General features: G+C 35.7%; 12 protein-coding genes, 1 long non-coding RNA gene and 2 other non-coding genes across 24 annotated transcripts; 8 read left to right on the top strand and 7 right to left on the bottom strand.

Annotated features, from left to right (window-relative positions):
- The first annotated feature begins 2,299 nt into the window (after positions 1 to 2,299).
- Positions 2,300 to 4,178, top strand: LOC110875126 (CASP-like protein 3A1). The gene is made up of 3 exons (XM_022123338.2): positions 2,300 to 2,645; positions 3,598 to 3,733; positions 3,816 to 4,178. The coding sequence occupies exons 1-3, from the start codon at positions 2,404 to 2,406 to the stop codon at positions 4,029 to 4,031; spliced, it is 594 nt and encodes a 197-aa protein (XP_021979030.1). The 5' UTR covers positions 2,300 to 2,403; the 3' UTR covers positions 4,032 to 4,178.
- A 1,515-nt stretch (positions 4,179 to 5,693) lies between these two features.
- On the top strand, positions 5,694 to 10,000 carry LOC110876966 (ankyrin repeat-containing protein At5g02620). The gene is made up of 3 exons (XM_035977169.1): positions 5,694 to 6,257; positions 8,659 to 9,074; positions 9,146 to 10,000. The coding sequence occupies exons 1-3, from the start codon at positions 5,807 to 5,809 to the stop codon at positions 9,848 to 9,850; spliced, it is 1,572 nt and encodes a 523-aa protein (XP_035833062.1). The 5' UTR covers positions 5,694 to 5,806; the 3' UTR covers positions 9,851 to 10,000.
- Positions 10,001 to 15,424: 5,424 nt separating this feature from the next.
- LOC110876967 (ankyrin repeat-containing protein ITN1) lies at positions 15,425 to 19,419 on the top strand. Its single transcript, XM_035977168.1, has 4 exons — positions 15,425 to 16,071; positions 17,120 to 17,199; positions 18,080 to 18,495; positions 18,575 to 19,419. Exons 1-4 carry the CDS (start codon positions 15,614 to 15,616, stop codon positions 19,343 to 19,345), a joined length of 1,725 nt encoding a protein of 574 aa, XP_035833061.1. The 5' UTR covers positions 15,425 to 15,613; the 3' UTR covers positions 19,346 to 19,419.
- Positions 19,420 to 20,123: 704 nt separating this feature from the next.
- Positions 20,124 to 20,954, bottom strand: LOC110875127 (stellacyanin). The gene is made up of 2 exons (XM_022123339.2): positions 20,700 to 20,954; positions 20,124 to 20,601 (listed from the first exon to the last, which is right to left on the bottom strand). Exons 1-2 carry the CDS (start codon positions 20,872 to 20,874, stop codon positions 20,192 to 20,194), a joined length of 585 nt encoding a protein of 194 aa, XP_021979031.1. The 5' UTR covers positions 20,875 to 20,954; the 3' UTR covers positions 20,124 to 20,191.
- A 3,242-nt stretch (positions 20,955 to 24,196) lies between these two features.
- LOC110875128 (ethylene-responsive transcription factor ERF039) lies at positions 24,197 to 25,082 on the bottom strand. The gene has a single exon (XM_022123340.2). The coding sequence runs from the start codon at positions 25,054 to 25,056 to the stop codon at positions 24,367 to 24,369; it is 690 nt and encodes a 229-aa protein (XP_021979032.1). The 5' UTR covers positions 25,057 to 25,082; the 3' UTR covers positions 24,197 to 24,366.
- A 6,455-nt stretch (positions 25,083 to 31,537) lies between these two features.
- On the bottom strand, positions 31,538 to 33,278 carry LOC110876968. The gene is made up of 4 exons (XM_035978020.1): positions 32,774 to 33,278; positions 32,505 to 32,688; positions 32,024 to 32,281; positions 31,538 to 31,954 (listed from the first exon to the last, which is right to left on the bottom strand). Exons 1-4 carry the CDS (start codon positions 32,842 to 32,844, stop codon positions 31,931 to 31,933), a joined length of 537 nt encoding a protein of 178 aa, XP_035833913.1. The 5' UTR covers positions 32,845 to 33,278; the 3' UTR covers positions 31,538 to 31,930.
- A 771-nt stretch (positions 33,279 to 34,049) lies between these two features.
- LOC110875129 lies at positions 34,050 to 35,536 on the bottom strand. The gene is made up of 2 exons (XM_022123341.2): positions 34,678 to 35,536; positions 34,050 to 34,595 (listed from the first exon to the last, which is right to left on the bottom strand). The coding sequence occupies exons 1-2, from the start codon at positions 35,290 to 35,292 to the stop codon at positions 34,122 to 34,124; spliced, it is 1,089 nt and encodes a 362-aa protein (XP_021979033.1). The 5' UTR covers positions 35,293 to 35,536; the 3' UTR covers positions 34,050 to 34,121.
- An 11,094-nt stretch (positions 35,537 to 46,630) lies between these two features.
- LOC110880171 lies at positions 46,631 to 50,639 on the top strand. 2 transcript variants are annotated; one of them, XM_022128752.2, is made up of 9 exons: positions 46,631 to 46,806; positions 46,908 to 46,984; positions 47,963 to 48,191; positions 48,334 to 48,428; positions 49,184 to 49,229; positions 49,581 to 49,672; positions 49,752 to 49,848; positions 49,925 to 49,981; positions 50,372 to 50,639. In XM_022128752.2, exons 1-9 carry the CDS (start codon positions 46,672 to 46,674, stop codon positions 50,510 to 50,512), a joined length of 969 nt encoding a protein of 322 aa, XP_021984444.1. In that variant the 5' UTR covers positions 46,631 to 46,671; the 3' UTR covers positions 50,513 to 50,639. The 2 variants fall into 2 exon arrangements, with proteins under 2 accessions (XP_021984444.1, XP_021984443.1); XM_022128751.2 differs by having other exon boundaries at positions 46,636 to 46,806; positions 48,274 to 48,428.
- A 627-nt stretch (positions 50,640 to 51,266) lies between these two features.
- LOC110880173 (tRNase Z TRZ3, mitochondrial) lies at positions 51,267 to 59,667 on the bottom strand. Its single transcript, XM_022128753.2, has 12 exons — positions 59,238 to 59,667; positions 59,024 to 59,113; positions 58,883 to 58,927; positions 58,743 to 58,797; positions 58,108 to 58,151; positions 57,623 to 58,021; positions 56,350 to 56,609; positions 56,114 to 56,240; positions 55,307 to 55,357; positions 54,815 to 55,221; positions 53,210 to 53,807; positions 51,267 to 51,733 (listed from the first exon to the last, which is right to left on the bottom strand). The coding sequence occupies exons 1-12, from the start codon at positions 59,625 to 59,627 to the stop codon at positions 51,416 to 51,418; spliced, it is 2,784 nt and encodes a 927-aa protein (XP_021984445.1). The 5' UTR covers positions 59,628 to 59,667; the 3' UTR covers positions 51,267 to 51,415.
- A 90-nt stretch (positions 59,668 to 59,757) lies between these two features.
- Positions 59,758 to 59,831, top strand: TRNAN-GUU. The gene has a single exon. It is a non-coding gene; the product is annotated as a tRNA-Asn (tRNA).
- Positions 59,832 to 61,488: 1,657 nt separating this feature from the next.
- Positions 61,489 to 62,725, top strand: LOC110880174 (photosynthetic NDH subunit of subcomplex B 3, chloroplastic). The gene is made up of 6 exons (XM_022128754.2): positions 61,489 to 61,771; positions 61,905 to 62,015; positions 62,105 to 62,161; positions 62,237 to 62,299; positions 62,376 to 62,438; positions 62,518 to 62,725. The coding sequence occupies exons 1-6, from the start codon at positions 61,541 to 61,543 to the stop codon at positions 62,590 to 62,592; spliced, it is 600 nt and encodes a 199-aa protein (XP_021984446.1). The 5' UTR covers positions 61,489 to 61,540; the 3' UTR covers positions 62,593 to 62,725.
- Positions 62,726 to 67,723: 4,998 nt separating this feature from the next.
- Positions 67,724 to 68,839, bottom strand: LOC118479416 (aquaporin TIP2-1-like). Its single transcript, XM_035978019.1, has 3 exons — positions 68,653 to 68,839; positions 68,326 to 68,576; positions 67,724 to 68,225 (listed from the first exon to the last, which is right to left on the bottom strand). Exons 1-3 carry the CDS (start codon positions 68,777 to 68,779, stop codon positions 67,857 to 67,859), a joined length of 747 nt encoding a protein of 248 aa, XP_035833912.1. The 5' UTR covers positions 68,780 to 68,839; the 3' UTR covers positions 67,724 to 67,856.
- A 20,616-nt stretch (positions 68,840 to 89,455) lies between these two features.
- Positions 89,456 to 89,529, bottom strand: TRNAN-GUU. The gene has a single exon. It is a non-coding gene; the product is annotated as a tRNA-Asn (tRNA).
- A 2,452-nt stretch (positions 89,530 to 91,981) lies between these two features.
- On the top strand, positions 91,982 to 97,502 carry LOC110880176. 9 transcript variants are annotated; one of them, XR_004868239.1, is made up of 9 exons: positions 91,982 to 92,276; positions 92,425 to 92,659; positions 92,756 to 92,844; positions 93,293 to 93,369; positions 93,627 to 93,687; positions 93,783 to 93,920; positions 94,155 to 94,263; positions 95,564 to 95,634; positions 95,800 to 96,188. It is a non-coding gene; the product is annotated as an uncharacterized LOC110880176 (long non-coding RNA). The 9 variants fall into 9 exon arrangements; XR_002559242.2 differs by having other exon boundaries at positions 95,721 to 96,188; XR_002559244.2 differs by having other exon boundaries at positions 93,221 to 93,369; positions 95,721 to 96,188.
- Positions 97,503 to 99,928: 2,426 nt separating this feature from the next.
- Positions 99,929 to 101,352, top strand: LOC110876969 (putative F-box/LRR-repeat protein At3g28410). The gene is made up of 3 exons (XM_022125126.1): positions 99,929 to 100,780; positions 100,892 to 101,077; positions 101,146 to 101,352. The coding sequence occupies exons 1-3, from the start codon at positions 99,929 to 99,931 to the stop codon at positions 101,350 to 101,352; spliced, it is 1,245 nt and encodes a 414-aa protein (XP_021980818.1).
- The last annotated feature ends 6,264 nt before the right edge of the window (positions 101,353 to 107,616 follow it).

The raw sequence follows: 107,616 nt of genomic DNA, 5'->3' as shown, positions 1-107,616 counted from the left end.
GGTGACCCATTCCCTGCTATCATGACGACCGGCGATCGTCACGGCGATACACCGATGTAGGTATCGGTGTAACGGGTCGTAAAGATCAGTCGCCCGTGCCTTCAGGGATCGCTGCTTCGGTTTGGCGAACTCCCCGAACCCAATAGTGCGCCAATACGGCCACAACACGTCAGTGTGCGTGGTGACTGGCGCATCAAAAAATGCGCTGGACCTTGAGTCCTCTTGTGAGTACAGACCCAAGGCAACAGCGAACTGAGGAAGTGACATCCTCTGACTCTTGCCGCAAATAGAAAAAGCTACGGCCTCTGCCGTCAAAAAATGCTGAAAACCCCCACCCCGGGTGTCCGTAAATGAAAAGGTAGATAAAAACTCTAAAGTAATCTCCCTGTGGGCCCGCTCTGCGGCGGCATCAAATAAGCGGTCCCACGGGGAGTTAGCTGGCATGAGCTCCCGGACCCGACCGATCGCTCCAATATCGGTCAAAAACTGAAAATCTATGGTCCGAGGCGAAAACAAAACCTTAGATGGTGAGTATTTGAAAACGAAAATGGAATGAAAACGAAAACAAAACCCTAGATGGTGATGGTGGGTCGTGGGTTTTGAATTTGGGGTGGTTTTGAATTTTTGGATGAAAAGTTATTGGAATATTATATTCGTTTTGTGTGTGTTATATTAGCCTAGATTTTTTATTTGTTTAGGGTGAACGGGACGCTTTGCGGGGAGGGGTTTGGTAAGGCGAGTCTCCGAGTAGGAACATCGCCGCTGACTCCTCGGGAGCGTAAGCGGGGAGTGGGAAGCCGTGGGTGTTCACCGCATGAAGGGAGAGAGGGAGAGGGTGGCCCACCATTGATTCAATTAATAAAGTATTTTCCTTTTTTTTCTTTTTGATTTTTTCAACTTAATTAAAAAAATAAAAAAACAAGTCCCCAAAAGAGGAGTGCCGCCATCAAATTGAGGGTGTGGGGGAGTTAAGGGGGGAGTTGACGTGGCGCGTGTTGATTGGGTGTGTGTAAGAGAGGTCACTCCCCCTTTAGAGGAGTGCCCCTTACACCCTTAGTTTAGTTTGATGACAAGAAGATGTTATAAAAGTTCACAAAAAATCAAAGGCTAAATTGCACTTTTCGTCCGGTATGTTTCAATGTTTCGACAGCCGCTGCTTTTAACTTTAAAAATTACCCTGTATGTTCTTTATGTTTGCAATCATTAACGAGCGGTGTCCTTTCAGCTAAACCTAGTTAACTTTTTTATGTTAAAACCTCTCACATGTAACTTTGTAAAACTCCTTAACAGCAGCAACCATATGTGCATCATTCAAATAATGTTTTAAATTAAACCTACCTCCATCATTCATAAAACAATCTCTAAATCAACAATTTTTACAATGTCAAATTACAATCTAACCGAATTAAATTATTCCGAAATTGATCCGAAACAATCCTCCAATAAGAACCACCATTAACCACCGTAGAGAACCATCATCATCACAGCTTTGTCGAACTCCCACCGGCGACCACCTACAAACATCATCATCACCATCGTTCAACATCAGCTTCACCGTCGGACCTCCATAACCACCACCTGCAAGTGCCGTGTTTTCGAGTTCACACAGTCATCACCGTGTTATCTACAGTACCTGAACCACCTTTGTCGTCCAACATCTCTTCATTTTCTCCGTCGCCTTTAACCAAGCTCCTCGTTCCACCATAACACCAACTTCTTCGTCGCGGATCTCCGCCACCATTCTCGCCGTCAACCACCGCATCATCCACCTCAGCGTTTAAATATAATATAAGAGATAAATTGGAAAATAAGGTGAGAAAACACTAGAAAGTGACACGTGTCCATAAAATATTTTCATTTATTAGTATAGGAAGATAAATAAATCATTTCCGACAGAATCCACCACTAAACACCACCATAAAAGCTGGACCAAAACACTAGTTAGTAGGAATCGTGATCTAAACCATGTGCCAAACCAAAGTAGGAACTTAATAGCTCGAACTAGAACTTCCCACATGGTTGTGTTCAAAATAAACCACAAATCCAACTCACATGAGTAGATAACAATTAACAAGCTAAATACAAGCTAGAAACCCAAAGGTAAAACCTTTACTAATTTTAATATTATTATAACAATAACAAATTTAAAGATGAAACCTAATGCTTTAACAGACCATACCTATTTCATAAATCCATTAATTGGACCAACAACTGAGTGATGGATATCACATTTATTTAGCAGAGCCACAGTATCGAAACATGAACCTCACATACAAACAAAACTGCATCAATCACGGACATAACAACATATCACATTCCGCCACGTGTCTCCACTCCATTCCCACCTAGCCATTTTAAACACCACCATTCTCCTCCACAATGCATCACTGACCGGCCAAAGATATGGGGGATAACGTGCTGAACACGCCACCCTTTTACACTACCAAGGATGCCGAGACCGGCAGCCTAAGCAGGAGGCTGTTCCGGAGCTATGATGTAATGCATGTGGCCTTGCGACTTGTTTGCTTATCAGCATCATTAGCTTCAGTCGTCGTGATGATCACCGCGAAAGAGAAATCAACCATGTCGCTCTACGGGTTTGATATCCCAGTCTACTCCAAATGGTCCTTCTCGGATTCCTTCGAGTAAGCGCTTTCTTCCTTAGATTTTCGTTAAGCGTTTATAGGAGGTTTTTGGAAGTGTTTTGGTTTCTAGAGGTGCGTGTGTGTTAGCCATGATATTCATGTGGCAGGCGGACTATAGAAAATAAATAACATTAGCTGGCCTCCATTTTGTAATTTTCGTTTCTTTCGTTTGTTCCGGGTTCCCAGTTTCTTGTTGGCCCCTTGTCGTAGTTTATGTGTTTAATAAAATAGCCGCCGTTCAAAAAAAAAATTACTTGGCCGCCAAAACTAAAAGAAATATCTTGAATATGCTGACATAACAAAACTAAAAAAAATAAGCCTCTACTTTGACTAGCGGACTTTGTAGAAGCTAAAACAAGTTTAAAAACATGCTAGAAACGCTTTTGAATTTTTTAAGAGGGTGTTTGGGGTTGAGTTTTGAAGGAGATTTTTAGATTATTGAGTTTTGAAATTGTAAATAATCAGTTTTGAGTCTTTGGGTAAAAAAAATTAAAAGAAAAATGATTTTTTGCGTTTAGAAAGTTACAAAACGCACTTTTCCAAAAGCAACCCCCCTCCCGACTGCAACAAAACGCAGTTTCCAAAAATTGATTATTTGCATTTAGAAAAGGATTTTCACTTTTTATTTTTTTAAATATATATTTGCCAAACACTCAAATAGTTGATTATCTAATTATTGTGATATCAAGCAACATAATCAAATCCAAACCCTATCTTTCAACATCACGTTTTGTTACAGTTAATTATCTGATTCTGATTATTATAAACGCATAATCTATTTTCAAAACTCAACCCCAAACACCCTCTAAAACACCTACAAATGAAAAAAAAAATCATGATTTTATGTGCAAATTAAAGCACGCGTTAGCCACCAAATCTGGCTTAAATCTATAATTCATCATAAGATTTTTGCATTTCTATTTACAAAATTTTTATATTGATGATGGAGCAGCTATTTGGTGGGAGTATCGGCAGCTGCAGGAGTTCACTCTCTACTTCAACTGCTAATGACATCAAGAATGCTGCTAAGGAAGTCTTCCATTATTTCTTCCAAGAAACATGCATGGCTTCTTTTTGCTAGTGATCAGGTAATAATTGAGTAACCAAAAGGTCTAGACATAGTTATGATTTGAGTTATAAACTGGGATAATTATTTGATCACATGTACAGGTTTTTGCGTATGCGATGATGAGTTGTGGATCAGCTGCATCAGGCGTTACTAATCTGAACCGTACAGGGATCAAACACTCATCTCTACCAAATTTCTGTAAGCCGTTGCATAGTTTTTGTGACCGTGTGGCAGTTTCTATAGCGTTTGCGTTCTTTGGCTGCTTCTTGCTTGCGATGTCATCGGTTCTTGATGTGGTTTGGCTATCCGCGTACTGAAGGTTTATTGCCACCATGCCATGTCCATACCTGCTCTAGAATGATTTTATGGAATGTTATTTGTGGCCTTAGATGATATCTTTGAACTTCATTTTGTAACTTTTCAAAAGAAATATGAGAAAAAATGTCGCTAGAGAGTTTGCTGAATTTGGAGGAAAATCTTGATTGATTAAATCGTGGCCTTAGATCAAGGAATTTAAGTATGATAGTTAAGCCAATGGTTTGCCACTTGATCCGGCCCATTGAGACCTTTCTGTTGCCTATTTGTGGGCCCCGTAAATCCAATCGTAACACAAGTTATGTCCGTCTAAAGTTTGAGCTTTTTGCCCCGTTTTCCTTGCTTGTCCAACTGATCCAAATAGGAGTCTGGGTTTGCCACTTGATCCGGCCCATTGAGACCTCTCTGTTGCCTGCTTGTGGGCCTCGTAAATCCAATCGTATCACAAGTTATGCCCGTTAAAGTTTGGGCCTTTTCTACCCCGTTTCCCAAGCTTGTCCAACTGATCCAAATATATACAGGAGTCTGCAAACTCTTGGATTAGCTTCTCATCGCGTTGTTATTGATTCATCTATGGGGAAAACGAAATCAAGAAGGGGTCTGCTGAGCTCTAATTGGTTAAACCCGATTTCGGGCCCCATTCTAAGGTAGAATCAACTCCATCTTCCCTTAATTTGTCTTGATGCCATTTCATTAACAAATTACAATGTTTCGTTAACAATTAATAATATTCTGATTGTGATAAAAACATGTTGTTCATTAACATCTACTAATCTGATTTATCCTTCGCAACAGAAGTGAAATTTGAGAGTCTTATTGGTCACATTACTAATATGGATTATGATAGGTAAATGGGTTTGGTCACAATACTAATATGGATTATGATAGGTAAATGGGTTACGATTTAGATTATTAAAATTCCTTGTTTTTTAAATACGTATTACATTACATTACATAATGTTTTTAGTGGGGTTATCAGTTCGATTCTTCAAAGTAAGAAAAAAATTAATTATATTTGGCCAATTCGAACAAACTTTTATCAAATTATAGATAAAATAAGGCAACGGTATATTCGAAAATTTATAGAACGTTTAGAATAATCAAAAAGGTAAAAAACAGTGTCATGCCCGACCTGATCATACACGAACATGGTACATATTTCTCTTGAAAAATTCATACGCTTATAAGCTTAACAGTTTCATGTATTACATGAGTTTAAATAAATATAGACAATTAAAATTAGATACGTGAGTACAAATTTGAAATTTACACCAAACGGTTTTTAGCTTTGTTGTGAATATGTAGAGAAAAAAATGTTTCATTATATGAGGTTGAGTGTTCGAGTCTTAATATAAAAAATATAAACAAATTAGGTAGATTTATAAGTAAAATTACAGTAAAATTGTGACTTGAGTTATTTGGTAAAAGAAAAGCTACAGATTCACGTATAGCTGAGGCGTGAAACGTACGTTCTGACATGGCATAACATATTCAACAAGGCCTCTTTCTTATTTTCCCATTATATTTTTTGTACCTTCCAAAAAGTGGATAACAATTGACGATGACTTGTTACATCATAAGATAAATTGTGGTCACCATTCTCTTACATTCGACCCTATAAAACACGGTTTCCCGAACAAATGGAAATTCATTAGGCACTTCAAGGAACTCTCCTCAAAGTTTACATTCACGAAAGCATTCCAGTGTCGACTATAAATAAAAGCACCTGTTTGTTTGATTGTTTATCTTGATTCTGGCTTTAGAGAGACATAGATCAATGGCAGTTATGGACTGGAAGGTTAAGCAGGCAATCGTCCAAAACAACATGGATGCCCTTAGGAATATAGTCGAACAAGATGAACACGTGCTTGAACGAAGAATCGATAACACTACAGTGTTACACCTGGCTTCAAAAAGTGGAAATGCTGAAATGGTGTCGCTTATTCTGGAGCTGAAGCCAGAAATGGTGGCTGCTGAGAACAGTAACTTGGAGACTCCACTTCATGAAGCGTGTCGCAAGGGTCTAGAGAAGGTGGTCACATTGCTTATGGAGAAGAACCAGTGGGTAGCTAGCAAGCTTAACCGAGAGAACCAAAGTGCCCTGTATTTGGCTTGTAGTTACGGGCATCTTAACATTGTCGATATCCTCTTGAGTCACACCGGTTGGTTGTTGGACATCGTTGATGAAGCAGCCAGTTTCCATGTCGCTGTGTCAAAAGGTCGAGCAGGTAACTTTATACCCTTAATCTAAGATATCAACCAAGAAATTTAAAACACATATTACAGAATTGTCACTCCGTCAATCTATCTCATCAATTAATTTTTCTAATCTAAAAGCTCACATCACTTCTTACACTTTTTAGGAAACATGCAGACACACACTTAGCTCAAGTTCACCCTATATGTATACCTTGTATGAGTTACATATATGTAACTTCATGAGCTATATCTTCGATATCTCTCTCTCTCTCTCTCTATATATATATATATATATATATATATATATATATATATATATATAGGATGAGGATCATTACAGAACACTAACTATTGCGAGAACAAAAAGAACAACTCTAAAACACTAAATTTTGGGATTTGAAGTACATATTTTTTAAATTTTATATTTCTTACATTCATATCTGTATTATATATATATAAAAAACCAAAGATTTTAACCTACATAGAGCCTACATACATGTTGGTAATTTAACCTACACATAACCTACGTACGTGTAGGTTATACAAAAAGTAAAAAATTTCCATATTTTGTTTTGAATTCTAGTGTAAGAAACAATAAATATTATATTTGTAACATTTTCATTTACTTTTTAGGTTTTTAGGATAGAAAAAAAAAATAGGTGATTCATTATGTTCTGCGTGTTCTCGCAATATTTAGTGTTCTACATAGAACCTTCCCCTATATATATAGTGCGGTTAACATACATTACGCGTTATCGTACTTCACGTACGCGACGCTGTAAACCGTCGGATCAGGCAATAATCACGCATGGGACGCAAAATAACGCATGGGATCAGATTTTTGGTGATAATCACGCATGGAAGTATAATCACGCACGTTGAGATGGTAAAAAAAAATAATAACGCACATTATATATCTGGTCGCGTACATTAATGTAGGTTAAGGCGTTTTGTACATTATACTTTCTCTCTCTCTCTCTATATATATAGATAGATAGATAGATAGATAGATAAAACGGATATCATGTGAGAACCACAAAGTTACTTTGAGAATTGAGAGAACCACTATCAACTAGTTAAACATATATTTTTAGGTTTTTTTAACATTAATAATCTTTATGGAAATTAAAAAAATATGTAGATCAATGAGCTAGGTACGTATAGTTTATGTAGCTCATCAATCTACATTCATATTATATATATATATATATATATATATATATATATAATATATATATATATATATAATATATTTTTTTACAATAATAACTTTTAATAAATAAAGTTAAAGAAAATTTCAAATAATTGTTTGATTAATGATAGTTCTCTCAAGTTTTCAGGTAACTTTTTAAGGTTCTCTCACGATCCTCACCATATATAAATATTCAAAACGTAAAATTTTACAACAATATATGATCTATTAGTAACAAAAAAGCCTTATCAATTAGGTTTGTTCTCTCTTTTCTCAAACTAACACTCTCTTTTGAAATTTCATATGAGAGATTTAATACAAAAAAAAAAAAGATAACAAATCTTATTAACGGTCAAAAGCGTTTGTGGTGTTTTGATAGATTTCTAGACGAGACTAAGGAATGTTAGTTAATAACATACGTGTTATTTAGAGATGAGTTAAATTCAGTTTTGCTCTATGAGGTTTGACAAAAATAATCATTTTTCTCCAAAACACTAGAAACATCAATCTACCTCCAAACATTTCATTAGTTGTTTCATTTTTATCTAGGCGTCTAATATCATTCATTTCCCCATTAAGTCTAACCCATGTGATGTCATGTGATTGGCATCTTGGTTATTTTCTCTCTAATAAGGTTTTGAAGAAAAATGGTTATTTTTGTGAAACCTTAGGGGTAAAACCGAATTTAACTCCAATCTTATCTGTTACTTTTATGTTCGTTTTTTTAAGAATTGATAAGGGCCAACCCAGGTATCACTCTGACTAGAGGTTTTGCTAGTCAAAAGATTAGATTTAAAAATAAACATAAAAATAATACAAAAAGACTAGAGTTAAAAAAATAAACATAAAATTAATACATAAACATTGGAGTTGAATCGGTTTTGCTTCTTGAGATCTAAACATTTTTTCTCCAAAACTTTTAGTCTATGATATAGAAAATGACCAAATGCTCATCATATGACAGACAGATGAGTGAGATTTAATGAGAGAACTAGATGATGTTAGAGGTATGTATAAAAATGAAAAAACTGATGAAACTTGTGGAGATAAATGGATGTTTTTGATCTTTTAAAGGGAAATGGATATTTTGTCAAACCTCGTGGAGCAAAATATAATTTAACTCTAAAGAGATTTTCAATACTGAACTCTCTATAATTCCTACCCTCTTATTTATCTCTCTTTCTCTATATATATGTGTGTGTAGGATAATAGTAACACTAACAGTAACGCTGATCCAGATATTGCTCAAAAGTTGCTTGAAAAGGGCACGGATCTGACAAATCAAAAAGACACAAATGGATCATTGGCATTGCATTGTGCTTGTAGAATAGGGGGATTGGAGATCTCTAAAATGCTATTAAGAATCAACCATGACCAAGCTTTGCAATTCGATAATAACGGCTACACGCCATTGCATTTAGCTGCCATAAATGGAAATGTTGCGATCTTACAGGAGTTTGCATCCATAGATCCTTTCTTCTTCCAACTTCTATCGAAGCATGGAGAGAATGTGCTCCATCTAACCTTAAGATTCAAAAAGTTTGATGCCTTCAAATTTGTATTTGGTATCCTCAAGGGCACATACCTGTTTTTCCAACCTGACAGATTCGGTAATACCATTCAACATCTTGCTCAAATGCAAGGTTTTCAGCAGGCATGAATCTCTTTCTCTTTGTTTCTCTCTCTCAACTCAACTTCTTAACAATTTAGTCATGTTAAATGTAGTTTGAAGAATTCTTAATTAGTGAAACAAAAGAGCTAACGAATCTTCAGAAGGTTGCTTGGAATAACGCAGAAACAACTCATCTAGAAGTTGAAACACATTCAATTGCATCTAGAAATAAGAAGATAAAGATCTTATTAAAAGAGAAACGCAAATTGCATAGAGAGGCACTACAAAATGCAAGAAATACAATCACAATAGTTGCAGTTTTGATAGCAACTGTTGCTTTCACAGCCGGTATAAACCCTCCTGGTGGGGTCTACCAAGACGGACCTCTGATAGGCAAGTCAATTATGGGACGAAAACGAGCATTCAAGATCTTTGCTATTAGTAATCACATTGCTCTGTTTGTATCCATGTGGATCATTGTAGTCTTAGTCAGCATTATTCCTTTAAAAAAGAAGACACAAAAGTTGATACTAGCAACAGCTCACAAGATGATATGGGTCGCTATATCATTCATGGCCGTTTCATATATCGCTGCTACATGGGTGATTATGCGATTGCATCATGAAAGACATAGAATAACCTGGACTTTTGAAGCTTTGTTGTCAATTTGTGCGGGTACCCTTGGACTCACTTTCTTTGCTTTAGGAGTTATGTTTATTAGACACCAACTAGAGAAGCGCAGATGGAGAAAAAAACGCTCAACCTCTTCAAATTCAGACGTCAAAGGTTATCAAAAGAGAGGTTGGTATCCTATTTGACCTCCCTAACCAATAGGTATGCATAGCATAGTAAAAAGTGTATTACAACGCAAGTTTCATGTTTCAACTATTTTAGCATTTTGTTTACAGTTTGTCATGTATAAGAATAATGTTTTTTACCATACAGGTTTGGCTTACAATAATATTTAAAACACCAGTTTCACTTTTCATTGTTATGTACATTTTACAAGCTTTTCAAAGTTGAGGTTTATGAAACATCTCTTGCATTACAATGTAATGCATGCTTAAGTTTTGTGTTATATTGATCGATATCGAATGGCCAATCAAAAATAAAGTTTAAAATCAGTTCCTACCTACCTTTACTAGCAAGGGTATAAGTAGGTTGTCGAATCACAACGAATTAGTGGAAAGTGTCAAAGTTCATGTGTTCCATCTATTAATTATTCTAAAACCATTGTCTTTTGTTTTTTTCTTCAGAGAATGAAACAAGTTAGTTGATTGATTATTAGCGATTATGAAATAAAGGAAAACTACTCCGGGTTTCTGGTTTGACAAAACGCAACTGATATTGGGATTATTTATGTTGTTAGGATAATTTTGGGATTTATTTCAAAATGCTACAACTTGTGCAAAGTTGTATTTTTGTCATCTTCGTAACAACATGTGAGTATTCAAAGCCCTTTTTTATTTTATGTTTTGGGAAGTATCATGTATATATACCTATTCAATATTCAAATTCTTTTATTTAAAACATGCTTTTAAATATATGTCTATGTGTTAATTTGTGTTATATGTTAAACTTTGGTATTTGTGACCCTAAGTCTAGAATCTTAATTCTAGCATTGATCATTAACGAACTAAGCCTAAAGTAGTTAATAATAACGCTATTGGTTGACAATTGGCCGAGGCACTTAGGTATTGAAACTGATTTTATTAAACTTATTGATTCTCGTCATCTAAGGTTTGATCATTGTATTCGTTTATACATAAATAATTAAATTGTATCATTGACTTATCATTCGTTATTTTATTCATATTATATGTATTAAAAACCGATGTTTTCTCACCAATTTATTATTTGACTCTTTATCTTTTACGTGTTACAGAAGATGTTGTTTGAGATGTTATCAAGCTTGATGAATCACTTAGGATGCAATTGACTTTGCCTTAATAAATAAAACATTATTTCATGTTATGCTGTGTTATGTTTGAGACAATTTGATTCTTGTATTTGACATTTAATTTGGTATGATTAAATACATAAATTTTAAATAGAGCCATGAGTTATAAACAATCACAATCATGCCCGACACATTCCGTCGTCGGTTGGGGTGTGACAATGACTAGATGTAGATCAGGGGTGGAAACAAGAGTGGTTTTTCGATCTAGGCTCAGGCGACTCACAACTTGTGTCCACCTGCATTGTCCTCTAACACCCATCTCCACCTTCATTCACACCCAAGTTGTAGAACCAACACCCATATTCCTTTTTACGATGGTACTAACCCCTCTTCTCCTTTGGAACCTTAAAAGTCACCGATGAACAGACTCTTCCACTGTAACGATTGCATAATCACGTATTATCGACCAAGAGAAACTCCGAACTGGATAGCAACGCCTTTATAAATCATAGTTGCTGCGGTGACTGATGTGCCATATCAATTATACATATTTTTTTATGTATATTTATCCCTATTTTTATGTACTTTTAAGGCTTTATTATGAGGAAACACTACCTAAATCGTTCAATCTCCCACGCAACACGGGGATCAATTCTAGTTATATTAAATTTAAGATAGCCAAAGTTGTTACAAGGTTAAATTTTTAATACTAAAAGTCATATAAAACTATGTTCACCAATATCATGTGATTAGGGGTGTAAACAAGCCCAGTGGCTCGAGAGCTACTCGTTATCGGCTCGGTTAAAAGATAGAACGAGCTGAGCTTTAACGAGCTTGAGCCCGAAATAAAGCTCATTTAGTTATCGAGCCCGAGCTCGAGCCTACAAAGCTCGTTTAGGCTCGTTAGCCTAAACGAGCCCAAACAATTATATATATATATATATGAGTGAATTGCAAGTTTTGTCCTTTATCTTTAGGCCATTTTGCAAGTTTTGTCCTTTATGTTTAAATTTGACGAGTTTTGTCCTTTATGTTTAAAAATCATGCACGTTTTACCCTTTGGTCCTTAAAAATCAAGCACGTTTTGTCCTTTAAGTTTAAAAATCAAGCACGTTTTGTCCTTTATGTTTAAAAAATCAAGCACGTTTTGTCCTTAAAAATCAAGCACGTTTTGCCCCAAAGGGTAAAACGTGCTTGATTTTCAAACATAAAGGACAAAACTCGTCAAATTTAAACATAAAGGACAAAACTTGCAAAATGGTCAAAAGATAAAGGACAAAACTTGCAATTCACTCTATATATATTTAATATATAATATAATACTAATAATGATAATATTGGCGAGCTGAGCTTTGGCTTGTTTAAGCGATATTGAGGCAAACTCGAGCTGGACTTTTAACTCATTTAAGGTTCTTAAAATAGCTCGAGCCGAGCCAAACACGAGCTAGGTTTTACTCGCGAGCCGAGCTCGAGCTCAAATAAATAAGCTTCAATCAAACCGAGCTCGAGTTTCATAAAAACATGATGAGCCGAACTTGAGCCTAATCGAGCCCGGACTCGGCTCGACTTGTTTACATCCTACATGTGATACGTTCATGACCAAATAGGCCCAACCTTTTTTTAACTTAAAGAATATCATGTGTATCTAACTAAAAGATTATTATATCTAATGTATAAAATCTTTCATGTTTTTAATATATATACACTTGTATTACATGATTTGGGTTATTAGACTTTGATAAAAAAAAAAGGGAATGATATATAGGGTGGAGATACAATAGGAAGTTTATTTGGCTAGGAAGGATAGGAAGTGATCTTGACCATCCATTAAGTTAATCAAGGGCTAAGATTAAATCAGGGAAATTGAAAGGAAGAAAAGAGGCGCGTGAGTTTGTTCAAGGGCATTCTAGTCAATCCAAGCCAATAGTTTCTCTCTCCTCCAATTCCCCCCCATTTTTTAAACGTTAATAACTCTTTCATACGACATTATTTTTTTATAAAAATTGCACCAAAAAAACGAGCGTTTTTTTATCTTTAAAACGAGTATACTATTGCTATATTTAAAAAACAAAATTTAAACCCAGTTACGTAAAACGCAATAGAAAAACCACGTAAAACGCAATGAAAAAAAAACCTAAAAAATGACATTTTTCTAAAACTCAATGCACCAAAAACACAAAGAAATGACTTATTTGTAAAACGCAATGGCCAGAAAACATATAGAAATGTCTTATTTGTAAAACGCAATGGCCAGAAAACACATAAAAATGTGTTTTACCTAAAACGCAATGCACCAAAAACACAAAGAAATGACTTATTTGTAAAACGCAATGGCCAGAATACACTTAAAATGTCTGTTTTCTAAAACGCAATGGACTGAAAACACATAAAAAAGTGTTTTACCTAAAACGCAATGCACCAAAAACACAAAGAAATGTCTTATATGCAAAACGCAATGGCCAGAAAACACTTAAAATTGACTAATTCTAAAACGCAATGGACTGAAAACACCTAAAAAATGTGTTTTACTTAAAAACGCAATGACTAAAAACACTTAAAAATGTGTTTTTTTTCTAAAACGCAATAGCCAGAAACCACATAAAACTCTCTTATTTCTAAAACGCAATGGACACATAAAACTGTCTGTCACTGTGAACTGTCTGAATTGTTTATGAATTACTGTATTCGAAATGAGCCAATTTATGGAAAATTAATTTTTCTAGCAGCTCAACCCCAGCCAGGGGCTCTGCCCCTGGGACCCCGCCAGGGGCTGCCGCCCCTGGGACCCCGCTACCGGGGGCTGCCGCCCCCGGACCTCCGCAAAGATCGTAAAACGCAATGACTAAATCAAAAACCCAGATCATGAAAATGAAATTAAAGAATTTCTTACATGGATTGAAGCCGATTTCTTCATCAATTGACGAAATTTGAATGATAGAAACACTTATCAACGCTCGAATCGAACGAATCGAGTGGTTATCTCCAAAATCACCGGAAAAACGCGATTTTTTTTATGAAATTAAATTGGGTTTTCTTCAAAAAAAAGGTGAAGAACACGTTGATCGGGTTCTGAATCATTGATTGGTGATGAAAATCGCACTATAATATAGTGATTATTGAGATAGAAAGTGAAGAAATAGTTGAAGATGGTGGGTTTTGAAAATGGTGGGTTTTTGAATTTACTGGGTTTTGAAAAAGGAAGAAGAAGGAGTTGGATTGACTAAAATACTCTTTCTCTTTATTTTACAATTTGCCACATGTCATAATCCTATGGCTTCCTATCCTTCCTAGCGAAAATTAACTTTCTATTTGATCTTTTCCCATGATATATAATCATATTATATAAACTTTATTTCATACAACAAGTAAATATGTAATTTTGAGGATATACTAAATATGTATTTATTATATGTTAATTTTTTATAGTAGTAGGCATACACCTCTATTTCTAAAATTTACATAAATTTTAAGATGTAAGATTGATATTTGGTGGGAAAAGCTAATAAGTCAATAAGTTGTTTTTAAAAAGTGTTTGGCTTAGCTTATATGATATAAGGGAGTAAGGGCATGTTTGGCTAAGCTTATTAGAGTTAAAAAGGACTTTTGGGAAAATGACTTTTAAAAAGAAGTTTTTAAAAAAAATGTTTGGATTAGCTTATGGGGTGGGAAAAGCCAATAAGTCAATACGTTGTTTTTTAAAAAGTGTTTGGCTTAGCTTATATGATATAAGGGAGTAAATAAGGGGTATATTGGTAATTTGAAGCTTGAAAAGTTATAAGCTGGGCAAGAAGTTATGACTTCTTAAAAACTCCTTTTCATTCATCTCAAAAGGCCATTTTCAAAAGCACTTTTCAATTTGCCAAACACTAAAATGACTTATTGGCTTTTTGATTAAGCCAATAAGTCAATAAGTTACTTTGAAAAGCTTAGCCAAACATGCCCTAAATAAGGGATATATTGGTAATTTGAAGCTTGAAAAGTTATAAGCTGGGCAAGAACTCAAAATATTGTGACTTCTTAAAAACTCATTTTCATTCATCTCAAAAAGTTATTTTCAAAAGCACTTTTCAATTTGCCAAACACTAAAATGACTTATTGGCTTTTTGATTAAGCCAATAAGTCAATAAGTTACTTTGAAAAGCTTAGCCAAACATGCCCAAAATCTTGATCCGGCGTTTAATTTAGCACGCCCCAACCTAATTTTTGAAGAAAAACGCCCTCAGGGCGTTTTCGGGGCGTCTTTGAGGCAAATCACACCCAAAAGCTGCCTCACTACGGGTGTTCTTAAACCAGATATTGGTTATACTTTTAAGATGTAAGATTGATATTTGATTGTTATACGAAATATTGGTTATAGCTTTCCACAAACTTTGTATCACAAAGGCCAATTATTTTAAAGTGGATAGATTATATTTCTTTAGCTTTTGAAAAGGTGATAGAGAATAATTGTTCATAAAAAGAAGATAAACTGAACCAAATTCTATGGTCACCACCAGCTCACCATTCCACTTGTAGCAGACACCAAAATAAGTTTTCCTGAACATTTGGAATCTGCTTAGACACTTCTACATACTCTTCCCGGGAGTTACCATTTACACATGCATTTCAGAGACTGCCACAAGAAAGCTTGTTTGATTCTTTAATGTTTATATTGATCATGGTTTTAGAGAGCCATTAATCAATGGCAGTTATGGATTGGATGGTTATGCAGGCAATCGTCAAAGGTAACACGAATGCGCTTAGGGATATAGTCAAACATGATGAACAAGTGCTCGAACGAAGAATTGGAAACACTACGGTGTTACACCTCGCTTCGAAAACAGGAAACACTGAAATGGTGTCGCTTGTTCTGGAATTGAGGCCAGAAATGGTGGCTGCTGAGAACAGTAACTTGGAGACTCCACTTCATGAAGCGTGTCGCATGGGACATGAGAAGGTGGTCAGATTGCTCATGGAGAATAATCAATGGGTAGCTAGTAAGCTTAACCGTGAGAACCAGAGTGCCCTGTATTTGGCTTGTAGTTACGGGCATCTTAACATTGTCGATTTCCTCGTGAACCGCACTACTTGGTTGTTGGACATTGTTGGTGAAGTAGACTGTCTCCATGTTTGTGCATCAAAACTCAAAAGGTCGAACAGGTAACATGTACATAGCACATTAACAACTCCTTGTTAACTTTATTTGTTTCCCAATATGATTCGTGTATTGTTAACATAGATATAATATTAATTAAAACCTTATTAATAACCAACTATTTTATGCATATCATACTTGTACAATTGGCTTTGTGAGTTTTTCAAAATAAATTTGAAATTTTCATTTCAAACCCTAAAGTTTCAATTTTGGCAAGTTAAGTTTAATATTTTAATCTTTGTTTCCTTTTTAACCCTAAAGTTTTAATCTTTGACAATTTAAGTTTAAAGTTTTAATCTTTGGTAATTTAACCGCTTTGATTAATTTGATTTTTCACTTCTAATTCAAAAGTTTCCATCTTATACAATTTCAACCCTTGGATTAATTTGATTTTTCACTTCTAATTCAAAATTTTCCATCTTTTGCGATTTAACCACTTTGATTTTTTTACTTTTAACTCAAAGCTTTTCATCTTTTGCAACTTTGGTCCTTATACTTTTCATCTTTCACGAAGTGTCGTAATCTTGGCTTTGGGGTTTTTCAAAGAAAAAATGGTTATGCATATGGTTGTTGTAACCATGGCTTTGGGGGTTTAAAAAAATTGATCTTTTTACTTTTCACCCAAAAGTATTTGATAAATTACTTTTAACCCAAAACTATTTGTTTTTTTACGTTTAACCCAAAAATTTTAATCTTTTGAAATTTATCCTCACAACTTTTTTTCTTTCAACTTCGCTCCTTTATAGTTTTCATTTTCCGCAAATTTTTCGCATTATGCTTTGTTCTAAATTTTATGACTTAACACATCGCAACGTGCGTCTTTGGTTTAACGTTTTTACGTTTCGTTCTAAATTTTGCGAGTTAACACGACGCAACGTGCGTGTGTGGGTGAACGTTTTTACATCGTCTATTTTTTACCGTTTGACATGTTCAACAAAACGTGCAGGTCCTAAATTGACTTAGTTATAACTAAAGAATCCCCGCCGCATTGCGGCGGGTCGTAATTCTAGTTTATATAAAATATCTATTACAATTAATTAATGTAATAATTAGAATGTTACGATTTATTGCAATTATTAGAAGACTATTTGATAAGGGGTCAACCATCATTAGTGCTCTAGTGGTCGTCATGGGTATCTAAGTTCCACCTATGGTGGGCTCGGGTGAGTTTTTCCCTCCAGGTCTCAAGTTCGAGTCTGGGTGATAGGAGTTTCTCATTGAGGGGTTTAAATTGGAGATCTATTGTGCGAGGGGGCTCTCTAGTGCGGATCCGGTTAAGACAACGTATGCCAGATCTCCCGACATTCGCGAATAATTCATACCTTTCAAAAAAAAAAAATATTTTGATAAGGGGTCATTCCAACTTTGGCTTACATGTGGCAGATTATACACAAACAACTTTAATAACTTGTTCGACTCTTTTTATTAATCAAAGGAGATTTACAATGGATGAAAAACAATTAACCCTAAGACCCTTTTTATAGTTATACTACTTGGAGAACTAGAAACATGTAAGCTAAGAAACATAATCCTTCTAAACCTCTAATTTAAAATAAAACTCCATAAATAAAACTATTTTAATTATTAATCCATAGACTTAAGATCTCCTCCAAACCACCCCTTCGAGATCATCCATATGTACCGCCCGTCGATGTTGTATCTTTGATCATGCATATATCACATTTTGCATCTGTTTCATTTATAGCCTCTATAAATTGAGGGATTGCTGTGTAAATCATTAGCATCTTCTATAATATTTGGTTTCACTTGCCTCACCAAAAGTTGCAGTAATTATCTTCTATATATTAGAGATAGAATATATAAGTTAGTATTTATTGTAATTATCTCCTAACCAAATTATAGCCTAACTAAGATGGATATAATTACAATAAACTCTAACTAATGTATTCTATATAATATAACGAAGATAATTACAATAAATCGTAACTAATGTATTCTGTCTAGTATTATTATTGCTAACGCTTATCACTTCAACTGGTAACGTTGATGCAGATATTGCTAAAAAGTTGCTTGAAAAGTGCGCGGATCTTGCCAATCAAAAAGACATAAATGGATCCTTGGCATTGCATTGTGCTTGCAGAAGGGGGGAATTGGAGATTTCAAAAATGCTACTAGAAATGAACCCTGACCAAGCTTTGCAATTCGATAACAACGGCTACACGCCATTGCACTTAGCTGCCATAAATGGAAATGTTGCGATCTTACAGGAGTTTGCATCCATAGATCCTTTCTTCTTCCAACTTGCATCGAAGCATGGAGAGAATGTGTTCCATCTAACCCTAAGATTCAAAAAGTTTGATGCCTTCAAATTTGTAGATGGTATCCTGAAGGGCACATACCTGTTTTACCAACCTGACAAATTTGGTAATACCATTCAACATCTTGCTCAAATGGAAGGTTTCCATCAGGCATGAGTCTCTCTCTCTCTTTCTCTCAACTAATAAATAAAGAGGCCACTTCTTAACATTTCATTCATGTTCATTGCAGTTTGAAGAATACATAAACAGTGAAACAAAAGAGCTAATCAATCATCAAAAGATTAGTGAAGTTGAAACACAATCAATTGAAGAGGAGATGGATAGAAATTGTAGTTTTGAGAGTGAAAAAGAACCACATATAAAAGCGGACAAGAATCGCCCAAAAAAAGAACATATAAAAATACACAGAGAGGCACTGCAAAATGCAAGAAACACAATCACAGTAGTTGCAGTTTTGATAGCAACCGTCGCATTCACAGCCGGTATAAATCCTCCAGGTGGAGTCTACCAAGATGGGCCTCTAATAGGGAAGTCAATTATGCGCAAAGAACGAGCTTTCAAAATCTTTGCTATCAGTAATCACATTGCTTTGTTTGTATCCATGTGCATCATTGTAGTCTTGGTCAGCATTATTCCTTTCAGAAAAAAGCCACAAAAGCTGATACTAGTAGCTGCTCACAAGACTATATGGGTCGCAATATCATTCATGGCTGTTTCATATATTGCAGCCACATGGGTAGTTATGCGAATGCCCCATGAACGACATAAAATAGCTTGGACTTTTGAAGCTTTGATATCAATTTGCGCTGGTACTCTTGGATTCACTTTCTTTGGTTTAGGAGTCATGTTTATTAGACACCGATTGAAAAAACACAAATGGAGGAGAGAAAAGCTACAGTTGTTGGTGAAAAATGCTAAGGAAAAAGACCATCATGACCTCTCAATCTCTACAGTTTCAGATATTACTAGTTTTCAAAAGAAAGGTTTTTATGCCATTTGAACATATTTAAGTGTATCAAAAGCTGATTTTTAGGCTAAATGTTATCTATTTCGCTGCTATATAATATGCATGCTTGAATGCTACATGTAAGCATGTAAACAAATCAAACGAACACGAATAGACACTGGTCATGATCGTATAACTTTAACAAAACAAACCACAAACATTTAAACACATTTTTATGTTCATGTTTGTGTTTGTTTATATTCTAAACAAACAAAAATAAACGTAAAAAAGAGTGTGTTCTTGTTGTTAGTTCATTCAATTCATTAGCCGATTACTTAATCTTTAGTTCTAATATTTTGATTCAACGATGGGTTGATACGTGACATGCAAATTAGTATTGCTAATAATTAGTAAACAATATCAAATAAATATGTAAACAAGCATAGACGTAAATGAACAAACATAATGAGCGTAAACAACAATAGATAAGCAGACATAGGAGAACGTTTAAAAACATAGGTAAACGTTTATTCAATTTCGTTACCCTCTTTTTTGAAACGTTCCTATAACAATTTTCTAGATCCGTCAATAGGTAAACGAACATGACATGTTTTTGTGTTTGTTTATTAAACAAAATGAACAATTTCTTCTGTTAAATTTTAAAAACTTCTCACAAAAACAATTCAGTGAATTATTTGATTCATTTTCATACTGTAACATGTAAACCGGCCATCATCTAGCAAGCAAAGTTCATACACATATTAACAAGATAACTAATGAATTAGTTGATAAATATAAAAATCAAAGATCCAAATCAATTAAACAAAAACAAAGCAATCAAAAATCCAAAATATTAAACCATAACTTCAAATAACCATAAACCCAAAATCCAAACCAAATCTAACCCTCCACCAAGCACAATCCAAGACCTGCTAGAGCAACAACAAGAGCCATAACCGAAGCCGAAGCCAAAACAGCTGAACCAGAATCCAACAAAGCACCCGCACCAGCACCAGCACCCGAACCCGAACCATAACCCTGAGAAGGAGAAGGTGCCAGAGAATAATACTGGTTACACGGCGGATGAGCCGCAGGCGGATAATGTTGTCGCACATTGTTCACATTCACAATCATCCTTTGCCCTTTACTACACCGTTCTGAGTTCCCACTAATGAAATAAACCGTACCCACTTTGTCAAGTTTCACAACCGTGTTTCCATCAACAGAAAACGATATTGGATGAGTAGAATCACAGTGGTAGAACCCATATTTATCAACCTGCACAACCGAACTGGCACTGTACCGAAACCCTAATCACAAACATAATGAAAACGGTTAAACATAATGAAAAAAAATAGCATTAGAATATGAAAAGTTAACGAATGATAATTATAATAATGAGACTGACGAAGAGTATCTCCGATGTAAAACCGTCTTCGTGAAGCCCAGATGGTGTAGATTTCGGTTTCGTTAGGAGGGGGAATCCGCCAACCGACGTGGTTACCGACGAAGTATTCTTTTGCGGCGGTTGTGACTGTCGCGATTGCAATGAAAAGGAATATAATGAATATGGAATGAGACATTTTGATTTGCTATGTTTGCAAGAAGAGAAAACAGAAGGTTGTATGTAATGAGGGTTTAAGAGATTGTGTTTGTGATTGCAAATGAGAGTTGTGAATGGCGGTTAATGAGGGGGTGATGGTGATTATATATGAAGAGTGAGTGTAGGTTTTTGGAGGGAGAAAATGGTGGGGTTTGAACGTGAGTGAGAACGTGAAGAGTCTCGTACTTGACTTTTGACTTTTCATATTTACAAACGGTTATGTATGAGTTATGATGAGAATTTGCGTTACATGCGAATAAAGTTTTGTTTCTTATGTACAAAAAATATTAATGTTGAATTCTAAACAGTGTTGTTATATTATGTTTTGTTATTGATTGATGATTGATACTTAAGAAAACATGGTTCCACTGAATATTAAAATTCGTAGTTATTAGATTTAAGACAAAGCTAAATATGATTAAACTTGCATAAGAAACTTTCGTTCACAAAGGAAAGATACAAGTAACTTAAGTACAGATAAACAAAATACAATAACGACAAGACATGGTAGTCAATCAACTAAGCAAACAATAAGGGTGGACGGAATGCTTTGGCTCCCCATCGGCATGCTGTGGTAAGCACTCCCGTCATTCGGCAAGTGGCTGAAACATGTGGCTCGGAAAGGGGGGTTGTGGTCTTGCCACTCTTGCCGAAAAGCAAGAGGATATTATGTGGACCCGGCCTTTTCTTCCACTAACCAACCACATATTTAGTTAGGGTTTTTTTTTTTACTTAATTTATAAATTGATTGTGATATGAGAAGCATTAGAAGCAAGCTAGACTGTCACGTCATGCGCCACATGTTGTGATTCGACAAGTAAAAGACAAGAATATACTTATCAAAGGGAGTGGGAGATGTAATAGTCAATCTTTATGGAACGCATACACTTATATATATTACGTGTTCCGAGTTTAGACAAGAATATTTTAAGTGTGAAACACCTTGGGAAACAAGGTTAACGGATACAAGTGTTATAAAGAGAGTAGTGAACTCGAAACAGATTATGAAATGTCAAATAGGGATGAAGTATCTGAAAAAAGGATGGACGATAATTTGTCAAATTATTTTGACATGATGGATCTACAAGCAAGTAAAGATAAAAGGAAAAAGAAAGAAGTCCTTACCTATCCATGCATTTCCTCAATAATAGATTACATGAAACACCTTGATACATTGCTGGTGTATATAGATATGTATAATTATACAGAAGAATAATACGAAAGCATGTTCCTAGATTTGGTCGACTGATTCCATAATGTGTATTTTGAATCAGCGTTCGAACGATCAATTCCTCCATATCTAAGGGAGGGACAAGAGAAGATCTCTAAAATCTTTACTTGGTGGTGAATGTTAACGACAGATATTCAGAAGTCATCATTAACAATGCATGGGATTCTATTACTTTTGAAATGGGTTTAGAGGCAGCTATGAAGTTTGAATTAAAGACGATTTATTCGCTCTATCTGGATATATAGCATATAGTGGTACCACGATCTGATGACTGCAAGAAAGCTCAAGTATGTGGATGACGACACTGGAACATCAAGCAACCCAGACAGAATGAAGAAAAGGAAGCTATCCAAGTGAAGGCACAGTCAAGACCTAAGTTTTTGTGATTAAGAGAATGAAGATTAATCACAAATTAAACTTAGGATATGTATTATATGTATTATGTAAATAATGTGTCAGTTTTGTACTAATTATTAGAAACATATGGGTCAGTATTGTAAATAAGTCAAATATATCAGACATCTCTCTCCTCCCCATGAATCGATTGTTGACAAAAACCTTCAACGGAGATTCACGATTGTTCATAGAAGCTTTAACTTACGTTTTTTTTCTTCATTATGCACAAATTCTAGGTAAATGTGTATATATGGTTGGTTTATGAAAAACTTTTATATGCAACAATGATGTGTGTAGCTAGGATGTACGCTTATGTGTAAGAATATGTGTAACAGATTACAGTGGCGGAGCTTGACCAAAAGTTTCGAGGGGGCGTAAAGTGATGGGACCCAAAATTTTTTTCCTATTGTTATGTTTCGGGTCGTGTCGGCTATTCGATTCAGGTTGGGTCAAATAATAATAGTTCCAAACAAAACTAAAAATTTTCATTCATTCAAAGGCCCGGTCTTCCACATAGAAAAACTAAATATTGTATAACAAACAAAAGATCAATATATATACACACACACACACATATGATGATACGAGATAAATGGAACCTGGACGAAGAACTACAACTCAGCACGGCGACCTTTCAGATTTTTTAATTCAGTTGTGATTTAGTTTATTGTGTGGTGGGTAATCTAGAGTTAAACAAATAAAAGTTCAAATATATTTACCAAACTACCCATCATTTAAATACAAAGTGTATAAATATTTAGGATATACAATTTAGGAAAAATAATTGAGGGGGCGATCCTATATAATTTTAAAATTTCCGGATGAAAAATCGAAACTTATACACTTCTAATCGAAACATTGGGGGCGGGTGCACCCCCGGTCACCAACTATCCTTCGCCACTGACAGATTATATTTAGTGCTCTTTTCATAGTATTGTGTACGATGCAGGCTATTGTGGAAGATTTCTATAATAATGTGTAGGATGTTTTATATATTGGGGTTATGAGAAATTTTTGTATGTAACAATGGTAGACGCAGAAGATATGTTTTTTTAATAATAGACTAACATACTTCTAAATAGTTATATACTTGCATCTTGTAAAATTTAAATCATCCCTCTCTTGGATAGAGGGAGGACACAAGCTTTTAAGGGGGGCTTTTAGGGGCCTTAGATATGTTTGCCTAGAAATATACATTATACATAAATTTTAATCAGAATGCGTAGTTGAAATTGTTATGGATTCCTATCCTTAGTTACTATCTATGTGAATCTATTTTTGTTAAAAAAATTTGACATAAACATATCTAATATTTCACTTAGATAATTGACATGAATTGAAACCAATAAAAATGTCCAAATAGCTAATAACATATAATCAAGTTATACATGAACAATGAGTATAATCCAAAAAGTTACTAAGACAGACAATCGTAAGAAGCAAAACTTCTTTGAAGTAAGACAAAAGTTCTAATCTTGAACAACATGTGTAAGTTAGTGTGATGAGTGTGTGTTTAGTCTATTGAAGAAAATAATTTAAAATTAAGTAGGCTAAAACTTACAAAACTTGACTATGCGAATAGTTTTAATCGAAAATATTATCAACTCCATATATAGAAACTGTTCATGATACGTACACATGGTGCACAAAAAACGCAACATATAAACAAAACACATGAAGAATCCAAATTCTTATTTCTCGAACATAATCAAACAATATAACCGTATTTGTCAACAAGCATATATAATAGGTTCACACTGTTCACACAAGGCTGTCTATTGTCTATTTGCACACTTAGGGTTTAAAAACAACATAATCTTATTTATAAAAATAAGATCTTACGTTTCATAATAGGGATTCTTTCATATTAACGTCATCTGGTCTAATGATATCATCACCGTCAGCCACCACCCACGACGGATACATCCACCCATCCACCATGACCGTCTCCACCATAACGTCCGTGAATAACGACGACTCAAACCACCCATCCAAACTAGGCAGCTCAATGATCTCCCCCAACTCATCAACCATATTAGAAATAGAAATATTATCACCAGACAACACATGAACAGACTGATCATTTGTTGACAACTCATGCATGGCCATGGTGGCTGCTTTTGCAGCAGCTTCTTGAACATCACGTGGAGAATGAGAAGCAGGACGAGGTAAAGTGTCTTTAAGTTGTGGGAAGTTAAGAACAGCAGAGTTACCTTTAATAGATAAAGCCGCAACGTCATGAGCTCTAGCAGCCATCTCAGCTGTTGGAAAACTACCTAACCAAATACGCGTTTTCTGACGAGGTTGTCGAATCTCGGATACCCATTTGCCCCATCTCCGCTGTCGGACTCCACGGTACACTGGATGTTTGTGATCGCTTGCATGTTCTGGATCATGTGGTCTCTTGTTGTTAATATTATTATTCTTGCAAGAGGGGGGTTGTAATTGTATAGTGGAGGAATGTTTTGATTGAGTTGTTGATACGGTGGTTGTGGTGGTGGAGGAAGAAGAAGAGAGATCGGTGCAGGGTGCCATTGAGGGTTTTGTCCGTTCAGGAGGGTTGTGGCAACGTGTTATATGTATATATGTAGGCTACTAGCAATCTAGCATGATTGTACGTAATATATTTTTGACTGGTTTTTTTTTTTTTTTTATTTTTTATATTTTGTATCTGTTGCATTAAAAGGTGATAATTTTGTCACATTATTTTTTTTAAACTTAAGTGTGTGTGATATATAACATTCCGTAAAAACCATACACAGCCCACACATGAGATCCCTCTAGTTTATGGATGTTGGGCATTTTTGTACTTTTCCTATAATTTCAATCAAATTATAAGGCAGGCATTCCCTATTGTATTTGCAATACTAAATTTTGTTATTGATATTGAACAATCTGGACGACATAAAAATATTCTTGGTTATCTTCTTCGATCGATTACAAGTTTTTTTAATGTATGAACAATATATATTCGGATGTTTTCGTGTTCGATTTCTTCATTTGTTTATTTTTTTACTATATGATCAATAGTTAATATATTTTTAATATATTAATACCAAAAAAATTCATTTGGTAGTTTTCTATATTTTTCAAAATCAATTTAACTTCTTTTATCATATGTGTATGCTTTGTGTCTCTTTTATGTTTGTTAAGTTCTTTTTTATCATATATTGTTTTATTAAGGTGCTGGTATGCAATAACAATATATATGTTAGTATGAAACAATTAATTAATAGCAACATAGCATTCCATTATCAAACATTCAAACCTAACAATATCACACAGTCGCATAGCATTTCTGTAATAGCATGGTAACATTTCATTAACATACTAACAATACCAAAGAGATACATGAAAAAACTCTAAATCCAAATTTTGTATATAAAAGTTCTTATATATGTCTACTTATGAACTTTTTTGAAATAACATTTTTTATAATCTAGTTAAAAGATTTATGAAGTGAAGATCGACATTTACATAAATTAATTTATATCATGTTATTTTGAATAAATACAAGAGAACGAGTTTTTTTAGCAAGGATCTGTATTTTATACAGGTTCGGATACTTTGATATATATATCAAAATGAGTTTGAGTGATTTTTGTGTGTGTACTTGTAATAAGTTTAAGAACGTTAATGTATTAAAATTAAGTTAAGTATATGTTTGTGTAAATAATAAATAAAAAAATTAATTTTTTTGATATAAATCACATTAAGTGTGTTTCACCTTAAATAGTTGTGCTACAATATTTTATATAAATCACATTTAAGTGAGTTTCACCTTAAATAGTTGTGATAAAATAATTTAAACGTCGTTTTTAAAAATGGGAAAATAGGTCGCTTGATCAATCAATCAAGTATGCTTTTATGTGATTTACAAACTTACAAAGATGAAGGATGAAATGAATTATATTAACATTATAATTTCTATTTATGTTTGGTTGGTTCACACAATTTTATAAAACTATATACGTAATTCTCCATTTCTCCTATATTTTACTATAATTTTGATTACTCTTAAATGTAGGATGTACTTAGAGAGGACAGAGTGGACTGAACCATGAAGTGGCGAGTTTCGTGTCGGTTTGTGCATGCAAAATGATTTGAATAGAAAAGGATAAACACCATTTATTGGATAATAATGTTGTATACGGACTTTTGAAGGTTTCGGGACCCGGTTCATGTTGTCCACCGGAGTACCGGTCGGCCCCTACCGACATGTTTTTTTTTTACTTTCATTCTTTTATAACCTATTTCACAAAATCATCTAACCACATTTATAGTTACCGTTATCACACGTTAAACAAATCTCTAGCTTTCATTTGAGATGACTATTTTATCATTACATTACACTTATAATAAATTAAAACACAACTCCTGTTCCACTGTACAAAATTCTTAGACTAATTTTAATGAATTAATCCAGTTTATGAACAAACTTTGATTTCCATATATTTTCCTAATGGAAGACGAGAATGAATTTAAAGATTCATACTATGATGTACTCAACAATTAGTTTCTTAATTAATGTGTTAATAGGTAAGATCACTATATAATGAAAATCAATAATCCAACCAAATCGTATCCATTCCCATGTTAAACATTTTTGTTTTGTTTTGTACGTATTTGAAATAAATGGGCACCCACAAACATGATATAATACTCCCTTCTTTGGCATTATTCAAAAGGGCTCGTTTTAAATCAATTTGATTTTAATTGTCTGATTTCACGTTTGTATGCAACATGTTAGTCTTTGAATAGTCAATAGCTCGTTGTAAATGCAATAAAAAGACAACATCATTATCATTATCAACAACATTCATTGAATCAATCTTTTAGTGCAACATACAAACACAATCATCCTCTCTTCACACAATAGCATGTGATTTCATATAAATAAGAACAGTTTTGATTTTATTGTAAAATACCAAATAGTTGTAGGCCAAACCCCATAGAAGTGCTAAATATCAAATGCTTGGGATTCTTAACAAGATGATAATATATGATATGTGATATGGTATATATGGTTTTAATACTAGTTGCTAATATCTCAATTTTAATAATTTAGGATATTTTACACATCCTAACTAGGTTCGTTCAAACCGCTCGCCGCTCGTTCGGAAATTTCTCGAAAAATGCCCGTTCGAATTGACGCTTGGTTGTAAACGAGCCGCTCTGCTCGGTTCGGTTTGTAAACGAGCCAAGCATGAGCAAAGACCCGCTCAGCTCGGTTCGGTTATAATTATTATTTAGTATATATATACATATACACATACATATATAAACATGTATATACACATATATAACCAAATATAAATTATACATACACACACCTGTATATATAGATACATACAAAGACATATATACTTAAATATAAATTAAATTCATAGTTTTATATAAACCGCTCTATTAGATTTTGGTCCACTATATACAAATTTACAACTACATCTATACGTACTAGCCCATTCACGTCAATAATATCAAATCTAAAAGTTAAACCCTAAACCGATAAACGATAGTCTGCTCATCGCCTCAAGGTTTCATGCTGTTACCCTAAGTTGATTGTCTCCTGCTCTCAACGTCATTCTTCGTGCAATATGATCATCGCCTCACCGACCACAACATTGTTATTCATAAGAAAAATATTATGTCATGAAACGTGTCTGTTTTTAAAGACATAAAAACATGAGACCCAACATTGTTACTATCTCTCTTAGCAAATTTAAATCGGGTGACACGGTTGCCCAAATCGCTCGAACTTCGCTCGACGCTCGCTTAGAATATTATTGTTCGGAATGTGCTCGCTTGATTTGAGGCTCGATTATAAATGAGCCGCTCTGCTCGGTTCGGTTTGTAAACGAGCCAAGCACGAGTAAAGGTCCGCTCGGTTCGACTCGGCTCGTGAACAGCCCTAATCCTAACTCCTAAGGATTTGATCAGGGCTAATATTGTTTAACACGAATTATCGAACTTTAAAAGCTACCCATAAGTTAGGTATGTTAATATGGGATCTTTCAATATCGTATGGTGCTTACCGTTTAATGACATACCACCAAACAAGAATATCACACCAAAAAACAAAATGCCACTAAGCAGCTTCTTCTGAAAAAGACGGGGTTTATGAAGGAAAGTTGGCATATAGCTAAATTATTCAAAAAATGTTCAAAACGCCAAAAACAAATTCAAGAAGGAAGAGGTTGATGACATTGAAGATTGGAAAGAAAAATTAGATTACCATTTTTAATTATTTTTGTTTTCATTTTATATTGTATTGATATCAAGTTATATGTTGTTTTGTTATCTAATTCTCTATAAATAAAATACATTATTATATATAAAACGCCAAAAACTAAAAACACCAAAACGTTAGAAGAATGAAAACTGAGAGAACAGCTGCTGTCAAAGAACCTTGTAAAGGGTATTAAAACGCCAAAAAATTCACTAAACGCCAAAAAGAAAAATTGAATTATTTTAATCTTATGCAAATATTAATTACTCGTAGTGAATTATTATACAAAACGCAAAAAAAAACCAAAAAATTAACCAGAAAACGATATAACGCCAAAAAATTATATATGTCACACAAAAAAATTAATTCAACGCCAAAAAGTATAATAAATACAATTAACGCCAAAAAAAAAACTTAGAAGCCAGAAAATATTATACCGCGTTGTGAAAATAAAAGAAGAATGAAAAGACAAAAAAGCCCCTCCGCCCTTCTCTATGCCATGGGACACGTGTTGAGCCAGGATGCGTTCTCACCGTTCTCACACTTTTGAGCGTTTTCTCCTGATCCTGTTTATATATATATATATATATATATAATATATATATATATATATATTATTTAATTTTAATACAGTAGAATCAAAATCGCAGGGGTATACATGACATCTCATGCGAAATCAAATTTGAAGTGTTTTGACAGAAATCACATATTTTTTTTAAGGTTTCGCATGTGCATAAAAATAGTGATTTTTTTCATAATTTCGCATGTGTTAATATTGAGTTCGCATGTTTTACCTTCTGATGTCATTTGTACCAAAACATTGGATATTACTTTTTGAGCTTCTTCATCCTGTCTACCTTCTTCGTTTGTAGTAACTTCATGATGAACTTCAGAAACTGGATTTTCAGGCTCTTGATGAACAGGAGAGGGTGCAGTTTCATGCTCTTGAACCGAATCAGGCGACACACAAATGAGATTATTCCAAAGCGTCTCATCCCACTGCTTACAGGCCTTCATAATCTCCGGATCCCAAAAACACTTAGTTTTTGCTTCTGAAACTAAGTTGTTCATCACTTAAACATCTTGAACCATTTTAATGTATTTTTTGGCATTTGCTTTCATTTTTTTCAACAAATTCTCTAATATTTTTCGAGTTAAGATACTATCAATCTAGAAGTTAAATATAATGGATTAAGTGAAATTAGTATATTTTTGCGCTTACCTTTTTGTTGGTTCTCGAAGCCTCTAGTTCTCATTCGTGGGTTGTGTCGTAGAATACCGATGGTGAAAGTTGAGCAGGAGTGCTGCAATAATCCATCATTTTCTGTGTCTGTATTCCAACTCCAAAATCAAGGTTCAACTGAGACATTTCATGGATTTCAAAACTGAAATTCATGAAATCATCAATGTTCTCGTTATCTTTTGGCTCTTCCCCGGTTTCTTTGTTTTGTACTGCAAGCGCAATCCTTCTTTTGTAGCTTATTGTGGTGTCAACCGGTGGTCGTAGTGTATAATCAGGGAATTCAGTCAACTATGAAGTAGATATGGAGTTCGTTTCGTAACCGTCACATTTAATTATTGTTCGTATCAATTCGATTTGTAGGGGTTTTGATTGATTCCTGACCGAACCGCGATTTCCGAAAATGCTTGATTCGTCATTTAGGATTCATCAATAGTTTTATTAGGTTGAGTTCTAGGTTTTATTTGATTTGAAGCTTTTTTTATTTTATAAGATTGTAATGAGGGTTGAAGATAAGTTGTTTCTGGTTTTATTTCTTGGGTTACCATATCGCATGTGTTATTTGATATATCGCATGTGGTGTTTTAACATAGTCCAGGTAGCTAAGAATAGATACTTTGTATAATTTCGCATGTTTTAAAATAGACATTTCGCACGTAACGAAGCTTAATATTTAATTTCGCATGTTTAAGTTCGAGTTTCGCAAACCTGAAAGTATTTATCAACTGTAGCTATTTATTTCGCACGCTTTAATAATAATTATTTTTATTTTCTCACAGTGTGTTTCAATAATTGAAATCAAATAATTCAGTTCAATAATTGATTTCAATAATTCATATCAATAATTTTTCTTTTATTCTATAGTTTATGTTTTTATCACTATTGCAAACATCCTATTAAAAAATGGCAAATCTACCAACATCCTCTTCTTCTGAACCAAGTATCAAGCAGGCTTTGAGGAAAAGGATTCAGCAACAAATTCAAGAGGATCAATCATGTCAAGAGATGTTGGAGGCCAACATTTCTCGTGTAACAGAAAACATGTAGAGAAGACAAGAAATTCTGAACTTGCTATCTCAGATGCAAGTGAGTAGTCTTAAAGAAATTGCTGTTATGTTTATGGTGGATTTGGGTGAGAGTGATGAGAAACAGTTGAAAGAGTTGGCCGATGCAATAACTGTCTTAAGATGCTCGATGAAGATGAAAATGGAGTTTCTTTCATCTTTTGAATGAACTTTTGTTTATTTTGGTGCATGTTTCAATAACTTCGCATGTTTTGTTATGTAATGGACTTGTATTTTCGCAGATTTTAATAATTCTATGTCAATAAATTCGCATTTTTGGATATTTTAATAAAATATCCAAGTTTTGCATTTTTCAATAAATTCGCATGTTGTGTTATGGAATGGATTCTGTATTTCGCATGTTTATATTCACCTTCTTATTGCAAAATTTTAATAATTCAGTGTCAAGCTTGCGATTTTAAACATAATATATGCGAAATTAAAAATACTAATGTGAAATTAAAAACACTAATCTATGGGAAATTAAAAACACTAACAAGTCCAAATATTTAACATAAATCCAACATCAAACAAGTTTACTTTGGCTTTCCAAAATATCTACTCATCCTTTCTGGGATTATCTTATCCAAATCTTTCATATACCTCTCTTTGTCTGGCCTTTTATCAAAAGCATTTGCCTTTTTAATTATTACTTGACGATGCATGTTGTGTTCGGATAGAATGATATTACTGAGATATCTTCTTTCACAAATCCAGTCACCCATGGTTTTTGGTCTCCTTTGTATGTTTCCATGTGACGCATCGTAAACACTCCACGGTCTACGCTGTTATTCTTCGTCCTCCAATCCATTTCTTTTCATTCTATAACTGAGTTTGCAAGCTCTTTTATAGCCGGTGTTGGTTTTAAAACCTTTTCTAGGTATAAACCAATACCCTTCTCTGTAACATAGCAAAATTGTGTTAGTAGCTTTTTACATAAAATATAACATGTATAAGTTTTTCTATTACCAGTGTGTCTGGAAGCCCCTTGTATCTATCCTTAAACTCTTGTTTAGCTGCTGAATTGTCAATCAGCTCAATTTTGCCAGATTTCAAGTTGAAGCACAAGACATAGAAGTGGTCACCTTGAAGTACCAGAATAAACACCAGTTCAACTGAATCAAGTTTTTTTACCTCATATCTCAGTAATATGTCTTCAAAATTTGAGGCAAATATGTTTAGTCGTTGGTTGTCTGTGTATTTCTCCTCGTCGTAAAAGATATCCGGCTGTATGTTATGTAATTAGAATCAAAGTTATGCAAACAATGGATTTTTTCACATGCGAATAGTATATATACCACATGCGAAATTATAACAGTATGAGAAATTTTGTTTCACAGGAAAACTTTCTTCTACACTACATACGATTTAGATATAATTAGCGTGTGAAATCATTGAATATGCATTTACTGTTATAATTTCAAATGCCAAAATGTATATGAAAACATACCATCATTGTGCTAAACAAGAAGAGTCTGTATGGTGATGATTTTCTATCCCTCTTCTTCTCTTCAAGGTTTAGAACATCCACAAATGCATCTATTCCGTTCGATGCTACGTATTGACCCCTGTAGAAGCTTTCAAATATAGCTTTGAATGTGGCAACCTCAGTTTTTGATCGGTAAAATTCTTCTCTGCCAGTCATAAGATAAATAATTAGTATTTGTTTGTGTGTATATATTTTAGATGTTTGTTAGTTGATATAACTATTTTACTTACTCCATGCCTGCAAGTGTAGCAAATGTATACCGAATCACACACAATTCTTGAGTCAATAGTGCTTCGTGCATGTTTACCACTCTGTTGCAGTAAGGGGAACAAATTTTGTCTCCAAGCTCTGCACATCTTTTCTCAGCTCGAATTTTGGCTTGTTCTATTGTCTTATAAAGTAGTTCATTTAACCCTTTTGGTATAACTTGTTTTGGAACTTGCTTTGGCTTTGAGTTTTTTCTCCCTTAGTTGGTTTTTTTTCTTTATCTTCTTCTAGGCTGTGTCCCAGGCTCAAAAGCAACTCAACTGAATGCAATTCCTCAGCCGTTACTTGAGGGCATTCAACTTCCAGTTCCTTCTCAACTTCGATTTCCGAATCGGGTTGTTGAGGGTCTTTTTGTGTAGTTTCTCCTAAAGAAACTGCTTCCACTTCTGGCACTTTTTCTTGAACTTTTTGTTGAATGTTTTGTGTAGATTCTGCCAAGTTCACTGTTTCTTCGATAACAGTTTCATTTTCACCACTTTCTGCATGCCAGAGTAATTTAAGAAATACAATAATTTGTGCTTTTTAATTTTTTTCTAATATAAAGTGCTTTTTTACCTTTGGCAGGTGGGTTGTAAGCGTATACACTCGTTACCACAGTTCGAATGTTTGCAATAAGGGTGTCTGTGACTCCTCCATCATCTGGCTACAGTATACCTATAGATACAAATTATTTAATTTTAATACAGTAGAATCAAAATCGCAGGGGTATACATGACATCTCATGCGAAATCAAATTTGAAGTGTTTTGACAGAAATCGCATGTTTTTTTTAGGTTTCGCATGTGCATAAAAAATAATGATTTTTTTCATAATTTCGCATGTGTTAATATTGAGTTCGCATGTTTTACCTTCGGATGCCATTTGTACCAAAACATTGGATATTACTTTTTGAGCTTCTTCATCCTGTCTACCTTCTTCGTTTGTAGTAACTTCATGATGAACTTCAGAAGCTGGAATTTCAGGCTCTTGATGAACATGAGAGGGTGCAGTTTCATGCTCTTGAACCGAATCAGGCGGCACACAAATGGGATTATTCCGAAGCGTCTCATCCCACTGCTTACAGGCCTTCATAATCTCCAGATCCCAAAAACACTTAGTTTTTGCTTCTGAAACTAAGTTGTTCATCACTTGAACATCTTGAACCATTTTAAGGTATTTTTTGACATTTGCTTTCATTTTTTTTCAACAGATTCTCTAATATTTTTCGAGTTAAGATACTATCAATCTAGAAGTTATATATAATGGATTAAGTGAAATTAATATTTTTTTTGCGCATACCTTTTTGTTGGTTCTCGAAGCCTCTAGTTCTTGTTCACGGGCTGTGTCGTAGAATACCGATGGTGAAAGTTGAGCAGGAGCAATAATCCATCATTTTCTGTGTCTGTGTTCCAACTCCAAACTCAAGGTTCAACTGAGACATTTCATGGATTTCAAAACTGAAATCCATGAAATCATCAATGTTCTCGTTATCTTTTGGCTCTTCCCCGGTTTCTTTGTTTTGTACTGTACGCGTAGTCCTTCTTTTGTAGTTTATTGTGGTGTCAACCGGTGGTCGTAGTGTATAATCCTCCGTTGAAGGACCCTCTTCTTCTTCTTCATTTTTTTCTTCATTTTCTTCTTCATTTTCTTCTTCTTCACTCTCACTTGATATCCATAGAGGTCCGTTATCCGAAATATGATCTTCGACTTTATCAATCTCCGAAGATGTGATATAACGAATAACTGGTATCTCCACGGCTTTCTCAAATAGGTTAAGCCTTTTGTTGTACTCATGCGTGTATAGAAGCTGTATAAATCGCAAGATCATTTAATTATATAACAAAACAAACTAGTATTTGAAATATATTATTAAATGTAGTAATGTATACCGTAAGAAAGGCAACAAGTCCCACGAACTGTATTTTATAGTTCTTCCAGCCCGCTCGTGTACGACACAAGGTTTCGAGTAGATATGAGCACCAATCTAGATTATGTATTTCCTCAACATCTCCTACACCAAGCAAACATCTATCATTTGCAAGCGTTTCCTTTGTAATCTCCGCAAAGAAGGTCATCCAGTACACAAGGAAATTTAATTTAAACATGCTCCCCTCGTCTCTTTGATTTTCCATTGTATCTGCAATTAAGCCATGGGTAATTCTCCTGTTTACCCCCCACTGGCTGATGAATGTATCCCTGACAGCAATTCCCGGTTCTTGACTTTTTTCAATTTTCTCCTGCTTTTTGACTTTTCTCTTATCGGCTATTATTTCAACCTTCTTTGGCCCCTTTGGTATTCCAAATACCTCGTAAACTTTGTCCGATGTTATTTTTATTTGGTGTTTTCCTACGTTTAGCTTATCGAACTTCTCGTCAAAGTTTCTGGCTAGCCAATATGCCAATCGTGTCGAAATATGGTTGATATTGATATCTAGAATAGCACCAAATCCCATATTCCTTACCTCTTCAACCTGTTTTTTTGAAAATTTCTTCACAGTATCCATGTATGAGTTAGGTTGGCATCTCAACAGTATTGCTTCGTTGTATTTGAAGAATTCCCTATGTTCTGTTTTAGGTTGTTCCACCTTTTTTGAATGTTTTTTTGTCTGTATCTTAGACTTCTTGTCATCTTTTTTCTTTTTTGGGAGTGGCTTAACGAAGTCATCCTCTTTAGAACTTTCTTCAACTATTCTTCTTTTTCTATTTTTGTTAACTTTTATCAGTGTTGATATTGGGCCTTCAAAGTCATCATCAGAATCTATGTCTACGAAATTGCATGCTATCAGTCATAAAACTTTATAAAATCGCATTTATCAGTTAATCATGTACACTAAGTCATTAAGTGACAAAATCGCATGAACGAGTATCATTTCGCATGTCTTATTTAAGCACTACCAAAAACTTTACCTATAAAATCGCATTTGTAATTCAAAACCCTATATAATATCGCATGTATAATTTAATCATAATCCCCTAAAACCAACTAATCATATGAAATCGCAGGAGGATTTTATCAATTCGCATGTTCAACCTAAGCTAAGACAAAAACCTTTTACAAGCAAAACTTTAGCTATAAAATCGCATTTGTAATACAAAACACTGACAAAACCCTATATAATATCGCACATATATCAGTTTATCATCTAGAAAAACTGCATAATCATGCTAAACCTAATAAATAACCATTCTAGTCATAAACCCTAACAAAAATGAAGTTATGAACAATACCTAATCCTTTAAAACTATATGTTCAGTCTAAAGCTTAATAAACAAACAAAATCGCATTTGACATTAAAATGCTGTATATTTCCATTATAAAATCCCAAATGTCAATCGATACCTGGATTCATCTTCTTCGCTTGTGGTCTGTCGTGGTTTGCTTTGCTTCGTTTCTCAAAACTCATGTTAGTTGAATCGCAACGGGAAGAGTAGCAGGATGAATCTTAGGTGTTTACTTTGCTTTGCTTCGTTGATTTTTTGTTTTACGATATGTTTGGGTAGTTATTGGGCTGATTATCAGGGATTTTGATATCGCATTGGACGATTTTAACCTTGGCGGTTTCTTTTTATTAATTTTAATTTGATTAATTTAATACTTAAACACGCGGTTTAAATGAGATGATCTGACGCCTAGAATGTAGCCTACATAATGTACGATTAGGGTATTTATATGATAACCGGCCTATATATATATATATAATCACAATAAGTGATTAAAGTGTTTCATAATATTATATGATCTTAAGTCATAATTAATAACCTATTTTTGTAATTTATATCACCATAAGACATAATAAACTATCTCCATTATGTTTAAATTTCAAAGTAATTTATAATTCACTTGCGAGTTAAATGCTTGGTTGGTCCCTGTGGTTTGAAAAAATTTCATACTTGGTCCTAGTGGTTTACTAATTACACACGTGGTCCCAAAAGCTGTCAAAAATGAACTCGGTTGGTCCCCTGACCTAACATCTGTTAAATTTCTCAGTTAACTATGTGTGAAATTACTATATTAACCCTGAACAATTAAAAGAAATAAAAAAATTTCTCAGTTAACCTAGCCTCCTTTGTTCTACAAATTCATACAGTACAGTCAAGATGACTCAAAATCAACACAGGCCTTTTGATTCCCTGATAAAAGGGAACTGAATGGTGTGTGAAACACTTACCGATTGCACCGAATTAAAGAGTCTCGAAGTAATCCGACGAGAACTAATTCCGGCGAGTTGCAGGTACAAAGTAGAAGCAAAAACATGATAAACAGCAGTGGTGTGCATACCCGTTTTCCTGGTGGTGGTAAATCGTGAATCGTTGGCAGATCCGTTTTTCCGGTGGTTGTGAATGAGCTGCTTCAATTGACCAAAGAAGTGAATGAGCTGCTTCAAGATCTTGCTGTAGTCCCTGAAAAATCGTTCATCGGATATCATTCAACGGATGCAACGGTGGGGTTTGAATTTCTTGAATTTATAAAGGGAAGTGGGGTATATGTGAAAAAGATGATGTTCCATGGCTAATGATCTCTGATTTCCCATTGAAATTAGCCAATGATCTCTGATTTTGGTTGAAGATGACGATGATTCCATAAAGTGCTGGTGCGTGAGAGTCTGAGGAGTGATTTTGTGTCTTGTGTTGATTTTATGAACATGATCGGTTGTGCTTTTTGAAGAATCGAGTTTGTTTTAGGTGATTAAGAGGTTAACAATGACACTTTTAGAGAGAGAAAGTGGTGTGTGAGAGAGAAGACTAGACTGAAAAAAAAGAAGAAAGAAGAAAATGGTGGTGGAGGAGGTAGTTGTAGGTGGTGGGTTGTGGGTTGTGAAGATGGAGGAGGAGGTTGTGTTACAGTTTTGTTAGAGAGAGGGGAGGGAGAAGATGAGTAGTGGGCCATGTTCTTCATATATATTTTTTTTTAATTTCTTTTAATTTTTTAAGGGTAATATAGTCATTTCACACATAGTTAACTAAGAAATTTAACAGAGGTTAGGTCAGGGGACCAACCGAGTTCATTTTTGACAACTTTTGGGACCACGCGTGTAATTAGTAAACCACTAGGACTAAGTATGAAATTTTTCCAAACCACAGGGACCAACCAAGCATTTAACTCATTCACTTGCACTTAAATATAAAATATAACTGACATGAATAATGTAGAGAGTACACCTCGCTTGCGGTATGCTCATATAATGTATATGTGTAGGCGCTCGGGGAGTAAAAGTGAAAGTGTACTAATTTTAACGTTATTTTACTAATTTCGTGAAAATAACGTTAAAAGAGGGGGGTGGTTAATCATGCATCATGTGGTGGCGTTGATAGCCGAAAGACAAGGGGTAGATGAACTAATTGATGTTTTTTCTCAATTGCTGAATGTTTTGTGCCTTATGTCCAAGGCTTGATGCAAAACTACTATTGAGTCGATGGTCTCATTGGAAGCAACCTCTCTATTGCTACGGGGTAGAGGTAATACTGTCTACACTTACTCTCCTTAGACCCTACCTTAGCTTTGCTATTGATAGGATATACTGAGTATGATGATGATGATAGGTAGACCCCCACAAGTAAACTACATCATTTAAATAAGATGTTCAGATTAATATATATACTTCATTTGATTAACCTCCTTTTGACTATGATTTTTTTATACTAGTAGCAAAATTCCGGCCACTTGTTGCGATAAACATCTTCTAGACAAGACTTAATTACGAACAGGAGGAAATTGAGAAACACGATAGTAATATCGAGAATGAAATGGAAAAATTCAAACAACAATTAAAGCCGCAACAACCGCCAACGAAAAAAAGTTAGTTGTCGAAGATCATGGTTGTGATGAATACAAGTAGGACTGAAAAAAAACCCGTCTATGGTACAACAAGATACTCGTGGGCGCCCAACTGCGAAAGCACAACAACAAAGAAAAGAGGAGGTTGCGAGACATAGCTCGTTTACCCAGTCATAATCACAAAGGAAAAATGACTATTCGTTAATAGACTCCCAACAAAGTGGGTATGACGTGGTGAGGCATAGTAAGTTCGTATTTACCGTCACAGGACACTCAAAAGTCAGTTTTCCAACACACTTCAAAAAATCTAATATTAAAATGACAAATCCCGATAAAGATTAGTTGATGATCATTGAGCCTATACGACGTGTATATCATATAGGGCACCCAGGGCCGACCCTGAAAATTCGTGTACCCTGCTCGAGCTAAAAAAATGTGCACTTAGGCCATAACGAAATTGGGTATTAGGCTCATTAAAGGTCTAAACCTAATGCCAATGGGCTAATAACTAATCTAAACCATAAGAATGGTTTTGTAAGTGGACCTATGTTGGTGTTTGTATGGGTATACTCTATTAAAATTAATATTTTACATATACATATAAGGTTTTTTTTTTTTTTCATAAAATAACATGCCCTTCGAGATATCAGGCCCTGACCGATTGAGGGCACCAAAGGTATCCAAATCAGTTTGGGTTGTCCAAATAACCAAACCCTAATTTTCATAAAATGTAATGGAATCATATGGAGTTTTTGAACCTATAAATATGGTTTACTATTATTTAAAAGAGAGTAGATAACAAAAGAGAAAACATTTAAAAGAGAGTAAACAACAAAATAGAAAACAACAAAATATATGTCATGGTGTTATAACGAGAATAATTAATAAATATAAATTAATAATAAGGAAAAGGATTATGTACAAAAGAGTTAGGGCTCTATGTTTAGTTTTTAATGGTTCAGACCTCTTACTGGTTCAGCACTTAATGGTTTAGACTGTTTGTTTCGCAAGTAAATGTCTGAATGGTTCAGGCATTTGCCTTTGAATGGTTAAGCATTATATTAAGTCTGAATGGTTAAGACCTCTAATCTGAATTGTTTAGATATTTGCCTCTGAATGGTTAGCATTATACTGTCTCTTAATGGTTCAGACATCTTAATAGTTCAGCACTTAATGGTTTAGACCTCTTGCTGATTCAACACTTAACCATTTAGAAGTTGCCAAAAAGCCCCTTAATTTGTACAAAGTGTAGTAGAGAGTTTTGACCATTGATCAAGTAATTTAATGGTTAAGTTTAAATTATCCCAAATGTAGAATTCACGTGACCACAGTCAATGGAAACAAATGGTGAAAAGACAGAATAGAAACATCCAATATTTGTGACTCAGAAACTCACTTCTTCCATGATTTTTAAACAAATATGATTTTTTATATGATAATACTTGTTAAACAAAATTACTCCGTATTAACAAGCATTTCATTCTTTTTAATATAAGTAGGCTAACGCTTTAATTTTCTTAATTTTTACTTTTTTTATCTGACAAGCTATAACATTACGTGATGTTGTAACGTTACGTAATTACGTGATTTCGAAAACCCATTATGTAATTCGGTTATAGTATTTATCTGAAAACCCACTAAGTGATTACGTACTAACGATAACTATAAAAAAAAAACAAAAAACATGTGATATATAATATTTCACCGAATGCCTAATATTTCAGGTCTAATCATGTATTAAGTATAAATGTAATGTAATGCAAAACATTAATCAATCAACCTATAATAATCACGTCATGCCCAGGGGCGGACCCACATAATGCGGGTCAGTGTCCCCGACTCCTGATTTTTTAAAAATTAATTGACCTCGTAGATTAAAGGCCAAGTTGTTACGGTGGTAAATCCCTTATTTAACAACCAAGAGATCCTTGTTTCAAGTCTTAAGTCTCCCAACTTTTTGGCTTTTTTACATCAAAATTAAAAGAGTAAATTACACATATGGTCCTTATGATTTATCAAAATTTTGAATTTGGTCCCTAGCTTTCCAAAAGTACACATATGATCCCTATGGTTTGCACTTTGTAACGCATTTAGTCCCTAGCTTTTTCCGAAAGTACACGGATGGTTTTTGTGGTTTGCACTTTGTAACGCATTTAGTCCCTAGCTTTTTACAAAAGTATAAGGATGGTCCCTGTGGTTTGCACTTTGTAACGTATTTAGTCCCTAACTTAGATATGCTACAACCTTTAGATTTGTTAGTTGGGGACTAAACGCGTTATAAAGTTTAAACCACAGGAACCATTTGTGTACTTTTGAAAAGATATGGACCAAATTCAAAATTTTGATAAATCACAGGGACCTTCTGTGTACTTTACTCAAATTAAAACTAGTGTTAATTAAACAGCATCCACCTACGCACCCTCTAATAAGCTTTTTAAAACTCACTGTCTTTCAAAGATTTGATTTCATAGTTGATTACCAAATGGTCCAAATAATGGTTTCAATTACATGGTCTTCATAAAAAAATTAAACAAAATTTTGAAGTTATTTAGGTAGTTGTTGTTTCCAAACAACCGATTAATCATCACTATTTGAGATTTTGATGATTAAAAATGCTATTTATTATGTTCTTAGCCCCGACCCGATCCGAATAGTGACCGACCCAAAAACTTTTATCTTTGGTTGTGAAAAATTTTTACACCGAAAAAATGGACCCTGGTGAAAAAAAATATGTTGGGTCCGCCACTGGTCATGTCGTATATTACAGATTGAATCACGTAATAAAGCATAAACAATTAAGTTCTTATCTTTGAATGTGTAATAATATAATAAGCATAACTATAATAACATAAGTTATAACAAATCATATTGAATGTGTAATTACGTATCCTGTAAAAGAAAATTAAAATTAAGAAAAGTATAGCAATATCCTGCTGAAACTAAAGAAAAGGAAATTCTCGTTTAATACGGTGAATTCAAAAAAATAGTATCGTATGAAAAAAATATGATCATTTAAAAATCATAAAATAAATAAATTTACGAGTTAACAATATTAAATTTTCCTAAAATACATTTCTCTTTAGTATCTCCTACACTTTAAACATTTTCTTTCTCTTGTAGAGTAACCTTTCCCAAAACAATAATAGCACTCTAACAAAGATGGTAAGTGAAAAGTATTGGGTTGGTGAGCTATATTTTAGGGTATGGGCTGGTAAGCCATATTTGTGGACTGGGCTGAGGGTTCTGAAGTTTGAAGTTAGGTTAGTATACAATCCAAGTTCCAACCATACCTAATTAATTATTGCTATATATTTTAGCTACTTTCATTATGGAAACATAAAAGGCAGGTATGAATTTTTCAGTTTTATAATTAGATCATTTTTTTCTGAATTTATTTTTTAATTTACTTTATCTCAAACATACGCTTGTCAGTTTCAATTCCTATAGTAAGTAACTGTACAATAACGAAAAGAACTAATGTCATGGAGCACAGGGAATCCTACTAGTGGTATCTTATTATTCCTGATTAAAATCTTAAATACAAAATTCTATAAAAATACCTAGTGGTATCTTATTATTCCGGATTAAAATCTTAGATACAAAATTCAATAAAAATATCTTGTGGTAGAAGCAACAGGGCTAAAATCGTCTCAAAACAGATTTGAACACTTTCATATCAACGACCAACTTTGTGGGCTAGAGAATCTGGGTATGAACTTTAGCCCAACTAGGATAGTCAGTCATCTAAATTATAATAGATCTCATATGGCCTATGCAAAACAAGTTTGAATTTTGTTTATGTTTTAATGTTTTTAAAAAGTTACATATATAACAAAAGAATTAATAAATAAACAACTTTAACACATCACACATACACTCACATATACTAGTCGAATTTCCCTGCAGGTTACGGCGAGAATTCAATCAGTTTCGGTTTGTTGCATTACATTATTGGTACGGTACAGGCACTCGGTATAATAACCAAAAGATAAAACCAAAAAAATAAAGTCGTGACATGCTTAAAAAGATACCGAGACACGTTTTAGATCGACCGAAAATCATAACTATGAATATCAGTAACGGATCTGATAGTACCAGTACGATACTGATGTTGTTTGGTCAGAATTGATGTGGCATCGGTATTTTTGGAACAGTGTCAATTCGGTTCGTTATGGTATCTGTACGGTGCTGACACTCTCTATATCTTACGATATAAATATGACGTTCTATTGTGAATGTAACTCCGTTTTCTACGAAATTTTACCATAAACCATAAAAACATGAATATTGGTAGATCACGATAAAACACAAAAAAAAAATCAATTATATTTGATCAGTTCGATTTTGAGAAAAGCTATTATCGGAACGTAGATAAAAATAAGCACGTCGTAACAGTATATTCGGATTTTAAAAAGAATTACATTATATTAGTATAATAACAAAAGGGTAAACATTAATTTATATAAAAAAAACTAAATGTAAGATACCTTTAATAACATATATGTTTGTACTTCGCTTATATCTGTATATTATTACTCATAACTTGATTTATTTTTTAATTGGGAAGTTGATAAAAACATACTCAAAATTTGAGCAAATCAAAATATCTATAAAATTAACTATAATAATAAAATCATAAAAGAATTTAGAAAAAAAAATATGCATGTTATTCCATTAACTCTATTGAAGTTTAAAACATATTAAAAGAACTTGTAAATGAAATCTTTTTTTAGCAAAAAAAAAAACACCTTTTATCAATGTTCATTATTTCTAGGATTCAATACTAATTACATAAAATTCGAGAATTCTATTCTTTTGATATGGGTTATATATATAGTTCATTATTTTTATAAATCACTTTTTCTTATTATGAAAAGTTTACATCATGTACATATACATAGTTTGGTCATAAAAGAGAACAGAAAGGAAGTGACATTTGTTAGTGAGTTTGTTGAACTAATGTGGTGTTGGTTCTTGCATCTTAAATTAGGTAAGCAAAGCAATTTCTTCTTCTCCAGCCGTATATATTTTACATATCACTTTTCCTTATGCACATTAGGTGCTACATGACATAACATTATTATTTAATTTCTATCAACACTTGTAGTTGTATGAGATGACAAGAAAACTGAAATATAAGTTTTTGTTAGTATTAAAATATGCCGATGGGAATGGATCTGTTGCATTGCATGACCACTTCACAAGCACCTACTGCATTTCTCTCCATAATCTTCGCCTTTTTTAATTTTTACTGTTTATAAAAAAAACAATAAAAAAAAGTTTCATGTATATTTTTTTCTAAGCAAATTTGGTTCTTTTAAAAACAAAATGAAATTTGTTTGAAATAAATAGTACTAATTATTGGTGTGAACGAGCGAAAACCACTAGTTATTCGAAATCCGTTCAGCTAAAAACTAAAATTGAACCGAGTTTAAACCCAAACGGCCAAACTTGACAACCTATTATTTATATAATCTAAGAAGTTTTATTTAATACAGCAACTATTACTATATATAATAATTATGATAAAAATACTATATAACAAATATTGTAATCTTCACACTCTAAGGTGATGTTTGTTTTTTTTTTTTTTTTTCAGAAGCTCTTCTTGTTATTTTATGTCGGCGTCGCGCAGACCATGCGCAGATGTTTGGGTCTGCAGACTGTTTGTTTTCTCGAAGACTTTTCATTAAAAACCTCTATGCGTCCTCTTTTTGGTGCAGACGTGGGATCACCTCTTTTTGGGTCTGCAGACCTTCTTCTTACCCTAAAATCTAAACACTTTCTCTTTTTGGGTCTGCAGATTAAAAAAAAAATACACAATAAAGGGGCGAGAAATTTCAGAATCTTGACGGATCAAACGGTGGAGATAAGGTCATGGAGGTTTGTCGGTGAATGTAAAAAGGGGAATATGGGACCAGTTGTAAAATTTATTGGGTTTTTCTTTAGGTGAGCACAACAAATTGCCCTAAAACACAATTAGCTTGTTAGACTTCAGTAAATGCATTCGTGAGTTAAAAACTAGTCACATGTGATAATTTATTGTTAGTTGTTCTATGAATAAATCTCAGAATTGTGGTATTAATTTGATTGTTACTCATACCTATTATGTTGTTTGATTATGATTTTCATTGTGATAAAATGGTATTAGAATTTGTATGATGTTCAGCAGCTTGCAGAAGTTAAAAACAAACAGTTTTCTTCTGACAGATTGCAGAGATTTAGTCCACCTCTTCTGCTACAGATGTCTATAGATGTGGTCCGCAGACTCCAAACATTTTACCTCTGAAAAACCAAACAACACCTAAGTATCATGAGAGCCGTAGCAACTCAAGAAAAAAACTAATTAAAATCATTTTTTTATACTGTTATTTTTATTTATTAAATTACAACATTAAAAAAAAATCTCTTTACTTAGTTCATCCCTCCTCTCTAAAACTCTTTATTTTTTATGTTGTATACAACATTAAAAAAAGAAATCTCTTTACTTAGTTCATCCCTCCTCTCTAAAACTCTTATTTTTTATGTTGTATTTTAGTAATAATTAATATAATAATAATAATAATAATAATAATAATAATAATAATAATAATGATAATAATAATAATAAGTGTAAATTTTATTTTTTGAATTTGAATGATTTTGACCAAGTTTCACGCTTCTTACAAAATATATGAGTTACTTTGTAAAACTAACTTATTTAACTTTATTAACAAATACGTAAGAATTAAGAGGAGCTTGAGTTTGAAAAACTCTCACATTTCAAACTCGAGTAATACATAAAAAAAAGTAAGTACTCCATAAAATAGTTAATTTCGGTGTTTAGAATATTATTTAATTGGAGTCAAATATATTGAAGTCAAATTTCCACTTTTTTTATTGTCACATGAACCATGGATGATAAATTTACATCCTATTAAATAGTAATCTGAGCGAGATTTACAACTGAAAAAGGGTTAGTCATTAGTGTAGTTGATATTTGATAAATATTATAACCTTATTAAAAAGCAACTAAGTTATGCATACGAGAGTTGTACAATTGACTTTGAGAGCTTTTCAAAAAAAATTGAAATTTTCCTTTTTGACCCTAAAGTTTTAAACTTTGACAATTTAAGTTTAAAGTTTTAATCTTTGTTTCATTTTTAACCTTAAAGTTTTAATCTTGACAATTTAAGTTTATAGTTTTAATCTTTGTTAATTTAACCCCTTTCATTAATTTGATTTTTCACTTCTAATTCAAAAGTTTTCATCTTATACAATTTAACCCCTTTGATTAATTTGATTTTTCACTTCTAATTCAAAAGTTTACATCTTTTGCGATTTAACTACTTTGATTTTTTTTACTGATGTGTTGTAATCTTGGCTTTGAGAGTTTTTCAAAGAAAAAATGGTTATGCATATGGTTGTTGTAACCTTAGATTTGAAGGTTTTTAAAAAAAAAAATTTGATTTTTTTTACTTTTCACTCAAATGTATTTCATAAATTACCTTTAACGCAAAACTATTTGTTTTTTTTTTACTTTTAACATAAAACTTTTTATCTTTTGCAATCTATGCTCAGAACCTTTTTTACTTTCAACTTTGGCCCTTTATAATTTTCATTTTCCGCAAATTTTTCGCTTTATGCTTCGTTCTAAATTTTGTGACTAAACACATCGAAACGTGCGTCTTTGGTTTAACGTTTTTACGTTTCGTTCTAAATTTTGTGAGCTAACACGACGCAACGTACGTGTGTGGGTGAACGTTTTTACATCGTCTATTTTTTTCCCGTTTGAAAGGTTCAACATAACGTGCGTATCCTAAATCGACTTAGTTATAACTAAAGAATACCCGCCGCATTGCGGCGGGTCGTAATTCTAGTTAAATAAATATAGTAAGGGGGAGAAATTGTGTTAAAAGTGAAAAGAGTAGGGGAGGCAAGTGTAACAACAAAGTACGTCAGTTAAATTAGGCCAACCGCCACACCACCACCAATATGAGATTCAGCATTCAACCAAGGAAAAGAAAAAGAGTCGTTTGTTTCTTAAATAAATGATATATCATTATCATTATATATATACAAACTATAAACCCTCACCTATTCTCTAAATCCCATTTTCACTGCATCAATGGAGGCTTCAAATTCGTCGATGATCAACGAAGCATACTGGCCGCTCCCTTATCTCTACTCATCTTTCACCTCCATTTGGATCGTTTTCGCTTCTTGCTGGATCATCAACACTTACATTAATCGCCATTTTCAGGTCATATCTCTATATAGACTTACATTAACTTGTTTTGTGTAGTCTTATTAAATGTAACTTTGTTTAATTGTGCGGTTTTTTCTAATATGGTATTAGAGCAGGTGAACAGTTTACAATGGACGCTTGCATTAGTTCCTTGTGTTAAATCTTTGCAGCTTGCCTTCTCATTTCTCTTCTGGTATGTTTCTTCGACTAGAAAAAATGGGCCCCTAAAGTGCAATAGCCCATCGTTGGATAAAATAAAAATTTGTTATTTAATTGGGATACATGGGTTTCGTTGATAAAATAAAAATTAAAAAAAAAACTAAAAAGGTTAATTAGTTTAAAAATCATATTGGGTAGTAAATATTATTGGGTTTCAAAGATTTATAGGCTTTTGTTTCGAAAAATAAAATTAATAAAAAAAATGATCAAAAGTTTTGGGCCTCTGGGAAAGTGGGCCCCGGATGATTCCCCGCCTTCACTTTTCTCCGCTCCAGCCTTTGTCACCGGGCAATGACGGTCGGTGTGTTTTTTGAGGGTTGAGTTCGCCGTAGCCTTCATGAACTTCCCACAACCTTTGTAACGTGCCATTTCATGGCTATCAGACATCAGGCACAGATCAAAGTGCTTCCAAACTTGGGGGTTTCTTTTGGTTTCCAAAACCATTACCACTTCGTCGTTGCATGCCATAACCGATTTTAGTTGTAACTTGTAGGGTGAAACCGATTTGAGTGGGATTAAATTTTGGTTGAAGGTGATGTTCTTATATATAATAGAAACCGATTTCAAATTTTTAATGACAATTAATCGATTCCAACGGATATAAAGCCGTTAGGAATCGATTCCGGCAGGCTTTTGGCAGCTTTTTCTGGAAGATACCCCGTTCAGAGGAACCAGTTACAAAATACCTGAACCGGTTAGGAACAGTTCCGGTAATTGTGGTTTGAAACCGGGTACTAACCGGAACCGGGTCCTAGAGGAATCGGGTCCAGTCAACCTCAGTCAAGAACCGGGTACGGGTTGGAACCGGTTCCGGGCATAAAAAAAACCCGATTTGCCCATCTCTACCTTGAATGTTCACTAGTTTGCAGATTGAAATTGATTTTCATTAAATTTATTCATTAATCCATGTAACTCGGCTTCTTTAACGCGATTTCAAACATGACTAACGCAGGTATTCGTGTTTCTATTTCCAAACATGCTCTCTATGGATGTCATTTGGTGTATATGTAACTGGATTGCTCTTTGAGACAGCTTCAATTATGTCGTTTTTACTTATCGCGCATGGCTACTGCATAACTTCCGAGCGTCTTTCAGTACCTGAACGCCGAGCTATGGCTGTAATCGGTTGTATATACTATCTGATTCTTGTTGGTCACAGAGCTTCAATACCATACTTCTCAGTAAGTCTGATTAACGTATATTTATAGTTGCGTTTCGTGTTCTTTTTACTTATGCTAATTGTTTGAATGTCCGAATTTGCAGATCCTTCTAATGCTTGATTATTTGCTCATATTCTTTGTGATATTTAATCATATAAATCAGAACTTATCACTCTTGAGGGAGCAGTTGAATTATATAGAGGATGAAGATATACAAGAAATGCATGATGCTGTTTACACCAAATACCTTATGTTCAAGTATGTGCTACACAAATCTTTCTTCTTTGAGTAAATTACAAAAATCGTCCGTTATGTATGTCACTTATTGCAAACTGTGTCCTTTGTCTTCAATAATTACAGAAAACGTACTCGATGTTTGCAAACTCTTGCAAGTTATGTCCTTTAGCCCTAACTCAGTTAATTTTTTGTGGTTAAATCTGACCAAATGGACCCCATATGAGGGTATTTTGGTCATTTTACTCTCATGTGGGGTTCATTTGGTCGGATTTAACTACAAAAATACCCTCATGTGAGGTCCATTTGGTCAGATTTAACCACAAAAATTAACTGAGTTAGGGCTAAAGGACATAACTTGCAAGGGTTTACAAACATCGAGTACGTTTTCTGTAATTATTGAAGACAAAGAACACAGTTTGCAATAAGTTACATACATAAAGGACGATTTTTGTAATTTGATATTCTTCTTTTATAAAAGTAAGAGTAACGTATGTGGTTTACCAAAATTTTGGATTTGGTCCCTGGCTTTCCAAAAGTACACAGATGGTCCTGTGGTTTGCACTTTGTAACGTAATTAGTCCTCAGCTTTTTCCAAAAGTACATAGACGGTCCCTGTGGTATGCACTTTGTAACGCATTTAGTCTCTAACTTGATCGTGCTAAAACCATTAGATTTGTTGGATAGGGACCAAATGCGTTAGTTTACTCAAAAAGTAATTTGTACCAATAGAAGATTCTCTAAATCTTTTGTGTTTTTTTTTTTTTTTTGCTTTACAGGAAATTCAAAGGTGCAATGCATATTGTAGCTATAGCAGAAATTTCGGTAAATTGCTTTAATTCATATTTTATTATTATGAGTTAATTACTATTTTCGTCCCTGTGGTTTGTCAAAAATCACTATTTCAGTCCATTAGTTTAAAAATTGCGATTTCAGTCCCTGTGGTTTCACTTTCGTAACCATCTCAATCCATTATTCTGTTAAGTACAGGGACTGAAATGGTTACGAAAGTGAAACTACAGGGACTGAAATCGCAATTTCTAAACTAATGGACTGAAATAGTGATTTTTGACAAACCACAGGGACGAAAACAGTAATTAACTCTATTATTATTGTTGTTGTTATGTGTGGTTTTAATAGAAAAAGAAACTTAATTCGGTATAATATGGATTTCAGATCTTCATCAACATGGACAGTTCAGTTGAAAGCTATTGGATGAAGTTACTGGTTCGCGAATGGGCCCATTTCTGTATTTTTCTGTATATTGGGTACGCAAAAATCGCGCGTTTACTTCATCCTTTGATTAATGTTGTCATTGAGTACGCTAATAGCTTGCCGCTGTGACAGATGGATATTCCGGTCACAAGATTTGGCACCGCGATTTTCGGTTATGCCCACTCACAAGTCTAAAAGAGAGAGAGTTGTTCCTCCTATTTACAGCATTGTATGTTGGCACTCATACTTTTAAACCAAAAAAAAAAAAAAAATCCTCAGATCTAGTAATTCATATATCATTGCAGGAACTTGATGCAGCGTCGTTTAAAGATTTTAGTAGCCGGGAATGGCAGATTGGGGTGGTAAGTGGCGTTTAATATTTAAAATTTTTAAAAGAGTTAATTATTGTTTTCATCCATGTGGTTTGTCAAAAATCACTATTTCAGTCCATTAGTTTAAAAATTACGATTTCAGTCCCTGTGGTTTCACTTTCGTAACCATTTCAATCCATTTATTCTGTTAGTACAGGGACTTTATTCTGTTAGTACAGGGACTGAAATGGTTACGAGGTGGACTGAAATGGTTACGAAAGTGAAACCACAGGGATTGAAATCGCAATTTTAAACTAATGGACTGAAATAGTGATTTTTGACAAACCACAGGGACGAAAACAGTAATTAACTCATTTTAGAATTTGACAACCGAAACAGTAATTATTTAAGTTTATTAATCGTCGGTCATTGTATGTGTAGCCAACATGTGACGACAGGAGCTCAAATGACTCGATTTTAGTAGTGATTCAACATCCTCATGCATCTAGGCCGGTTTTAACCAAGTCCGGATCAGAAATCTCTGCTACTGAAGCTATATCTTGTTTTAAACCTTGTGTATAGTGCTTTGTTGTACATGCGGTCCGTTTATCATAATTCTGGCATCAAAATGAGTTATGATTTTGTCTTCAAATCACAGATATACGTACACGATTATCGTAAATAGTTAACATTTTTTTATGCGCTGAAACTTTCAAGTGGGTTGGTTTGGGTTGCTTTTACAATTATATGGGTTGGTTTGGGTAAGATATTTTAACTAAATGGGTCACAATGGGTCACTTGAAATTACATCTTGTTATTTTCGGGACAAAACGGGTCGACAACATTAAAGAAATGGGTCGATGTGGGTTAGTGTCTTAAAGACACGCGGCAGATTTCGGATCGGAATGGGTTTCGAGCCGGCACAAGTATCCGCACGAAACGGGTTACGGCACGAAACGGGTTTTGGATCAAAACGGGTTTTGGATCAAAACGGGTTATGGATCAAAACGGGTTCAATTCATATTGAGTTTCGGGCCGAGACGAGTTTCAGCACGACGAAAGTTTTGGATCGGAACGGGGTCGGGTCGAGTTTCGGGCCGACACGACTTTTGCACGGGACGGGTTTCAAATCGCAATGGGTTTTGGGCCGACACGAGTTTCAGCATGAGACGAGTTTCGGGTCGGGACGGGTTTCGTACCGTTCCGACATGAACCGTTTCGACCCGTAACGTTTCGATTCGAACCGTTTCGACTAGTACCGTTTCGAACCGAACTGTTTCGACATGAACCGTTTCAAAATGTTCTCGCATTATGTTTGACCTTGAGCGGAATGTTATACTAAAGCAATTGTTGTCGCAATTCTCTCTGACAAAGTTCAAAGCGGTTCTCTATATGTACGTAATTCGTTCTGAAGAATGTAGTTTAGAAAAACAACCTTAAAAAATGGGTACGAAAACTTCGTTATAGCATAAATTGGACCGACATTCAGGCAGCAAGTGTAACAGCAGCATCCTCGACATCATCAGATTCATCAACAATCTCATTCTTAAACAGGAGTTTAAGGTGAGGGAGCACTTTTGGCAGCACATGTAAATCCGCAAAGTTGACGCTCATCATATCAAAAGCAATGCATGTTTTATGCATGTAACTTTGATCAAAAACCGGAATTTTAGGATATCTTTGACTGAAATGTGTAAGAATTATTCGGTATGCTCCTGCGGAGTTCCCAACTTCAATGGCTTCTTCGGTTGTACTGTGGTTTCTTGCTATTGCTTCCTCCACTAACGCATCCTCAAACGTTGCCTGCGATATAAGTTTCATGAACATATTATGCTTTTAGTGTTACATAAACATATTATAACATCAGACATGTCCCAACACTAACTTTTACTGCCCTTTTACAGCTGATTATTTGATTCTATTTATATATCAATTAGACCCGTAAACAAACCGAATGTTCATGAACTGTTCGGTGGGAAGTTTGTTTATGTTCGTTTATGAACATGAACAAATTTTTTGTTCATTTAATTAAATGAACTAAGATGAACACACGTTTTGTTTGTTCATTTATGCTCATGAACAGGGCCGGCTCTGGGCCCGGCAAACCCGTGCCGACGCCCGAGGCCCAATATTTCAAAGGGCCCGAAAAGTCTTTATAAGCTTATATATATTTATTAAATTATATATTTAGTATATTCATCTAGGGATGAGCATATCGGTATCCGATACCGAACCGATACCGATACCGCCTAATACCGATCCCGAATTTCACCCAAACTAGGTACCGATACCGATGCCGAAACATGTCGGTTAGGTATCGGTACGGTACGGTATCGGTATTATACCGTATTTTGAGGGTCGGTATTGGTATAATACCGATACCGTACCGTACCGATACCGAAAACGCCAAAAAGTGGATACCAATCGGGATACCGATCGGGATCGGGATCGGTACGGGATCGGTACGGGATCGGTACGGGATCGGTATGGGATCGGTATTCGGTGGCATATGCTCATCCCTATATTCATCCGCTTATTATGCAAAAAAATATTGGTGGTGTAGTGGCAAAAACCATTTCAAAAATAATGTAAAGGTCTCAAGTTTGAGTCTTTACTCCATCACTAAGTTTTTATTTTTGTAATTCATTTACCCTTAACTATAATTTTGGGCCCAATTTTTTCGTCGCCCGAGGCCTAAATTTTTTCAAGAGTTTTCGGGGACGGCTCTGCTCATGAACGTCCGTTTATGTTCCTTTGTTAAATAGTTATATTTATATAAATATAAACATAAACATAAAAGGTGTTTTCTAACTATATATATAAATATGAATAATTAGTAATTGGGCTTTCCAATGGAACGTATCGTAAATGATCACCAAATGTATATAAAAAAAATTACGTGACTGAATCATCTACATTTAAACCACTAATTTAGTTTGTGTTCATTAATGTCAATTTAGGTTCTTTTGTGTTCGATTATGCTCATTTGTGTTCGTTAATGTTTGTTCAATTATATTCGTTCAAGTTTGTTTGTGTTCATTTACGTTCTTGAACTGTTCGCTTAGGTTTAAAACGAACGAATACCAACATGCCTAGTTTCTTAATAAACGAACATGAACAAAACAATTTGTTCGATTATATGTTCATGTTTGTGTTCGGTTAAAGTTAAACGAACCATACGAACAAGAACATGCATCTTTTCGTGTTCGTATGGTTCATTTATAAGCCTGATATCCATAGTTCAATGCCCATGAGAAAGAAAGCAGTTGGATTGTTTACCTCGTGAATGAGAACCGTTGCCCCTTGAGAAGCTTCTACTAACTCCGGGCACGGTCTAGTGTCACCCGAATAAACAACCTTCCACCCAGGTATTATCGTCCCGCCACTATCAACTCTATCCATACCTTTCAAAACCACCCCAAACGCTTGAGGGCAATGCACAACAGGAACACTAATCACGTTTTCCAAACCCGCTTCACCGATCACTTTCTTCAAATTCTTCATAACCGGATACGATACGTTACCGTCCAAAGTATTAACCGCCTTTTTCCAAAGGCTTTGCATCGGACTTCCTTTAGAAAACAAAGTATTTTCATCTTTGTTGTCATTGGATTCGAAAGACGCTAACGAAGCCTCGGTTGTATGCCTACAATCTAGAAACTGCATATCTAAATCTTCGAGTCGTTCATATGCATCTAGGAATCGTTTAAGTTGTCTCGGCCCTACAACGACTAACGGTTCGTGAGGTAACCCCTTCAGCAAGTCACGTCGGAGAGCAAGTATTCTTGCTAAACCCGTATGGTGATCCGCATGGATGTGTGAAATCCATATACATTTTAATTTTTTAACAGCTTCATCCGCGCCTTCAATACCAAATCTGTTCATGGAAACATTGGTTAAACCTGATTTTAAGAGTAGAGTAAAATGCCATTTTCGCCCCCGAGGTTTGATCAGTTTTGCGACTTTCGTCCAAAGGTTTGTTTTTTCGCATCTGGATCCAAAAGGTTTTAAAACTTGCCATTTACATCCGGCTCGTTAACTTCATCCATTATTCTCCGTTAAGTCAGGGGTATTTCCGTCTTTTTGTCAATTTAAAGGACAATTCGGTCTTTTTCACACATCTCCAGTAAGGGTGCAAACGAGCCGAGCGGCTCGCGAGCTACTCGAGATCGGCTCGAGAAAAAGCTCGAAACGAGCCGAGCCTTATCGAGCCCGAGCCGAGCTATTGAGCCTAAAATAAAGCTCGTTTGCTTATCGAGCCCGAGCTCGAGCCTCGCATGTGAAGCTTGTTAGGCTCGTCGAGCCTTATCGAGCCTTAGTGTAAACGAGCTGAGTCAAGCCGAGCTTATTCAAACGTGTTTACAAGCCGACCTCGAACCTAAAAATAAACTTATTTAATAAACGAGCCCGAGCCCGAGCTTCACTTATCAAGCTCGCGAGCCTAAAAACTATTATTTATATTATTTTTATTTAATATATTAATTAATTGATAATAAACGAGTCGAGCCCGAGCTCGAGCTTGAGAAAATACAAACGAGCCGAGCTCGAGCCTTGAAAACAAAGCTCGAATCGAGCCGAGCTCGAGCCTGGTCAAGCTCGGCTCGGCTCGTTTGCACCCCTAATCTCCAGCGAGTTTACATTAAGTGAAAAACACCGAATTGACCTTTAAGTTAACAAAAAAGATGAAAATACCCCTGACTTAACAGGAGAAATATAGATGGAGTTAACGATCCGGATGAAAATGGCAAGATTTCAAACCTTTTGGATAACAAACCTTTGGACGAAAGTCGCAAAAATGGCCAAACCTCAGGGACGAAAATGGCATTTTACTCTTAAAGTAATACACAAGAAAGAAAACTTAATTGTAATAAAGTATATTATTACCTTCTTTTCAGCTGACCCAATGTTCCTTCACCACAATCTAACAACAAACTACCTTTAGAGAAAAGATCGATGAAGATCGAACTAACATTACGGTACTTTGACGGTTGAGATGAACCGGTCCCTAAAAGAACAATCTCGACGTTTTCTCGTGTAACATCCTCCAAACATCTAGGAAGAATATTTTGATTTAACCAAGGTTCTTCGGTTACATTCTTGTCACTTTCCGTTGACGTTATCCCCTCACCCACATCTTCTTCTTCCCTGTCCCAAAGCTGCAAAACTTGTTTCGCGGCATCGGATATTTCGGGAATCTCGGAAATTAGTTCGTTAATGATTTCCGTGGGGCCCGCTTTGGTTGGTATACCGGATCTGTCTAGTCCAAGTTGTGCATAAGGACGTAAATGAAACTGTTGTAACGAATAATTGTTAAGCGACCAGAAATAAATATGTAAAAGCGAACTTTACACAAATATATAATCACTAACGATGCACCTTGAGGAGATTTTCAGCAGAAACGGTCTTGCAAAGCTTTAAGTCAGCACCCTGCATGCTTGGAAATGTAGATAATAAGTAAATATGTTCCAACTAGTATTTTGATTTTTGACCCGCCGCGCGTTGGGGCGGCGTCGAAACTTAAAGTAACTCGAACTTATACCGTCAAATATTTGACTAGACTCATTTTCGAACAAAATTTACCTCAAAACGTAGACCAACTGATATTGCACATAAAAATAAGTACGAAAACGTATTATATTTGACCTGACTCATTACCGAGAAATTTAACGTCGAAACGTAAACCAACTTGGATTTATAACGACACGTACGTAAAAATAAGCACGTAAGAAATAGTGTTTTTTTATGTTAAAGAATCGCACCACGTGTTGTGGCGGAGTCAAAAAGTAAAGTAACTCGGATTTATACCGCCTTATGAAAACGTGACTCGTTTCCGACGAAAAGTAGACCAACCAAGAGCAAAACGTAGACCAACAAAAAGCGTACATAAAGATAAGCACGAAAACGTTTTTTATTTGACCCAAGTACATAAAAATAAGCATGTAAAACTAGAGGGGGTCAAAAAAACATTTTACAAAGTTTTTAGAAAGCTGAGGGGGTGTAAGTGGCAATGCTAAAAGTTGAAGAGTTGAATACACAAAAAGAAAATTAAGGAAAAAAAAACAATGGATGGCATTGTTGTAAATATGGCAAAAAAAACAATTAAAAAAATAATAAAAAATAATAATAATAATAATAATAATAATAATAATTCTTAATCATTATTCTCACATACTCGGAAAATACCTCATTTGAACGATTCGTTTGTTGAAGAGACCAAAAACCCGGAGCCGGGAAAAACTGAGGACATACATAATTAAGTCTGGCTGCGATTCGTGCACTAGATTGCAAAATCGGTATCTCAATATTCTTCCTGTAGAAATGCACGAAGAACTTATATCAAATTTAAAACTTTTAGAAAAACAAATCCACTTCACAAATTGCATAAATTAGAAGACGAAATTTTCCGCCTGTATACTTACGTTTGATGTCCTGCAATAATATGCTCTGCCTCACCAAATCGTGACATCCATTTTTGATAATCACTAGAGTTTACGACTGATGATGGACTTAAATGGATTACACAATTAACAACGTTGTGTTTCTCCTCGGAAATATCAGCGTAATAATTATCTAGTGATTGTATAGATAATAGTTCTTGAAAATGAGAGAGTGTAGGGCAATCTACAAGGAGAACAATAGGCCCGGGGACCGAAGGTCCAAGTACGTCATCAGGATGAACCTAAAAATTTGTAAGAAAAGTTACGTATCAATTTTGAGATATGGGCAGGTCAAGAGGGCTGAGTTATGTGTCGGAACCCGGAACGGGTCATTTTTTATGAGCCAAAACCAGTTGGGTTGTCGCCAGTGGCGAAGCTTGACGTTTTCGACGGGGGGGTCGAAAACGTATATACCCAAAAATTTCTATACGAAAACTACATATATAACACTACTAAGCGAAAAGTTCGGGGGGGTCGAAAACGTATATACCCAAAAATATCTGCACTTTGTAATGCATTTAGTTTCCGCATTTTCCAAAAGTACTTGGATCGTCATGGTTTGCACTTTGTAACGCATTTAGTCCTTAACTTGGACATGCTAAAACCTTGAGATTTGTTGACGGGGACTAAATGTGTTACAATGCGCAAACCATAGGGACCATCCGCGTACATTTGGAAAGCTACGGACCAAATCCAAAACTTTGGTAAACCACAGGGACCATCCGTGTACTTTACTCATCTTTATGAGCCAAAACCAATTGGGTTGTCGCACATACATTTTTTGTTCATATGTATAGACAATTAATACGTTAATTATGGTTAGAAAAAATATTATTAACACATTTTTTGGATTTGGTCCCTAGCTTTCCAAAAGTGCACAGATGGTCCCTGTGATCTGCACTTTGTAATGCATTTAGTTCCCGCATTTTCCAAAAGTACATGGATCGTCATGGTTTGCACTTTGTAATGCATTTAGTCCTTAACTTGGACATGCTAAAACCTTTAGATTTGTTGACTGGGACCAAATGTGTTACAATGTGCAAACCATAGGGACCATCCGTGCACATTTGGAAAGCTAGGGACCAAATCCAAACCTTTGGTAAACCACAGGACCATCCGTGTACTTTACTCATCTTTAAATAAAGCGATTTTGAAATTTTTATGACCGAAATTGACTTTTTATAAGTAAATAGGCCGAATTGATAATCTCTTATGTGATTTATATATATAACAAAATAGAAAGTGGTAAATGTACCATGATATCTTTTAAATCCGATTTCACGGATCTTCCTTCTTGTAGTTCACGATATTTAGGCCCGGGTTTCAATCCGAGTGCTCGGGCCTTTTCAAGGTCAAACTTACCCCTAATTTCAGGAAGCTCACAAATATATAAAACGGAAATATCACTAGACTTTATTGCAGACGCGTCTTTAAGCCCACGGGTTTCAGGTCGCAACAAAACAGCCGATATTTTAACAACTTCATCATCGATAAGTTTAATTTGGTTATTAACTCTTTCGGGATTATCCAATGTAACCCTATTAGATGTCGGTGATGGACCGAAGCAATGCGTGTGAACCATGGCTGCATTTGGAATGAACGATTTCATCGCGTCAACTAAATACTTAAATTCCGACGGTCCCCATACATTTACCTTTAAACGTTAACCAAACTATATGTTAGTGTACGAATAACAACTGAAATAATCACCGATCACCAATTCATCACAGTGATACTTACAGATAACCCTTCTTCACCAGTGCCAGCCAACGTCAATAAAAGACCTGCAAAATAATATTAATAAAGTTAGTATATACATTCAGGGGAAGGTTCATTGGGGAACACTAAAAAAGTGGGGAACAGCGGGGAACCGACCCAAACGAACTCCGATTGGACTCATTTCAGCGGCGTTGGAACCGGCTCGTCGAACCCTAACTAAGATCTCTTAACCCTAAACCCTAGATCCTAACTCCTAAACTCTAAACCCTAAAGCTAAAAAATAAAGCTAAAACCTAAGCTAAACCGTAAAATCTAAACCATAAACCCTAAAAGCTAAACCCTAAGGCTAAACCCTAGACCCTAAAGCTAAACCCTAAACCCTAAAGTTAAACCCTAAAGTTAAACCCTAAAAGCCAAACCCTAATATTTTTAGGCTTTAAGGGTTATGATTTAGGGTTCAGGGTTAAAAGATCCTAGTTAGGGTTCGACGAGCCGGTTCCAACGCCGCTGGAATGAGTCCAATCGGAGTTCGTTTGAGTCGGTTCCCCACTGTTCCCCACTTTTTTAGTCTTCCCCAATGAACCTCACACTATATATTCACAACATATAATCTAATTTGCAAATTAATACTCAAAGCTTAAGAATAACGCCCAAACCTGGTAATCCACCCGCGGTTTCGGAGCAGACGCGTGAAAGAAATATGTGATCAATCTAAAACAAAAGCAAATCATCCTCATTACAATATAATCAAGATCTAATGTAGATACAATGTTACTCTTAGCGATGACAAATTTACCTTCGACAACTTAATCTTATGTTCCGTACAAAATCGTTGCAGACCCTGAACGAATCATAAGCAAAACTATATAAATATATAATTAAAGATGTCAAGTATATATATATATATTAGTACATAAAAGTATATCAAAATGCTTACTTCTCCAGCATTAAATATAAACCTCTGCTTATCAAAAAACAGCAAGACTGAAGGTGATGTGTCTTGAGTATCCATACCTGTTCCTAAAATCTGCAAAAAAAAAAAAAAAAAAAAAAAAAAAAAAAAAAAAAAAAAAACCCACCAATTAACCCCTTTCCAACACAAAGTAGAAATCAAAGTTACAATCTTTATAATAATCTTGAGCAACATATACCTGAACATAAGATATGGTATTAACAGGATTAAGCCTTCTAACTTTCAATTTCAAATCTTTAGGCCCACTCTTATCTCTACCTTCAGCCCTTTTCTTGTTAAACCCACCACTGATTCCAAGCTTCTTGCTTTCTTCCATTGAAGACACCCCTTTTTTCTCCTTGCTAACACTCTGTTTCAAAGACCCGGAACTGAAAGATTTTGAACTGGGTTTTCTTGAAGCGAGACAGGTGAATAAAGGGTAAGAAAAAGAAAGATTTTTGGTGGGTTTTGGTGGGATGGTGTGGGTGAATTTGAGGGTTTGATTGGGTTTAAGAGAAGAAAGAAGAAAAGAGGGGTTTTGGGTGGAGAAAAGGAGGCGGAGGTTTGGGATTTGGGGCATTGTGTTCATTGCCGGAACCCTAGAAGAGGGTTTTAGTCAATTTTCAGTTATTTTTCTATCCATTGGTTTCATGGACATGATTTGCATCTGAGAATGAGTAAAGTGATTTAATAGTTTTGAATGTATGTTATAATAAGAAGCTGGAATAGCTCAGTTGGTTAGAGCGTGTGGCTGTTAACCACAAGGTCGGAGGTTCAAGCCCTCCTTCTAGCGCTTTATTTTTTGGTTTTGTTACATATTTTTTTTATAGAATAATGACTTTTAAGCTTCTGTTTCTTTTTTTTTTTTCGTATTGGAACGGCGAAAATGATATTAGAAATGACTAGCAAGACACTAAATAAAAAACATACAGAGTTAAGAGTTACGGAAATATGAGGGGAAGTGGGGAACAAATCAAAAGTTAATAATAAAATGACTCCGACCAAATCAAATTTTGTTTGTTACAGGTGAATTGTTTGTTAATTTTTTTTTTACAGAATAATGGCTTTTAAAGCTTCTGTTTCTTTTTCTTCTTTTTTTTTTATATTGAGAACGGCGTAAATGATATTAGAAATGACTAGCAACACGCTAGATAAAAAACATACAAAGTTAAGGGGAGTGGGGGTGGGGGGTGGTTACAAGTGATGGAATTCCATCACTCACAAACATCCAATCATGTTCCGCCATGTCAGCAACCATTTTTCCATCACTCACAACCTTTTTTAGTGGCGGTGGTCATCACTCACCACCACACCCAACAATTTCCCCCCAACCAACAACTACCTTCACAACATAAAACCATCACGGCGTGAAAAAAATCACGGAACCGCCCCAACATAAAACTATCACACGTGGAAAAGGTTAGTGGCGGTGGAAACATGCAAGCCATCACTCGTTATTTTTTGCTATCACGTTACCGCCCCCTGTGGCCTAAGAGCTACGGAAATATGAGGTGAACAAATCAAAAGTTAATAATAAAATGACCCTGACCAAATCAAATTACTTTTAGGTTACACATAGTATGTTCGTCCCTCATCAGCTTCTGTTACTTTTTTTTTTGTATTGGAACGGTGAAAATGACTAGCAATACGCTAGATAAAAAACATACAGAGTTAAAGAGTTACGGAAATATGAGGGGAACAAATCAAAAGATAATAAGAGTTACGGAAATATGAGGGGAACAAATCAAAAGATAATAAGAGTTACGGAAATATTAATAAAAAAAATTATTTGTTACAGATGAATTGTTTTTTAATTTTTTTTATAGAATAATGACTTTTAAAGCTTCTGTTTCTTTTTCTTCTTTTTTTTTTTTTGTATTGAGAACGGTGGAAATGATATTAGAAATGACTAGCAAGACGCTAGATAAAAAAACATAAAAAGTTAAGAGCTACGAGGAAATATGAGGTGAACAAATCAAAAGTTAATAATAAAATGACTCTCACCAAATCAAATTACTTTTAGGTGATTGCACAAGTAAAATATGATATGGGTATACTTTAGTGCGCGTTTTAATTGAAAGTTAATAATCGCTTTTAAATAATTACAAAAGTTAACTACGACCAAATACACTTTAATGTGTGTGTTTAAGATGATGCAATGTTAGTTTTAAATAATTTGAAAAGTGAAATACTACCCAAATACACTTAACGTATGCTTTTTTTATACCAACTTTTTTTTCTTGATAACTTTTTATTCATACTTGCCAAGTTACATCAAAACAGAAGATAGACAGGCAACAAGCTGCGCCGTCACCCGTTTCTGAATTGTAAACCTTAATAGCAAAAGTAAAATATACTTTTTTTTTTAAGAATCAAGGGGCAAAACTGTAAACAAATATATTAAGACTATAGAAAGAACAAAAAACCACTTGGTGCATGTGCAATCACCACAGATAAGATGCATTGTAACCACACACACATACAAACTATCTATAATGGTTTATGTACCAGCAACTTTTGAAAATGGGCACAATTCAACCCATGAATACTTATACCATATCTTCTTTCTCCCACTCTTGCTGTTACAATTTCAAGAACACCACTCAAAGACCTTACACCAAGACCCATGGCTACTCTAGGTCCAGAATCCAAGCCATGACCACGGTTCGCGATGGTCAACCCGAAGCTGCACCATCTCAGGAACCCCCTTCTCTCAGTTTCGCTTTTGTTAGTGTAAGTCATTGCACATTCACATTGACCACATCACTTAAATCCACATTGTAGATTACTAAATTATGCTAAATGGTATCTCTTTTTACAAAAAAAAAAAAAAAAAAAAAAAAAAAAAAAAAAAAAAAACTTGCAGCCTGTTCTGTTACCAGATGGAACGCCGGATGTACATTTTAGAACCGCCACGGGTGGACAGAAGCTAAGAGATATAATGCTGGATTCGAATATCGAGTTGTATGGACCATATGTAATGTTATCTACTTTCAATCCGACGACTTTTTATATAATCGGTGTAATGTCCTCGATGCCATAATCTTTCTATTTTTGGTAATTCAGTCTAGACCTCTGCTAAACTGCGCGGGAGGAGGAACATGCGCGACTTGCATGGTAGAGGTATTTAAATATCCGATCACCATCAGGATATATCGTACCGCGTTAAGTTGTGTTAAATTTTAACTATTATCTCAGGTTATTGAAGGGAAGGAGTTGCTTAGCCCAAAAACGGATAAAGAGAAAGAGAAACTCAATCGGGTATGACGAAATATAAGTTTTTATAACCAGGTTAACCAGAGATCATTCATATAATTTTGAGTTATGTGAACTGCAGAACCCGAAGAACTGGAGGCTGGCTTGTCAGACGACTGTGGGGAAACCGGATTCAACGGGCCTGGTTCGTAGTAGTGACTAATTACAAATATGGGTTCGCGTTTTTTGATCAAAAGATTTTTAATTGTTTTGGGAAAATGCAGGTTGTGATTCAACAACTACCAGAATGGAAAGGGCATGAATGGACACTTGGAAAAGTACCCCCTCCAGAATCTTAATTTCTTGATATGTAATGTTGTAAATTAATGGTGAGAGCATGAGAATGATTATAGTGTTGTAATATTGGCACATTCTTGAATACTATATAGTTTACACCAAGACTAGTAGAAACATATTTATTGTTAGTATTAATTACTAAGGTAAGTAAGCTTCAGGAGAAAAACTCCGGTCTCTAAACGCCCCTGCGATAAGCTGGTTGTCCAAGCTTGGTACTATACCTGGCAACCCGGTGGGCAGAGTTAGGCAGGTAAGGGTCATAACAGGTTCGGGTTAGAACGGGTCATTTAAGGATTGTTATTTTGATGTGGGTGTCTTAAAGTACGGGTGAAAACGGGCCGTTTTTAATAGTGTTTTGAAGGGGGTGATGAGGCTTTCATCATAGGGCCAGTTGGCCCATTCTGTTTTTAGACTATATAGTAATTGATTTTTTTTTTCTAATTTTAAGTGTCTCCATCCTGACCCTCTATGAATAGAGTTTAACCCAAAACAATTGATGTCATTTTTTAAAGTTTCGTCGGCCAAAATGCAGTGGCGGAGCTGGAACAAAAACTAGGTAGGGGCCGAACTCTTAAAATCCAAATCAGTAGGGGCTGGATTCTTAAAAATCCAATATTTTACGCTACAAAATAAATTTTTCGGTAAAATTAACACTACAAGCAAAAAATCAGTGAGGGCCAGGGCACCCCTGGACCAACATTAGCCTCCGCTCCTGCCTAAATGTATACATTTGGGTCAAGATTGTAGGGTATACCTTGTACCAAAAGTATAATACCAAAAATTTTGTCGTGATACAGAATTTAGTTATTTAGGGGACTAGGGGTGGTTCACTAGTGATAGAATTTATCACTCACAAGCACCAATCAAGTTTGGCCATGTCATTGACCATTTTTCCATCACTCACAACCATTTTTAGTGGGGGTGGTCATCACTCACCACCACACCCAACAATTTCCCCCCAACCAACAAATACCCTCACAAAAATAAACCATAACGCGTGATGGAGATAACGAAAATCGGTTTCCGTTAATGTATAACGCGTTGAAGTGTGTAGCGGCGGTCGAGTTCAACGCGTTGAAGTTTGTCACGCTATACTATCACGGAAGAAAAGGAGACCGCCCCGGGTCCCCTTAGGTCTAAATTGGGAATGTACCTACTAGGTGGAATTTGATCTTTACAATGTTTTAAAGTGCTTTACGACAAAGAAAAACTTTCCAAAATTTTCATAATGATCTTGCGGCTCGTGGTCGAGTAATCCCGTCCCCGGATGAGGGTTGTGTGGTTTTCTAATACGCGACTGTAAGATTATTGGGCACACATTATCCAACTAGTACGAAGACACTTCATGAAATATTATTATATGGCTAACAAAATAAGTGAGCTTGAGTTTAAAAAGATTTGCTCCAACAAATGATAGAACCAATGAATAAAAGTTATAAAAAATATTTATGAGAAAATCCCGTCCGTTTTTACTTGTGACTTGGGCCTTGGCTTTAAACCCATGCTTAAATACAATGAGAGTAGAAACTATAATCGACTACCTAGGGGGTGTTTGGGCTAGCTTTTTTAACAAAGCTTATAGCTTTTTTAGCTTTTTTTACAAAATAAGCTTCATTTGTTGTTTGTTTTAGCTTTTTAAACTTATGCTTATTAGCTTATATAAGCTAATTTGAATAAGCTTATTTGAGGATGGTTTTTAAGCTTATTTGAAGAATGATAGAAATAAGCTATAAGCTAATCCAAACAATTAAAAAGAGCTTATCAAATGATAGAAAATAAGCTATAAGCTACTTTAAAATATAAGCATAAGCCAAAAAATAAAAGCTAAGCCAAACACCCCCCTAAATTCCGACTGAAGTTTTTACCTGGATTCACCGAATTGGGCAACCAATGCAAAAAATAATTTCAGAAAAGATTTTCAAGAAATGTATGGTATTAATTTAATATGATATAGTCCTAACGTGTCATCTTCGATGGATTTAGGAACTAGTGGTGCTCATAGCAGTGGCGGATCTAGGATTCGCGTCAAGCCGTAACGTTTTAGAAATAAGCGGTAACAAAATCGAAAAAACGTCAATTTTTTTCAAAATTTACACTAATTTTACACTACCGCCGGAACGCCAAGCCGTAGCGGACGCCACCCCTTACTATATGCTACATCCGCCCCTGGCCCATAGTAGCTTGAGTCGGTCGAGTAAAAATCCAAAACTTAATTTATATAACATCGTGAGAAATGGAGCAGGTAAACAACAACGAGGTAACGCTCTACTTATTGAGCCCACCTTGTTTAAATCCACGGATTTTTTAAACACGCTCGGCCTCGATGACTTTGGTCAATTTGACCTTTTGGCTTGGTGGAAACGAAAGGAAACTGAATTTCCAATCCTAGCCGCTATGGCCCATGACCTACTAACCGTCCAAGCTTCTATGGTACCTTCGGACTCGGCTTTTTTTTTCTTAGTGACAGGGTTTTGTTGATACGAAGAACAAGACTCACTCTCGAGGCGTTAGATATGTGTATTTGCTTAAAAGATCACTTGGACGCGGTCGATCGTATACAATACACTTCGAGTCTCGAAGACCAAGCAATAGTTGAAAGACAATATACAACGAAGAGGTGGATGAGGAAGAAGAAGCATATGATGTGTCGGTTTGCAGCTCTTTAGGCGAAATATAAACGCTTAGTAGGTAGTAAAATAAGATGCATTATTGTTATTATTATTATTATTATTATTATTATTATTATTATTATTATTATTATTATTATTATTATTATTATTATTATTATTATTATTATTATTATCATCGTTTTTTGTATCTGATTTACTCTTGCTTTTTTTGAAAAATCGAAAAAATAGTAAACGAGAATTTTATGTAATTTTTTTTATCGAATACTAAATGCGCGAAAAAAAACGAACCGACACCGACACCCAAACCGGTAGCTGCCAAAGCTATTTGGAACCGAACCGAAACCGAAAAAAAAAAAAAACCTATTCAGGCATCTCTACTAGAAGGCATATCGGAATGGGCCTTATTTTAGCCCATAGCCCATTGGTCCCAACTGTTGAAGTAAAGGACTATGAGAGTCCTACCTTAGGCCCGGCCGACGCCCCTGTGCAAAGGCCTAAGCTGGTTGTCCAAGCTTAGTACCTATATGCCTAGTCATTATCGGAATGGGCCTGATTTTTGCCCCTTGTTGGTTGGTCCCAACTCTTTAAGTAAAGTAATATGAGAAGTATCAGGTCCAAGGGAAGGTTGGTCCCAACTCTTTAACTAAAGTAATATGAGAAGTCTCAGGTCCATGGGAATATAGGGCCACTTTGACCCTGGAATTGTGCAAAATGAGGCTTTGGGGCTGTTTGTTTACCTCTTAATGTGGCTCTTAATGGTTAGCAGTTTAGCACTCAATGGTTAAGATCTCTAATGGTTAAGATGTCTGCGTGGATCACACATTTGCCTCTAAATGGTTAAAACTGTTTGTTTCGCGAGCAGATGTCTGAATGGACCAGACATTTGCCTCTAAATGGTTAAGACATTTGCCTCTAAATGGTTAATATCTCTAATCTGAATTGGTCAGACATTTTCCTCTGAAGTCTGAATGGTTAAACATTATATTGGCTCTTAACCATTCAAAAATTATCAAACAACCCTTTTGCGAATGATTAGAGATATATATGGCAGGGAAGCCATTAGTGGTTTTCATAACAAGTGGTGTATTTTTGGTTTGAGAGTTTGAAAGTGATTCTAAAATTTTTCTTTAAATAGTTTAAAACAAGGATACAAATAAATATTTTTTTAGTAAATGCTACAAAGAATTAATTTTTGTAACATGTTACATCAGTACATCACACCCAAATTTAAAAATAATAACAGATAAAAAGCTATAAAATAATTTAGAAATTAAAATTTAAGTTTTGTAAACAAGTGATTGAACCTAAGTAGGCCTTGCCTTGTCTCTCAATTGTAACAAGACTTTTAACAAAACAATTCATGATAGGGCTTTTTTGAGCTGCATCTTTATGCTTATTAAAAAAATGAAACCAAATAATTATATTACTAGTGTTTTTAAAATTAAACGATAAAAGTTGAGCTTAAGCTCACCTATAATTAGAGTCGGCTCGTCACTGAACTCATTTCAAGCTTTATTTCTGAACTCGAGTTTGAATTGTTTATTGTTTTAAAACTATTAATTATTTTGTATACATCAAAGTGTAATTATTTTTAAAAACTTATGATTATATATTATGTATTAATATAACATAATATATATTGTTTTGTTATTTTTTTGCCATAATCATATAACCAAGTAATATGTATTACGTAATTATATATTAAATAAAGTTTTTGTATCTATATAAATGATGATTCTTGTTTTATAAACCCCAAACCTAGCCAATCTCAGAACTTTTTAAACCCAGTCTCAAGCTCATTTATTAAACAGGTCCGATTTTCATCATTTAAACTAAACTCAAGTCAAATGTTTAGGTAGGCGATCTCGATTAACTCACAATTAAAACTTAAAACCGAACATGACCAAATCAGGCATTGATGTTGGGTTGAGAGACTTTAACAAACACTTTTTTGCACCACTTTCTTCCCTTGATAATGTGAGATATGGACTTTTGCTGAATTTTTTTCGTCCCACATCACTTTCTTCACTCAACTAATATTGTTTTTAAAATTCTGAAGTAATGTTTTTTTTTAATTTATCAAACTCACTATGAATTGTTGTTATACAATGGATTTGAAATGAAGTCACGGGTATTTAACTTCTACTTATGGTGGGGCCGGGTGAGTTTTCCCTTCCAGGTCTCAAGTTCGAATCTGGGTGATAAGGGTTTCTCATTGAGGAGTTTAAATTGGGGATCTATTGTGCGAGGAGGCTCTCTAGCACGGACCTGGTTAAAACAACGTATGCTAGACCTCCCGACATTCACGAATAATTCACATCGAAAAAAAAGAGAGAAGATATTGAGCGTGCCATAATTTTTGGACATATCCACGTTGTAAATTGTAATCACATGTATTGATGGACCAATAAGCCCACTCACAATATTCTTTTTCCTTTAACTCAATCGAAAAGAACAAAGCAAAAAAAAGTCCCTACCCTACCAAACAAAATTACACACCCAATTACAAAACAAAACAATTTGGATACATATCTCATAACTGAAAATAAACAAATAACTTGTTTTCCATTTTTACTTTTAAATTAAAATAGCCTGGAATCATACAATCCAACACACAAGAGCACAAACATTGGAATTTAGTATTCATTGGTGAGGGGAATATGCTCATTAGAAATGAACACATTTGGGTAAATAAGTCCGGCTAGTCCACCGCCAACGAGTGGTCCAACCCAGTAGATCCAGTGTCCAGAGAAGTCAAAGCTAGCAACAGCAGGCCCGAAAGATCGGGCTGGGTTCATTGACCCACCTGAGAACGGGCCTGCAGCCAAGATATTGGCACCAACTATGAACCCAATTGCAATAGGTGCAATTGTGCCCAATGCGCCCTTCTTTGGGTCACATGCAGTGGCGTAAACAGTGTAAACCAATGCGAATGTGATAATTATTTCGAAAACTACACCTTGAATCGATCCAACGCCTTCTGCAACACCATGTGTAGGGACGGCCTAAACAAAAATTACAAAAACATAAAAACACCACTTAGAATTTCAATAATTACGAAAATGTTACCGAAGTAAGCAAGATGTAATAATTAGTTGCTCTCACCAGGCCTCCAGTGACGAAACTGAGAAGGAAGCATGCGACGGTTGAGCCAAGAAGTTGGGCTATCCAGTAGAATAACCCGGTTAGGAAAGTGATCTGGCCGCCAACGGCCAACCCAAAGGTGACAGCTGGGTTAACATGGCCGCCAGAGATGTTGGCAGCGATAGAGACCGCGACAAATAAGGCAAATCCATGGCACACCGCGACCGCTACGAGACCAGGTGGATCTAGGGCAGCATCTGCTGTCAATTTGGCTGTCACAAATCAACAAACATAAGTTATTACTTTTTTTTGGCCATGTTAGAACACCTATGAATTGAAAGTACGTACCGTAAGCGATAGCTGAGCCGACACCAGCGAAGACGAAGAGCAAGGTGGAGATGAACTCAGCAATGTAGGCCTTGATGGAGCTGGAGCTGAAGGAATCATCAAAACTACCAAAGGCAATTCCAGGCATTTTGGAAAAAAAAAAGTATTGAAGTAGCTAATTAATAATTTAATAGCTCAAGTTGGAAAAAACAGAAGATAGAAAGAGCCTTTATATACTAGAAGTTCAAGGATGACGTGGATTTTATGGTAAGTGTATATATTCGCCTACTTTTAAAAAATGTAATATTTAATTATAACAAAAATGTAATTAGTCCAGTTTATTCAAATTTTAAAATTAAAATGGTAGTTTTTATGTTTATATATATAATAAATAGTTAAAGTTAATATATTAAACTTGACTAGCTCACTGGCAAATAAGCCTTTAATTTATATAAATATAAATTTTTCTTTCATATAATAAATATATAGTCACACAATAAATATAAAATAACCATAACCAATAATTTATTTATATTAAAAACCTAGAATTTAATAAATATTAAATGAGCCGAGTCTGTTACTAAAAATCTGTTAACGAGCCAAAGTTAAACTTTAAATATAGAGTTTGAAACAAGTCGAGCTCGAACTCTCTTAATTAAAGAAGTAGAGCTTGAGATTGGCTCGTTTAATTACAAGATGATTAAAAACTCACATGATGTGAACTACGAGATTATTACTAACCTTAGTTTTTCAAATATATTTTTGGATTTATGAAAAGGGAGAAAAATATAAAATATTTTGTGTGTGCTAAATGAGGGAGAAAAAAAATATTACAGCTCGATCACAAATATTCATTTTTATTTTTGTGGCTGATGGCCTCATCATGATTGAAAAAGACTGTAGAACGGACGCCCCTAATGGGCCCAAAATAAACCGACCATTTCTTTTTTTTTCTAAAGTAAGAGAATTATGGGTGGTGTCGTTATTAGCGGTAATTTGGTAAATGGTTTGCTTTTGTGGTTGTATTTTTCTGATCGGCTGATGTGGATTGATAACAGCCAATTGTACAATTACATTTTTGGGAAATTAAAATAATTTTGAATATTTTTTCTTCAATTTTAGGTGTAAATCAATATGGTTTTAGTTGATTTAAATATTTTATTTTGGAGTAATCGGGTATGGTGGTTGTTTTATTTTGGAGTGACTGGTTTTGATTTTGAATTATTAAGTAAGGAGGTTTGTGATTTATTAAGTGTTTTATATCAGGTTTATTTGGTTTTGTTCTATAAAGAAGAAATAAAAGAAACAATCTATGGACAAAAAAAATGCTTGTTTTGGTAGGAAGGTATTAACTTTTAAGTGGAGAGTTCAAATGAGATATATATTCTTTTAAGAAAATAAAGAAGAAATTTTAATTAATTGTATTTAATTTGCTGTAACGGTATATTGCTAAATTTACATAGATTATTAATGTGTAGTTTACCTCTTTAATAGCTAACTACATTAAATTTGTAACTTATTTTTAAAATATATATTTTGTCAAGAAAAATAAATTGACTTAAAATGTAGGATAAATTACAAGGTATCTACGATAAATTATGAGTTGCGTATGATAATTTCAATATGTGTATGATAAATTTTGAAATGTCTAGAATAACTTTTTTATGTGTGTAGGCAAACAATTTTAGTGTGGAGCATGATAATCTTTAAAAAATAGTTAATTAATCAAAGATAATAATAAATGAGAGAAGAGAAAAATTATTTAATGTTTTACAATTGTACTCTTTGTTCTTTTTCTTCGCAATCCTCCTCTAACGCTTAAAACCTTAAGCTTTTGATTAACTATGTTTGATAAAATAAATTGCCAAAAAATAACTATTCAAAAACGGAAAAGGTTCAAATAAACAGTCTCCTAAAACTAGGATTTCGTAGAAAGGGTATCAATTACGGACTCTGATTAAACTCGTTCTAGCAGCATTGGAACCGTCTCGTCAAACTCTATGGTCTTAGATTTTAGGTTTTCGCTTTTAAATTTTAGCTTGTAGATTACAGAATTTTTATTTAGATCATTGTGTCTTTTTATTTAGTGTTGTCTATTTTATTTTATTTTTTTGTCATTATGTCTTTTTTTTTTGGATTCATTGTGTTTTTTCTTCTCAACATTGTGTTATATCTTGCGACCAATTGTTTCTGTGTACCCTTCTTATTAGAAGAATTTATAGGATAACTTAACCCTTAAAAAACTTGAATATAAATACGTATATGATAATAGTATATGTTTTATTTTTTTTATATAATATTGAATAATAATATGCAAACTATGTTTAATGCTATCTGTTGTGGGCTTCAAAGTGGGTGTGGAAGGTGCCACCTCAGCGGGGCGTGGGGAGCGCACACCGCCATAGAGGGGCGCTAGAGGGGGCTCAGTTGCAATCACGGGCATCGGGCAACTTGAGATGGTAAAGACGCATGTGAGATGGTGAAGAAGGTGAACTTTAGCGTAAAAGGGAGTTCGGGGCATGGTAACCACAACTTGAAGACCTGTTTAAAAAAGACGACCAATGGTTGCTTACGCAGCGCCACTTTTTTCCTATCTAAATCCCTTAAAAAGCCCCTAAAACAGTCTTTACACAAAAACGTGAGTACAAACACTCGAATACATAATTAATTAAAATTGACTCATGCTATATTTTTGAAAAGAAAATATTATTACTCAAAGTTTCGAAAATATAACTCTATAAATGACAGACTCAAATTATTCGATGAATCTTCGTATTTTGTTTGTTTAGCTTGTAGAACACATGTATGCATGTTGGACGGTGCCGTCATGTCACTGATGATGTGACATTAGTTTTTTCGAACAAAATTATTACGTAATAGTGTAAATACTATACATGCTTTCAAAATAAACAAGCTTAAGATTTCAAAATTATTATAAACAAGCTTAGGAACGTCGACACGTATATTCTATATTATCTTAGAAGAACCTAATCATACACGTATATTCTAGATTATCTTAGAAGAACCTAATCATAAAGACAAAAAGGCGCTGAACGATATAATAATTTACTTATCAAAATGATTACATTCTTTTGTTATATGAAAATTGGAAAAAGCTAACTAAAAAGGAATTTGGTGAAATGGTTTTATAGTTCATTTTGGAAGGATGATGCTATTTAGACACCTTACAAAATTTTTTAGACATTTCTTATACGCGTAGGGTTGTATGTGTCGTATAGGGTTTAACCTGCATTATATAAGCACCCTATACTACATTTATAGTATACGCATCGTATATGTACGATTTAACCGTTTCCCAAGGCCAGGCGGCATGCAACTATAGCCTTATACGCATCGTATAAAGCATATTTAAAAAAAAAATACACCCTATACAACATGTATAGAGCTACACGCATCGTATAGGCCCAAAACACCTTTTTAGATCTACAAAGAGGGGAAAGTGGATCGAAATACACATACTCTCTCTCTCATCCGCATAGTGCTATACGCCCATAAATTAGTGATTTATTGTTTTATCTTTGTAGATCCTGTTTAAAGTTGGAATTTTTGGCGTCCTTTTGGGTTTTTTGAGCTTGGTGGGAGCATACGGTGGTGGGGGTGTCGGTGGTGGGTATGTGTTGTGGGTGGTCGATGGTGGTGGGTATGAGTTGTGGGTGGTCGATGGTGGTGGGTATGAGTTGTGGGTGGTCGATGGTGGTGGGTAGTGGTTATGGGTAGTCGGTGGTGGTGGTTTGGGGCTGGTGGTTGTTTAGTGATGGTTGGTGGTGGTGGTGATAGACAATAGTGGTGGCGCTGGTGGTGGTTAGTGGTAGACAGGTGGTGGGGTTGTGGTGGCAAGTTGTGGCTGGTTGGGGTGGTCGGGACATGTTTATTGAGACGAAAACATTTTTCGAGTCGGACAGTGTCACACCCCCAAAATCCACCTGCGGAGTATCACCGCTTGGAGGCGTGACATGACCAGGATCCTAACCACCAATCATATTGAACGTATAAAGTAGTTAAGTATAGCGGAAGCATTTTAAGTAACCCAAACAATAGCATGCATGATTTATCATAAGTGTTGAAATATCATTCACGACCCTTTGCCCACAACGACCTGCTCCTCCTTGTGCAAGCTCCATAATGTACCTAAGGTCCTGCAAGGCATGCAGCAGCGAGTCAACAACTAGTTGAGCGAGTTCACAGAAAGTAAGTTCAGTAATAGCATAGTATAGCAAACATTGCGTTCGTTTATCTAATCATGCATCGTATTAGTTCGTTCATTGCTCATGTATAGTATCGGTTCGTATCGCGGGCCATTTCGGCATGTATGCGAAGATTAAAGAAAGTTCTCAAGTATTCTAGACTATGTATATTTGTATCGCGGCCACCCTGGCATGTGTGCGAAGTTTTAGTATATAGTTCGCGGCCTTTCCAAGGCATGTGTGCGAAGATCAGTCATAATATCGCGGCCAACCCCTGGCGTGTATGCGAAGATCAGTTCAATTGGTATACTAGTCTAGCCGTATCTTATCATTCACCACCCTCACCCTGAGGACTCATATCATTATGTTCTGTTAACTAAGTATGTACGTATAGTTTATTCAATCCCATTCCCACCCTGGGAACCCCATGCCTTGGCTGTGTGAACTCACCTTGGATTGCTCGGCAGATACACAAAGAGTACAGGTAGCAAGTAAATGATCAACCACGTCCTATCATGGTTTATTATGTAAGTCAGGTTCGGTTCAAGTATCGCACGTATGTATCACATAAGTTACCACGTTGCAAGCATACAAGGATTCATGGTAAACACGTACACGTATCGATAAACAATCTAAGTATTCGTCCCAACCATAACCCGGCCCAATAGTATTCACCCAACTAGCATGTCGGCCCAACAGGTAAGCAGTCCAATAGCATAACAGTCGTACGATTGGGCCCGTGGCAAAGTAGGCCCAAAACAGTGTATGTGTAATAGCCGGTCTCGAGTCGCAACGGGGATCTCGAGTCGCAACCGGGTTACGAGTCACATCAGGAGATTACGAGTCGCAACAGTAGGTTGCGAGTCGCAATGGCTGGTCTCGGTTCATCATGGTCCGGTTACGAGTCGCAACGGGACTCGCAACCATGATTGCGGCTGATGTCGTTGTGGTCTCGAGTCGAGACTGTGGGTTCCCGACTCGCAATCTGAGTCGCAACCATGCGTGTAACAGCTTTTCCTGAATTCCTTAAATAACAATAACAACTAATCCGTGATTTCAGCAAACATATTCAGCAGTTTCGGAAACAGATCAAATACCGAAAATAACAGTTTCATAGCATCTTCAAATTAGCATCATTAACATATTCATGACAGCCTCAAGAACACGTAATCAGATCATCAAACAGACCTAAACCGAAACATGAATCATATTATTGAACTAGCATGCAACCTAGCCGGCTAACATATACTTGGACCGATTAATCATATACGCATCAAAACAATAACAGGAACATAGTGTCCGATTAACATCATGCAAACCGAATTGTATGAATATTATGACATCAAGAACCTTCATTAATAATCACAGCAAGAACCCTAGTTATCACATAATATCATCACAACCAATCAATCCGAAAGCATACAACATACATCATTCAACCAAGAAAACACAAACCACTAACCGATTGAAAGGAGAGTAGGATTGATCCGTGGACAATGATCTCCGATGGGGGAAAGTCCTTGGCTGCCTTCGGTTTGCGAAGAAGAGAGGGAGAGTTTGTGTGTGTTCTTGATTGCTAAGTTGTGTAAAACTAAAACCCTAGAGGTAATGTGTGTATATATGCGTGTGAAGGGAAGTGGGCCGAAACCCCCACTTGGGTTTCCTCATGGTCTCGAGTCCAACCATATGGACCGAGTGGGTTCTTATAAATGTTTCACTAATCGTTCAAGTAATAACATATGCAATCACATTAAATCACGTAACATGCAACATTCAATATAATCACGAAATCACACAACCGTGTAACACATAACATATCATGTATTCGTTCAAGTAACATAGTTCACGTGAGCATATAACGTTGCACAAGATAAGTCTAGAGTACGGGTTGTCACATTATCCCCAACTAATTGGAAATTTCGTCCCGAAATTTGGTATGCACTCACTGAGGAAGCTAGGTAAGTTCAATCGTTCACTGGTTTTTCCTGGGGTGTCACATCCTCCCCCCGTTGATCTGGAATTTCGTCCCGAAATTCCGAAGTAGTAGCTTCAACCTCAGTAGTGGTAGCATTGGTTTCGAATAACTGGGGGTACTTTTCTGTCATCCTGTCTTCGCGTTCCCAGGTGTACTCTGGGCCACGTTGGAGTTCCAACGAACTCGAACAAGAGGGATTCTCTTGTGTTTGAGGACCTTCACATCCTGGTCCGTGATTTCTACTGGTTCCTCGACGAACTGTAACCGCTCGTCGGTAGTTCGATACATGAAAGACATTGTGAACTGCCCCGAGTTCAGCTGATAGGTTCAATCTATAGGCTACCCTGCCTGTACGTTCTATGATCTCGAATGGTCCCCGACCTGAAATTCCAATGGCTTTCTACGCTTGCCCGCGTAGGCTTTCTGACGGTCGCGTGCTGCCGCCGTGCGTTGTCGTATCTGTGCAATCTTTTCTGTGGCGTCCATTACAATCTCTGGACCCGTGATCTGACTATCCCCCACCTCTACCCAACAGAGAGGTGACCGACATCTACGCCCGTACAATGCCTCGAATGGTGCGGCTTGTATGCTATTGTGCTCATGTTTAATCGTGAGTCGAATGGTTTGTGCCTTGCTTGCCAAAGTTCTGACGTGAATCGTGCATCGCGATCCGAATTGATGGACGTGGGCACCCCGTGCCTCGAAACAATCTTCTTTAAGATAGGCATCTGCGAGAGTTGGAGAACTTGTCCGTTTCCTTAATCGGTAGGAAGTGTGCAGACTTGGTGAGTCGATCCACGATCACCCATATGGTATCGTTCCCATGCTGGGATCGAGGTAGGCCTGTAACGAAATCCATGGAAATTTCTTCCCATTTCCACTGAGGTATCTTAAGCTGCTGAAGTAGGCCCTGTTAGTTTCTGGTATTCAACCTTGACTCTCACTCAGGTCAAGCATTTTCCGACGTATGTAGCAATGTGGGCCTTCCTACTAGGCCACCAATAAGTAGTGCTGATGTCTTAGTACGTTCTATCCGACCCTGGATGTACTGAGTGGTATGACTTGTGAGCTTCATCCATCACAAGTTCGCGTAGACCGCCATAAAGTGGGACCCAAATCCGGCCCGTTACATAGTAAGCGCCGTCTGCCTTCTGTTCCATTTGCTGTCGTGAGCCGCGTAAGGCTTCAGCCTTGACGTTTTCGGGCTTCAATGCTTCTACCTGAGCATTTCGTATCTGTGCTGGAAGGCTAGACTGAATCGTAAGCTGTAGCGCTCGCACGCGCTTTGGTAAGGTGTCCTTTCGACTGAGGGCATCAGCCACAACATTGGCTTGCCTGGATGGTACTTGATGGCGCATTCACAGTCGCGAAGTAGTTCAACCCATCGCCGTTGACGCATGGTTCAAGTCCTCCTGCTTAAGAATATGCTCGAGACTCCTGTGATCGGTGTAAATGGTGCACCTGGTACCGTACAGGTAGTGTCGCCATATCTTAAGCGCAAAAACAACAGCTCCCAGCTCTAAATCGTGCGTCGTGTAGTTGCGTTCATGAATCTTAAGTTGACGTGTAGCGAAAGCGATAACCTTGTCGCGCTGAAAAGCAGTCTCCTGGGGCTCTCCCAGCAATAGGTGACACCCTTCTGTGTCAGTAGCGTAAGTGGCTGAGCAATCTTCGAGAAATCCCTGGTAAACCGTCTGTAGTACGTGGTGCAGGCCAGTTTCTGGTTGAGTCTACCTTGGATGGATCGACACGGATCCCATCCTTGTTCACTACGTGGCCTAAGAAGTGGACTTCACGAATACTATGACGAACTTGTCTAGGTAGGGTCTGCACACCCTATTCATAAGGTCCTTAAATACGGCAGGAGCGTTCAAATAATATCAAGCCATCCATCATATCAAACATAAAGTATAGTAATTAAAATAGTCTATAAAACCCAGTACGATTCATGTTCAAACCAAACTTTGTTTGAGTAACAGAGACATAATATAGGAAATCCCAAAACGAGTTATAAGTTCAAACAGCGTCTCCTTGTCCTAGCATGAAAGCTCGACCCCTTGCCTCGTTGCCATTGTTGTTGTTGTTGTTCCCATTGCCCTGGTTATTGTTGTTGTTCTGATTCTGGTTCAACTGTGGGCAATCGCGCTTGTAATGACCTTCTGCTCCACACTGGAAACATCCCCGATTTCCACGCTGTGGCTGCTGCTGCTGTGGGTTCTGAGGAACTGGTGGTGGAAGTTGCTGATTCTGGTTTGCAGGTCGTGAGCTCCTGCAATCTTTGGCTTCATGCCCTATCTTGAGACATCTCTGGCAACGTTCCTTGCGACACCTTCCACTGTGGTGTTTGTTACACTTGTTACATAGTGGGTGTACTCCCCTGTATCCACCCTGCTCCTGACTGCCAGATGATTGCTGACCCGGGTTCTGGTAGTCGTTCGTTCTGCGCTGCTGTGCTTGAGACTGTTCGGAATCCCCATCCCATTTCCGTTTGTTGTCGCTGGGTGTAGCAGAAGTAGCAGCTGAAGTGACTGTAGCAGTAGCGTTGACACGCTTTGGCAGTTTATTCTGATCCACTGCCTGATCAGTGATGCGATGAGCGAGGCGTTGAATTTCCTGAATGTTTTCGAGGTTAGCCGACGTCACGTGGCTCTGAATCTCTGGCGCCAAACCCTTGAGATACAACTCAATGCGCTTGTATGGAGGGTCCACCATAGTAGGGCACAGAACTGCCAGCTCGTTTGACCGTTTCGTATATGCTTCGATCTCTGACCCAATCATTTTCAGATTATACAGCTCGTCTTCCAGCTTGTGAATGTCTTCACGCGTGCAATACTCCCTCTTGATGAGTTCCTTAAAATCGTTCCATGGGGTGGCGTTAGCAGCTGCCAACCCTAAGATTTGAACTTGGGCGTTCCACCAAGTTAGTGCTATTCCCTCCAAGGTGCCGGTGGCAAACTTGACCTTGCGAGCCTCAGGGCACTCGCACATCTCGAATACTGATTCTAGCTTCTCGAACCAGTGGAGGAGTCCAACCGCTCCTTCTGTGCCGCTGAAAGAGTTTGGACGACAGTCCATGAAATTCTTGAAAGTGCAGACAGGCTGCTGCGCGTGTTGACCTGCTTGAGCTGCTGCAACTGCCGCAGCAACTTGAGCTTGAACGAGAGCCTCTAGCTGGGCTTGAGTCATGTTGATTCGTCCAGACATGATCTTCATAGTAAAAGTAATGTAAATAAGAGTGGCTCGCGAGTAGGGCGATGACAGAAAAGTATGGGCATATAGGTGTTCTCATGTAATCAATGCATGTGTATCTAAACGTAATGCGAGCAAAGTTCTAAGCAGTTCTAGCAAACAGGCAATAAACATAAACCTTATTACCTAAGATGTCGAGTCTTGCACGTGGAGCGAAGCGTCGTTGTGGATCGTTGAGAGCACTGTTCTGGTTATAGTCTGGTTTTAATAAAACGTTTTCCCACATTAAAACCTAGTTCTCTATAACCAATGGCTCTGATACCAATCTGTCACACCCCCAAAATCCACCTGCGGAGTATCACCGCTTGGAGGCGTGACATGACCAGGATCCTAACCACCAATCATATTGAACGTATAAAGTAGTTAAGTATAGCGGAAGCATTTTAAGTAACCCAAACAATAGCATGCATGATTTATCATAAGTGTTGAAATATCATTCACGACCCTTTGCCCACAACGACCTGCTCCTCCTTGTGCAAGCTCCATAATGTACCTAAGGTCCTGCAAGGCATGCAGCAGCGAGTCAACAACTAGTTGAGCGAGTTCACAGAAAGTAAGTTCAGTAATAGCATAGTATAGCAAACATTGCGTTCGTTTATCTAATCATGCATCGTATTAGTTCGTTCATTGCTCATGTATAGTATCGGTTCGTATCGCGGGCCATTTCGGCATGTATGCGAAGATTAAAGAAAGTTCTCAAGTATTCTAGACTATGTATATTTGTATCGCGGCCACCCTGGCATGTGTGCGAAGTTTTAGTATATAGTTCGCGGCCTTTCCAAGGCATGTGTGCGAAGATCAGTCATAATATCGCGGCCAACCCCTGGCGTGTATGCGAAGATCAGTTCAATTGGTATACTAGTCTAGCCGTATCTTATCATTCACCACCCTCACCCTGAGGACTCATATCATTATGTTCTGTTAACTAAGTATGTACGTATAGTTTATTCAATCCCATTCCCACCCTGGGAACCCCATGCCTTGGCTGTGTGAACTCACCTTGGATTGCTCGGCAGATACACAAAGAGTACAGGTAGCAAGTAAATGATCAACCACGTCCTATCATGGTTTATTATGTAAGTCAGGTTCGGTTCAAGTATCGCACGTATGTATCACATAAGTTACCACGTTGCAAGCATACAAGGATTCATGGTAAACACGTACACGTATCGATAAACAATCTAAGTATTCGTCCCAACCATAACCCGGCCCAATAGTATTCACCCAACTAGCATGTCGGCCCAACAGGTAAGCAGTCCAATAGCATAACAGTCGTACGATTGGGCCCGTGGCAAAGTAGGCCCAAAACAGTGTATGTGTAATAGCCGGTCTCGAGTCGCAACGGGGATCTCGAGTCGCAACCGGGTTACGAGTCACATCAGGAGATTACGAGTCGCAACAGTAGGTTGCGAGTCGCAATGGCTGGTCTCGGTTCATCATGGTCCGGTTACGAGTCGCAACGGGACTCGCAACCATGATTGCGGCTGATGTCGTTGTGGTCTCGAGTCGAGACTGTGGGTTCCCGACTCGCAATCTGAGTCGCAACCATGCGTGTAACAGCTTTTCCTGAATTCCTTAAATAACAATAACAACTAATCCGTGATTTCAGCAAACATATTCAGCAGTTTCGGAAACAGATCAAATACCGAAAATAACAGTTTCATAGCATCTTCAAATTAGCATCATTAACATATTCATGACAGCCTCAAGAACACGTAATCAGATCATCAAACAGACCTAAACCGAAACATGAATCATATTATTGAACTAGCATGCAACCTAGCCGGCTAACATATACTTGGACCGATTAATCATATACGCATCAAAACAATAACAGGAACATAGTGTCCGATTAACATCATGCAAACCGAATTGTATGAATATTATGACATCAAGAACCTTCATTAATAATCACAGCAAGAACCCTAGTTATCACATAATATCATCACAACCAATCAATCCGAAAGCATACAACATACATCATTCAACCAAGAAAACACAAACCACTAACCGATTGAAAGGAGAGTAGGATTGATCCGTGGACAATGATCTCCGATGGGGGAAAGTCCTTGGCTGCCTTCGGTTTGCGAAGAAGAGAGGGAGAGTTTGTGTGTGTTCTTGATTGCTAAGTTGTGTAAAACTAAAACCCTAGAGGTAATGTGTGTATATATGCGTGTGAAGGGAAGTGGGCCGAAACCCCCACTTGGGTTTCCTCATGGTCTCGAGTCCAACCATATGGACCGAGTGGGTTCTTATAAATGTTTCACTAATCGTTCAAGTAATAACATATGCAATCACATTAAATCACGTAACATGCAACATTCAATATAATCACGAAATCACACAACCGTGTAACACATAACATATCATGTATTCGTTCAAGTAACATAGTTCACGTGAGCATATAACGTTGCACAAGATAAGTCTAGAGTACGGGTTGTCACAGACAGTGTAACAACAACAACAATAATAATATTAATGTGGCCGAATTCTTTAATGGGCAAATACCATAAAAACTAATATACTTTCTCATTTTTCTCATAAAAGTCCAACAATTTTTGCACGTAAAAACAAACATACTTTCTATTTGTTTCACAAGAGTCTATCAAAAGTTTTTTTTTTTTTAACACTAAAGTTTCTTCAAATACATGTTAAATTTGATAAAATTATGACAAAAATTATTTAAACAACTAAGACCCATTAGAGGTGTCCAGCAGTTCTTTTCGGTTTATTCGATTATTTGGTTCCTTAATTTTATTTGGTTTGATTTTTTTTGGTTAAACAAAAAATTGAACTAAACCAAACGGAATTTAAGTACTTCAAAAATGACTCATAAACCGCATTCGAATTTGCTTTGATATGGTTTTCGGTTTCAACCAAATTCATATAATTGGGTGTCTTTGACTAAATATAAAGTATGGTTTACTTTGGTTACTCGGTTTATTGGCCAAGAGCAACGAGTGGATGTTGCAAGAGCAACTAGTAGGTCACATTGCCTGACCTGTTCTATTTATATTGTTTATTCATGGGCAGGTCGTGCGCCCCGAACGCTGCTTAGCAGAGTATTTCGCCTCATATTACCGTCGAAAGCAACGAGGTTGTTGTATGTATAGGGGGCGTACATCACTATTTTCATTCGATAATTGGACCTGTATAGCCTCATACGCTAATGAGTTACCACCCCGATGCCTTTCCGTTTTTTGGATACGAGGACGATGTCGAGGATGAGGATATAGGTGAACTTTGATGGCATCGAATATTGGTTTATTGATCCAAATGACAGGATTTTTATACCATAGTCGTTGGTACATCAGCCACCATTGCAGGCTCAACCTATTGACATGGCTGATGTTGTTGAGCCACTACCGCCACTGGATGCGAAACAAGGCGACCAACCTGAGGTTGAGATCCAGCCTCAAGTTAACTCGAATGATATGCCACAACCGCCACAACATCCTCTGCGCATTTATCATACGATCTGACTGCCTGCTTCCACCACGTCTTTCCTCCAGAGGCTTGTGGATAGTCAAGAGCGCCAAATTTAGCTCTTGATTCAGCATGGTCGGCAGATCGATCGGGTGGAGAACTGTGTGGTATGGTTGTTGGAGAGTGAGGCCGAGATGTTTCGCATCATAGGTCAACAGCCTCGAGACTCGCCATCGCCACAAGTTTATCCGGATGATGCCCCGTCAAGCACGCAAGCCGATATGTCAGCCACGCAGGTAGGGATGTCAAACACACCTAAGGGCACCTCAGGTCATGATGAGGATATTGACGCTACTGATAGCGACATGTCATTGTAGTACTTTTTCGTATTTGCTTTAGTTGTATCTTTTGGTTATTATTGTACAACACGCCCACAAGTGCGGAATCCAAGTGGGTATGCAACCAAGCCAAAGAACACAAAAATACAAGACAAAGATTCAAACTTTAAAGCTCACTTGTATATTCAGTAGAGTTTAGATACAAAGATAATACATGAAAGTTCTCTCCAAAACTCAACTGTGTGCTCTGTATGTTCTTCTATGTTCTGTGTCTGTATTTATAGGCCCAACAACCAGTAACCCTACGAAGAATGGTTACTGGGCTCAGGAACATTCATCAGGCCCACGAAGAATGGAATCTTCGTGGACCATTCTAACGAACCCTTCATCACCATGAAGAGTCAATGTTCGTGGTGAACAATCATTGACAATAAAATCACTATTCTTCATCATGAACACTCATAAGTCTTCGTAGACTTCATGCAAGGATTTAAAGATATACACGTGACATTATCATGATGATGTCATGTGATGTTAGCTCGCGGGGCTTCGTGCTTCGTGAGTCAATCTCTGGTGCGCACGACGGAGGAATGTCGCGACATCGGTCTTGAACTGAACCTAACCGAGTCAAACCGAAACGAACAGAGCCACATCCACACAAAACTGTATCAACAAGTTCGGATTATCCGTTTAAAAATCCGAATCCGAAATTTCGGATATCCAAAAATTTGATATCCGATATCCGAAATTTCGGATTCGGGTACATTCACTAACCGAAATTTTCGAATATCCGATTTTCGAATTTTCGAAAAGCGGATTATCCAATCTTGAACACCCTTAATTTTTTTGTCAAATTGCCTGAGACGTTAAGTTAGTACAAAATAGAAGAAATTAATAGTGGACTACAATGAAAGAATTTTGCCAATAATATATCTTATTAGTACAAAATAGAAGAAATTAATAGTGGACTACAATGAAAGAATTTTGCCAATAATATATCTTATTTAATACCTTTCTTAAAAGATCTCCATGTATTTTTTTTGTTCAGCTTTTAATGAAGAAAACCATTTAGTGCTATTTTTGGTGTCAAATTGCTTGAGATGTTAAGTTAGTACAAAAATGAAGAAATTAGTAGTGGACTACAATGAAACAATTTTGCATATAATATATCTTATTTTATGCTTGGAAAGAACATGAATAGAAATGAAATAAATGCCGTAATAAATTTTAAATCTATTTATATTTTAATGTATAAGCTAAAGATTATATTACTATGTAATAAGGGTGGTTATGAATCGGATTTTGATTCGGGTCGGCATTCATGTATTGGATCTTGTGAAAACATTTTGTGGATTTTCGGGTTACCGTGTTATGTACCATATAAGGTTTCACTATTCTTTAAATTGTCCTAAAAGCTCCCCATTTATCAAAACTCTAGGGTGCACTTAAGACGAAAAACTCTGATAAGTGGATCGAGGGATTAGTGTTTCTATCTAATCCTAATATTATGTTTGGGAAAATTTTGTGTGAGTTGAGTGAATCCAAGAAGTTACTTTCAGATTAGATTTTTATCAAAACCCTAGATTTAAGTTTTGGGGAAATATCATTTTAAGCAGATCGGGGATAATCAAGAAGGTTCGCGTCGTTCATTGTTTGCTAATCATCAAGAATATTGTTTCATGGGGTTAATTTCTTTCTCGGTAAGATCAACCATCATAGATCTGAAAATTATGTTTCATTTGGTAATTGATTTATAATAAATAGTCTTGATTACAATGTATGTTGGTAGCATATTGGTGTTACAAAGGAACTAATCCACAAATTATAAGTGGCCATCACCGTCGTCACCACCACCACTCTATTCCCATCTCTCTCAAAATCTATATATTTCCCATCTATCTTTCTTGATTTATATCTCCTCTTTCGTCTTTCCTTTTTCCAACCACCTAAGTAGTCGGCTTTAAAATTCACCCCTAACCCAGATCTAAAGCAACGGATCTTATAATCTGATCTAAGCACGCCCAGCACAGCTACACTGCTCACCAAACCAGATCTGGTCTTACATTATCCTCCTTTCTCGTTTTTCATCACTACCACCGCTCACCAACCAAGATTTGATTTGAGCACCCCCAACACCACTGCACCCAAACTCATATCCCCATCAAGGCATACATCGATTTTGGGGTTTCAAAAGCAAAAATATCATTAATTTCACCTTTAAACGCCTGAAAAATAAATTGTATTTGATTGACAGTCAGCAAGCGTAGGAAAAGTTCGAGTTGTGATGGTGGGGCGAGTTCAGGCGTCGTCGGCCAACAAATGATGGTGATATAAGGGAGGGTTATCTTGAGAACACTAAATATTGCAAGAACGAATAAAAAAACCAATCAAAAGCAATTTTTAATACAAACCTCATTGTAATTAAAATACAACATCAAAAAAAAGAATTTACAACATCAAATAATTCATTTCTCCTCTCAAAATCAATTTTATTTGAATTTTTACACATGCGTAAATTTTCTTTATCTATGAATTCACGTACATTTAAACGTATAAATGAAATTTATAACATTGTATACGAATATTAATGAATAATAATGATAATTGTAAAAAGAAATTTTGAATTTGAATTGTTTTTGACAAAGTTCTCGCGGTTTTTTGATTAGTTCTCACGGTTCTCGGGATACTTAGCGTTCTCATTTAAACCATCCGCTATATATATAGGGGAGGTTTCAAGCGAAAACTCCTTTTTATTGTAAAAACTTGAAAACTAGCTAAAAAAAACCTAAAAAACATACCAGATTTTTTTTACAATTTTTTTATAAATTTTCGCTACTTTTTATATATATATAAAACTTTTTTTTAAATTATACTGCACATGTGCATTACACACATAATGCACATGTGCAGTACAATTTGTTTTTTGAAAAAAAAATTATATATAAAAAGTATCGAAAATTTGTAAAAAAAATTAATATGTTTTTTAGGCTTTTTAGTTAGTTTTCAGGTTTTCAGGCTTTATATATATCTAGAAAAAGTATATCGTACATTACATTACGGCTTAACGTACTTCACGTACAACAACGTGTGTGATTTGTTCTATAACATGCGTGATTAATGTTTTCAATATGCGTGATTATTGTGTTTCAACATGCGTGATTTTGGATTTTTGAGTTATAACAAGCGTGATTATAAAATGAACGTGCGTAATTACCTGTCATACATGATGTACGTTAAGCCGTAATGTACGTTAAGTCGTAATGTACGTTAAGCCGTAATGTACGTTAACCTTCCTCTCTCTCTCTCTCTATATATATATATATATATATATATATATATGTATATAGGGTGAGGATCTGTTAGTAACTAGCATTTAGGTAGAGAACCCGAGAACTAGTGTGAACACAAAAAAAAACTACCTAAAAAAGCCTAAAAACACACAAATATTTTTTTTCATTAAAAATTAATAATAAAAAGTCATGGTGATTTTAATAGAAAAATAAAAAAAAAATTAGCATTTAGTTTTGTAATTTAGCTTTAAGGTTTGGTGTTAAGCATTTAGTTTTGTTGAGGAGTGGGTGGGGCTTTAGGTTTTTGGGGGATGGGGTGAGGTTAGGTTTTTATTGGCGAAGGGGGGTGTGTGTGTGTGAGGGGGGGGGGGGGAGGGGGGTGTTAGGTTTTAGATGTTTGGGAAGTTTTTTTTTTTTTTTTTTTTTTAACGGGAGGGGTGGGGGGGGGGTCATTGTTTTGCTTTTATTTATTTATTTATTTATTTATTTGGATTTATTTTGATTGTGTTCACGCTAGTTTTCAATTCTTTTTCTTTAAGCTAGTTTTCGCATGAACCCTACCCTATTTTATATATAAAGGGTGGGATGAGAGAGGACAAAGAAATATAACATAACATAACATAACATAACATAAGATAACATAACATAACATAACATAACATAACATAACATAACATAACATAACATAACATAACATAACATAACATAATATAATATAATATATGAGTCTTTTTTAAAGTAGCGATAACACCCTCACATTTTAGGCACGTGGGGGGCTTACAAGTTAAATTTAGTTAAATTTTAATAATTGTTGGTGTTAGAATCAAAGGGTGTTACGAAAAATAAAGTGTTGTTGGTGTTAGTACCAAAGGGTGTTACAAAAAAAATAAATTGTAAAACCCAAACCTCTTACTTGAAACTCTTAGTATCTTTTTAAATCTTTGTAATAATTAGTAACATATAATACATATTAAAAAAATTGATTGGTTGAAAGGAGTTGACATGGTTTACACAATTCAAGTGAGTTTTAAAACTAACAATTCCCTATATACACAAGGAACGGGAAAGGATAAAATGGAAATCAACTTGAGTTTAGAAAACCCATGAAAACCCTATCAAACAATATTTCTATTATTTATGTAATATGTGTTATTATATGTATTCTTAAAAAAATGTACGCACTTGTCACACATGCTTAAAAATAATGTTGTTTTGTGTTACACATCTAGCTATAAGAGGGAGTGTTACATATGTGTAACAAATGCCCACAATATACATATATATATATATATATATATGTATATACATTGTAATAACCATAGCAACATGTATTAGGCATGGTAAAAAAAATTAGTTGTTACGCTGGAACTTCTTTACTCAAGTGAGTTTTTAGCGTATATAAGGAGGAGAATATAGTAATTTAACATATTTTTATCATAGTAATCACAAGTTTTAAAGCATATGGTATATATAGTTTTTAAAGCTAAATCTTTCAAGCATATGCAACCTCCCCTCACCACCACCCACCCACCCACCCACACAATTTTTAAACGCCAATAGCTTTTCCATATGTTAATTTTTCTTTTTAAATTACATAATAATAACCAACATTTTATTCTCGTTAATTTGAGTATGGTATTATTATAATTTTTATATTGTCAAATCATAACATGCTACGTAATTATATATCATTATAACGTGATTATGCGCTTTACCAGTATCTTGTGTTAGTTTAGTGTGTTTCCTTTCAACTCGTGTGAGCACCCCGCTAGTCTGTGTGTATATACATATATACACGTGTGTGTGTGGGTGGGTAGGTGTATGTTTGTGGGTGTGTGTGTGTTCCTGTGATATATCTTTGAGCCAGGATTCTTGTTAAATAGTTGTGAGCAAATATGTATTTTCAACAAATTAGAGCCATAAACCAAAATGCTTGTTCGTGACTGTTCATTTGAATTTATCTATCTCATTTGTTATAATTGATCCTAAATCTTTGAGCCAGGATTCTTGTTAAATAGTTGTGAGCAAAAAACTAAGTTTACCCTACGAATTAGAGCCGTAAACCAAACAGACACTTGTTCGTGTTCATTGATTCGAGTTTATCTGTTTATATATGTTCATTTGTGAAACTGACCCTAAATCGAATGAACACACAACAAAAGATGAAGAGGCAAATTTTTTGCTTACAAAGTTTAACTCCAATACCTGGTCTCTTATTTCATGTTTACAAAATATATTACTACCTTGCCTTTATATAGATCTGATCAATGCTAAATACACATATATAAGCATGCAAAATTATGGATCTTTCTAAATGTGCAGGTTCTAGTTTAAATTTACGATCATTAAACTTCCAGCGAGGAATCAATATGAGAAGAATTTCCGTCAGGAAGTGTTCTTGGGAAAGATTCTTAGACAGCAAACATGGGATACTTGATCCTAATGATACAATCTCCAGAATGCCGGAAACTGTACTTCACCGAATCATTTCTTTCCTTCCGTCTTCTGATAAACAACATGTTCGCTTTTTATCAAGAAAGTGGAGACGACTGACTGCACAAAACCAAAATCGCCTCTCCCTAACTGGCCGCAGATTAAGTGAACTGGAATTGTCAAAGATCATGAGTGATGACTTTCCTTCTGTTGAATCTCTTACTCTAACTAAATGTTTAGGAATTAAAAATATGAAACTCGCAAGTTTCAAATTAAAAACCGTAAACTTGGATTACTGTCGAAGCTTAAAGACTTTAGACCTCAACACACCATTTCTTGAAAGTTTCCATTTTCATGGAACTTGTGTCAGGCCATGCCGAATCGATTTTGGAATTTGCAACAAATTAAGGATTCTGAAATTGGCTGGGGTTGCTCTATACAATACGGACTGCAATATATCTTTTCCGCTTCTTCAGGTTCTGAGTCTTAGTAGCTGTGATATGAGTGGATGTATTAACATCTCAAGTAATTCTCTTAAGAGTTTATATTTGTTGAGATTAAAGAATCCGGGGGATATCACCATCGACGCCCCAAGCCTACATTTTTTTGAGTACCGTGGCAATACCGTCATCCCCTTTTTAAACTTGCATTTCCCCAATCTTGACTGGGCTAGGATTGAGCTAAAACCTAGCCGGTACGAAAAGCGTAACGAAGAGTGGTTCAACGGATTAATTAATATGCTTAAATGTCTGAAGAGTGCCGAACGGTTAATGATTCATACTAATTCAGACAAGGTATGGTTGGAAACACCTGCTCCTCCTGTTCATGATTTTGTATGTTCATGTTACATCTGTTTTATACATCTTACGGTTTACACATTCGTTTTCATGATACAATGCAGAATATCATAGTTCCAAAAGGAGTTAGAGAAACACTTGTTCCTCCATTTGGTGGAAACCTTGATATAGATGTAAAGACAAGTTCCAGATCAAGCAATGTTGTTGATCTTTCTGACTCAATGCTTTGGATTTCTCCTAGGGTTCGCAGGCTCTACTTTAAATCGTTCAACTGGGAGTTTGTTATGCAGGTTTGCTACTTTTATAGTCTATAAAATAACTAGTATTTATCAGGGAGTTTATAGTCTCTAGAGGTTTGTAAATTGTAATCTTCTTTCTCTTTGTTTTATTCTTGTGACACAGCTGGATCATCAGGATTTATTACCGGGCACACATGACAACTCATGCAGTTTCTGCAGCTCGTATACTTCAAGATGTTGGCGTCATTCAGTGACACATTATTCATTAGGCCATTCTATGGATTTGAACTATGAGGAAATGGTGTCATATCTCATGGAAAATCTGGAGAAGGTTGGACGCGATGCTATGCAGACAGGGCGGATTCTTATTAAGTATATAGCGTCGTTAAAGAGGGTTTGAATGATTTCAAAATAAAATATGATCTCAACTTGAAGTATTTATTGTAGGTTTTTTCTTTTGTGATTGCCTGGTTATCTCTATATATAGTGGTAGATACTTTCATATTCAAATATAACATTTTGTTGGTGATCACAAAATTTCAATTGGATAATCCAAAGAGAAATACAAGAACGAAGTAGACCAAACTTCGTCTTTATATAGGACAAGGGTGGCCCGACGTCCATTTTGAAAGCCCTAAGCGAAACAAAAAATTGAGGCACTGCCCACATGTCATGGTTAAAAACCCTCATCCTGGTTTGAGACCGACAATAATTTGGGGGAGTTATTAGCAAATTATATCTAATTGGCATAAATCTAAAATAGTTAACTGTCAATTAATATGTATGAGACATATGAATATATATCATGAAGACTAAGAGTAAAAAAACAGCCATATCCAGTAAATCCCACAAATAGAAAACAAATAATAAAGCGCTAGAAGGAGGGCTTGAACCTCCGACCTTGTGGTTAACAGCCACACGCTCTAACCAACTGAGCTATTCCAGCTTCTTGTCATTCAGACTGAGAGCATCAAATATTAATTGATCAACAAAAGTAGAAAACAATAACAAACCATGGTTAACCTTCCATGAACATTTGGTCTTCCATTCCATTGATTTTATGGTTCTACCCTAATTATTAGACCAAATCTGTGACTCCTCTCCGCTGAACCTTTGCAGCCAAAAGTTTGCAAGACCCTTGGATGTTGGAATGTTGGATCCAGATCAACTAGGCCAAGCCCAATACACATAATACATTTAATTTAATTCTCTTATTTTAAATGGGGGGCCTTTTTTGGAGGTCTTAGGGCCCTTGCTTGACCCAAACTAACTAAAGGGTCGGCTCTAATATACGGACGAACCAACACAATGTTTGAATTGGTGGTTGCTAGTTAAGAGTTACAATTATCAACATTTGAACAATTATATCAGTGGAAATCCATATCACTAGTAACTTAGTTACCACTGACAGCTCAGTTCGATATTTCCCGATAACAGCCTTACTGCCACTCATAGTTGGTTGTTGTTAACACGAATGAACCAAATTGCCATTGGCAAGTGCCAGTGATAATTAATTACAACTGATGATTAGTTTCTTTGCACTTTCTTATCAATTATGCAAATCCAAAACAACTTCCGGTGGCATTTTAATAAGGTAACAAAAAACTTTTCCTTCATGGGCGGGCAACGAGACCCCCACTCACCCACGCCTTGGGTGTTGCCCACCAATCCCAAAGGGTGCAACTTCTTGAACTAAATGTGGTAATTCTGACCCGGCCATTTACTTGGTACTCACAAAAATTCAACTGAATATGTTAATTCTATACTGAAACTTGTACCAGAAGTGTAGACCAAAGATCGTCTTTATATAGATTACAGGAAGTAATTTTGATGCCTAGCTCCTTGCTAGGGATTTTAATAAATATTTCCGTCGACCGTTCAAAAAAAAAATATAGATTACAGGAACCCACACAATTTTTCAGTTGGTTGTTTCCAGTTAACGATTATAATTACCTACATCTGAACAATTATATAAGTGGAAATCCACATCATTGGTAACTTAGTTACCACTGAACAACTTAGTTCCCGATTAATGTTCATTTGCCACTAATGAAACAAATTACTATTGGCAGGTAGTACATTGTCACTGATAATCAGTTACAACTAATGATCAGTTTCCTTGCAATTTCTTATCAATCACATACGAAGCAACTTCCGGTGGCATTTTAATCAGGTAACAAAAAACTTTTCCTTCATGGGCGGGCAAAAAGCAACTTCAATGGCTAAGGCTTTTCCCTTTGGACCCTACCGCCTTGGGTGTTGTCACTACTGTTGCCCACGAACCCTAAGGGACACAGCGTCTTTATCCACTATTAGAACATATATGAACATCTGAACTAGATGTGGTAATTCTACTGACTATTTATTTGGATGTGTTGATTTTAGTTATGAATTCGTTTGCATGTTTAAGGGGTAAAATAAAAATAACGGATTTTTAAAACATGTGGAAAATCCCCAATTTTGTTTAGTAGTTGTCTCGCGGTTTCACATTTCTTTCTCATTGCGACCATTGGTATTGGCTATGATTCAACCCTAAGCCATGTAATAACTAGTTTAATACCCGTCCGTTGGACGGCTTACGCTAACAACGTAATAAACAAAGATAATGTATATTGAGGGTGTTCGGGAACGTTTCTTTTTTTCTTCTTTTCCATATCCTTTTTTGAATATGTTGCAACCATCTAACTTTTCATTTTCTTCTTTTCAAACCACTAAAACTCATTGTATTAATTGTAACGTAAAGATCCTCCTAAGACTATGGGGTGTGGGGCGGGGGTTGGGGCGGGGGTTGAGTACAAACGCCCAAGTCACCACCACGGGTGGGCTTGGATTTCGGCGTGGCCCCTTGGGCGGGCCTAGCGGTCTTCCGTGGCCGGCTCTCATTGGCTGGGTTGGCTAGGCTATAGGTGGCTAGGCTTTTTTTTTTTTTTTAATTTTGTGTGTATTTTTATAATAATTGAAAAAAAATTTATAACACGTGGCCAACCCACGCGGGCTAGCCACGCCCCGCCATATCGACCCAACATGCAACTGACCAGCGGTGCCCCTCGAAGTCCACGTGTCAACCCATGCCCCAAATCCACGCCCCACCATACCCCACAGTCTAAACTTAAATAGTTTTAATAAATTAATTCCAATCCCACTTATTTTAGTAATATTATACCAACTTAAATTTTTTATAACCTTAGTAAAAGTAAGAGGAGGTTTAAAGAAATGAAAAAGTAAGTTACAGGAGGTTTAAAGAAATGAATGGTAGTAAAAGTAAGTTAAGAGGAGGTTAAAAGAAATGAACGGACAAGATTGAAGTATTATATATATATTTTTTCTTTTGGTTTTTTTATGTAATTATTAATGTGTACACTTTTAAAGTTCCAGGTCCTTTGATTTTCTCAAGGTGGACATCAAACAATTTCTTAACTAAAATTAATAATCTATCTCCTACAATCAAACAAACCAACTTTGGGACATGTTCCCCCTTACTACGGTAGGTGATCCATCACACACATCTCATTCAAACCCTAATTTCTCCACTTCTACCACCAATCTTCCCAAATCACCTAAACACCTTTCCTCTCAATCCTTCCTCATCCTCCAGCCACCAACTCTGCAATTTCAATATTTACCATCTTTATCCCCCATCAACATACTCACTTCATATTCTAGGGTTTCTGCGAGAGAATGAAGCGACAAAAGGTAACGGTAACGGTGGATATATTCGATTTGGATTTGTACTCGAGGAGGTTCTTCGTTTTCTCTGTTTTAGTTGTTCTATTATTTCTTTCTTTCTTTTTTCTTAAATGATCCTCTAAATTATGCTCTCTGTCTCTCTCTCTCTCTATAGTGAATGTGCAGATTATGTGTGTGTACGAGGATGATACAAGAACAGAGGGTTTTATAAGTGTGAGTGAGGAAGGGGGTGTCGTTGAGGCTGTGGTGTGACCGAGATTCGTCGTCGGCCGGAGTGCATTCTCCGGTGATCGGGGTTAGAGAAAAAAGGGGATTGTGCGGTTGATGTATTCTATTTAGGGTTTTTAAGGATATGAGTTGAGGGTTGATTTGGATCTGTACTCGAGGAGGTTATTTGTTTTCTCTCTTTTAGTTGTTCTATTCTTTCTTTCTTTTTTCTTAAAGTCCACTAACTTACGCACCGATGATCCTCTAAATTATGCTAGATTACAGAGAATGAAGAATGAAGAACGAAGTTGTACAATGAAAAGGAAAGAGGAAAAAACGCATGAAGATGAGTGATTCAGATGATAAGGTACTGGTTTTTGTTTTGAATTTGTTTGTGATTAATTTGATTTTGTATGTGTATATTGTACAAGTTTGTTAACCTAATTGAATGCCATTGGTGTTTGTTATGAGATTTGAATTCTTAGCCTATAAAAAAACACTATTTTTCGTATCTGAATACCACTAAACCAAGTGTCATTTAGTAAGTTATGAAGTAAATGGATTCTATGTTTTTTTTTAAATCACCAAAATTTAATAATAAATAGGTATAGGAGGTATTAAAACTCTTAAATGATTATTTTCAAGTAAGCATTACTGGTAATAAAGAAAAAAAACTTGATGTCATTTGCAATCTTTGCTCTAATTGAAAGGATGTTTTAAGAATAGTGAACAAAAGTACACAGATCCCAGCGATGCTTTCGGTTGTGGTTCCTTCGCCTTACGCATCTTCTTTTCCCACCGGATCTTCGTTTCAGTTAATTTTACTCTTCTTTTCTTCGCTATTGCCTCCGTTCTCTTCTCCTCTCACCCTGCGCATTTCTCTGTTAACGCTGTAAGTTTCTCTCTTACGAGTATTGTTACTTTTTTATGTGTTTTTGTTGTCGTAGTTTACAGTTTGATTGATATTCTGCTGTTTGATTGATTATATGCGATTCGACTGACGTATTATATTAGTTTTGTAGAATGAAGGCTCAATTTGTAAATTAAAGTTATTTTACTGCATAATCAATAATAGCTAGGTTTTTTTAGCAATCGTATTTAAACAAAGTATCATGGAGGCTGAAAAAGTGGTTGATACAACTGGTGCAGGGGATACATTTATTTCTCCTTATCCTGTTGCTTTTGTTGGAGGAAAGCTTGAGATTTGCAGGTGAGTATATGTGAGTTTCTTTTTTTTTTTTTTTTTTTTGCTTTGTTTAATATATTAATGTTGTGGTTAATGTGACTTATTTTAATGATTTGCAGCTGCAACAGTTCTCTTTGTGTCCAAGTGAAGGGAGCCATTCTAAGCATGCCTTGTAGAGAAGCAGGCTTAGATCTTCTTCAGTCAAATTTGGGATAACAAAGTTAATTCAACTAAAAATCTTATTGCAAGTAAATAAGGTATAAATTAATCTCTTCTTCGCATGACTGGCTTTCTATAGGCATACGATCATTCCATAGTGGAATGGAATGAAAAATAAAGAGTTATAGTTTAACACTAACAATTTCAAAACTTTAACTAAATTATCTTTTTACTTTCCAAAAAATATTTTGAAAACACACCTTCTAAATGTAAATTTTTTCTAAATGTAAATTTAGTTTAATTTATTCTTTTTTTGTATTTGAAATCCCTAGCTAGTTAAATTGGAAGTTGGAGCCTTGGGAAGTTAATGCATTTTCTGCTCTAAAGGATAGTGTTGTAACATTGTTAATGCAGCCTTGATTTATAAACTTTAGTAGCACTGTAAGTCCTTTTACACCTGAATGGCCGTTGGAGTACTATTTAAGGTTTTTTTTATCTCTATGCTTTGCTTTCCATACTCCACAGTTATATCTTTGACAGGCATTTATGGGCCAAGATTTAGCCTTGAGTTGTTTATAATTTACTGTTCTTGCATAATGCATTGCATGTTGGATTTTTTTTTATGTTTGTTCTATTTTAAATAACATTATATTATAATGCATTGCATGTTTTGTGTATTTTTATTATGGTTGTTCTACTTTAAATAATATTTGATAGATTATAGCATTTAAATGACATGTCTTGGGTGTCTAAACTAAATCTATGATTAATGAAATCTAAGCTTATAAACTTTATAAATAAAACATGGAAACTTAAATACTTACAAATAGGACTTACTTTTATTAACAATAGGACACTGCTTTTAACATGCAGAGCTTAAGTAATATTGATGCAAGAAAGTAAAGCATATTTTATAATCTAGCTGTTAACTTCAAACAAATTTTGTAGCTGACCCATATCTTTTTTATATTAAAGCTTTCCAATAAAATTGTTGGTATTACAACTTAAACATTATAAACTATCTGTTATGCTTTAGACATTTGTTTTTATTACATGATGATGTTTTTTTCTAGGTAGTATACAAACTTATACTTGTCTTTACATTATATACTCATTATTATATGTTATTTGATGTTACTTTTATTGTTTTTTATCATTACTAAAACTCATAATACAGTTCAAGTTATAGGTTTAACAATTGTACTTTCCATTAAATACTTGATAATTTAAATAGCAAATGATTACACCAAAAAAATATGTTAGACAAATTTGCAAATAAGTAAGTTGGTTCTATTTTAAATAGAAAAAAAATATCTAACACCGATTTAGAGTTTAAAATGAAACAATTCTTCAGCCCATGAGAAAGTTGTATTACAAAACTTACCTTGGAACTCCACTCCATCCAATGATTTTGACACTATCAGCAGCATTCCATTGTTTCAAAAAATAACAAATCAAAACAACACATTACTGATATTTGTAAGATACATATTTTATTGATTAGTGTGTACCTTGTTGGCTTTGTGTGGACTGTGATCAATACTCTTAATCATCAGGTATTTGTACCTACAAATTCCAAATCGTAGTTAATGATAACAAAACACTACCACTACTAAAGAAAAGTACAATAAACAGTTAAATCTTCACTTGTAGTCCATTTGTTTCATCAGGTTTGTTGCTATTTCATCACAATTGTTGAGTACATGAAGATACAAATTTGATTAGAGAATGTTCATTGCAGATTCATATTGTTAGAATGTACCTTGTCGGATTCGAATTGACTGTGGTTGATGATCTTAACACTGTCAGCAGGTATCTATACATACAATCCATAATTCATGTTAACTAAATGCCAATACTAAGGAAACTCTTATATAAAGTTCAACCTTCACTTGCAGGTATTTTTTCCATCAGTTTAGAGATGTAGGCTGTAAAACAACACATAATTGATGTGATAATTTGTATGCACCTTTTCAGTGGATCGGATGCTCCTGCTCCATACGATCATAAAGAAAATCTAAAATGAACTTCACCCATGATCCTCGTTATATAGAGAAACAAATAAACTGCAAATAACTGACAACATGTTTTTAGCTACACGTTTTTTTGTAAACTGCAAGTAACTGACATGTTTTTAGCTACACGTTTTTGTAAACTGCAATTTATCAGCACTGATGGGGCAGTTAATCTGCGATTATTGCGCTCACTGCACAAATTATTTCGGTAACTGCATCTAAGTGGGAGAGATATTGTGGAACTGCTGCTAACTGCTGTATTTTCGGTTATTTTTTTGAGTTTACACGGCTGAGATTTAATCTCAGCAAGATCTAACGGTGGAGATGGATTTGGGAGGTGGTTAGACTTAATGGGTTCCATATATATATATATATATATATATATATATATATATATATATATATATATATATATATATATATATAATTCGTGTATAATGTAGCAGCATACATGATATGATGGAAGAATTGTGGCATGAGGAAAAACCACAAAGGACCGGTGGTGGGTAGCACGTGTTTAAGTTAATGTGACAGTACATAAGAATATAACAACATACAAGTTATTGATTATAATTTGGAACTTTTATAGTTGAAGATGATACTTTGGTTAGTTTGTGATTCAAGGGCCGACCTGGGTGGGCGAGCTGCACCGTGAGCCGAGCCCGTTTTTCCCGTGGGACTAAATTTATATATGTGTGTGTGTTTAAAAATACAAAAATAAAAACTTATTGGCTTATTGGGCTCTTTCTAAAAATTGGAACTTTAAAACTTACAGGGTCATTTGTTATCTAACTAAAACCTTATAACTTATTTTGGGCCCAAATAAATTTATTTTGATCCATAATTGATAATCCAAACTTATTGGACCATCCATAATCCATATTTATCTAAATAATAATAAAACAATAAAAAAATGAAACAAAACACAACGTGCCACAGTCAACACCATACCACTGGTCGACCATCAGCTCTGCCCTCTTGCCACCTCCTTAGCCCACCGACGCACCACCATAACCCATCGTTAACCATCTTGATTACTTGAGATATGTTTCTTTTTGTTCCACTTCCTTGATTCTCACAATTTAGTCTTATTTTAATAATTTTGAATTTGTCCCTAAGATGGGTGTTTGGTTGAATGATGAGCCTTAAATTGGGTGTGTTGTTGAATGTTGAGCTCTTAATTGGGTATTTTGTTGATGGTTAGACTTAGAATTGAGTAATTGTTAATTGTTTGATAATAATACAGGATGGAGTAGTGGTTTTGACTTTTGAATTTAGATTTGACTTCTAAAAATTATGCCTCCTAAACAACATCTAGTGCTAAAAAATGTAAGAAGAGAAAAGTAGATAAAGCAATGAAAAAGTCTCAAGCCAATACTTATTTGAAGTTTATGCATAAATCGCCTATTGTAGAGCATGTAGAAGTAAAACTAGAAAACGCAGAAGAGCTAGAACATGTTGAAGAACAAAAGCGTGCGGAGATAGGTTGTTGAAGTTTATGCATAAATCACATGTTGAAGAGCATGTAGAAGTAAAACTAGAAGACGCAGAAGAACAAGAACATGTTGAAGAACAAGAGCATGTGGAAGTAGAACTTGAAACATCGAAAAAGGAAGAGCATATCGAAGCTAATAACATTTTTATGAAGAAAACAATTTAGTGTTCTTTTGGCGTGTCAAATTGCTTGAGATGTTAAGCTACAATGAAACAATTTTGCCAACAATATATATTAATAAAATGAAATAAATGCCATAATAAATTCAAAATCTATTTATTTTTTAATTTACAAGCTAAAGAATATATATTACTATGTAATAAGGGTGGTTATGAATTCGGGTCAGCATTCATGTATTGGATCTTGCGATCGCATTTTGTGGATTTTCGGGTCATCGTGTTATGTACCAGATGAGGTTTCACTATTCTTTAAATTGTCCTAAAATCTCCCCATTTAGCAAAACCCTAGAGTTCACTTAAGATGAAAAACTCCAATAAGCGCATCGAGAGATTAGGGGTTTCTATCTAACCCTATAGTTAAACAACTGTGCGAATGAAGTGAATCCAAGGAGCTGCATTTAGTTTAGCGTTTTATCAAAACCCAAGATTTAAGTTTCGGGGAAATACCATTTTAAGTAGACTGGGGATAATCAAGAAGGTCCGCGTCGTTCTGTGTTTGCAAATCATCAAGGATATTGTTTCACGGAGTTAATTTCTTTCTCGGTAAGATCATCCATCGTAAATCTCTCAAAATTTTGTTTCATTTTGTAATTGATGGATAATAATCTTGATGTCAATCTATGTTGGTAGCATATTGGTGTTACAAAGAAAGCGATCCACAAATTAGTGGCCATCATCATGGTTACCACCGTCACTCTATACTCTTCTCTCTCCATATCTATATATCCCCCTCTATGGCCTATCTCTCTTGATTTATATCTCCACTTTCGTTTTTTCGTTTTTCTAACCACCTAAGTAGTCGGCTTTAATCTCCTACTTGTCCTGAACCAGATCTGAGCAGCTGATCTTACAATCTGTTCTAAGCACACCCAATACCACTACACCGCTCACCAAACCAGATATGGATCTCATCTCACAATACCCTTCTCTTTTTTTCATTTTTCATCACGACCAACGCTCACAAAGCAAGATTTGATCTATGCACCTCCAACACCACTGCACCCAAACTCATATCCTCATTTAGGCACACATCGATTTTGAGGGTTCAACAGAAAAAAGATTTTGAATTTCACCTCTAGACGTCGACGATAGTAGTGTTCGTGACTTTCACCTGCAAGCAGTGGGAAGAGTTCGGGAAATGATGGCGGGGCGAATTCAGGTGGTGATGGCTGGCCGACGAGTGGTGGTTGTGGCTGTGACGGTGTGGAGTTAGATATATATACATATATAAAGGGAGGGAGCGAGAGAGGAGAAATAAAGATATTGTTTTTAAATATATATTACCTATGGGGTACTTTTTTAAAGTGACAATAATAAGCCTCACCTTTTAGGCACGCGAGGGGCTTACCAGTTAAATTTTAGTGATCGTTAGTGTTAGTACCCAATGGTATTACCAAAAATAAATCATAAAACTCCAACTTGTTACTTGAAATCCTTAGTACCCAAACCTGTTACGTTTGAGAAACTATAGTGACTAACCATGTAATTAACTCTTACATATATATATATAGGGTAGGGTTCTAGAGTGAACACTAATGTATTTGCGAATTGGGTGAACAAATCTTGGCCATTGATTTACACACGTGGATGGCTAGGATTTAATCATCAAATCGTAAAATACACTAGTGTATTTCATCATCAAATCCTGGCCATTGATCTACACACATGTGTGGACTGGATTAGTTCGCTCAGTTCGCAAACTACACTAGTGTTCACTCTTGAACCTAATCCTATATATATATGTATATTTGCTACATATTTTTCTATATATTTATTTAAATTTCTGTAGATATTAGTAACATAAGACATATTAGAAAAAAAAATGATTGGCTGAAAGGAGTTGTCACGGGGTGCACAACTCAAGTGAGTTTTGAAACTATCCATTCCCTATAAGGATAATATGAAAACCTACTTTAGTTGAGAAAACCCGTGACTACGGTGTATGTTATTTATGTATTCAAAACGTTGTATATGCAATATATGTTATTATATGTATTAAAAAATTGCACGCACTTGTCACATGTACATTAATAATATCGTTGTTTTGTGTTAGTGTTACACATGTGTAACAAATGCCTACAATTTTTTTTAACAACCATAACACCATGTAAAAAAATTGATTGTTACACTTGTTTTTTTTCACTCAAGTGGGTTTTTAACGGACCCATCCCCTATATATGAGTGTGTTTGTGTGTGTTCTTGTGATGTATCTTTGAGTCATGATTCTTGTTAAATAGTAGCAAGCAAATAAGTTTATTCTATGAATTATTAGAGTCGTAAACCAAAGAAACACAAACGATGTTTGTTCGTGTTTGTTCATTTGAGTTTATCTATTTATATATATACACATTTGTTAAAATTGATCCTAAATCTTTTACTCAGGATTCTTGTTAAATAGTTGTGAGCAAGGAATCAATATGAGACGAAATCCAGTCAGGAAGTGTTCTTGGGAAAGATTTTTAGACAGCAAACATGGGATACTTGATCCTAATGATACAATCTCCAGAATGCCAGAAACTGTACTTCACCAAATCATTTCTTTCCTTCCGTATTCAGATAAACAACATGTTCGCTTTTTGTCAAGAAAGTGGAGACGACTACATGCACAAAACCAAAATAGGCTCTCGCTAACTGGCCGCAGATTAAGTGAGCTGGAGTTGTCAAAGATTATGACTGATGATTTTCATTCAGTTGAATTTCTTACTCTTACTAAATGTTCAGGGATTAAAAATCTGAAACTCACGAGTTTCAAATTAATAGACGTTAACTTGAATTACTGCGGAAGCTTAAAGACTTTAGACCTCAACACACCACTCCTTGAAACTTTTCATTTTCGTGGAATCAGGCCATGCCGAATCGATTTTGGAATTTGCAAAAAACTGGCGGTTCTGAAATTAGCTGGGGTTGCTATGTACAACATGGACTACAGTATAACTTTTCCCCTTCTTCTAGTTCTCCGTCTTAGTAGCTGTGATATGAGTGGATGTATTGACATCTCAAGTAATTCTCTTAAGAGTTTACATTTGTTGAGATTAAAGAATCCAGGGGATATCACCATCGATGCCCCAAACCTAAAATCTTTTGAGTACCATGGCAATACCATCATCCCCTTTTTAAACATGCATTTCCCCAATCTTAACAAGGCTATGATTGCGCTAAAACCTAGCCGGTACAAAAAGCGTAATGAAGAGTGGTTCAACAGATTGATTAATATGCTGAAATGTCTGAAGAATGCCAAATATTTAACGATTCATACTAATTCTGACAAGGTATGTTTAGAAACGTACACTTGCTCCTCCTGTTTATTGATTTTGTATGTTCATCTTTCGTCTGTTTTATATATCTTACGGTTACACATTCGTTTTCATGCTACAATGCAGAATATCATAGTACCAAAAAAGTTTAGAGAAACACTCGTTCCTCCATTTGGTGGAAACCTTGATATCACTGTAAAGACAAGTTCCAGATCAAGCAATGTTGTTGATCTTTCTGATGCAATGCTTTGGATTTCTCCAAGGCTTAGCAGTTTCTACCTTGAATCAATCAACTGGGCGTTTGTTCTGCAGGTTTGCTACTTTTATAGTCTCTAAAATAACTAGTAATCTTTCTTATCCTTGTTTTATTCTCATGACAGCTGATGCGTCGGGATTTATTATCGGGCACACATGATAACTCATGCAGTTTCTGCAGCTCATATACTTCAAGATGTTGGCGTCATTCAGTGACGCATTACTCATTGGGCCATTCTATGGGATTGTACATTAATGAAATGGGGTCATATCTCATGGAAAATCTGGAGAAGGTTGGACGCAGTGCAATGCTGTGGGAATTATTTGAATAGGACAGATTTCGTTTAGTAATGTCGTTAAAGAGGGTTTGAATGATTTCAAAAATAAATAGGATATCAAATCGTAGGTTTTATCTTTTGTGATTGTCTGGATATCTCTGAATTGTGTTGGATCCTTTCATATTCAAATATAACATTTCGTTGGTACGCACAGAAATTCAATCAGGCAATTCAAAGAGAAATACAAGAGCGAATATTTTAATTCTGTATTGAAACTCGTACCAGAAGTAGACCAAAGATCGTCTTTATATAGGGTAGGATGGCCCAAACACTTTGGAGGCCCTAAGCGAAGCAAAAAATTGAGGCCCTTTTCAATATGTCATTGTTATCAACCCTCATCCTTTGTCCGCGTTGAGACCGACAATAATAAACTAAAAATTTTTAGTTGATGGAGTAATCGGTAAACGAATAACAAATATGAAAGATAGTAGGCAATCGCAAATTATCTATCAAAAATAGTTAACTGGCAATTAATATATAAGAGACATATATAACAATCTGTAATGTTCTAAGCGTCTACCAAATTAAACTAGAAAACCATAAATCAATGATCCAGTGATAAACAAATAAGAATTAAAAGCTAGTAGCAATTATCAATTAAAAATCAGTAATAATCATCTACCATTCCATGAACAAATCAATTGGTCTTCTGTTCCATTGATTTTATAGTTCTACTCTAATTATTCGATCAAATTGGCAAAGATTCTGTAACTTAGCGGAAATCCACATCACTAGTAGCTTAGTTACCACTGACATTAGCTCAGTTCCTGATAACATCCTTATTGCCACTGAGAGTTGGTTGTTGACTCGCAGTTGCCACTAATGGGTCATGAGTTTCGGTTTATTAGATAGGTTTATCTAGCTGGTTTTACCTAGTTGTTTAAAAGGGTTCGAGTCATAGTAAGTTTGGGTTTCACGTATGTTTATATAAGGTGAATCATGCTATTCAAGTGGTTTGCATAGTAAATGTAATATCCGGCTTTAAATTACCAGGAAATGCTTTACTCTTGATGTTTTTCTTTAGTATATATATTGGTGGGAGGTCGCGATAAAAGCAATATGTTGATTTCCAAATCACATTAATTTTATAAGAATTGATTATCTATGATTATCTATTGGGTGATTTAGACTTGAAATTGTATCCTGCTTAGTGTTTATCGAACCTACAGTTGGTGATAGGTAAGACTTGATAATGTCTTAATTAATGGATGAAATTCGTGAAAAGGGTCTCGATTTCAACCAAAGTAACAAACCAATATTATACGCACAACATTTTCAAAACAACAGGTATGTCGAATCTATACTTAATGTATATTACAAACTGCCACCAGTTTCAGGTCTCTCACTTACTCATCGAGCGCCAAGTCTTATTGTAGAAGGTGGATGGTTTGGACTGTTTCAAAGACTTGATTTATCAAGGCATAAGATTTTGGATTTAACGCGTAAACGGGTATACTCAAATGATATGTGTTCTAGTAACTTCAAAATAAGCAAATGTTATGTAGGTAAAAAATCAAATACAAATAAAGTTAACGTACAGAACGTATGAACCGAAGGAAAAGACAAAAAAGCACGGTGGCATTTTTGTAATTATCAGTAACTATCAAAATTACTCTACAAATGATCTTGTAGAGTAATTTTGATCTTTTGTAAAGAAATTTTGTAATGTTCTTGTAGAGTAATTTTGTTCTTGTAGGGTAATTATCAAAATTACTCTACAAGTGTATCAAAATTACTCTGCATCAAAATTATTTTTACAAGTGAATCAAAATTATCTTGCAAGTTTATCAAACAACATACAAATCAAAATTACTCTACAAATGATCTTGTAGAATAATTTTGATCTTGTAGAGTAATTTTGTAAAATGATCATGTAGAGTAATTTTGTTAGCATTTAGTTATGGAGTTTAGCTTTATGGTTTAGTTTTTAGCTTTTAGTTTGGGTGAGGTGGGGGTAGGTTTTTTTTTTTTTTTTTTTTTTTTGGGGGGGGGGGGGGGGGTTAGTGTAATTTTGATAATTACCCTACAAGACCAAAATTACTCTACATGAACATTTTACAAAATTACTCTACAAAAGATCAAAATTACTCTACAGTATCATTTGTAGAGTAATTTTGATAATTACCCTACAAGTGATAATTACAAAAATGTCACCGCGTGCTTTTGTCCTTTTCATGCAATAGAATGGAATGAATAATTACTTTTTGGTATGAGGCAATGGAATGGACGGGGGAATGGAATGGACGAGGTAATGGAATGGATGAGGTAATGGAATTGATCATTATCATTCCATGTCTTGTTTGGTTACCATGTGTGAATGGAATGAATAATTACTTTTTGTTGTTTGGTATGCGAAAAAAGACTTATGAATAAAATCAGATGGCGGTGGTCAGTGATGGGCGATGATCGTGCATGGTGCTAGGTGTCAGTTGTAACGACGGCGGTGGTTGGTGGTGGTGGTGGGTGGAGACGATGGCGGATGGTGATAATGGTGGTGGTGGTGGATGACGGTGGAGTTAGGTGGCGACGGTAGCGAGGGTGGTCGGAGGTGGTAGCAGCGGCCACGGTGGTCGGAGGTGGTAGCGGTGGTGGCGGTTGATAGCGCTGGTAGCGGTGGGTGGCGGCAGTGATCGGAGGTGGCAGTGGCAATGGTGGCGGTGATGATCGAAGGTGGGTGGTGGCGATGATCGGAGGTGGCAGTGGCGACGGTGGGTAGCGGCGATGGCGGTGGCGAGGACGGATCTGGGTGGCGGCGGTAGGTGGTGGCAGCGGCGGAGGCGGGTGGCGGCAGAGGTGGGTGACGGCGTTGATGTGCGTGAAGTGTGTTATAATTTAAATGTATATTTAAGCCCTTTTTACACTTTTAGCCAAGTTTTAAATTTATAAAACACGATATTCACTAACACTAAACACACATATGGGCAAGTGCACCCATCGTGGACGTAGTATAGTGTTGGTAAGATACCGAGGTCGTCCAAGGACACAAGAGCTTTTAGTACCGGTTTATCTTCAACGTCTAATCAAATCAAAAAGTTAGAAAAGTTTTTAAACTAAGAAAATAAAAACTAACTAAATGCTGAAAAAATAAAAATAAAATAAAAACAGATAGACAAGATGAATCACTTGGATCCGACTCGTGTATTAGTATAACCTTTGATTATTTTCGCACTTTTGCACTTGTTTAAGAGATTATCTTAGTTATTGTAGTAGGCCCCTCTTTTGAAGGCGACGTTACCCTCAACCCAGTAGTTTGAGTCAGCAAGGATACAGTCCTAAAGGGTTGGATTATTGGAAGATAATGAATTAAGTTATTAATGCAAATTGTGGTAGGCCCCGCTTTTGGCGGTGACGTTACCCTCGGCTAAGTAGTCTGAGTCAGCAGGGATACAGTCCTAAATAGCCGGGTTATAATATTAATAGTAGTTAACTTATGAGGGGGTCAAAGAGTTTGGATCCCCGCCATCCAATACCTATGGGCATTGAAGGAGATCCTACTAAAATTGACCCAGGTCCCTTGCAGGACCTCTAAGCGCTGAACAAGGGCAAGACCCTTACCAAACCGTTCCCTTAACCCCCGACCAGGTAGCCAACATACCTCCATATAGACCGTGGAGATATGAATGGTGAAAATCTTTTATTTTATATAGACAGTAAAATAATGCCAAGACACCACGGACAAACGATAAGGAAAGATCACCTTCAACATAAGCAACTAGTTATTAAAGTCATTAATACAAAACCAAATAAAAAGTGCAAAAGATTAAAAATAAAAAGTATTATACTAAACACTTGTCTTCACCAAGTGATGTAAACATGGCCTTGATTGTCAAGAACTCTTACTATCAATCTTGGATCCCGAGACGACTCACACACTCTACGATGGACAATGGATGATGGTGGTGGATGATGGTGTTATGGTGGTGGTGGGTGGTGGATGAAGTGTGAGAGAGGTGGTGTGCCAAGGGATGATTTGAAATGAAACCAAGCACTCCTATTTATAGGCTGAACAGAAGGCTGGGCACGGCCCCGTGTCCGCTGGACACGCCCCCGTGCCCGTCTGACACTCTCTCTCTTCATTAATTGTAATTCGCAATTACAATTAATGCGTCTGCTATACTTTCGCCATGCCCACGTGCTCACTGGACACGGCCCCGTGGTGGGCAATAGAAGCTTCTATAGATTTGTCTTTTATGCTGCTTCTTGGGCACGGCCCCGTGCTGGCTGAGCACGGGGCGTGTTCAGTCTTCTGACTTCTCTTCTCTGCTTGGGAGGATGCCGTTGAGGGGTCGGGCAATCTACTTTTGTTTCTTTTCTTGTATTTATGTTAGAATTAGCTGTCTTTTTGCTTCTTTTGTGAATTTGAGCTCATTTCATCCTGAAAATACAAAAGGAAGACAAAAACACTTTTTTTCCAACATTAGTACTTAAGAAGGGTTAGTTTTATGCCTCATTTGATGTAAATTATATGTTGCATTTTACACACATCAAATACCCCCACACTTGAACTTTTGCTTGTCCTCAAGTAAAACTCTTTAAATATGTGGCTTACACTCCCAAATGGAATGGGTAGAAGAGAAGGTTTTTGGCTTGTCATAGAGTGTCGGGAATCCAAGATCTTTTTGGGTTTTATTTTTATTTATTTACAATCCTATTCGTTATGATTTATTTAGAACGTTTCATAAGAGAAATTACTTATTTAGGCTTAGCATGCCTTTTTAAAATTTCATTTGTATACAAGTTCACATACCTCACGGGAGAAATCACTCAACACTCGGCCGAAGGTGTATTTTTTTAGTGAATCACTCGAGAGCGGCATGGAACTTATTCCTACCATAAGCTTGCCAAGCAATCAATCCTCCTCCTTTTTAACTATATACCTTTGTAAATATCAAGAGGACTTTTTGGGTGAAGGGTTAGGCTTGGGCTAAAGGTGGGTGGTTGGGTTAGTGGTTAGTAAAAGGGCGAAAAGCGTAAAAAGCGTCGGTTTTCGTAAAACACTTTGTTTTTAGTGACTTTTTATTTTGAAGTATTTCTCCAAACAAGCTTTTGTTTTCATAGCTTTGTTTGTTTTTAACTTCATCATTCATTTTTTTTGTCACACGAAATAGAAACGAGCTTACGAAAAACCGAGCTTGTTACTAAAATAAAGGGTGAAAATAAAAAGGGTTTTTGTGGGTAAAAAGGGTTTTAGGGTAAAGAAATGAAAGGTTTAGGCTCAAAGGGGTTAACTAGGGGGATTTTGGGTAGGTGGTAAAAAAATTGAAAAATAATGGTGTAGAAGGAAAAATGGTTAGTCCTAATGCCTCCATCATTTACTTACTTGGGTTTAAGTTGGTAAGGACCGGGAATGAATCGTCGTGGCAAGTTCTAGAGTTGTAAGAACCAAGCGGCTATTCACACAAGAAACGAAAAATGAGCATTTAGTTTAAGGATGTAAATTTGTATGCTCAATAAAGGCTCAAAACTCACTTTTGTGGGAATGGGTTTTTAATGTGATCAAGTATATATAATCAAATTTTATTTAGACTTGTCATGCCTTTTCATAATTTTCTTATGTTGGTTCTTGTTATCACGACGTCTCGGTTGTAAAATTTGTAAAAATATAACCTTATTAATCTTAGGATTCCTAACTTAAACTTTAGACAAGTAAAAAAAATGCAAATTTTTGAAAAAATTTGGGGTGTTTAGCGGTTCCAATAGAGTTTTGTGTAAGGCTTGTTGTTAGGACTTGCAAAATTTCAAGGTTTTAGCTTCCCCCCCACACTTAAATTACACATTGTCCTCAATGTGTCCCAAAAATAAATTTTTAGGTTGATTGGATGTGTAATGTGGTGTTAAAAAGCAAAGATTTATGTTACTGGCAGTCTGGACACGGTCCCGTGGGGACCGGACACAGCCCCGTGTTCAGGTGCCAGTAACAGAAATTAAAGAAATGAGACAGAAGCCTGGACACGGGGGCGTGTCTGGTGAACACGGCCCGTGTCCAGTTACCTGAACTGGGCATTTTTCTGTAGGGGGTTCAGCACGGGGCCGTGTTGGTTGAGCACGGCCCGTGTTGAGCCTTCTGTAATGGAGAAATTTGTGTCGGGTTGCCTCGTTCTTGTGCATGGGCCATTTTTCTCGTTCCCTGTGTCATCCTTTACCACCATGAGTGTGTTTTATTCATCATAAACCATCAAACTTTTAAAAACCATCATTTCATTTCAACCCTAGAGAGATACATATAGTTCCTAAATAAAATAAAATAAAAACTTAACT

The sequence above is a fragment of the Helianthus annuus genome, chromosome 9 (genome assembly GCF_002127325.2).
Source record: "Helianthus annuus cultivar XRQ/B chromosome 9, HanXRQr2.0-SUNRISE, whole genome shotgun sequence".
NCBI lineage: Eukaryota > Viridiplantae > Streptophyta > Magnoliopsida > Asterales > Asteraceae > Helianthus > Helianthus annuus.
The sequence above is the reverse complement of the archived record's forward strand: the minus strand, read 5'-3'. Positions and strand labels throughout refer to the sequence as shown.

Coding starts and splice junctions, on each gene's coding strand:
- LOC110875126 (XM_022123338.2), top strand. CDS start 2,404: ATGGGGGATAACGTGCTGAACACGCCACCCTTTTACACTACCAAGGAT. Junction 2,646..3,597: donor TCCTTCTCGGATTCCTTCGA/GTAAGCGCTTTC, acceptor ATGATGGAGCAG/CTATTTGGTGGGAGTATCGG. Junction 3,734..3,815: donor TTCTTTTTGCTAGTGATCAG/GTAATAATTGAG, acceptor TCACATGTACAG/GTTTTTGCGTATGCGATGAT.
- LOC110876966 (XM_035977169.1), top strand. CDS start 5,807: ATGGCAGTTATGGACTGGAAGGTTAAGCAGGCAATCGTCCAAAACAAC. Junction 6,258..8,658: donor TGTGTCAAAAGGTCGAGCAG/GTAACTTTATAC, acceptor ACGCTGATCCAG/ATATTGCTCAAAAGTTGCTT. Junction 9,075..9,145: donor AAATGCAAGGTTTTCAGCAG/GCATGAATCTCT, acceptor TGTTAAATGTAG/TTTGAAGAATTCTTAATTAG.
- LOC110876967 (XM_035977168.1), top strand. CDS start 15,614: ATGGCAGTTATGGATTGGATGGTTATGCAGGCAATCGTCAAAGGTAAC. Junction 17,200..18,079: donor TGCTCTAGTGGTCGTCATGG/GTATCTAAGTTC, acceptor ACGTTGATGCAG/ATATTGCTAAAAAGTTGCTT. Junction 18,496..18,574: donor AAATGGAAGGTTTCCATCAG/GCATGAGTCTCT, acceptor TGTTCATTGCAG/TTTGAAGAATACATAAACAG.
- LOC110875127 (XM_022123339.2), bottom strand. CDS start 20,874: ATGTCTCATTCCATATTCATTATATTCCTTTTCATTGCAATCGCGACA. Junction 20,602..20,699: donor TTACATCGGAGATACTCTTC/GTCAGTCTCATT, acceptor GTTTGTGATTAG/GGTTTCGGTACAGTGCCAGT.
- LOC110875128 (XM_022123340.2), bottom strand. CDS start 25,056: ATGGCACCCTGCACCGATCTCTCTTCTTCTTCCTCCACCACCACAACC.
- LOC110876968 (XM_035978020.1), bottom strand. CDS start 32,844: ATGCACGAAGCACTATTGACTCAAGAATTGTGTGTGATTCGGTATACA. Junction 32,689..32,773: donor GCTACACTTGCAGGCATGGA/GTAAGTAAAATA, acceptor TATGACTGGCAG/AGAAGAATTTTACCGATCAA. Junction 31,955..32,023: donor AGGGGCTTCCAGACACACTG/GTAATAGAAAAA, acceptor GCTATGTTACAG/AGAAGGGTATTGGTTTATAC.
- LOC110875129 (XM_022123341.2), bottom strand. CDS start 35,292: ATGGATACTGTGAAGAAATTTTCAAAAAAACAGGTTGAAGAGGTAAGG. Junction 34,596..34,677: donor GACTTGTTGCCTTTCTTACG/GTATACATTACT, acceptor CGATTTATACAG/CTTCTATACACGCATGAGTA.
- LOC110880171 (XM_022128751.2), top strand. CDS start 46,672: ATGGAGGCTTCAAATTCGTCGATGATCAACGAAGCATACTGGCCGCTC. Junction 49,673..49,751: donor TGTATTTTTCTGTATATTGG/GTACGCAAAAAT, acceptor CCGCTGTGACAG/ATGGATATTCCGGTCACAAG. Junction 49,982..50,371: donor GGGAATGGCAGATTGGGGTG/GTAAGTGGCGTT, acceptor TTGTATGTGTAG/CCAACATGTGACGACAGGAG.
- LOC110880173 (XM_022128753.2), bottom strand. CDS start 59,627: ATGAACACAATGCCCCAAATCCCAAACCTCCGCCTCCTTTTCTCCACC. Junction 58,928..59,023: donor TTATATTTAATGCTGGAGAA/GTAAGCATTTTG, acceptor TGATTCGTTCAG/GGTCTGCAACGATTTTGTAC. Junction 58,022..58,107: donor CTGGTGAAGAAGGGTTATCT/GTAAGTATCACT, acceptor TAACGTTTAAAG/GTAAATGTATGGGGACCGTC.
- LOC110880174 (XM_022128754.2), top strand. CDS start 61,541: ATGTACCAGCAACTTTTGAAAATGGGCACAATTCAACCCATGAATACT. Junction 62,016..62,104: donor TCGAGTTGTATGGACCATAT/GTAATGTTATCT, acceptor TTGGTAATTCAG/TCTAGACCTCTGCTAAACTG. Junction 62,162..62,236: donor GCGCGACTTGCATGGTAGAG/GTATTTAAATAT, acceptor CTATTATCTCAG/GTTATTGAAGGGAAGGAGTT.
- LOC118479416 (XM_035978019.1), bottom strand. CDS start 68,779: ATGCCTGGAATTGCCTTTGGTAGTTTTGATGATTCCTTCAGCTCCAGC. Junction 68,577..68,652: donor CGGCTCAGCTATCGCTTACG/GTACGTACTTTC, acceptor GATTTGTGACAG/CCAAATTGACAGCAGATGCT. Junction 68,226..68,325: donor GTTTCGTCACTGGAGGCCTG/GTGAGAGCAACT, acceptor ATTTTTGTTTAG/GCCGTCCCTACACATGGTGT.
- LOC110876969 (XM_022125126.1), top strand. CDS start 99,929: ATGAGACGAAATCCAGTCAGGAAGTGTTCTTGGGAAAGATTTTTAGAC. Junction 100,781..100,891: donor TTCATACTAATTCTGACAAG/GTATGTTTAGAA, acceptor GCTACAATGCAG/AATATCATAGTACCAAAAAA. Junction 101,078..101,145: donor ACTGGGCGTTTGTTCTGCAG/GTTTGCTACTTT, acceptor TTCTCATGACAG/CTGATGCGTCGGGATTTATT.